Source organism: Clinocottus analis, unplaced genomic scaffold (genome assembly GCF_023055335.1).
Source record: "Clinocottus analis isolate CAN_PGR_092001 unplaced genomic scaffold, fCliAna1.0.p SCAF_7, whole genome shotgun sequence".
Taxonomy (NCBI): domain Eukaryota; kingdom Metazoa; phylum Chordata; class Actinopteri; order Perciformes; family Cottidae; genus Clinocottus; species Clinocottus analis.
The window spans coordinates 10,986,861-11,131,039 of NW_027176229.1; the positions used below are offsets into that span (position 1 = coordinate 10,986,861).

The 144,179-nt window shown below is 40.0% G+C and overlaps 1 protein-coding gene across 8 annotated transcripts; it reads right to left on the minus strand.

The window, feature by feature from the left end:
• Positions 1–53,471: 53,471 nt before the first annotated feature.
• pbx3b (pre-B-cell leukemia homeobox 3b) lies at positions 53,472–111,698 on the minus strand. Of its 8 annotated transcripts, none has more exons than XM_068566228.1 (11): positions 110,299–111,698; positions 109,617–109,690; positions 66,888–67,129; positions 65,181–65,371; positions 63,948–64,083; positions 63,137–63,166; positions 58,790–58,955; positions 58,127–58,204; positions 57,549–57,661; positions 56,631–56,720; positions 53,472–55,140 (listed from the first exon to the last, which is right to left on the minus strand). In XM_068566228.1, the coding sequence occupies exons 1-11, from the start codon at positions 110,544–110,546 to the stop codon at positions 55,048–55,050; spliced, it is 1,461 nt and encodes a 486-aa protein (XP_068422329.1). In that variant the 5' UTR covers positions 110,547–111,698; the 3' UTR covers positions 53,472–55,047. The 8 variants fall into 8 exon arrangements, with proteins under 8 accessions (XP_068422329.1, XP_068422328.1, XP_068422332.1 ...); XM_068566227.1 differs by having other exon boundaries at positions 109,617–109,696; XM_068566231.1 differs by lacking the exon at positions 63,137–63,166.
• Between the last annotated feature and the right edge of the window lie 32,481 nt (positions 111,699–144,179).

Below are 144,179 nucleotides of genomic sequence, written 5' to 3' on the forward strand. Positions count from 1 at the left end.
CTAAATAGAAGAACTTTATCACATCTTAGGGGAAGGAAATAATGCTGACAAGCTTTTCTTAGCCACTAGGGGCCACATACACAATTTGTGAACATGACACTAACATATCATGAGTTGATAATTTTATATTGTGAGCAAATAATTGTTTATACGAACTGTCAGCAGTTATATGACTTTTGGCGTCTTGTTTTAGGCCACGTACAATTTTTACATTCTCCCTCGCATCTTGTCAAATACCGACGGGTGACCAGTGGCCCAATACGTAAAATCATGGCGATCTAAGTACCCTTGTAGTGCCAGTTAAGAATGTTTAGGGACATCAGTTTGGGTCCAAATTTACAACCTTTTTCACATAAAACTTACAGTTTCTGCTGTTTCATGCGTACAGTCTCTTTTTTTTTATTTTAAACTTCCAGCAGAAAAGCTTGGTATGGTTTAGGTTGGTTGTGGAACATTTGTAAGTGTGTTACACAACTGGATGTAGTTTGTAAGTTAGATAACACAAATAAAGCAAAACGAGCCAAACCGCTTATCCTCTTTAGGGTCGCGGGGCGCTGGAGCCGATCCCAGCTGTCAAGGGGTGAAGTACACCCTGGACAAGTCGCCAGTTCATCACAGGGCATAGAGACAGACAACCATTCACGCTCACAATCACACCTACGGGCAATTTAGAGTCCAATTGACCTGACCTGCATGTCTTTGGACTGTGGGAGGAAGCCGGAGAACCCGAAGAGAACCCACACTGTCACGGAGAGAACACGCAAACTCCACACAATAGGAGCTGCCAGACCAGTATCCAAACCCTCTTGCTGTGAGGCAACACTGTTAGCCACTACACCACCGTGCAGCCCCCATCAGTGAAATACTATTAAAAATAAACTCAGAGGAGCAGCTTGTAACTCGAAAGAGAATTGCTGGTCCACCTTATAGGTCAGCCCGCCTTAAGTGACCCTGAGCCGGAGTTGTTGCTAACTTCAGGGCTAACCTTACGCGCATTCATCAGGAGGAAGGGAACTTGGCTCGGGTCTTGAGGAGTTTTAACATGTATTCACCGACAAACAAACTGCACACACGGTACTGCCACTTTCTCAGCTATAAAGTTACTGCCAACTTCATACTCATCGTCTCTCTCTCTCTCTCTCTCTCTCTCTCTCTCTCTCTCTCTCTCTCTCTCTCTCTCTCTTTCTCTCTCTTTCCCGCACCAGAAACTATACATGAAAAGCAAAAAAGTTTCTTTACTTGAGAAAATGTGTAAGCAGAGGTATAGTTTTAATAGAAAGAACTGAGGGGGCTCCTTTCACACTTTGGCTCTTCTCTGGCGTGGAATCCTGTGGAGCAGGAAAACAAAGCATGAGGTGTGTCTTATTCTCCATAGAGTGCCCTGGGGCCAAGGAGTGAGCTTGCTGCCATCCTGGAGGCTTTGAGTGCTTTATAACAGCGTACACAAAGGACCAGCTTCCCACAGCCCAGTCATTAACAAGTGGGCAGCAGTGAAGGCAAAGCCGGAGAGGGGGCTTCCACTGTCCTGCCACCTGCTTCCACATTCACAGAGCCACGCTGGCCCAGCATGAAGGATGACTTGTAGTGCACTGAACTCCAGGGAAAGCCAGCCGCCTCTCCTGTCTTGTTTGTTTGATAATTCAAGAGTTTCTGACAACAGTCTACAGCTCAGGACCACAAAGAGCTGTATTCTGCAGCTCTGTCATCGTCAGTCCCATCAATAAAGCAAACGTAGGACCTTTTCTAGAAGGTTTTTATACAATAATGTGATTACTATTCAGGTAAAGTTTAGTACTACAGCATTCTGACATACTGCCCATCCTACACTTCTTTTTATACACACACAGGTAGACGACTCCTTCAGTTATTTGTTTGTTGGGATTTACTTGTACATTTCTGTAACTTTAAGAATTCATATACAGTGGCCCTGCATTGTGTTTTTATGAATGACATCATAGCATATGATATATCAAGTCTTAAATTGAAACTCAACAATAGAATAAATAAGCGGTATATTCATCTTACAGACAAAATGAATTATTCTTCCGAATGACAGATGATAATATGAGAGGAGACATTTACTTTTGACCAGTTTGAATCAAATACCAAACCTGCTATTTACTCCGTGAATAAAGTCAGCGGACGCAGACACATCACAGACTGGACTGGACAAAATTTTGACGGATGTCAGTTGGGACTGCTCGACTTCAAGTGAAAGCAGATATGTGACATTTACTTACAGAGAATGCATTCAGCAAGTGACAGTGTTATGTAAATAGCACACCTGTCTGCTGGTTGACGTGCCTGGCTTATGGAAAATCTGTCTTTTAGGGTCGAAATATTGTATAAGCACGGCTTTTTGGACCATCTGTGAGGATATTCTGTAAAGGACTATATAAAAATGATCAGGGCAGGAAGGGGGCTTGTTTAAACCTAAATATGTGAACAGAATATTCATTTTATCTTCCAATACACACATTAGTGTAATAAAAGTGGAATTCATTATTTAATTATGAACAAACAAGACAATGTTCAATATTACTACCACTAAAATAGTATGTATTACTGTCACTGAAGGAATGGACATGCTGTGTAGTTGCTGATGGAGCCGAGGCCCACAACATTAGAAAACATGAACATCATCAAATCAGTAAATTTGATGATGTTCACTCACCTGAAGAAGTTGGACTCGCCTACCTGAGACAAAAAGAAATACATAAGCAAAAAGAAAATGCATAACGCTGCCTCAATTCTGCCCCCTCCATCATTTTCCTCCCGTCTCTGATATAAAGGTGTTTGCATAAATGTGTGTTTCAACAATAACGTAAAAAATAACTTATTTCTTGATTCATTATCGTGCAGTTGACAGTATTTGCTCTGTAACGTGCCACCAGTTAGTCAGCCCTCACAGAACCTATGATAGCACTTGTGATTGACATATAATGACCTATACGTCTAGTGGCACTGCTGGATTTTCATCCCGGCTCAGTATAGCTGTAATAATGTCTATTAGCATTCCAATATGGCATTAACAAAGACAAACGCTGTCATTCTCCATCACAGTCAAGTTTTGATACTGAAGTACAATCACTCTCACTTCCTCCTCCAGGGCCATCATCTGGTTGAGGAGCAGTGAAATATGAAAAAAGCTGACAAGATGGTGATAGATCACAAGACCATCAATTTCATGACGAGTCCCTTTAGAAGCAAGTTAGCCAGAGAAATTAACATTGTTAATATTGTGAAATAACCTGCAGCAAAGCCAGAATAAAACAAGAAACAATAATGGACTCTTTACTTTTCTAGCCAGTGAAGCTGAATTGACTTTATAAACAATGAACTCTCTCTGCTGTAATGGCTATAAGGTGCCCCACTTGTGTCTCTCTAATTACTTTGGTTTCATCAGGTCCTACAGAAATCTGGTGAAGAGGAAAATCCATACTCGATAACAATGAAAAATTCATATTGTTGTTTTTTTCCCCCATCCCTCTCTGTCTCTCTTTCCCTCTCCCCTCACTCACTCAGTCACACACACACCCTGCTCTCTCTTATTCTGTGATATATTTAAATGTTAATAACCATTCATTCCTGACACCCTATCTACCAAGCCCCAAGTTTAACAGGAAATCTATTTAATCTGAAGAATCTCATTACACGATCATGGCAGCAGCTAAGGCCCTGACTATTGTCGATAGATGAGAGGTGGGAGGGGGAGGAGAGAAAGAAAAGAATACTTGCAGAGAAAGAAGATGATGCGCAGAGAAAAAAAATGAATTCAGGAATGGATATTTAATTTAATCATTGTGCATGAAGCAATATAAAGGAGGCATAAAGAGTCTTGCTTCTTCCTTCATTTGAGAAGATAATGATTAAATGTTTTCTATTGTGCTGTACAGCTGAAAGGTTTAATCATTCCGAGCCATAGAGAAGAGGCAGAAAAAGAAAAACATCACACCCTTTAGTGCATTTGACAGAATTCTCTATATGAACTTCTTTTAAGGCCATTAAAAGATTATCACTGATTTAACAAAATGCCTGTTCAGAGCATTAGACACAGACGGTTCCCCAAACCCCTCAGAACACCATTCTGTGTCTCCTATTATCTCATCCACCCAGCACTATTTAATTTCATTCCCATGAATATGCAATGAATTTAATTTTGAACACTATTTTCATCTGCTCCTGTAATCACAAAAAAATGCCAGTGTAATTAGTTTCTAATGACTTGGTGTAATTGTTGTAGTAATCATTTTAATTACCCAAATGCAGAGACATTAGATGCTAAAAGGAGAATAATCTGCTTGTACCTCCTACTGTGTCTCTCATCTCCTGAGTTTGATATCTAGATTTTGACACGGGCCGCTTCACTGTCAAAGACAGAGGCGATGGAGGGCTGCTGCGCGTGGATGTTTTACAGCGCATGATAAGGGAGGCATGTACTGTATAGCAGGGAATGTGAGGGAGTACGGAGGAAGGGAGGGAGAGACACAGGCAGACAGACGGGCCCAGACTTACATTGTAGCATCTCTGCAATCTGCTCTGTGGAAATTTGCATGCCCCGAAAAGCCATTAAGTTAAAATATACAGTTATTGTACCTTTCTGGGACCGGCGCCATACAAATGCTTATTGCATGTGCTTATAGCTCAGTCTACCAGATGGTAAATCATGAAATTTTATGAAATTATTGCACCAGTGAGGTGTTTTGAAAAGGAGCAGCTGTGAGGGAGATGGGACATTATAAACACTCACAGGTGTTCTGTCTTTCCCCACCGCCAGCCACAACATAAAAAATTAAATTATAAACAAACCAGCAAATGTTGTAATCTCCTCCACAGATACACTACTTACAGGAGAAAGTGTTCAAACTAAGCAAAGAATTTAATTAGAATTTGCATAAAATATTTATTGTGGCTAAGAAATTTCATAGCATGGCTCGCCAAGTTTGGAAATTGACGAAATGTACATTCCACTCGCATCTCAGTGCCATGGATGAAGATCCATTAGGGAAGGCTCTAATGGGCACTTCACCCGAGCACATATGGGCAAGTACACCTAATAAGAGGGAGCTGGTCAGTGCCAAACACCACAACAAGCTTGTGTTTCTCATTAAGATTTTATTCCTTCCTTAGTATTTAATTAGCTAGTCTAGCACAGGGACCAAGGAGGATAGCTTCACATCCACTATGTTGCCACGTTCCGACTCTCCAAGATGTAAACTGGAGGTCTCCTGCTCCCTGGTTTACAAGTAGTGTACCATATGAGTACTTGTTGCTTGCCATATAGTCTGATTCTCTGCACAAACCCAGTGGGTTTGAGGCACAATGTGCAGACCCATCAAAATAAGCTCGTCTCTAACACGCAGCTCCACTTGTGTTCAAGTGGGATTTGAGGTTTTGGCTATTGGCTGTGCTAACATACTTATCACGGCACAGCTTCAATAAACTAGAAAACATCATACCACAGAATTTATAGTGATGACACAAATAGTAAATGTAGTATTTTCTCTGCATTTCTGACAGTTATTTTGTCTACAAAATGATCTTACGGAGCATTATCTCATAAAGACTTTAAAAAGATGACAATTGTCTTCAAGAAAATCAAGTCACATTTTCAAAAGTACACTCATTCACGTTGTTGCCAAGAGTAAGATGAGAAGATTGATAACAACAACAATATGTCTGTGAGGTCAATATAAAGCTACTAAAAGCAGCTAGTTAGCTTAGTTTAGCATAAAGACTGGAAATCAGTGTACCTGCACCTCTGAATTGTACTATTTGACCATATTAAATGTCTGTTTCAGTGTGAAGACACTATGTTGCATTTCATGGACCATGAATAAGACAACCTAACCTGCTGCTTGTGGTAACTTCAAATGTATCGTACAAATTTAAGTGTGGTATCCATCTTCTCTTAGCTAGAAAGTAATTTAACCTATTTTCCCATAAAAAATATTGTTAACATTTTCAGAGATGTTATATAATGTTAAATCATATTCAAAATTGTTTTAATCTTTTGAAATTTCAAATCATAGTCAAAGGCCACTTCTGTGCTCTAAGAACTCTGTGTCACTCCAAGTTGTTTTGGGGTAATTCATCATCATTTATCCATTAAAACATTGCATGAACATTGTGTTTATTGTGCATGACAGGGCCTGTTACATATTCAAATGTGATGTATGTGTATTCTTCTTTGAAAAGGCTGGTGCCTGGTCTCAGAGTTGTGCTGCAAGGGTAGCTGGGATAGTCATGCATATTCAAATCCACTGCTGGACATGGCTGCCCTAAATAGGCAAAGAGCGTGTAGCACTCAAGGGTGGTTTGTTTTCCATGTGTTTTTTCTTTTTTCTTCTTCTTCTTTTTCTTCTATCAAGCACCTCCAGCACATTCTGATCAAGGCCCTTTCAGGCATTAATTTCACACGCCTCTGGTGGTGTACTCATCAGCATCACAGTTGAATAGAGCAGTGCATGAAAATCAAAGACGCCATGTGATTAAACAATGTAGACATTGGATGGAGAGGCTGCTCTATTCTATCTTTCTTTAATTCCATCCATCTATATTTTGTCATTTTTCAGCAACATTTCCCTCAAGGAAATGTGTACCACTCCACTGATATCTGATTAAATCTGGGGATGGAAAACAAAACAAAACACAGATTAAAACTGTCGTCATGAGTAAAACCAGGAGTTTAACGAGGTCTAACATCCAATGATTTCTCCGTACACATCCAAACCAACTCTCGACTTGTTGTTAATTTAATTGAAACAGCATTATTTTACTCCTGAGAGGATAAACAAGGACACAATTATTCTCTAAATAAACAAGTTGAAATGATGTATAGAATAAAAGAGTATACGGCTGATCCCTTAGGAAGAGAAAAGCACATTGTGGCATTTTGTTTATGAGGTTTTAAAACGAAGCAGCTTCTCACACCACCAAACAAAGCCTCTCCAGGAGAATCTCATTATGACTCGTAATGACAAATTCACCCTTTGCAATTATTTGCTGCCATTTCAAAGCTCTATCTTGTGGGGAGAGGGTTCAGTTTGCGTTCGGTTGGCCATAAACCTGGTGAGGTAGTGCACCAGGCAGGACAGTGATATACTTTCTATTGGCAACATTGCTGACAAATTAACTGGTGTACATGGGACATCGGTCCTGTCCTTGTCTCGGCTGTAGAAATCACTCTCTAACTCAAACAGCAGACCTTTTGAAGTTGTACGCAGAGGTTTTTCAGTTCTTTTACATTTCAAATATTGAGGAAGATGATAAAAATTCCCTCACAAATAAAAATCCTGACAATACCCGTGAAACATGCTAATGGTGAACGCAGAATATGGTAATCAAATGTGCTTGCAAATTACCTGAAACTCATCAACAAGAGCTTTTAATGAAATAACATCCTTATATGAATACTGGGAGAGAGTGAAAAGTGAGCAATGGCTTTTCAGGGTAGTTTGAATTTTTAATTGCCTGTCGGGAGAATATTAGATAAAGCTTGATTAGGAATAAATTGAAAAACTCCGCTGAATGCATCTACTGATAGACACACTCAAGGAGACATGCAAGGCAGGACATCCATAAAAAAGCCTTTGAAGACATTAGAAGTTGATTGATTTACGATCTATTAGTGTTTTTTTTCTTAATACCCTAATAACCAACATTCACACATGCGCACCACAATTACAGTACAGTATGTTGTCCGTATAAAGTAATTGCTCTCTTATATCAGGTATCTTTTTCATGCGCACAGATCCTAAGCCAACTTATTTGCACACAGTAGTGCATTTTAGTCCAAGATGTCTAAACATCTAAAGTCTGATGCCTGATTTATACACCTGCAGCTGTGTGCATTTGCGTTCTGCGCTGGTGTTTGCGGGCATAAGTAGTACTTGCGTGTAGCAAGTAATTTTGCTCTGAATTGCACCCAGGCATGGTATTCAAATGCTTTCTTAGGTGGTTTTTGATAGGTTTGATTCAATAATTCCATGTACGTTTGGCCAAACAACTCCGGGGCTGTAACAAAAAAAGAAAGATGGAAGAGTTGGATGATGAGAAGGAGCTGCTGATCCTAGATTCAGTGAGGTTGCTGTTGTTATGGATGTTAGGAACTTGACCGGCTCCATGAATCATCTCTGCTGCTCTGCGCGGGCTTTTCCACATTAGTATAAATTCAGCATAATGCTGCTGTTACCTGACGATTTTGGTGGACATTGATGACAGCTTTACTGGTCTGCTGCTCTCTTTGTGGACATACTGTACATCTCTCATGCAGGTTTCTGGCCTTTGACTTCTCCTTCTCACGCATCCTGGATGTCTACAGTCATCAGTGCTTCCTGAGCATTGATAATACTCAATTAAACCCAAAGGTCTACTGGATGAATCAGACTGGGGGAAAATATTTGAACTACGGTTATGTAATTTCCACCTCTGGCTCTGATGAGTCTAATGGCCTCGATCAATAACTTACATATTCATTTAACCTCTGATAAAAGCAGTGTTAGACTACATTTCTCACTATTGAGAACTGGGATTTTTTTTCACACTGGGGAAAATAAGAACATAATAATCCTTATCAAATGACTATTAAGTTGAGCAATTTGATTTAGTTATATGTGTAAACGATACAATTAGTGACATTTCACTGGAATACAATTGGTAGTTTAGGTTAGTGGTATATATTACGTTTGGAATTTTATGAGGAAATAAATGTGACAGGGGATATTTAAATAGTTTTTGTTTCAGTAAGACCATTGCGATGTTTTTAAATCAAACCCAGAAATTACAATTATTATTGATGAAATGTGTTGCTGGTCTTTCAACTAATTTCATCAATTTAATTGGGTAGTTTTACTTTTGTGCATATTGTGTAGTAGCGCAGCAGAAAGTGCAGAGAGATTTAGAAACGTTCGTGTTCTTCTGAGAAGCTTCGACACTCCAGATGGTGAGGGTCAACGGCTAGTTTAATCAAACCCAAAGTCACACCACAAGTAAACATGTCAGTTATGAAAATGAATCATTTGCTAAATAATTGTGGAAAATAAGCTTTAATAGCTCATATATTATGCAATATCTAGACAATAAGTGTGTGAATGCATTTTTTTTCCACAGCTCTATACATTTTCAGAAATAAATATGATGCAGTTGCACTGTGATAGTTTAATGTCAGTCTTTTTATAGCTGATCAAAATTAAATGTAACTTCTGCAGAGGCGCTACAAGCAGCAGTCATATGGATGTGTCCATTGATAATGATTGAATATCATCATATTATTATATAATTATATATATGTATAATATTGACTTAGAAGTAAAAGTGAAGAAGTAGCTCTGACGTAGTCATGTTGCTTTAGTTTTGCCCGCTACATTTTTCTGGGGGCTAGCTTTAGAGACGCTTCATTTCATGTAAAGTAACTGGACGCTAAGCTCAATGCACTTACCGAATAACTTACCTGACAAAGGGTTTATAAGATATTCATCAGCACATGCACAGGAAATATTTATACATAGATACAGGTTAAATTGTCTAAACACAAGACCACAGAAATTAGGTCAATTGGCAAATAAAACACCTTGAAAAGACACATACATTGACATCCAGGTGGTGAGGTAATAAAAAACACCTACAATATAAATCAAGAGCACTACACTGAGAGTGGTGCTCTTGATTTATATTGTTACAAAAATGCATTTGTGAAATTGTGAACTGGGGGAAATTGTGAATAAGAATGTGTCTTCAGACCTGATCTTGAATCACCATCTGCAGTCATAGTTGACTGTTAATGGGTTTATAAGAGTGTACGGGCAATAAAAATCCTCTCTATTAAGTCAAATATTGCTTTTAAGTCCATTGCTCAAACTCCTCCTGGTGTGATCGCTCTAATTATTATTTTCAATAAAAGACCTGCAGTGAGGGAGACCATCTATATGAAATAACTACTTCCAGATAACTGAGGCCCTCACAGTGACAGGCGGGTCAGGAGGTCGGCAGACTGCAGAGCATGTGCAGTGGGCTGTGTGAAATAAAGGACACAGGGGACATGGGGCTCGGCTCATCTGACCAGCCTCACAATATAGGCTGTTCTTTACTCACACTACAGAAAACAATACAAACAAATCTGAGATGGAAATATCCACACGCTGTTCACTGGGTACAACACGGCACACTGTTCTTCGTTCAGGCTTTGAAGCCTTAAGAATGCACAATACTTTCCTTTTTTCCGAAATTAGCTGTCTCTGTACAACAGAAGGCAGCGTCAGTTAGGCAAGTGTACTGGAAGAAAGCAGGTGTTTTTATTTATTTGGATCACTCTTGGTACACTGTTTATTGCTTGTTTTCCATCTGTATTGAATTCTGCCAGAATCCAGACAGCCAGGAAAAAGCTACAATAAATGTGAACTCCTTATTTAATCCTGAAGATTGCAGCAGTTGCATGAACAGAAATTGTAGGGAGCGTTGGTATGTACGGGGAACAAAAAAATCTATTGTTGAAATGTGTCTGTGTTGTTTCATATATCATTGATTAGACAAAATAAAAAAGCCATAACATTGGGTCAGGAGAACACAGGGCATGGGTGCTGACATTCTATCACTGCAGACACATATTGACTGGCGCTGTGAAAGTAGTCACTCACTCATCAGTGTGAGGCAGGCTGATTGAGTTGCCAGCAGCCACTAAATGAGGCCTCCATCCACTATGGGTCGAAATGAACTGCAATCTTTTCAGACCTTGTTGCAGCCAAGAGACCAAGAGAGTGTGGGTTAGAGAGAGGGGGAACGAATGAGAGAGTGAAAGCGAACGGTTTAAAACCCAGGGGGATTTCAAGTAAGTTTCCTGAAAAAAAGAGAGAAAGAAAGCCAAGAAAGCAAGCAACAATGCAGTGCTCTCTTTGTGAACTTATAGATAATTCTTAACCTGCATCATTCTGTCATCAAACTGAACACTGAAGAGGACATGTGTCCTCTCCATCCTTACCCTCAGTCTCAACTTGAACTCTCTTGGTATTGCAAAGACAGAAAGCATGCAGTTAATTATGGCTAATGAAAGCTTGTTTGAGCAGAAGAGGAGGGGTGTACATTAGGGGGGAGAGAGTCAAGCGGCTTGAACCAGAGGGTTCCACGCACAATTTGTTTGAACCTGGGTCCTCCTCACTCTCTGCATGCTAATTTACCTTGGGGCTGCACCGCCTGTTTTTAAATATCGTTAATTGACTTAAGAGCTCATCAACGTGCTTCGTCTTCATTAGGTTAATGAAAAGGCCCAGTGTTTATTTTTCGTAACAGATTGTGGCAATGACATAATCTAATCGGTTACTTCCACTTCCTGAAGGATTGAGTCCTTCTGATGTGAGCTGTTGGAGCTGTTCAGATGTTCTATGTTTGTGGGTGTCTGTCTCTGACAGAGCAGAGACGGGGGAGGAATTAGAATAAACACATTTGGCCCTTGGCATGAATCTATGTTGCCCTTCTCTAATCGACAGTGTGAACTAACAAGAACGTAATGGTAGTTTTGATGTGTGGGTTGTCGGGGAAGGCTGGGTGAGAAAGAGGGGACAGCCTCTGAAAATGGAGGGATTGCGGATTTGTCTCTGTAATCCTAATGGGTTGAAATAAATCAGCGATGGTGGAATGTCCACGACCCATGTCATGAACCTAAGGGGCCTTGTAAGAGTCTGAGCGGAAACAAGAAAATATTTCCTGCACTTCTTGGGGCGAGTACGCACTCTAGGACTTTAGGCTGCAATAAAATGAGAAGGCAACTGGTGTAAATATTCATTTTGATATTGTAGACAACTCATCTTAGTACGTGCCTGTTTTTCTTGTGCATCTGCTATTTGAATCTCTTTTTATTGCCAGACCAGAACGTTAATATCGGGTGATTATGCAAATTTTAACTTCTAGAATAAATCGCCCAGATTTCATGAAAGCAAACCCAATTTTACTAATTATGGTCAATATTTTTTTCCACCAATATCCACTCAGTGTCTTTATTATCAGTAATTAGCAATCTATAGAGTCGATTTCATTGTTGGAGGTGAAGTCCGCCATGATATCAGCCTATTGACAGAGCGTTATCAGAAGTTATGAGTGTCATAGTTACGGGTCAGACAAATAAACAAGCAAGTGCTTTACCTTGTGTTCATGTTATTCAACATTGCTGTTTTTTGTTGTATTTCATCACCACAGTTAGACCTTGCTTGTTCATAAAAATAAAAAAAAAGATTAATGGACATCTTTGGTTGTATTTCTGTGGCACAGGCAATGTTGGCTGTAGTTATTAAACTGCCCGTCTCTTGGACTGAAATCTCGACGGACTTTAAAGTCTGGGTTATGGTAAATACACTATGGTAAAAGTGTAGGGTTAAGCAACTAAAACATTCAGAAGAAATGGCGCTATTTTAATTGTAAGCGCGGATGTATCAAACTCTGGTATACTGAAAGTCAAAGTACGATCGTACTTCGTGCATTAGCCTTGAACGTTAGCATTGGACATACCATAAGCCATGACTTGAGGAATCATCCAATATCGACATAACTTTAAAGGATACTGAGCTGCTTAAATGATAAATATCAATTTCTATCAGAATAAATGATAATAACGAATCAAATAATCAGTGACTTGATTAACTTCATAAAAACTAGATTTAAATGACATGCTGTAATTTAACCTTTGACTTCCTTCATGCATCAATGGGATACACATTGTGTCAGTTGCCGTAAATGCATGAACTCTGGCTGATGCCAGCATAGAAAGCCAGGAGGAGCACACATTAGGTGAGTAAGTCTGTCTGAGCTGCTGTAACACTTAGGCAAAGCGTGCTGATCTTCCTCTTGAGGACAGTAACATTTGAGGCCATCTCTAGTGGTGTGGCCCATAAAGAATGACATGGTGGTAAAGTAAATCACTCCCCCGACCCCAGACCCCCTTACTCCTCACGCATCACCCCCGCCTCCCTTGCTTCTTACTGCCTGGGCCATGTGGCCATCAGAGGGCTGCAAAAGCTCATCAGTGAGAACTTGAGAATCCTCCCAGGAGCTGTTCTGGGGTCAGCACGGCCTCTCCATGCCATAAACAGCCCTCATCTCAGTCAGGTTCATCACTAACTGTTTCCCCCTACACTTTTGCTCACTGTCCATCCTTGCACTCCCTTTCCGTAGCACCCAATAGCAGACGTTTCCAATAAATCATTTGACCCCTCCTCTCGCCTCTTGTCTAGGAGACCCTGTCTGTCCCCGACTTGGCCCGAGATGATGCGTTCTGCTGAAGTCACTTAAATAAAAAGATCGCAGTGGGAGACATAATGTGTTAAAGTAATAAGATGGTCTCGGGCAGGTCACGGCCCCTTTCCCTGCTCCAGTGCTTCTGCGGAGGCTCTTTGAGTTAATGGGCTGTGGTCAGTGCACTGGTGAGCCATAAAGGCTGCCCTCTGAAACTACAGCCCTATTCAGAACAGGGGATCCTCCAAAAGCCACTAACTGGCCCATCTAGATAACAGCACACCCAGCACTATTTCCACAGTGCATCTGACACTCCCAGGACCTGTAAATCTCTTGTATTTATCATCGCCTCTTGTACCTCTCCCCCCCTGACTGCCATCCTTACACAACTGTCCTTCAGTGTCAGCTGGATTTCACTGTTCCTCCGTTGAAATACAGAGACACGGGTTTCTTTCCCAGCACTTTTCCGACTTGTCTAAATTTACTTGTTCTGATTTGACCTGGATCCAAGCCATGCATAATACGCTATTCCATTTAAATCTCACCATAATGAAAACAGTAAACGTGTGTACTAATTAATTAAAATGGATGTATCAAGATTGGAAAGCTATAACAAATTATTCTATTGCATTTCTTCAGCAGGTTATTTTTGTGATGGCTAGTGTGACTTCACTTGAGTGTGCAGGCTTCCTGAACGGAGGGAGTGACCGTTAATGAATGTAGCTTAGGGGATTAATGAGAAGAAGCAGGGGACGTGTCATGGAGAAGTGTTCTTGCATCATGACGACGACACCGCAGCCCCCATCCTTGTCTCCACTTACAGTGATTACATGTGAGCCCCTGTCATGTGCTATAAGTGGTTATATGAAATTGTATTAAATGCCATTGTTTATGCCTCACTTTTCACTTCCTCATTTGTTTCCACTGTTGTTTTGTTGCCTGCCCTTAGCACGCTTCATTTGAGTCTCACTTCAGGTTTCGTCATCAAGGCGTTAGCATGTTAAGTCAAATTAAACAATTTTTCCTCATGCCAGATATGTGGAACCTTGCATTTTTTTTTTGCTCACTGAATCCTTTTTCCTGTGAATGATTAATTTGTATGGTTCACTATCAGCGACAACAGCAGAGAATAACTAGCTCCAGTAACCCATTTGCTGAAGCAGGTGGATTTACAACAGCGAAACCTGCACTAATAATATTTCTGTGCATTTAAGCCTGCAAAACAAGGTGACAAGCTTTAGAGCTGAGAGAAAATGAGGACTTAGACCAATATTTCTTAATGAGGGACCGAAGACAACCACAGTGGAGGGCTGAAAAAGTTAAGTCGAATGCATATCAGAACTAAATCAAACAAGCATTCATAGCTACACACTGTCACAGGTCTGACCCATTACTGTTTAATATAACATCAGAAAATGATTGATCAAAATACACTTTTGTGTTAAATATGTAAATCTAGGAAAAATCCCAAAAAGTAAAAAAAATGCTTTAAAAAAAGAGAGCCACCGTTTTATATTTATCTTTAAAATATAAACCTAATATAATGTAAATATAAAAGTAATATAATGAATGTGATCTGATCCAACAATTGAATGTGAAAGTGGGCGAAAAAAAAAAGTATGCATTTTAAAACAAAGACGTAATAGTGTAGATCTACCAATGGTTTCGGGTTAGGTGAATTAATGATGCTACTCATGCCGACATGTGCAGGAAGTAAGCTATTATTCAAGCGCTTTGCAAACAGGAACGTTATCCTACATGGAGCGCCCGGAACAACAAGGGCCTGGTGGGATAATTGTTTCATAAAGTTGTGGTTCCTTTTTCACAAATTCAACATATCGTCTTAAAAAGGATGTTGTGTTCACAGCTTTTCGCCACTGCTGCCAAAGTGGCAAAATAAACAGTTATTTCAGATCTAAAATAATAATGTTCAGGTACGATAGCTACACATTTGATAGATATTTACTGAAGTCAATCAGTTTAAACCAACACAAGGGTAGCAGTGTTTACATGTCTAAAGCATTTTTCACCCACAATCTTCCCCTCTGTGTAAAAGAGAGAGAGAGAGAGAGAGAGAGAGGGAGAGGGAGAGAGAGAGAGAGAAAGAGAGAGAGAGAGAGAGAGAGAGAGAGAGAGAGAGAGAGAGAGAGAGAGAGAGAGAAAGCAGCAGCATACTAGACAGACGGGCTGCCTCCCCCCAGCATGGCTATAATAACCTCCTGGTGTTGGAGCAGACTCTCTGAGAGATATCCTTGAGCCTCACCTCCATCTCTCTAACAGGTCACGCCGAGATCCAGGAGATAGTGAGCTATAGTTAAGGTCCAGATCTGCTATCTGGACTTGAATGATGGAGGAAACCATGTGGCGACATGTTTATTGTCACCCAGATGGTCCACAAAGCAGTGGCTTGGTGAGCCACATCCGTCCCTAATATAATTCATGGGGTGGCACCATTGTGGGGTGACTGATAAGGCCTTCACTTTGCCCTGCACTGGTCACTTGTCTCAAGGAGACTCCAAAGAAACTTCACTCTGTACAAATGGTGGCCAAAATATCTAATCCCACAACGGGTTGCACTTTAGTGCTAAAACTCGAAGCGGGGTTACGGGGCTGAGAAAGGCCATTTATAATAGGAGAATTCTCTCTTTACCATTTGGCTCCTTGGAAGAATTCTTATTTACAGAGGAAAATCTATTCCTTGTGAGAAAACAGTCCAGGAAATGTAGAGTAGATGAGAGGGACTAGAATAATTCAAGCCCACCCAGTGTGGGACTCTTATGCAGTCGTGGCTGTCCACACAAATTTAGGCCCCCAGTCTTTCTTGGCATGTCAAAACATGTTGACACCTTCAACTTAAAGAAATTTACTCCCGGTAAAGAAGCTGAGAAATGTTATTCTTAGAAATTATTAAATTGTGGTGCGTTAGGTGACATTTTGAAAGCGAAGGACACCACCAGACAGCATTTCACCTGGGATGGTTAAATGGAACCAAATGCACAGACGAGAGCAATGTGGTCAGTGATGAGGAAGATCAGAGGAGATCCACTTGGTGCCACGGTGACTCTTTAAATCTGTTTCCCATCAAACTATTGCGGTTCATATTGTCCAGAGACATTTTCTCTGACAAGTAAAATGTGTATAACTGCATAAAGATATTTAGAAAATCTGGTCACCATTATCATGACGTGTTATCATTCTGTAAAGAGACTCAAAAAGGTGTTATTTCCCATTGCTTACACTAACAGACCTTTGCATAAAACCACAATTATCAATACATTTCAAATAGCAGGACTACACATGTATTCTCAATAATGTAGTTTCAGTCTGTGTTTTGTTTTCAAGCTGTTTCATCACAATCACATGAAGATATCTTGCGATCACATATAGGTTGCTCTATAGGTATCTTCAAGTTCCAGAGTATGCATCTTCTGAAAATACTGTAGATTTAAGGACAGAATCGGTAAACAGACGTTATTTGTTTGCATCCATGAAGCCCTTCACAGCAATCTCACATATTTTGCCTAATAAATATTAATATTCTCCTTGTCTTTTGTTATCACCTTTTCTCCCCTTCAGCATCACCTTTTGATTGTCTCCAGCTACTGCTGCGTTAACAAAATACACCAACACAACAACAAAACACACTGAGCGACCTGAAAAATAGAAACACCTATCATGATGCAATGAATTGCAACACAGAAGACATGCAATGAATACTTACCTCCTTTAATTCTTTCTGTTGAATGAACTCTACGGTACTGAGTAAATATTGTGTTATGTAGTTTTACTTTATATCAAAAGTGTTTGTAATACTTCAAAAATAAAATAAAATACACATATGGAGGAAGAATAGGATCTAGTCCAGCAGGGAGGTCACAGGTCAGTAAAGGTCAACTGTGCAGATTTGCATCCAAAACGCCATCAATGTTGAGCTCAATCTGAAAACTGTTTACTTGCAAATACGAAGATGTGACCACTAGCAGGGGTTTGGTGTGAAACACAAACGTAGGTGTAAATAAGACCTTACACCTTGCTCTCTGTTTAGTACGAAGTGCAAAAAGTGTTTTAAAGCTTGTCTGAAATGAGTATGTAAACAAACTAATAGGTACAAACAACCCTATTAAACGTCACTGTTACCTGCAACACAACCAAACACAACTGAAACTGCTAAATTCAGCCTCCCACATGTTGTGAAAGTGTAAAAACAAAGAACCAGAGGACGATACAAATGCATTTACACAAACAAAAACTGTGCTCATGCACTAAAAAATTCCAAAGGCATTCATAAATGGACGTCCAATCTACATCATCAGCCGGGGATTATTTTTCAGCAAAAGCAGTAGTTGGAGTTCTGCCTATCGAAGCAGCATCTTTATTCGGATGGAAAATGAATCCTCAAGGAACATGGCCAGGCGCTTTATTGTGTATGCAGTGTGTGGCCAGGTTCAAATTGGCAATCAATTATCCAATTAGGACTGACAGAAATGCACATCAGGAATTCCAGCCCATCAGTCCAAGCTTCTGATTGGAACACGATTAGAGGGACTTAATTAAACCCTAGGTGCTGGGTGTTTAAACATCATTTGTGCGGCATCGCAGGGATTGGAAAATATAAATCTGGATTCTGGATTCTTCACACTTCATCTCAGATACAGCACAGAAAAGACATGAATAAATGTCCCTTTGACTTCCCTATGTGACCATGTCCTTCACTCAAAGAGGTGCAAGGAGCATGGAATTGTGAAATTAAAATACATGCCCTTGGGAATATTAGAAGAAAGAGGTAAATATTTTAGAAAATTGCACAGTACAATGCAATAACAATAGCGACCATGATATTGTGCCACATTAGTCTTAAAACCATTGGCACGGTTTAGCGGGCCCTGAATAATTCAAGGACATCCCATACCATGGAGAGCTGTATAAGTGTGATGTGTAGAATGAAATGCAGCTTGCTGCTGAGATTCGTAGGGGTATGTTCTCACTTGCCCAACCGCTCCTTCTCTCCTGTGTGGTTGTTTAGTGCCTGTATTGATTTCTGAGCCGTTTCTTCCTCCTATGTCAGACACTGTGGAATGGAAGGCACTGCATTTTAATATGGGGTTGTGAATTAATCATTTTTCCTGATAGCAAAGCTCAGGTCTGTCCCTGTAGGAGAACACCTTATCACAGCAAATAGGATTCAAAGGGAGAGGAGCAGTATAATCCACAGCTAATTGGATGAAATGGCTGTGCTTTCTCCCTCCTTCCAGGGGCTCGCATCCATGCAGCCCCCTCCACGGGGATCTTGAAGCCAACGAAGAGGTTATTACAGTTTGTCCTAAGGGAGCATTAATACCTTAGCCCTTGTTCAGACATGCAAATAATCTAATTCAAGGGCTAACTAATTAACAACTTAGCTACAGTAAAGATAAAGAGGCTCAATAATAAGCTCAAGCTTTTTGTAGGAGGGCAATGTACCACCTACCTCAGATACACCAATGTCACAAAAACAGGAGATGCACTTGAAAATTAGCAAACAACCTTGTATTGAAAACGAGGGCTTTAAGCAAAAGTGTAGAGTAATTACTATTCCAGGCTTATGCGAAACTGGTCACTTTAAGAGACGGGAGTCTACTTTGTTTGTTTTTGAGAGGCGGGGGGGTCTTCAGTCAATGAATGTTATCTCTCCAGAAAGCATGCCATATGCCACTATCTTTTAGCAGCGTGCACCTTAACTGTATTCTGCATCTGAACGGAAGGCAGAACTACAGTAAAGTACATTGAGTCAAAAAGTGTAAATGTGACGACCATCCCACTCTGCGGCTGGGTTACGGCTTAATGGCTTCCTAGTGGGAGGAGCTGGGACTGTCCGCCTCCGAGAGAGCATGAAAGGCGGCACCAATGGAATTTGGAGAATTTGGTTCGCAGGAAGCATCAATTTGTTGGAGAATTGGAAAATTTGATCATTACACTTTTGTGCATGGGGCTCTATCACTGTGGTGCAGAGTTCAGTAAATTGACAGCTTTTAATGGCAAAATAGATAACAGAGATATTTGTGTGTTAAACTTGCTGGGAAGATATTGCTTTGTAAAGGAATGAAACTTATTTTTTACCCCCTTACCTGAAACCTGCCTCTGTCTTACGGAATTAAAACATTGTCTTTCACAATAACTGCAACAATTTACCGTTATTTGAAGTGTATTCATGCACATAGAATTTCTGTTGTTCATTGAGTAAATGTTTAAGTTGTGTATGACACATGGCTGTTAAACCCTGGGATTTATGTGCTCACAATATGTTAAGTGTGATGTTTCCAGTGAGTGATCAGTTGGATATGTCAACATTTCTTTGACACTTAGCATGCTTAGGTCTAATAAGAGTTTCTCCTTGAGTGCTCATGCAGCATACTATGGGCACTTATTTGAATAGCCTCTGTAGGCTGTTGTCTCATAATAAGCAGCAGGAAATGGAACATGTTTTAAGGCATCTCTGGCTTTTCCAGGGTAAAATGTTAATCCAGCTTTAGCAAGGTTACATGGTCAAGGTTGCCAAATTACCAACAAGCACTAATCACCCCTGCCTTGAAGCGAGTCTGGCTCAGAAGCCAACACTGTGGAACATCGCTCCCAGCCCCAGCTGAAATGCCTCACCACACTCACAACCACACAGCCTTTCTTGTGTGTGAAATTGTGATTTACAACATCAATTTACATCTGCCAATACCAAACAACTTTTTCCTAAATACATGAAATTTCTGCTCCAAGGGGTCTGTGTTCCCCCTGTGGGGTTGTTTAAAACATATCTTAAGTGTATACTACATATCAGACTTAAACAAACATGAGGTTCACTGACCTTTAGACATTACAACATGACCAAGAAGTGAGGATCAGCAACTCATCATCAAGACAATTTCAGACATTTGCATATATCTGTTACTCTGAAAATATACTTTTTGAATTGAGCATGAAAACTATTTAAAAAATGTGGTCATCCAGATTAAAATGATTAACATTTGGTATTCAGACTAATATACAGATTTCTATACTACCAACCGTATAGTCAGACATGTTGCTATGTATGTGTTGATGTATGTGCATGTGTTTGTGTGTGCAATATTAAGTTGTTCTCTTCTCATTCGTGGGATAACCACAAGGAAGGCTATAATGACCACTTATGTTCAGCCTGTAGCAATGTTCCTAATGACTGATGAGGTTTGTAATCTGTTCAATATGCTGTTAAGTAACAACAAAAAGGCAAACCTTGACTCACCTAACCCGCTCATTGTTAAAATATTAAGGCAAGTATTGTAGATTTCTCATATTGTCAACAAACAAAACCAACAATTAATTGATCCTGCAAATAAGTGTTACCTGAGATACCAATGGACGATACAAACTAGTGTGCCCAATGTGACCACACCCATTGATTCATGCTGAAGATGTCAATCTTTGTCATTGGGTCACAAATATATAGTTTCATTATAAAAGATTATCTTAATGCCTAAAACTGCTTGGCAATGTATTTTTCAGCAAACATTACTCAAACGGGAGTAAATAGTGAGTTTTTTGGGGGACTATTTTCAACCACATATTAATACAATGAGTGCTTCAGACAGGGTACGGAAGATGAGATGAGATGGATTGACAATAATGTAGAAATGGTTTTGGTCTTCTCATGGAATTTGACTTCAACATAAAATAAAGGCACCTCTAAGAACTAGAGTTTTAACAACAAGTAGTCTCCAGGTCATGACCTACAGCTTTACTAAGGATTGAATTAGGGATAAAATGTTTATATAAAATAAAACTTGTCCTCTAAACACAAACAATGGCCGATTTCAATATTCTGACGCAATCATTAGTTGTTATCATGAGACAATTAACGGACAGTGCAGTATGCATGCTATAGTGTAGGGTTAATGAAAGTATAGCATAAAATATGGTATACCAAGTATTAGAGTCCAATCACTCTTTTTAATAGCTTTGTAGCGGCCAGAAAATCAAGTATTCATGAAGATTGAGGAAGATGATCCAGTGAACTTCAATTTAATTGGTGCAAATTAAAACAATCCATCTTTTGCAGCTGTCTATCTATCTGCTATCACCACTTCATTGCTCGTCTTGCACCTTGATTACAATTATCTTTTAATAGCAAAACTTGTCAGCAATTTCTCTCCGTTCTGATTTACGTTCCGGCCCAATACAGCCTTGTTCCACTCATATTATTCATGTTTTAGTGTGATGCGGAGTAAGCCTCCACTGGGCAGACGCAAGATGTATTGACACCATCACCTCATATCTGCTGGGTGCTATGACATATGGCAAACTGTCTTTGTGCAGTATAGGCGGCAATCCTTCCCCCATTCATACCAAAAGAGCATGTTTGCATGGTTTGGGTTTGGTCCCTTTAGACTACACTCAGAGGGAAGTACATCAATGGATTACAAAATAAATGCATATGCAGACACAATTTTTTCGCAGTATCCAATAATGGTTCCAGGCAATTAGACCGAAAGATGACACTCTGACTTTTAATTTGGGACAAAGTGATCTCTCTCTCTCTCTCTCTCTCTCTCTCTCTCTCTGTCGCTCTCTCTTTATCTCTCTCCTCCTTCATCCTCCCCTGCCTCTCACCTGATATGCTGAGCTAAGGCCTTTCAAAAGATACATAGCCGTAGTCTTATTTTATCATAAAATGGGATCTTGCCATTTCCTCGCAATGACTGGACGTTGAAATGCTCGTTTTAAGTGACTTCAGATTTCATAGATGACACCGGTGATGGTGCTTTGGGAATGGAAGGCATCAATAGCTGTTGAGCTAAGCAGAACATAACATATTTGCAAGATCTAAACAAAACAGCAACTGAAAACCCGATAAAATACTGTGAGGAGCTGAGAACAAAAGCTGGTTTGTATTCATTGTACACTGCTGACTCTTTGAAGCGAAACTGTGTTCGAACTTTTGTTAAGTATTCCTCTGTAATAGTTTGTAGAGTGAGGCCAGAGTGAGTGTCAGAACAGTCTTCATAAGAAAAAAAAAATATTTTGTCTAAATCTTCCTACAAACTAGCAGCAGCAGACTCATTGTTGCAGCAATAAAATATATCCAAGTCGAGAGTTTCAGCATTGGAAATTACTGGACATTACAGCAAATGAGCCATGCATGAGCAATAATCAACAGAGGGATGGAGGAAAAACAAAGCAAATATACATACTTCATGAAATTCATATCAAGATATGTGATCAATGGGAAAAACCCCTTTGCTCTCTAGTATTTTATTGCCAATGATTATTCACTTACCAAGCATTATATATCCATTAAACTCTTACTAGTTCTTATAAACTTGACAATTAAAAAAGGTACTTTACGAAGGAAAAGTGTACAAATGACAATGCTTTTTGTGTTCTCTTCGCTTAACAAAGACAAAATTGAAACAGAAAAGAAAATACTGTTGTTGCTTTTGGGAATTGTTCGGCCATTTCCAGTGTGCCCCAAATAAACTTGGATGTTCTCCATCCATCAGGTGACTACATGGAGAGCTGACCTGTCATAAATTCACTCTGTAGGGATGATGACAGGGCTGGAGCCAATCTTCATGAAAGAATAAAAAAAAAAATGGCACTAGGTTCCCATCCCCCCACTCCCTGAACCCCCTTCCAACCCCAACTCACCCTTTACCCTCAGTACTGTCTCTCTCTCTCTCTCTCTCTCTCTCCCTCTCTCTCTCTCTCTCTCTTTCTCTCTCTCTCTCTCTCTCTCTCTCTCTCTCTCTCTCTCTCTCCATGGGTAAGCAGGTAATCATGAGCTGTCACAGAAAGGTGACCCATTAATGTGATGGATACGGTGTGAAAAACAAATGGTGTGAAACGTGTGGATTGCTGTCCTTACTGCACCTTGGCCTTTTGTTCTGTCATATCAATATCCACACAGGGCCTCATTACACCGCTGCACTACACAATGAGTGGAGCGCCAGGGTCAAGACTGCGCCACGCTCCCTTTGACTGGCTCTGACTGGGCTTTTCAGCTCAACCTCACCCCAAAGGACTCCCAGGCAAACAGGAAGAGGGGCAGCCTCTGGAGCCAGAGACAACACACAGGCTAAATAAGCAACCCCTCAGCAGTCCTGTATCCATCAGTGGCCTTAAATATATAGATGTATTCTCTCTCTCTCTCTCTCTCTCTCTCTCTCTCTCTCTCTCTCTCTCTCTCTCTCTCTCTCTCTCTCTCTCTCTTCTCTCTCTTTATGCAATGCATGGTCTTGTTGTCCACTTTATTTGAATTTCATCTTTGGTCTTGGGAGCCTGGACATTGCTTGTATATCCAAAAAGTTACACAAGCCATTACGATATATTTACAAGGACAAAAAATGTCTATGTATTGAAGACATGCTGGTGTCGATGTTTCACATATTTCCTTTGTTATTTTTTCTGCAAACTTTCAGGTTCTCAAGCTATAGATCACTTTTCCCCCAGACAATGGCAGGTCACACAGTGATAATTGAAACTCTACGTTGCCAGACTGTGTGTGAACAGCAGAAAAGGAATCAATAAGCTGGACTTATATGAATGTGTATGGACTCCTAAATTGCTTCAGGCATACTGTAAGATGGGCACTTAGATTTCCAAAGAGCCATACTGCCAGTCAAGGTCAGGAGGCTAGGCAGAGAGGAGCTACTGTATCACAGTCCTGACCTAACCCTGCACTGTCCATTACACTTCCCCACTGGATGGTTGAGCACTTATTAAAGACCAAGGCTAATTCCACTGCCGGGACCTGTGATCCACAAAGGAACAGCTAATCACCAATTAAAAAATATTATGGATTACAATCGATGGATTTTTATGTGCAGGACTCATGGGCCTTGGAGAATTGTGCCTGAGGACAGACATATGCCGCATGCAGGTCAATTTCAATAATGTAAATCCTGTAATAATGTAAATTCTCATACTAAAGAAAAAGAAGAAAATGTTTTTCAATGTTTTCTGTTGTTGTTTGGTTCCCTGTCTTCCGTTGTACAGTAGAGTTGAAATACACCACAGCGATCTCGACATGTAAGCCAATACAAGAGATGTCGATACACCTTCTGTGTTCTCCCTGAGGTCTACAGTGGTGGTCTAGTGGACACCTCAGATGAAACACTGGAGACTCTATTAAGGACAGTGGTTACGGGCCACAGACTAATCTAGTATGACAAACTGGAGGTGTCCTGTTATTTCCAGACTCGGTGATGAATCGAGGGCTGTAGTCCCCCATGCTGTCATGTCAGAGTGGAGCAGAAACAGATTGAGAGGGAGCCGACAGCAGATTGATGTTGCAGGCTTCTTCCCTCTCCTCTAAAACACACAGAATCAGTCCATTAGCCCTCCTCCCATTTGCCTATCATTTTACACAGGCAGCTGACCCGACAATCAAATCTGAGACCTCGGGGCTGGAGCAAAGACATGCAGCCGACCAGTGAGGTCTTTAGTTTATACCTGGTTTGGTATAAAGAAAGAAGAAGAAGAAGAAGAAGAAGAAGAAGAAGAAGAAGAAGAAGAAGAAGAAGAAGAAGTTGTTGGAAATTGACTTGTTTATAAGGTATAACTTCAGCTACATTTTAAAAGCATTGGCAACACTAAAGGCAAACTAAACTTTTGGGTTCTGAAAAAAACAATAATTTTATGCTGCTGTTCCTCGTGCATAAACAGGCAATTCTGCGAAACAGCAACAGCTCATCTTTGCTGTATTTACATTGTATAGAATGTAACGTAACTACCATTATCCTGATTAATGATTATTATTATTTCATCCGACCCATCAGCTATTTATTAAAATGTTAATTTTTATAACCCGATCAGACCGATCATAGGATTAACCAAATGAATTGATTGATTGATAACATAAAGTTTGATGCAGCTTAAAACTTCGCTATAGCTGCAAGGATTTGATATTGACTTTTATCTGTCTGCTGAGAGCAGCCTCAATTTTATATTTGAATATTTTTAATTGCATAAGCAAACGGAATTCGCTAAAGCAAGTAATTTGATGTTCAAAAAGTTAGCTTAGATAAATTCTATATTATGTCCAGAGGACGCTTGTATGTGCCGACCTGCACTCACAGCTGCATTACGTTCTAGCTGTGAGGTTACCACTTATAACGTATTTCTGTAGGGATATTTGCATTTTGCATGTATCAGTCATTTTGGTTTACGCCTAGATCAAAACTAATTTGTCCCGTTATTATATTTCTCGGTAAACGGTAAGTAGTTTGAATACGTGAAACAGGATTTTTGGGGATTTAACTAGTTTCAGGCATTAAGCTAAGCCAAGCTAACCGCTTGATAGCATCATATTTGCCAGACAGACATAAGAATGGTATCAATCTTCTCATCTAACTCTTGGCAAGAAGGGACAAATGTGTAGGTCAATATTCCTTTAAGAGAAAAAAGACAAAACAATGTCAGCCATTAAACATGTCATTGCTACTTTGATGTTGTCAAGAAGACAACTGTCAAAGTCTTACCATTCCAGCGTCATAACATTTAAAATCTTTTAATTCAAACGGTGCGTGCATGCTACATTTTAGAAGCTGTTTCATCTAGTTCACTGTAACCACTGAGTACCCAACTTCAAAAATGTTAAGAGGCTGGAATTCTGAATTATGTAAACCGATACAGTAAAAGCCCGGGTTTAACTACGGTTCACGGTAATGGTCGAATAAAGACAATGACAGTTCTCCGTAGTGGGTCCTGGCGAGTCTATCTCTACCTCTCCTCCTTCACCCCCCTCCTCCCTGCGATGACCGCATCCCCACTGTAATGTACCTGTGTGTGTGAAGGACATCCCGACCGGCAGGGCTATCACAGACACAATCTCACAGCACTTTAATAACTTTGAGAGCGGTCAGCACCCTGCGCTTTAATAACACTCCCTGTCAGCTCACCCCACACTGCGCAAAATTGTCTCGTTGGAATTCTTTATGGTGGAGGCCAAAGAACTCTGGTGATGGGGATGGAATATAGCCACGATCAACCCGCTTCTACCTCTAAATGGCTTTCCAAGAGTATGTTTTTATCTTTGGCTCAAAACAAACCGGAGAGAAGACAGGCACTTGCTTTATGACGTAGCAATAAGCTTTTAAAATCAGCACTGTCACCTTTGAAAAAAAAAAATATGTATGCGCTTTTGTTGGGCTCATCCAAAGTTCACTCACTCGTAAGATAAAAATGTCAGACCTGGCATAGCTGCTGAATGCATACAGACATACATTGAAGAGTTTTCCTGTAGAGAGCTGAAATCAATAGCTCTTAATAAAATAACCTTCCTTAAGACGCTGTAACAGAGGTGTCTCATCCAAACTATAATCGTGATGTTGTACTTGATCTCTTTTGCTTCATCTGCAATGTTTGACGGTCAAAAAATAATGGTATGGTGCAGTTTGTACGCCTACCTACATAAAGCCGATACTATTGTTTGTAGTTGTTTGAGTTGCAGTCAACATGATTTACATGATTTCTATACAAGTTTAACATTTTCTGCTTCCTCTAGCTGCCATTTGGAGCTGCAGACATACAGAGTGGCCTGGTGTCGTGTTCTTATCGTTATGCAAATATTTGATTATCTGTAAAGGGAGATCACAGCGAGTTGCTTCACAAATGCTGCATGTTTATCTCCAGTATACATATTAAAGGGAAATTTAAGCTGAGCATGTGAAGTGTAAATCACCCTGTGCTGCAGACAGTGTGCGGCTGTGTTTCAGAGCTAATGATGGGCTTGGGCTGTGTTTTTGTGATGTGTCTGAGATTATAGCTCTCTCCTGCAGCAGTGGTGCTGCATTCCTGGTCATCACTGCCTTGCCTACTACTGATTAACATAATCAGCCAACATTAGTTATTCATGTGATGTGCAGAAGCGCTCGGGGGTCAAATCTTTGCCCTGTCTAATAACCTATGTTAAATATTAAAGAAGTACATGGGCTGCCTGATTTACATGCCTCTCATCCCGCCTTTAGATGCAGTAGTAGGAAGGGAAAAGATCACTCTCGGCCTGTGGTCCATTACTAGGATCAAGAATATATATATATATATATATATATATATATATATATATATATATATATATATATATATATATATATATATATATATATATATATATATGTATGTATATATATGTATATTGTGCTGAAAATGCATTGCTTTAAAGATATGTTGTAAAGTTACAATCCAAACTCTAATGTATCCCATACAAGAACATGTGTAAAAGATTATAATTCATGTGATCCTCTTGCATACAAACCAGCCAGTGGTAGCCATCATTTCCCTCCACAATCCCTCTGTAAGCTTGTGCGGCATAGGAGCCTTTTTCCACTCGGCTTCGTCTGACTGTCTGACAAAAAGGACCCCACTGGGCATGCATGAACTGACTTGCTACATCTTTATGCCTCACATTTCTTGATTAAGAACAATGAGCAGAGAGGCTAGCCAAGCGTTGAGCTGCTCATGTTGCGTGAGCCACGCGCTGGATGGAGGGAAAGACCCTATGGGCTGCAGAGACGGAGGCTGGCTTTGAACCCTGAGGAAGTCATTAGGAGACCAGTGACCTCACTGGTGTGGAGCTTAAAAAAACTGCCCAATGGCATGATGTCATACTTCACATGTCAACCTTCATCACAGCAACACAGTAAAGAGTCCAAAACTGTAAGAACTACATCATGCACCTGGCGGCTTTACCTCCATTTGATATACAGCAGGGGCCTCACTTACGAATCAAGCACCGGTATCGACAAACAATGAGCTGTGCTGCAATGTTCAGTAGATTAAAATCCTAAGGATGTATATGTACAGAGCATATGTCATTGTGTAGTACAACAATACACATGATTTATTATTAATGAGTCATTTGGATGATAGAAATAAATCTGCCACCCTTTTCTCAACAGCATTACAAAATCATCCAGGTCTATTTTTCTAGTTTTTCTAAACTTTGCAAAAGCTAAATCATTTGACCTTCAAAATACATTTAAAGGCCATTACACACTTGGTAGTCCTTTATTTTAGGAACTCAGTCGGTCTCTTTGGGAGTTATAAAAGTCCCCAGCTCTACAAAATAAATACAAACACAGCCACAGCAGCAGGTGGAGCTCAAAGGTGGCACTATGTTCCAATTCCAGACTGGGCCTTTAATGACAACTTGCACTGTGGAAGTGAATGGATGCACAATTTATCACCCATATTCCCTCACCCTGTAGGACCAGGAGGACCAAGTCTGTAGACTAATGAACTGCAAACTGTCCTCTAGGCTTCCCTTTGTAATGATGGAACTACTCAGGATTTTCTTTTTTCCTTTCCTTTCCCTCTTTCTTTTTTTAATTTGGTCCTTAAGAAAATAACAATCCTCCTTGGCCCTGCTCATTACTGCTTGGCGGTAGTGACCATTAGGAAATGAAAATAACTTTGCTCATTTTGTGCAGAGCAAAGGCCTGTGGGCTGAGGGTCTGAGTAAAGAATTGGATTTCTAAATATAACTTCAGTGCTTACTGGCTGCAGAAATGGTGTGATGGGCTAGTTTACAAGGCCACTAAATTGCAAATAGAATCATTGCTTGGTGTGGAGCAATGAACAAGAGATTTAAGTCAAAGCCTAATAAAAACCTACGTGTGACAATGCATGCAAGATATCCTGTGTTGGAAGTGTAGGGGATCCTACCCCAAAAGGACTTCAGTTGTGTTTAGCTCAAAGCATGTAAAAAAGTGTAACTACAGATGTAACATCATCACAGGTCTCACAGTGGAGATTTACTGAGCCGCTTTAACTTGTATTATTATAAGAATGAACAGCTCACATAATCCTTGTTGCAGAAGGATCTGTGTTTCATCACAGACCAGTGAAACGTATTGTCCTTGGACTGGAAGGATGCATTGATGTATTTTGGAATTCAAGGGATTGCATCGTTCAGTGCAAAGGGACACATTTTATGAACAATTAGCCATATGTTTTAGAAATGTATTTTTCTTTTTGTTTTATCTAAAGTATCCACTGATGATCCACATAATTGGGTCAGGTTAAGCTTTTTTATTCTAAAATATTACACTTGTATAAGGGTTAAATGTTATAGAAAGCTGCCGACTAACTAACTGAAACATAACACCACCTGCTTGCTCCACATTAAACCATGAATTGTGTGACTCTTTAAAAAGCCTAATCTATTTTCCTTTAATATTGCAAAACAATACACAACTAATATTAATAAACTGTACATTATCTATGTAAATATTATAGTGAACATATGTTTTTTAACTCTTCTGTGACACTTAATCAATTACCAAACCTGTGCACATTAAAACATGGAGTGTGCACGTGTTACGAGCGCACAGAACAATATCCGCAAGCATAAACATCCTCTCAAGAGGGGATTTCTGCTTCACGTGCACAAATGCAGTCCCAGGAGCGTGGACCTGTGACGAGTCCGAGCTTGACCCTCCCTATGTGCTTACAAGTGCTCAACACTCACTCACTCGTCGAGTTGACTTTGGAGACTTTGGAGGCGGGGATTGAATAGACAGTGGCTGATGTCTCCACCGATTAGATTGGTCACTTACAACACCCACAGACAATGTTTCTGTTGTGATCCTCAGATCACCGTCCACACGTCTTCTATCATGAAAATGAAGCGTTTTTTATTTTTGAGGTGCCTGTTTTTGAAAGAAGATTTATTTAGTTATTACAAATGTATGCAGGTCTCTGAACATATATTCATACATGTGTGAATCAGTTTATTTTTTGTCTAAGAGCTAAGATGTAGATATATGCCTATAAAGCCTACGTCATTTGGAGAGGACAACGTTTTCAATATGTCCATTTTATGATGAAAACTTCTGAACAGTGGTGTGAATATCACAACAGAAACATTGATCCGGCTATGGGTGAGGATGTTTTCTGCTCGTGGATACTCTTCTGTGCGCTCGTATCACTGGCACCCACCTGTTTTCAATTTAAGACTAATTAAACACGACTCTATTCAGGTGCAAGCATTAAAGCAAGTTTACAGAACAAAGCGATGGTAAAAACTAAACACATCTCTTTAAAGCTACCCAACGCTAGCTAGTAGTCGCCACTATAATCTACCACCGGTCAAACCAGACAAAGTAAGGCCGGAGCAACACAGCCCCTGACTGCATTAAGGTAAGTGTGTCTCATTGTTTATGAATTACACTTATATTTGCAAGGAAGAGGATTACTTCCTTCGGAATTGAATATTTGTACAACCAGGGCTTCTTAAGAGCTCTGTATACTTATACATACTAACCAGGTAGTTGGTAGGAAGAGAAAAGTAAAATATAAATTGTATTTAATGCTGTGACACTGCACTGAATCTGCTCTTGTCAATATATGTGTTCACTGTGTTTAGTGCAGTGTAAAGGGAACGTGACACACAAGCATGAAGTCTCACAGCGCTCGTACACCATCGATTCTCTCACTCCAAACACAAATGTGGTGGCAAGCTCGACATATTTGGCAGAGACCAATGTCCAGTGGTTACTGGATGAATGGGCCACAATATTGCACTGAGTGAGCGCACTCCCACATCGAGGCTGGACTGCTGTTTAAATCAAGCGGGCGGTCACACTCGATGTGTACATCACCACTGAGGCATGGTGAGCAATGAGACGCCTGTACAAGGCCCCTGCTGGCCTATTGCAGGGCTGGACTGCTGAGGCCCCTGGGCTGCCTAATCAAATCTGAAACCATCACATTCACTAGGCTCTCAGGCAAAGATGCATGCAAAAAAATAAAAAATAAAAGACTACATCACCAATCACTCCCCTCCCCCACTGCTCTTAAATACCACCTAAGAAGAAGGCACTAAGAAGGCATTACAAAGGAATATGTAAGTCAAGGAAGTATAGCATTTAATTTGGTTCTACTAGTTTAGCTTTATGGTTAAGCAGAGGTTAGAGAAATTGCAGTGAACAAATCTGCTGGTAGATCCATCCGTTAAAAAAAACACTTGTGATGCAGAGTACAGTATCTCTATCATCAGCCATAGGCAGCTGATAACTACAATCTCTAACTTTCCAGACCTATGAAATTGATGTGTTTATTTAGCGTGTCCAAGCCAAGGCAGAGCAGTAATAGCCTTGTCTAGGGGCTGAAGATGGAATCCCGTCGCTTTACCATCGATGTAGGATAATGGTTTCCTTTGATGGAGATTTGGGCCATCTCGACATAATTAGGCAAGCGTGAACAATGATCTCCATAAAGTGCAGAGTACTAATTAAAACTGTTCAGCTTTACAGCATTTCAAACATGACAATAAAAATAACAAGAGGACCCAAATGGATTGCACACTGTGCCAATAGTTCAAAGGAAAACACTGGATCAGATATTAAAATGGCAGTGAATTCGCACACAATAAAAATATGCTTGAGCTGAAAATATAGATAATTTGAGAAAAACAGATGTGTATTAAATTCATCGCTTTCTCTGTATTTTCCTCTGATTCGTTTCTCTGTAAAATAAAGGAAACATGTAACTCAATGACAATCATGAGCTCTGCGCAAGAATAAAAAAGGTATTACATTATTCACTTGAACAGCAAAAGTCATGGCTAAATGTATCAACTGATATGAGTCTGTTTTGTTTCACTATAATATACCAGTTATTACTTCCAGACTATGAATACAAACTATCTATATATTATGTCTGAATGCTGTGTTTTGTTCACCGCTTTGACCTTATTTTCTCTCCTAATTAACATGTTTCATAAGTGTTGAGTTAAGCACCATTACACGGTAGCCCTCTAAGTATCTGCAGTCCATTAATGCTTGCTGTCTGGAAGCATTTAAAGCTCAGAAGATCAGAATAATAACAAAAAGGTTTCCAATTGTGTGCGTGGGTGTGTGATTCACAGCCAGTCTCTTGAGAGGCGCATTGATTCCTAAATGAATGCAAGGCTACAGAAAAATGGATTTCTTCCTTAAGATGTGACTTTATATCTCTTCTTTAAATCCCTGCAGCACTGTGTGCATTTGATTACACACTGAGATGGGAAAAATCTTTGCATCTTTATAAAATATTCATTGGAGTGGATGGGTGAGGCAAGGCTCTGTAGATGGTTGCTTGGTGATGGAGGAAAATCTTTGGAAGTTCAAGTGGATATAAACAGAATTTGGTGTCTGCTGTGTAAATCACATAAGTAGGTCAGACAATTTAATGCCAAAAAGGCAACAACAAAAAAATGGGTTGGGAATTTCTACTCCTATAAAGATGTGATGCAAATAATTTAATAAAGTGCACTTTTTTAGTTCCTAAATAAATCCTGTGGATCTAGTAAATGAGCTGATCGAGTGATTTACTGTTGCGAGATTGCTTTTGTTACAGCATTTTTCATCCGTTTTACACTGAGAAAAGATTGATTTAAGATATGATCATGATTAAATTACAGCTGGATCTTTAATTGCCCACTTAGCAGTCTATGGTCTTTGTTGCCAATGTTAGTAGGAGCCTTCTTTAAATTCTCAAAGTCTATATAACCATGTGGCGACGTCTCTGCAATAATCACACATTTCCAGTTACACAGCTATCTCTGACATGACTATCCGTGAGCTTCTTTTCATTGCATTATGTGCAAAGAATAAACCCCACATGCGCTGAATGCAGATTATTGATCAGATCTATCCCTTAGTTAACCAGAAAGGTCCCATTGTGATACAATGTCTCTTCTTTCAGGGACTCCTGGTCAAGACTGGCCGATAATTGGCCGACAAAATGAATGACGAGGTCTTGAAAAACAAAAGACAATTAGCGAGTGTCTGTTTAGGAGTGCATATTGTTAATTTATTTTTCTTGCATGGTGCATGGCATTGCAAGTACAGTTTATCTCTTATAAATATAGAGATTTAAAGTTAGCATTATAGTTCTACGTATTGGAAGTGTTGCTGACACGACATGCCAACTTATCAATTCAAAACAATATAGATGAATATTCATAGAACTAAGACGTATGTTCTGCCACTGTACTCACCAGAAAAACACATATTAACTTCCCCTTCCTTTAGTTTAACTGCCTAATGATTAAATTTAGTCAAACTTGGTCTTTTCAGAATGCCAGAAGGTGTCACTGTTCATGCAACACTTCCACACTTTATCCTGGAAAGTTGATGGCACCTTCCTTATACAGTTTGTGAAGACCCAGAATAATTTATAAATGTAAATAAAAGTAATTAAATATACTAAAACTAGGATGGAGAGTAAGAATTACTATTTCTAATTCCCTTTTACATTTTTTAAATTTATTTTTGGGTTAAGCATTATGCCAAAGAACAGCTCTGAAAAGAAAAAAGGCAGGGAAAGAGTAGACAGAGCAAAAAAGACAGACACAGCACACACACACACACACACACACACACACACACACACACACACACACACACACACACACACACACAATAACACAGATTGAGTGGAAGGACTTGTCAAAGGACTAATACCCCTTGCATGGTATCTTCAAAACTGACTGGATGACAAACATGTCTGTCAGCGCTGTGCCAATATAGTTTAGGGCCTCTCGTGATGGGGCACACACCCAATGACAGAAGCAGGTCATTTCCGCTCTCTGGCATCATAAATCCACCGTCTGGCCCCTGTCCGGCTGCTGATGCTGCAGAACACCACACACGGTGGACCTGTCGGAGCACCGTGAGCTACTGCGCTGTCTCCATGGCACACACACATACACATGCTCACACACGCACACACACACACACACACACACACACACACACACACACACGCACACACACTTACTTTATGTAGGAGTAGTTGTGGCCAGCACACTGTCCCATCTGCTCTTGTATGGTATCTCAGGTGAGTCAAAATATAAATTATTTATCTATCTAAGTGTACATTTTGTTTTAACTTACAGAGCATCTTTCAGGATTGTTTCTCCCTTGTCAAGGAAAAAAGTAAAGATGCCATGCTGTGGTTCACTTGTCCTTTCTGCAGAACCTGACATTTATATTTCTGTCTGCAGTAAAAAAAACAAAACTGCACTTAACATAGAGTAGCATAGCAAAAATACAGTGTGAGCATGTCAGCTAGGGGATGAGGGATACTGCACGTAATATATTCATGTTTGCTTAAATCAGGCTCAAGGTCAAAACAACACCTATTTCTCTTGGCGTCACATCTCTTTGGCAGAACACAGAGTTTCGATGTGCCAAACATGACACCTTCACTCACTAATACAAGAGAAATAAGGGATGAATGATAAATAAATCTGCATTTTCACAACCTTCCGCTGTACACCTCATCCTCCTGTTCTTCCTTTTCTAAGAGACAGAAATGCAAATAGGTCATTGAGCTTCAACTCCCTCTTGCCCTAACATGCAATGACAGTCTTTAAATTCCAGTTTGAAGCCTCGCCCCTAAGAAAAAACATACAGGAAACTCTCCCATTTAGCATGAAAGGGTATTAATATTCCCCTACACAAGACTAGGGATCAAAATACGTGCTTTAGGGAAGCCATGACCGCTCTCAGGAAGCCATGGACGGGGTTGAGCGGAATGCTAAATGCCATAGATCCTCAAGGTTATCTCTGAAGACAGAGCCCTTTTGGAATCTGGCCCTGCTTTAGTTTCTTGAATGCATGCATCAAGCCAGCAGAATGGAAAAGATGAAGGTGACTCCTAGAACGAGTTAAATGCTCTCTCTCTGTGTGCACGCTGCCTGGCGGTTGTAGCGTGTACACCTTGCTGTGTCCACAATGAATGGTGGTAATTTGGCGGGTCCATACCAGCCAATGCACTCTCTCTGTGCAGCGTGTGGTTCCGTCTGTGGACTGGGATTAGGCAGAGGTACAGTAAGCCAGGGGCTAATACAAAGCACTTAAATGTGAAAAGTGTCATTTCCATCCCCAAGTCCCTGAATATTGAAATTAGGTCATCAGTGCAGCAGAGGCCAATTTTCAACCTCATATATCATGACTGCCCCTGCACCCAAGGTCTCATTACACCATACATGGTCAATAAGCCATTAACATGCAGCAGACAATGTGTAATGTTCACACAAAGACAATGTGTCTACTGTACAGTAATTGTAGTCAGTCAGTGTTTGTGCCATACAATAATCCAGTGTAAAAATAAAGGTGTACAAAATGGAGAAAGAGAAGTAAGAACCATCACTTGGAGTATTTAGGATTGTTTTGAAGCTAGCATCTGTTTGGAAAGGGGAGGAGATGCTTTTGTATTCAGTCTTTTTTACCAACATCAGTTTTTGCCAGCGTTACATTCATTTGTTGGAAGCTGTGCTGCATAAACAAACAATGCCCAAGGCTACCACTGGCTGGTTAAACAACCACAGGCTGTTTTCTCTTTTCTCCATCATAGAACATTGTAAATTCCTTGTTGGGCCACAACATGCTCTGCTATGTTTATTTAACAAATAGCCTACATGTACTGACAATCTCACATTATAATATTTACATCTTGCACCTTAGAAGAGTATAGTGTATGTTTTACGTTCTGGCTTTGATTGATTAATACAAAATAGGTTGAACATTATCTGTTTGACAGTGGCATTGCTTTAGTAATGATTGAATGGTTTACACTACACATCCTCTCGTAATGACATAAGCTTTTCTTTGTTTGTAGGCATCCTACTTTTCTTCTCGCCATTACCCTGCAATAAACTGAAGGCATCAACATTCTTCTAACAAACCAAAGGCAGATTGAGGGCCCTGCCACTGCTGTAACAAATGGGGCAAATCATTGTCACAACCCATGTTTCTTTCTGCTTTAACGTGGTTACACGACTGTGCTGGGACATTTATGGACTGCCTGATCCACTGCTGGCAGATTAAAACAAAATCAAGCCAAACCAGTTTAAACCTCTTCTGTGATGAGTCTCCCAGAAAATTGTACACCAAAAAACAAACATTTTATTAACAATAAAACATTGTTTTATTTTATTTTCTTGCTCTGATTCAATCTATTTTCCTCAATGTTTTTTCCCCGAGTACCTTCTTCCTGCTTGTGAAAATGGGGTTTGTATTGATGAGCTGGGCCCAATATTGATTTCCCATCATTCCTGGTGTGGACATTTTCTGGTCTATTATACTACAGTCGCAGCATATTCCCCTAGCAGCCGTAAAGTGGATATATGGACAACCTGACCTTGGCAATATGGAGATAATGAAATATCCTTAATGACCCTTCCTGAAAGATTTTACAGGCTGGACTATAGACTGCCAACCCATGTACAATAATAGTTAGCAGAGGAGGATTTTAGAGGCCCAACTAAATCTACAGCACACTACGTGTATTGGGAGGACTGTTAACTTGTCTATTTTACTAGGCTAATGTAACCATTAAGGGCACACAGTTATATGATGGTCGCTAATATCAGAGACTGGTTTATATTTTAAGGGCAGTGTCGGCCATTGCTCTCTGACTGGCACCATCACTAGAGAGAAGAGGAAAACGTGGTATTTCTTGTGAAAAACAAATTATAATTTGGTAGCAACGATGCAAACATTATGCCTATTTAAATTCATAAGCAGTATAAGCAATTGGTCTATAATACTCATTAATCATAATACATGATTTATAATCACACTACAACAAAGCTGTAAAAAGATAGCACATTTTTAAGGATTTTCTCATATCTTGAAATCATTTAGAATATTACGAATTCTGTATGTAAATATCTATATATTTAAAAATGTACACTGTTAAGAATTATTTTGAACAGTTTCTAAACAGCGGGTTATAAGCTGTATATAGAGGTGTTTAAAAATACTGATAATATACAGTTATGATACTTAAATAAACAAGTAAAATGTTGTTACAACATTTGTGTAAAGTCTGTCATAAAACTATTTATTCATTGTTAATATTTGGGGTGATCCCTGACTAAAGACATTTTTAGTCAACAAATATATTTTGTTGATTAATCGATTTGTTGATATATTCAACAAATCTCTTGGAAATGAGTTGTTTAGCATGAAAAAAACTAAAAATGACTTCGTCGACTATGACCAAAACGTTGATTAATCAACTAGGAGGGCTTATTAATGCAATGTTATAATAGATTGTTGCCCTAATTTCAATCATTTCCAACAATTGTCTAAAACTGCAGCCAAAGACAGAAGGAAGAAAGGCATGTCTGAACTCTGGTAGTTCTGGAGGTATTTAGGTGTCAGAGTGGGTTTGGCGTCAGCAGGTGAAAAAGGGAGATCATTATTCACATGTCATGCTGACAGTTGTTTCAGAGATTCACGCCGATAGCAGCTGATAATCATCCCCAGAGCGAAGCAACAATGAACTTGCCCTACCACTCTACTGTCTTCAGAACACTTCAAACATGCTCCACTTCAAACACAAAAGCAGCCATCTCCTTTGATGTCATTGTCAAAAAATGAGTTTTGTTCCATTGCGTTTAAACTCCACCCCCTCCGCTGAAACCTAGACGGAGACGTGCGAGAAACAGATTCCGAACATGAAAAGAGCAGATGTGTTGTCTGATACAGCCCTCTATCCTCAGGCTGCCATACTTCTCCTCTCGCCTCACCAGAGTACTGAAATACAGTCAGGGCTGTGCATTACAGTGCGTAACCTTTATAGAGTCTTATACATGGAGTCATTCATGTTAAATGTGAATAATGTTTACAGAATATGTGGCACAGAATTCATACTTATTAGTGAAACACTCACACGTTATGCCTAGAGTGCAAAAAAAACTATGGAAAACCAGGAAGTGTAGTTGAAATACTCAGTATTTCATCTCCTTTTTACTAAACTGGACCTAGTTGCAGAGGCAGCTGGCTGAGCTTGTCTGCTCCTGATGAAATCTCACTACAGACACGGCTGCTTCATAATGACTATAATCACAGCAGATAAGCAACTAGTGCATGGGAAGGAGGGTGGAGATCAGAGGGTGAAAGGAATAGAAGGAGAGAAAAAGTAATTGAATCTTTTGGAGGCACATTCAGATGAAAGCCATTGGCTATGTGGGAGATGCTTTTCAGTGAATGACATTTAGATTACAGAGGTGCCCTGTTCACCATCACGGTCAATACCTCCTTCATCACAATAGCACTCCTAAATCTCACCAACGCTGCTCTCAGAATGAAGAAGGTTTTTTTTTTTAGCAGTGATGTGGATTTTAGGGATACAGAGTTCACTGTGTGGATATTCTCAGGATTCAGGAGGGAAACACAGAGCTGCATTAAAACACACATGTTCGTTATCATTTCTACAGTAGGTTATCTGTTTTGATTGCAATGTATGATCATCATCAATAACACCTTCATCGTGACACACCACCAACCAGAACTGCCGTAACATCTACACATTTTCGGTTCATGCTGTGTAAGCTCATTTGAAATATGCTATTCATTGAAGACCTTATCAAAATGTAACCCACGGCAACTTTCTCTCCAGCACCCCCACCTGCTTTTATCCTTACTATCTCCTGTATTGACACAGACCAGCATATTCCTAATATTAGAGGGATCACATATTGCCCCGGTGACACACTTCAAATGTATCTCAGATTAATGATATATCACGGCAAGGGATCTACAAAAACCATTAGTAACCCTGACACTTTGACATCAGATTTTAAAAAATTTCCAAGTAATCTTTTTGATTTATGAAAGTGTGTCCAGGTTCATCGGGAGTGATTCCAGATTTATCACATCCTGGTTAGAATTATTAATGATTTTCAATTTGTAAATCTGATGCTGCCATGTTCGGTGGAGCTCCGTGGAATCACCAAAGGCTGATATCAGAGTCCGAGCTTTGCTCCTGAAGCATGATTACTTTATCAAAATATTGCTACCTATGACTTACATTTCACTTATTTTCCACTCCTGCAGAGCCTTTTCCGTCTCCTTCATTTCTCTCTCCTCACGTACGAGTGCCACACACATTTTTCAAAAACGGCTTCTAAACACCAGAGCAGCCACAGCTTATGCTGTAATGTAATGCTGTTGCTTGGCTAATCTTCTGAAGTTAGACATTGCGCTATTAGTTTCTAGTTCCTGACACATGCACTTTTAAGGACCCACTGTGTCAACATGTCAAATGGATGTGGCGCGCAGACAGCTGTACATTGCAATCTTTCTCAGTGTTGATGAGAAGCACAGCCAAGATCATCATCACTTTCCAAAGATAGCTAGCTATGTGTTGATGTTGAGGTTTGCTGTGATGTCATGTCAATGCATCAGTTCAACCGCTTTACTTCTACTTACACAGTGACGAGAATCCATTCTGTGTGAGGTGCCCTTTGTGTGGCATATGCCCACTCAGACGTGAATAAGACTGGCACTTTGCAAGTAAGCACTATGACCACATAACAATATTTATGGCTCTGACACCTTTTGCTGAAATGGACTTTTTGCATTAAAGACATTCAGAACAAACCAGTTGACGTGGACAAAAAAAATTAAAACGCAGCGCAGCCTGGCTTGTTTTGTGGGAACCTCAGTAATTACTTTAACTGCACTTCTACATAAATAATTACAACATGACATTTTTGCTAACATTTCTTGCTGGTCGTTGTTCTTGTTCTTACGTCTGTATAGTGCATCTCACTTCAAAGGGAATCAGTGGATGTGTGAAGCTGTTGATAACCCTCTTCAGTCCCTGTCCTGTTCTCAGATAAATACAGCCCTTCAGCACATCTATGATTCATTGCTGATAGTGCCAAACATGAATGTGTTAGTAATAGTGTCTCTTTACTTATTCAAAAGACTCCGCTGCATTGTTTCCTCCACTGAATACCACCGACACTGTGGTAATATCAATACTTATTAAATATGTAAAATAAAGTAATAGCTTAAAAAATGTATGTGGGAAAAGTGTTAACTCTCATTCTTGCTGAGTGGGAGAGTAGAATGGTACCACTCTCATATGTGTCCCCTAAGGACTTAAACAGCCAGTTTAGCAGCTAGCCAGCTAGCCAGCTGCTAGCTGCAATTACATATTTAGTGTACAAATGAGATGGGTATCAATCTTTCAGCAAGAAAGAGAACATACCGATTCCCAAAATACTCCTTTAAGGAAGTAGTAGCTGTGTAAAACGACAAAGTGACATCCTTAAAATGTTTTACATTAACCCAAACTGTTGTATTGCCATCACTAGTACAGTGTATTACATGAGATTATGGCCCTTATGACTCCATTAGGACCTGCTTTCCTCTGCCCACACACACACACAATCGTAATGCTTTTAAACAACCATTAAACTGGAATGACTGCAAACATGAGGAACTTAAGAGTGCTATCTAGTAAACAGACATCTTGGCATTTGTTTCTCTGCTACAGTGCTACAACAGAAAGCTCAGCCAGAGCATGGTGTGTTTCATGTTGAAGTTGGACCAAATTCACTTTCAGAGCCAAAGTAAACAATATTCTCTGTAACCCAACACTGCCTGCTGGGCTGCTAGTTGTGTTTCAGACTGATAGAAAACAATGAAGAAAAATCCTACTTGACAAGTGCAGAGTCGTTCAGAACATGCCGGTTGAGAACGGGCCGGGTGATTGGCCTTTGGTGTTGCCGGTCGCAGATTTCTTGAGAACCGCTCATTCAAACAACTTTGCACTGGACACGGCTTCCTTTGGTCCTCAGCTATGCTATACACCTGCTATAACAAAGAAGGTTGTGTCACACACCCAGTCACAGCTACCCAGAAACACCGGTGGAATACAGTGTGGCTTACGGGAAAAACACCTGGGGGGGGCAGATTTTATCAATGGACAACCGCCAGTGGCCCTCAGCTGAAATGGCCCCAGAGAGTTAAAGATTCATAATGCTGGTTAGATTATATATGTAACCTGAAATAAATGGTATCCCTCATACTGTGTCCCTGACAGACAAATGTTTGTGGTTATGTTGCAGATTTTTCAAAGAAAATATTACAATTAAAAGATTATATATTACCATTCATTTACCATCTAGCAGTATCTTGAAAGCTTCCCCTTGAATAGATGTTGAGTTGATGTATGTATGTATGTATGAAAATGCCTAAGTAAACATTTAAATGCTGTACAGTTACTGCGCATGATAAATAAATAAATAATTGTATTTAAAAATCCTACGATTAAATAAGTTATGAATACTATTCAGAGCAAATCTGTTATCAGTCGGCCTTCTCACAGGGCACACATGCTTTTAGGGAGCGTATGTCAACGGAACACCGGTGGCTAACACGGAGCGATGCAGAAAGCACGAACAATGCAAAAGACTATGGGGTGCTGACAGAGTTACTGAAAGAGTTAACCTGGGGGGAGCAGATCCACTTCCACAAGGACTCTGCGTCATCAGCAGCAACCGCGCAGTCAGAAAGAGCGCTATCTAGAGTTGCGGCCAATAGCTAGCTAGCAGGTGGGAGACACACAGAGACTCACGTGCACTCACATGCACTGGCGCCTGCCCAGTTTAGTGAAATTACTTTGACGGCGGTAATTTGAGAAGCAATGGCAGATTGGCACGTGTCCTACAGGTGATCCACTGGTCCTTGTTGACTCCAGTGAAGTGGTTATACAGCATGTAGCTTTAGAAGGTTAAATACCACGCATCCAGCAGCAACAATGAACCTCAGTCAATAAGCCGAGGTACAGTATGTCTCCTGTAGAAGATGACACACTCAACATAATTCTCTCAAACTATGTTTAACATTGTGCGTTGCATTGTGCGCCTGCTTCCCAAGACGGAGCATGAGCTTCGAGCACCCACAAATGCGTTCATTGAGTCTGCAGGGCCCTGAGTTCAAAGTGTATTACTATTGAAGACAGACAGACATAGTTCCTGTGTTCCATTGTTTGAAGTTAAGGTTAGATACGGCATTCTGCATTTCTGCAGGTTCTAGTTTGCAATCTAGATTTTTGTAAAAATTTGCAAATTATGACATTTTTCCAGATAACATTAAACAACAATTCAACAAATGAAGGCAGATACATGCATCACTGAATGTGTATTATTGCTTTGGATTTTTTTTAAAATCCAAAATGTAATGTATTTTGCACAATGCAAGTGTAAAAAAAAAAAATCTCATGTTTTCTCAATTGCCTCTATATTAAATTACCTAAATCTTAGACAAAACAGCAACCATGAAATGTGAAGAAAGTGAATCATTTAAAACTGGAATTTGAGGAAACTCTTTATGGAAAACATGATAATTGTCCCCTACAGAGTTTAAATTTGGTTACGCGCATAATAAACTAGTTTAAGATTGCTAATATGTTGCTGCCTTTCTACCGAGAATAAACTGCAGAGTTCTTACTAGTCAGTAGGCTTCTCTTGTTTGTGAACATACACGTCAGAATGTACAAAACACAGCTGATGCACACCTTTTAAATCAGTGTTCATGCCCGTAGTTAAATTAGAAGATTGAAGAAGCATGGAATAAAAATAAGTATATTATTATTATCATTATTGTCTTGAGGTCAAACACTAACGGAAAAGTTGAAGCGTTACCAATCAGGACAAATGGGTTTTCTGGTTAATTGGTTACCCTGTTTCTTTTGCAGTTGATGCCAATTGGTGAGTCAGTGTGAAACAAGGTTTATTGTTTTTTGGTAAAGAGCCCAAGGGAATCTGCGTATGGCTGTGGAAGTAATTAACAAAGATACAGGGGTGGCATCAAAATAATTTCAAGTGAAATGATGGTTGACTCCCTACCAACAGTCCTTTTTGTGTTTCCCCTGGAGTACAACATATTTTTTTAACCTATGTGCAAATCTATTTATTAGATGCCATCTGATTCTTCATAATGTTAAGTGTTGACTGTGAGGTGGGGATTTTACCAACCAACTGGGGACATATGGCTGTTAACTTTCAAGGGCTGCCCACAAAAAAAGGCCACAATGTGTTCCTCTGTTTCACTGTGTCGAAGCTTAAGATGATTGACACACTTAAGAGAATTTATAACTGCTCCTAATGACCCTGGCAAAAGGAAAACAGTCGAATGAACAGTCTGACTCACAAGTGACACCTAAATCTGCACGTTTTCTGCATCTAAACCTTTGCAAATAGCCACTCCTATTGTAGCATTAAGAATCTTCACCCCTTTTCCCATTTTACTTGATAAGCATCAAAGTTGCATTTAATTTTAGTTTGTGTTGTAAAAGCCAGATGCTCATTGAAGAAACAGAGACAGGTTTACTCCTCCTGGGGGGTTGAAAAATAGAGACAGGAAACATGTTCTCACCATCAATAAAATCCTGTTTTGAAAAAGGGTTTTAAAGCTAAAATGGCATTATCTTACATTTTGGACGGTGTAGAATTCTGATTGTTGTATCATATATGATATTCACGCTATTACATCATGCTTCTTGCAAAATGTACAGACAGTACAACAAAAATTCACAACGACTATATTTTACATTTTGGCTCAGGGGAAAACAGGAGTTTTCGAGGTGTTCTAGGTAGAATCAAAGTGTGAAAATAGTCTCTCTCTCTCTCTCTCTCTCTCTCTCTCTCTCTCTCTCTCTCTCTCTCTCTCTCTCTCTCTCTCTTTTTCTCTCTCTCTCTCTGCCAGTCTGCACAGTCCTGACAGGCTTTGACAAAGGGAGCTGCAAGCTAGCAGACTTGACAACAAGTGCCTGCGACAACCATACAAATTAAGGATGACTTATGGTAAAGTATTGTGGTCTGAGAGGCAAGACAAAAAGTACCGGGACTTAATTTGTGTCAGGCTACCAATGATAGTAATGAATTCCTGCGGTTGGGTTGGAGTCAGTGCCAAGGTCTTGAAATTCATGCAGTGAGGATGCATGTAAATTCCAAACACACAGCGCAAGCATTTATTGTATAAAATGTATTCCTCTTGTTCTTTTATGTGGATCATTTTTTCGATTTTATGTCCTTGTCAATTTTGTAAACATCATGCAATTGTTGGTCATAGTTCTGACCACAATTTGCAAGTTCATTTTATTCGAAAAGGTTCTCAGGCTTATAGAGGCTGATCATTTTATCCATACAGTAAATGACCTTTTATTGAGAATGTCAATAGAAGGATCTGGTTACCTATGCTGAGGGAGAGGGAGGAACTTAATTGCTCCCAGTGAGTGCAGTCTGAGGACTTGATTAGACCTTCAACCACTTCTCATGTTTTTCATTTGTGTGGTGACGACCTTCCTCCTGACTGAAATCAGCCCGGGCTCATTCCCTGTCCACTGCTCTCTGGAGATTCATGCCCCAGTGACTCCAACTGGCTGCTGACTTCATTCTGGTAAAAAAAAAAAAAAAAAAATCTGTTCACTCTTTAAAAAGCATATTATATCCAGACCATTCTATGGAATAAAAGTCTTTTATTATTTATCTCATGACCAGCAGTTGGTTCTGTGCAACACAGATACAATTTAAGTGCCACTCAAGGCCTTACATTACCAAAAATCCTACCCTAATTTCTTAATTCACTTTTTTTTTTTAAAGTGTATCTCAGTCTTTAATCACACAACCGGTTCAACCAAATGTGCGTGGCATTCTCTGAATCTTTACAGTTTGTCATTCTTTTCTTTTAACTAAAAACACAAGTGAATTTGCATATATTCCTAATGATATGGTAAAACATGTTGATGGCAGGTAGAGCTGTCTTCTTTTAAAGCAGGTTCTGCTATTATTATTAGATCAAAGAACTAGAGCCATAAAAAAGAGAGAAAGAGAAAACGGAAATCACAATTATAGCGCTCAGCTGACCCACCTGCCATTAGCAAGATGAATTAGTTGGGTCCATGCTCGTGACAACAGCTACAGAGGGAAAATGATCCTGGTGCCTCATAGACCTGGGTACCCAGACACCACCAGGAAGCAGACAGGGGCGGCTCGGACCCCAGAGACCCAGAGAGAGAGAGAGAGAGAGAGAGAGGGAGAGAGAGAGAGAGAGAGAGAGAGGGAGAGAGAGAAAGAGGGAGGGAGAGAGAAAGAGAGAAATAAACAAGATAAACACATTTACTAAGGCTGCGTTTGTGTGGAAGAGTGATAGAGGTTTACTTCTTGTGCAATAAAATAAATTATGCAGCACAGTGGTGCAGATAGTATCAACATAGTAGCCACACTGGTTACACTGCCTTCTGAGGTGATTCTTGAAGCGCATTGAAGCTTAATGCAGAGACATGTGAAAAGGCTCAAGGGGTTTTTGATGAATGCAAATACATTGTGTTGTTTTAATGCCTCTACCTGGCTTACCAGTAAGCATACAGTTATTTACTTTTTTATTTAATTTTTGTTTTAATCCTCATGGAAGTGCTACTGCTGTATGTTGTGCTGTACAGTTGTTGTCTGTTTCTGTAATATAAATCCAATCTTAACTTGCTTGATGACCCTTGTCTGGTGACGTACTCTAAGAGCTAATGCACCAAGAAATGCCTACTGAAAAGCAAACAAACGAATATAATGTACAATTGGTAAAAAAAAAAAAAACATAGATAATATTTATGACTCTACGATGTCTGAGAAAACTTATTTTATTCCAAAAGTGTAGTGTTGTGTAATGTTCCAGAAAAAAATGTTCTCGAAAACAGAATGCTGTGTTAGAGAATCAGAAACAGTGGATCGAAATGGTTAAATGCACCCATAAGGCAATGCAAGCACAAATAACCCTTTTAATAACCACTTGTCATGTGAAAAATGTATATGCTTGCCTTAAATGTGTTCATCTTAAATCTTCTGAAACCACAATGTGAACTGAGCAGAATACAACACCATGCTTAGTGCCTGTTGTAAGAACCACAAAACGTCCACATAAATGTTCAGCTCACTTAAACGTGTTTCCTCTTCATGATCTCAAATGGTCAATATCTATATGCTTGTCAGGTTTGATGACCAGGGATGCTAGAATGACTGATGGCATGTAAAATATGACATCATGCCTGTGGGCAGCTTCTTTAAGCGCTGCACCAGTGAGGTCATTGGTCTCCTAATGACTTCCTCAGGGTTCGGAGGAAGCTTCCTTCTCTCCTCACTGTGTCCATCTAGTGCATGGCCCTCCACACTTCTACTCATTGTTCTTAATCAATAAAAAAAAAGCAAGACGCATACATTTATTAAGGAATAAAATATAAATGTTTCGTATTTAACACCACATTATTAGGGAAATGACATATATGTTTTAACTATGTACTGATATACATCCCTGCAATGTATATAGGATTAAATGTCCCATTTAGGTCGTGTGAGAGGCGACTGTGTGATGGTGTTTGGTAGCCCAAACTCTGGTTACCGGACAAATATGTCCTCAGTAAAACCGCCTCACATCTGTATTTGTTCTGCTCTGAATCATAGGTGGCCCAAAGCTGTCTTGATAAATAGCTACTCCAGGCAAGTATGGTGTATGCTCTCTGACACTATAGGTCACATAACCTTGTTGTCGGGACTAAGACTAATGCAATGTGAAGTGTCAAGTTATTATACTGAAACTAGACTGTGGAGCGGAACCTGAGCCACTGTGGTGATAGCAAGAAGGTAAAACAAGGCAAGGTGAATGTAAAAAGGTCATAAAAAGAAAAGATACTGAGCAAATGAGAGGGTATGGAGGGGGAAATATTCAACACTAAGTGGGTCTTGTTGGTAGTGGAAAGGGGCACTGAGGTTCTTGGTAGTTGACGTAGATCATAATTGGCTGCTCCGAGCTGGAGCGAAGCAAAACACAACGCTGACTTGGTAGTCACACATGATGCTAGGAAGGGAATGTGTTTGTTTATTTCAGGAGATCTAAATAATGCAGTAATAATCCTCCTCACCATGTCTCCCGAGCAAATGCCTCAGCACCTGTCAAGAATTTGCAGTATGTTGTCTATTGAGAGAGTAGCAAGAAGAAAACATGTTATTATTACAAAGCCAAGTAAACTAAAGTAATTGTCTGCAGATGGCAAAAACAAGCCACAGCTGTTAATACAGTGTGAAACAAAAGATATGAAATATAAATGTAGCAGCGAGGGACTGAAAACAAACTGCATCAGACCAAAAGCTAATGACTTCCCATTACACAATGTAGCCTATAGCCACACTGCACTGGATAGTTCATGAAGGAGGCAAAATGTGTTTAAAAAATATGTTGTCGTTTCAAGTAATTACCAAAATCAAAGCAGCTGGGAGGTGGATATCAGGTTTGGATGGATTTCAATCAAATTAACAAATTGACTTTGCTTTCTTGCTGAGGGATGAATGAGAATATTGAAACCACTCTCATTTCCATCCTCTAAATATAAAACCAGCTAGCAGCAAGTTAGCTTGGCTCAGCATTAATAGTGGAAACAGCTAGCTTCACTAGGAAGAAGTACAAAAGTGATCAGTTGTCATTTTATTAGAAGTTAGTATGGGAGCAGCAACTTCCTTGAATATCGGCTTTCTGTCTGGCAATGTAAATGCAAGAACAGGAAGTTACTGCGCTATAAAAATAGTCAAGGATATAACGCACTGTAATACTACAACTCATATAGCATAGCTATCCAGGCAAGCTGTTTTCCCCGATTACATTTTGTATGCTAAGCTAAGTTAACAAGCTGCTGCTTGTAGCCTCATATTTTGCAGATAGGTATGAGAATACTATTGATCATCTAATCTAACAATCGCAAAAAAATAAATAAATAGTGTATTTTTTACAATGTTAAATAAAACCTTTGAGTATGTGTTCCATCAGAAAGTGAGCGTAATATTGAACTTAACGTTATTCACCTTGAGTTTGACTGCTAGGTGTTTGTGCAGCCCTTCTATGTTCGCCCCAAACTTCAAGCTGTAAGCGAGCTAACAAAAGATGCACCGATTGTATGTTTGGGTGGTTGTTTTTATGCGTTTGTGTTCAGCTCCCCCTTCTTATCTCATTTACCTCGTAACTCGCCAGAAACTTAAGTTATTTATGCTTATTTATAACTGAATTGATGAAAGTTAGAATATTATGTGATGCCTTCACAGTAGAACAATACAGCACAAAGAAACATAACACAACCAGTACATGGCTCACACAAACAAAAAGCCACACAAGAACACATACAGAAGCTACACCGTAAGCAATGATCTGTGCAGCTGGAAAGAAGCACTAAAACGGTTCGGTACAACTCCACAGTGTGCTCATTTTTTTTAGAATCTAGTTGCACTAAGAACAAATGACTGCTCTCTGCAGACTCTTGGATATAAACCTATTGCTGAAACAACTCCTGTGTTGCTCCAGCAAACAATGATGAGGGTGAACAATAAGGTTCATCCAGGTTATAAACCTTAAATATAACTCTGACTGTACCATTCCTTTAGCAGCTCAAAACTATTCTGAATGCTTGCAGACACTTTTGATAGTCTTTCTCAGCATGTTGCCATCATTCTTTGAATCGTCCCACTTTCAACACGAAAACATGTAGCAAAGGATATTTAACAAGTCATTTCATGTTTAAAAAAAAACAACACATCATCATTGGCATCTAGTCACAAACATGTTGTCACTTACGGCAGACTTGTCACTTTATACCTTTATTTAAAGCTTGTACATTTATTTAGTCTGTTGTCTGGTATATTTATTCAATGACCCACTTGCCAAATCTTGGATAACAAAATGATTCAACCGCTTCATCTTTTTTCCAGAAGTTGACGACAGGATCGTTTGCTTTTGGATGTCAGGACGCATATCCAAGCAAAGACGAGAGACAAAGACTCAGACACTGAGAGAGAGGAAGTAAACAGTGAACAGAAGCCTGAGTGGTGACACAGGACAATACATTTACATGTAATACCATTTGATCTTTAAACCACTTGGAGAGTGGACGCCTGATCACTGTATGCCAATAGTAGCCAACATATATAACAAGTCATTCATGGTTAATTTAAATATGTCTCCTGGCATATTCTGTGTGAGGTATAAAGGAGGGCCATTTTTTTTTCCAGTCTTAGCACCCTCAACCTGCAGAAATATCTTCGTCCACTTTTTACTTCGTCAACGGATCATTCTCTCAGCAACAGGATCATTTTTCATGCCACGGCTGCTGCCCAATCACAGGTTTAGGGTGTTCCCTTGACTCAGCACTCCCATGCCCTGCCAACCTAATCAAATTTTCCATCAGCCTTAACAGTAATACAGTTGTCCATGTGCATGCCCTGCCAACTCTCAGCTGACATACCATGCACCAATACCAAACATTCACAGTTAACAGCCACGGATTCGGAGAAATATTGTTCTTGAGTTTTCTTTAGAAGACACGAACGGAGCCCAGTGAGTGCATAGTGCATAGTTTACAGTTAGTTGTGATTTAAAATGAAAAACAACTGTTAAAATATAATTGTTTCACATATGCCAGCTAGAAAACACCACTAAACAAATAATGGACTTAAAAATTGGAATTAGACGCTTGCGTGCACTGATGTTCATCTCCAAATTTCTTTTGCAAACAATCAAAACATATATTTACATTGCATGTTTCTCACCAGAATGCATTGGGCACATGTTTGAGCTCTAACAAACACACTGAATGCATCTATTTTTCTCATGAAAAAGTTGAAATGTTCAAAAATGTTATAATTAATGTGGTCGAATTTAATGTAATATATTTAGTTATTGATTTTTGATAAATACAAACATCCCATGCACTGAAGTCAGCTGTGGTAGCTTCCCTGTTCCAGTGATAGCCCAATAAAACATTAGTAGTGTTGAGTGTAACGTTTATCGTGTAATCTTTTCAGGGTGCCATGTTTGCATTATATCAATGACCCTGCCTTTAAAGCACATTATTTCATCATTTATACAAATTACGCATATTAACATATTTATTTTTTTAAAGTAAGAGTATGGATTAAGTATGAATGAAGGAACAATCTTTAATCAAAAGCAGATGCTGCACCCCTATAGATCAAATGAATTTAAGAGCTGTCACCACAATCAGTTTTATATTATGGTACTTGAGTCTTTAGTGGCTTTATATGTAATGGTGCTCCATAGGTTTCATCTATCATCTGCATCGGTGATTTGCACCTGCTTTGTAAGTTCAGTGACTGATGATACATTCGGCACGGTAATGAAGTCTTTATAAAACCGAATTAGAAAGGTCCAAACATTAAATAAATGCAGCCACAGATTTAATAAAGTTACATGATGTATATATTGAATTAGTGTTGTGCAATATGCGTACGTGTGGAAAGACAGACATACACAGAGAAAGACAGATACGGGTCCTGTTTTCTTTGTTTTTTTTGTTGATGTTTTCTATTTTTCGTGACTTGGTGTCAGTTTATCTGAGCAGCACAAAGGCAGCCCTTGCTTGCTGACACGCGTCTGCTAAGAGGTAAGGCAAACATCTGTCTCCTGTCACACGCTTTCACATGCTTGCTTTTGCCCAGCAAGCTACGATAAGTCCCCATCAGTTCAGAGATGAGGCTTTGTGTGATCGTAAAGCAATCTTTGAGCACCAAAATGGACGAATGGGCTGAAAGGAAATTGCAAATGAACTTCTCAAGATGTAAGGAGAGGTAGGATCAAATGTTAATTAACTCCACTGTTTTAAGCTCAAAGGCCACTCAGGACTCATCTCGTAATAGAAGTCAGTGCTGCTGTAGAGATCAGTGCAGCAGTCTGCGCTCCATTATACTGCTGCTGAGTAAATCACACCACTGTACACTTCTCTCATGCTCATGGCTTTATGGGTGTCTCATGAAGCAAGCTCTTACAAAGCTAAAATAATTATACAGAGCGGCTATTCCACACACACACAAAAAAAAAATCTAATATAGCATGCTAACCAAATCTGGAAAGGGGAAGTATGGATTTTCAAATACATACATATATATATATATATATATATATATATATATATACTTTTAAAAGTACTTAAAAAAAAATTCATAATAAGAATAAAGCATATTTTCTTTGGATCAGCGTCGCAATTTGATAGAAGCATTCTCACCATGAATTCAATACAGTGTGGACAAAAATATAAATGTAAGGGAATGACAATATGAAGGCTTTCTCTGGTAGTTGGTATGAATCATAAAGCACTGATCACTTTAATGTTGTTGCGTCAAAGTTAAAAAAATTTGGTAACATTGAATACATTGGTTAATACTCACGATATAGTTTTAAGTGGATATCAGTGTTTATTAATATATTTGTCAAAGGGATAATTCCTCCTCTGCTCATGGAGGCTATAAACAAATAATGAAGGATAATAAAATAAAACAGTAATTACATACAGTAGAGCTCAGGTGAAGACATAATTGTTCATAAACTCTTTTAATGTTTTCTTTTATCTGCGTACTACTGTATTAGTGTGTCTATAACATACATAGTTTTTTGGAATAGTCATTGCTTTCTATAAACTGAGCTAAATCTGTGTATTCCTCATGCTGAATGGATCCCAGTTTTGATCAAGGATTGAAGCTACAACATGTTGAATATTATTTTTTAGAAAGTAATACATATTAAGTAAGTAAAAAAATAAATTAGTTGCAGACAATAATTATGTTTCAAGGGCTTTGTGTGTAAATAGAGTTGTCTTTAAGAATGATAAATATAAATGTACCAGCTTCAGCATTCCTGTTTGAACCTCCTACCAATTTAATTCAGCTATGTGATGCAATTACCGTTTTTCTTACATTGAAATATCAACAACCTCTCTATTGAAATACAGTATACCATGGGTATGTGAACAATGCACTATGAGCTATAAATCAAACCGTGAAAGAATTACATTTTATATTTAATCTAATATGAACTCTACCTTAATAAAATAAATTATATCTTTCTCTAATTTAATTGGCACTGGCTGTGTGTATATTGCTAATATATTTCTGGATTTCCATATTTAATGATGCATGCTTTTCATGGTGAATTTTACTTAGAACATGTCGTCTTTAATGAACCTTAGAAAAATCTCTAATAGGCATAATCTCAGAAAATGTAACTTCTTTATTTTAAAGGTTCTGGGGCCAATTTTGCTGAGTGCAGTACTTAAAATCCAATAGCTGAAGTCTTGGGGAAGCAAATGCATCTATTTGTAAAGAAAGCATGAGCAAAAAAATTGTAATTCAAATGGCAGGGTACAGCAGTACTGGACTTCAAAGTGCAAGTAGTTTTATAATTCTTGTGAGAGGGAATATGCATGCTCATGTACACTTAATTGTATTAGAAGAGAATGACCTTAAACAGCATTAAAATGGAGCAAACTAGCTTGGGCAGATGCACTAAATGTTAAATAAAACAATGGTGAAATGTTGCCAAAATTTCCCTCGAGCAGAACTCAATAATTATTTTTAATCATTAAAAAATTCTGTTATGCAAAGTAGTTTAAAGTTTCCTCTTTAATCAAATGCACTCGACTTTTTATTTAATTTGCAATGAAAAAAAGTATCTCCATGCATTTGGACATGTGTGGCATGGGTGTGTGGTATCAGGATGAAGATATGATTTCCAGAGAAAGGTGTTCGATGAGGTTCTGCACTGGTTGAGTGGACAAATATGCTCTCCCGGGAAACCGTCTGTGCTTTGCGCTTGAATTAAACTCATGCTATGCTGTTACATCTCTTTTCTCTCTTCCCTGTCTATGTACACTCCTGTTGGAATCGAAACAAACAGTAGACATGGACACACACACACACACACACACACACACACACACACACACACACACACACACACACACACACACACACAGAACACTTTAAACACACTTTAAATTAGCTGCACATTGTGTGTGGTGGAATAACACACTGTGATTCAGTGGTATTTAAACTCAGAAATCCATGACTGAGAGACACGAGCACTGGACTTGAGCCTGAGGAGGAAGACAGGAATGGAGAACTCGACTGAGAAAATGAGAATAAATGGATGTCAATCTCCATGTGGAATTGGTAACCAATGATCCATTAAGGCAGCCTTTCCACAACAGACAGACAAAAAAGCTTGAATTAGAAGTGCCTGACATTTCAGTTAATTGCGCTAACCATGTCAGCTCCACAGTAGCTGCAAACCAGGTTAAGTCTCAACCTTCTCTTCTCCATATAAAACAGAAGCAAAGGCCTTGTGCAGGGCATATAAATGCAGGGATCACTGCGTGCAAATGATGCATACATTACTTGAAATATTGGAGTGAATTTACATTTGATGAATGAAGAAATAAAGCAAATGGAAAAAAGCACATTCAAATTTCTTAAAGACATGAACATACGTGACATACTATCATTGAAAAAGAGGCCAAAACAAATATGAGACAGCAGATGGACAGGCTTAAATGAATTGGCAGTCTGTGGAGGAGAAAAGTGTTGAGCCTCTCCCACTGACTCAACAAAAGAAAGCACAACTTGCTGTCATGAAAGCAAAAGGTTTATTCATGTTTGAAATTACACAACTACCACAAGAAAGACTTTTCAGTCCAGGGTGTAGTCTGGTTAGAAAGTAACACTAAACATCTTTAATACATTAGAATCACTGCCACAAATCATTTTTCATGACTTTTTCAGTTTCAGAATCACATACAATAGAAAAGAGAGAAAACAAGTTTTGAACCCCGTTGAACAGAGCTGAAAATGTACAGTTCTGAATACTGAAACCTCTATGCATTACAGTTTTTATAGTGATTTTTTTTCTCTTTTTTTCTGCATGATTTAGTAACAAGATGAGCAACATTCAAAATGTTTTTTTCTTCAATATTTACAACAACAGTTTTACTGTTTGGTGTTAATTTATCAACAATGTTCATCGCACCGCCTCTTAAAAGCCACAGACCAACAACTTCTTCTTCACCCCCCTTTCCCCGTCTCATTCTCATGGTATTAATATTGTTATCATTTTCATTTTTTATTTTTGTCATTTTACGTTGCAGTACAGCAACAGCATTTTATTAAAAGATTAAAATATACATTAGATTACATAGAGGATGTAGAGTTTACAGTGTTACAGGATGTAATCAAAATAACTACAAAAACATTAAATAAGGGCAAAAGAAACTATGGTGGTGATATTGTTTAGAGGTAGTAAGTGAGCACTCTAAGCTACAGAAATGTTGGAAACTATTGTTTTATTGTGAATTTGAATGAGGTAATAAAGCTGTGTTTTGATTTGTGGGATGTATAATTACTCTTGAGCTATATTATGTACAACTTTTCTTGTGTAACGGGGCCTGCTCCTGTGTGCCATGGATGATATACTGTGGGGGATTTGTTGATAAGCAGTACAAAAAAAATGTTTACATATGTACATACTAAACATCAAATGATAAAATATGGAATGCTGTCATGTTATAGTCTCGCAATCAATTATACTTCTTTATATTCCAGAGTTTGAATAGCCATTTCCTTCTACTAATGTACAAGGCTGTAAGGCAAAAATAAATCTTGAAAGTAACTACAAAGCTGCCATTGAGCTGTCAACAGTAGCATTGTTGAGTTGCTGGACAAGATTGCAAGCACATTACAGTCAAAGAAACAGCTGGTTTAATATATGTATTGTAAGAACTGAATGAGAACCCAATTATCAAAATGGGAATAGTAATTAAAGTAGGAATCAAACAAATGGCTGCATTTAAAATGTCAAATTAAATGTGAAAGTGTCATCCAGTACTTTAAGTTCGAAGGAGCTAATTATCCTGAAAGTTTACTGAGTTACTAAGTGTCATCTCAGAGCCGTTTTCTGTTTGTACATGTGTGTGCTTACCCCTACGACAAACAAATAAGAGCATGGTGATTACATCTGATTTATGGAGACAGAAAGAAAACACTGAACGATCAGGAAACACTGTGTGTTAATTATGGAGGATGTCATTTGTGTGTGGCAAATTTTAAGGTATTGGACAAACCAATCTGTTAAAAGTATTTATTTTTTTCCGGATATCCTCTGCAGTCAGTGAAAAGAGTCCATGCCCAGCTTCAGGCGAAGATGCATTAATAACGGATCAATTTGAGGTATCGGAGTGCACACTTCCGGATCCTTCTGTCGGAGATATCACAGAAGACGGAGTCGTTGCATCTTGCCATCCCCCATTAGCCTGAGACACAAATGGAAAAGGTTGAGATTACAATCACATTCTCTGCAATATGAGCTTAGTACATTTTTTATCCCCAAAATGTAACACAATACAAACTAGATCCTGGTCGCACTAATGTGTCGGGTGATATCAACATGTTTTACATACAGTGACGCTGTGTGATAATTCTTTGCATTACACTAGCGTCAGCATCTTGGAAACAAATTTGTCTTGTGTCCTGACCAATAGGAGCAGTCCCCGGAATCAGTGTCTAAGCAGATTTCAGCAGCGGCCGACAGCTTGTCGCTACATATTCTTCTGTCAGTCAAGAAGAGGGAGGGCTCGGGCCGGGTGAGGTGGGGGGAGCTGAGTGAAAGTGACAGGGCAGGGTCTCTCCAAGAGAGCCAGTCTTAGCCAGCCTGACTTTGCGTTGCTCCAGGCACGACCTAGCCTTTACTGGATCCCTCTACGTCACCACCAACAAAGCTAAAGGTTAGTCTATGCTAATATATCTATGTGGAACTTCAAGGTTTGTTGCTACAAGATAGGAGCTTTGCCACAGTTTGACTTGTTAAAAGTATTGTATTTATTACGATATTTTGTTCCGATTCTCTCTTGTCTTGGTTGCTCAGTGCCATCAGTTGCTGTTTTAGCAGGGATCATGCTGAGCTCTGGTGAGCCAGTGGGCACAGGTCTCCACGGCACATGGAAGTGAGAAACCTTGTGAGAAAGTGAAAAACGCTTGATCCTGGTAGGAGCTGACATGTCTAAAGAGCTTATAGCAATACGGCTTCAGCAAAGCCAACATGACACCAAAAGCATTGAATGCTGGCAACAGCCCCCACCATTTGTTTACATAAAATGTGTTGATTCTTATTTTTTTTAATATATATCAAACATATTATTCAAGTAACACTGCTGTAAAGCTAATACCTTAGTTTTGATACTTGACTTTTAAATAGTATTAGACTGTAAGTATGCGTGCCTTTACCCGACAGGCATAACAGGGTAAGGAGAACATATACTGAGGTTCTGTTATAGTGCAGAGAGAGAGAGAGAGTTGTCTGATACTGTTCCTCTCTCTTTTCCTTTCTCGTCATCCTCGCTCATCAACAAAATTAATCTTTACTCTGATGGCCTCAGATTGTGAGCTGCTTTACAAAAAGGAGCCATATCAAACCTCATCAGGGAAAATGGAATTCATGTCTGGAAAAGGCTGCGGGGATCACATGTTCATATTTTATCATGAAGATAAGCCTATGGAATATACTGTGAAGCATTTCAAAACAGCTAAATGCAACAGATACCATGTGGAGGAAAAAATGTTTCATTTTTATTATCTTTTTTTTTTATTTGAGTCAGAAATTATTAATATATGTTTATTAAAGTAAAGCTGTAGATTGCTCTGTAATGTGTTTTATTAAAGGCAACAACATGACAAGATCCTACATGTGCTTTAAGAAAACCCATATCAGCAATGCATATATGGAACCGTTAAAATCTGTACTTACAGTTAACCCATGTGGACTATACATTGTGTTCCCCCCAAGCGCATCATTGTATCCTGCCGTCTGACTGATAACATGGCGCAGGGTATCCACCTGAGGGGACAGACAAGGTGGACAAGCTGGTCAACTCGGTGTCTCAAAGCAGGTCAACACTAACTGTAAACATGCTCGGTGAAGCAACAGATACTGACTGGTGTGAAATCACAAAGAGAATCCTGAGACAGCACATTTGTAACGCAGCTAATAGATTTTCTAATGAAACAGCAAAGTCATACTGACATTACAAGCATGCTCAAAACTATTACAGTTTATATACAGACTATGGAATAATAAACAAAGGTTTTCATGACAATCATATAATGATGCCCTGTGTATATTTTAACTTTCATTTTTACTTTTAGTCATGTATAAGCATAGATGTTGTTTTTTTTACGTGCGTGTCAGTTGTGCAGCTGCGTTAAATTTACAAAATGAAAGACATCCACAAGAGACAATAACAAGATGAGACAGGAAGATAGCAATATAAAATACAAGAAAAAAGGGGAGAACACTGTACCAAAAACCCAATACCAACCCAAGAGTTCAAGTCAAAGCCAAATGCATTCACAAAATGTTTTACTTAAGGTGTTTGGAATAGTAACTAGGAAATTGCTTTGCGGCATGATAGCAGTGGGGTGGGATTATATTTTGGCTGCCAAAATATTCCATCCAAAGCGAAATAGTCAGTAAACACTTTAGTCAATCTGAGGTTATGGAAAGCCTCGCTGTGGAAATTTGAACTGCCCCTTTGTATGAGCAGTGTGTTTTCTATTTTTGGTTGAATGTGCTTCAGACTGCACTGTGGATGGCTCAGTACACAGGCAAGACAAGGACAGCTCTCTGCACTGGTAGTCAGGAACTGTCCCCGATTGTTGATCCTACCTGTGACTGTACATTGGCTCCGACTTGTGCCCCTTGGTAAGAATCCCCATTCAGACTCTGCATGCTCAAGAACATGTCCCCAGAGTTTGGGAGGTTAAAAGAACCTGAAGAACCTGGAAAGGGAGGATGTAAGTAGCTGAATACATGAAAAGGCTATAAAAGGGAAAGCACAGGCACGCACACGCACAAACAATGCAGACGCACACACACCACGCACGTGTCTGCAGACACAGACCCAACCCAAGCAGACAAATACACTGAAGAAAGACTCCCATAAAGCAGGCAACTACGAGGTGAAGGAGAGAAAGAAAGAAAGGGAAGCAAAGGAACAAACAGAAGAGGAAGGTATGCAGAAGGACTGAAGAGGATCTTTTTTTCTTTTCTTTTTTACAAATGCAGTCGACACAAATGAAATGAAAATCACACGACACAAGGGGGGAAAGGGTGCCAGTTCTATATGTGGTTGGTCGCTTAAGCTCACAATTGTTTCACATCACCCATTTCCAATTGAACGTTGGCAGGGAGGTATCACATGGTAAATGACAAGGACAATAAGAAGCTTATGAAAAGACCAGTACCAGTAAACATGTTGGTTAAAAGAGTGTTTTTGCTCTCTGCAGAATCCAGCTGAAACTCTTCATCTTTCATCTGGAATCCTGGGTGCAAGAAAAAGGGACCACTTCATAAGCTTACCACATCCCGACGCAGGTCAACCTAGTCCAAACTCAGCATTACATTACTCATTAAACATGCCCTTCTTTTAGGCTTCCTCTTTTCATGTGACTCTTAGTCAATATGAACTGCATATAATGCCATTTTGATACAATACTATTACTGTAGGGTGAAATGCTCCCAGCAATTATTTGTCATTTTATTTAGCACAGAAAAAGCACTACCATTCAGTGGGACTACATACATTACAAATGACAGAAAGTTGACAGAAAGTCAAGGGAAAACCAATCCCACTGGCATTCTTCTGAATTCTTGTTTTTTATATATTTTTATTTTGCCAAAAATACATGTGTTCTCGGTTCACAAGTCAGGAACGCTCTCTTTATGCATGAGTTTGCTTGGCATCAACTGTCTTATAGACAGGAGACACTGTGATCCCCAAGCTGGGAGCAGAGCCTGTCACTCTTGCCTGTGTGAATCGTGCATGAGAGAGTGAGGCAGGTAGGCAGCAGGTTAAGGGCTGAGATAGAGGGCAGATCTTTTTCTTGTCTATATGCAGGAGTGCCTACCAGAGTTAGGTGTGGTAGGGGAGTTGGCCTGGCTGTTCTGCACTGCAGCGGCTGCAGCGTGTGCTGCATTTACAGCAGTCTTGGCGGCATACAGGTTGGCTTCTTCCTGAAACTTGCCGATATTTTTCTTGTAGCGGATCCTTTTGTTGCCAAACCAGTTGGATACCTGTGTGGTAGAGCAGAAGAGGAGGAGCAGAGGAGTCAGACGTCAAGCAGCCACGAGACCGTGCACTGAGCAGTGTGATTGTTTCAAGATGTCATGTTTGGGTCCATCAAGTACCCAATTCCCAGCCCCTGCAGTAATGTCCGCCGGGTACACAAGCTAATTAAGCCATAATCAGGAGCCACTTGTGTCTTCTCATGGATGGGAGCATGACATGCTCTCAGTTCTGTCTCCTGACAAAACTAAAACACAAGGGGCTCCTTTAGCACAGACACTTAAGTCAATGTATGATATATATATATATATATATATATATATATATATATATATATATATATATATATATATATATATATATTATTATTATTATGTTATTACATAATGAGAGCGATACGATACAATATTGTACACACTCTTATAATGACATAATACAAATCCTAACATTTCTCTCTGTAAAGTATACATTTACAGGTATACATTTTTACCCTCTAAAGAATGCTTACTGATTCCAGATCAGTGAGTCAAGATGATTGACACTTTACGCAAATATGGTGACAATTAGTCAACTTTTATAACTATTATAGGGAAAAGTAATATAATATAGCATGTAAAATTTCATATAAACAGAAAAAAAGGAAAATGTATATATGTGTTAAATATTTATGTACAAATAGGATTAAAGCATACATACCACTTTATAGTCTAATAAACAATCAGCTTTAATTAATGGTTGGCCTAGGAAGCTTCATGTCAAAACTCTCATTCTTTTTTAAAGTATCAAAATAAGTGCACACTCACATTTAGACCACTGATACTAATGATACCGTTTTAATTATTGGATATTTGTTTCATTATGTTTGTTTATTAGTTTGTCAAGGATGACTTGGATGTGTTGAAAACACCAAATAAAAAGTAAACTTCTCTGTTTGTATTTGTTCATGTTTGTGTATGCATGCATGCTCAGTGATCCTGAAAGCAACTTCTGTTTGGAGTGGTCAAAAACAAGAGATAGAAGGTGAAGACCTGCAGACATGTGAAGCAGTAAACACAGACTAATAGGTAATTCAGTGTTAATTGAAGTATTAAAGAAGAGATAAATATTTGATCGAAGTAAAATGTAACTGAAGGCAGGAGAACAAATTTAATTTAAATAAATGTCTGAAAGTCAGATTTGAACAGTCGGAAATGCTAATTTTGTCGAATCAGTCAGACGCTGAAAAGTTGTATGAGGAGTGAACCGTATGTGTGAATGCTGGCTCTGCAGTAACAGTGGAATAATAATGACATGATGCTTGTTTTTAATGGTTCTATAAATTAGAGTGTCTTGTCGCTGGGCTGCTGCCCCCCTTTCAGGCCCTGCAGCCCACGGCTGGACCAGCCAAAGAGCAGCTGCCCCTAATGACGCTTTATTTAATTTCCACCCATGTGCTTAAATTTTAATATCCCCAGCAGCCCGCCAATGCTGTGGTGTAAAAAACTGACTGGATTTGCAGGACATCAGATCATTTCCATCCTGCACGTCTCTGTGCTCTAAATCTTTAATATCTAGGCAATTAAAATTAATGACCATTCAGGCGAGGCCCACTGTTGGCAGGGTTTCCTTGACATCAATTGTTTGATGGGTTTACCTAGAGGTTAAACTAACAAGCAAGGTTTAATTGGAAGCAATGAAAGCCCTGGCCATCATCCTTTTTACTTAACCTGCTTATAGTCGATCGTAGGGCCAAAGACAAGGCAATATTCTCGCTCTTTTAGACAGCTCAGAAAGTGCCTACAAACCCTTTGGAATCATAAAAAAATGTTTTCAAAAGCTCATAATTCTGTTAAATTTAACAAAATGTTCATGCGAACAGTTTATTAAACAGAACTGTATGTATTCAAATGTCAGATGGGGTGTTTGCACATGAATACATATTTGTATCATTAAGTCTAAAAGTTGACAGTGGTAGATAGACACTTGTGTGTGTGTGTGTGTCATATATATATATATATATATATATATATATATATATATATATATATATATATATATATATATATATATATATATATTAAACCAATCATCGAAGTGATACATGCAAATACTACAGTTTTTTTTATTAAAATAGGATAATTGCACAAGTTAGGTACATTTGAAAAATAAACTGTCATATCTAAATATGAAGTGTGTTATGACTGTATTCTGCCACTATATGGTGTTACAAGTCTAGGTCTTCAAATCCTCTGGACGTTACACCACCCTTCTCAGCTCGAGCACATTTCTCACCTGCCCACTGAACTCTGGCTCCAGTGATTCTCGGGTTCAGCTAAATATTGAACAAATGCACGGCACTGTACGGTGTGGAGCACAACCCAATCTACAGAACTAATTCCCTTTTATCTTGTGGCAGGCCATGCATTCAATTGACTCCTATGTGTGGTGAGAGCCAGGTTGTGAGATTGAATTACCTGACATCAGCAGCCTCAAAGGCAGCAATTGTATAATGACCAAGCAGGCTCCTTGCAAGAACACGATACCGCTGCCTTCATTGCTGCCCACTAGAGAGGCCGTGGAGCTGTGGTTAATAATTCAAACTATTTCACCCTATTTCAGGTCAATGCTCCTCGTAAGTCAATGTAATGCAATGCACAATCTGTCTATGATCTCAATATATCTGAGATTACAATGCCTGAAGCTTTAAATACAAATACAAAGGTGGTCTCACTAGCTGTGATACCATCAATTATACAAGCCACATTAATAATGAATAAGAGCTCAAGTCTTAGCTTCTCTAAATTCACTATGATCTGAAATATTAAAAAGCGTCTCTCAGAAGAAAAATATAAACGAGTCTCTGCATAGGAATCTGGCTTAAATGTTGAATCATTCGCACACATTATCGCAAATATGACCTCGGTAAACCCTGACACAAACCACAGGCATCCAATCCCATGCCTTAATTCAGGAGCCCAGCTCAGCTCATGCAGAGTGACACAGGGAATAAGACGGCATCCTGTCTTTACAGAGCCACTTGGGTAATTGTAGCAATGCTCACTGTACTTTCAGGGTTCAATATTAAACAAATCAGACACACTGGCATTTATTTGTTTTGTTCAAGGTTATCATTGCAGCATTTAAATATAACTAAAACGCTGCATGGATCTCCTGAGGTAAAGAGGCTTTGCTCTCAGGGAAGACGACTGCATCACTTGCATTTTCAGTGATCCCTGCTGAAATGATGCCGGGTGTTTCATCACCGATGATGTATCAAGCAAAGCTGCGGACTGATATTGGCATACCATTCACGACGGATGGTTTTTACTTAATGAACTGCTTGTGCAATCAACAAAGGTTGCAAAAAGGATTTTGTGGGTGTTTGAGAAATGGCTTATCCAAGCCCTCAGAGTGGGCCCAGCGAGCAGTTTGCGACTCTGAAAGGCCAGGGCACGGTGAGGGATAACACACTTACAGCGCACTCGGCTTCATGTCGAGCCTCCGACTTTGTTACTCACTTAAAATGAGCCAAAGCACTAAAAATAAGTCAATAAGAATGTCTGCCGTGGCCTCCGCCGGTCGAGGAGTACGCCACTAATGGGGCCTGAGATGAGTTCAAGTGAATTTTTAAAAGCCCTCTAATTTCTGCATACACTGATTTGTTCTCATGGGAACTGGAACGGTGGCCTGTTTTTTCGAGGCACTCGAAAAACAGAGTGGAGCTCCATTTGAGAGGCTCGGTGGCCATTTCTTTAACCGCTATAAAGCACACAGCGATCACAGGGTGGGCAGGGGTTGGGGGGGTTGATTAATCTCAGAGCGCAGTTTGAAATATTCAAAAGACCACACAATTAGTTGACGCTCTACAACAAACATAAAAAAGAAATCATGTGGTAAACAATAGCCATAAAGTAAAGTTGTATGTGACACATGTGTACACACATAATATGGTGAGGACATGGGTGTAGCTTAAAAACTCAAAGTCAATCAAAAATACTTCTTGTGTGACTTGAAGGTGGGATGTAAATGCTACTTATCCACTCTTTAAAAAAAAAAAATTGAAATACTGCTATTCATGGTAACATTAGCATTGATCCAGTAGTGTGAGGGAGGGAGGTTCTGTGCAGTGGAACACTGTGAGGCTATTACATACATAAACAAAAGAGTTACAAAAAATGAAAACAGTGGATCAGGAGAAGTTATGACATACCTGTGATACTGTGATGGTGCTTCCCACCCCCTGAAGGCAAAAAAGAATGGGCTTTTACAGTATCTGACTCTTCATGACTATACTCAATATACCCCTCAACACCCCCTCCCCACACAGAAAAAAACACCGCAGATTATTGTATAGATTCATGTTTCTGTGATATAGTGTCTCATGAGGACAACCATAGAACAATAGAGTATCAAAAAAATCGAGATAGTAGTCACAATCATAGCAGAAAAACGAGAGCACAGGGTAATAATACTGTGGATGTGGGGGTTAGGTGTGAGAGATATTGCCTTCAGGTTTACCCAACAAGGAGGCTCTACTATATATCAAGTGGGAAAGTCTAAAATATAACTGTGAATTAGCAGAGTCCTGCAAGGTCACAGCAAACATACAAATACATAGCCAGTCTCATCTAGAAGCACCAGACTTTAACTTCTTAACGTAATGGATGATGCCATTTTTCTTCCCAGCCTATGACCTGAGTGACGGACCAGGCAACAGAGAGAGCACACATGGTGGATGGGAATGAGACGGGGAAATGGCAAGGGACCCAGCGTTGGGGCGGCTAAGGAAGGACAGCATAGTGCTTTGATTGAGGCCAAGATGATATAGGCCTTCCCTCCCTGTGGCCATGCTCTGACTGACTGGGACCAGCCTTGACTGAAGCATCATTAGGCAGCCACAATGTCAAGGTTAGCTAAGGACATTGTGTCTTGGTGGTGTGACCCACGGTAACTATCCCTCTAGGCTTTAGCCTTTCCCACCCTGATTACCAACCAGCTACTGTTAGGTGAGCACTACCCACCTGGGAAACTGTGATGCTGCACTTCTTTGCCAGCTCCTCTTTAGCCTCCTCACTTGGATACGGGTTGCTGAGGTGCGAGTAGAAGTATTCGTTCAAAATTTCCGTCGCCTGCTTGCTGAAGTTTCTCCTTTTCCGCCTGAGTGGGGAGCAAAACGAGAGAAAGGCAGAGCACGCCCATTAGCAAGACCAGCATTAACTCATCCATTTGGATTGCGCAAATTGCACAATCAATCTCACACATAAACGGGGAAAATAATAAGGAATGGGCTCTAAGGGCCCTCAGGAGCAGAATATCGTGTCCTGCTCCAAGAGTCTCGTCAACACACAGAAGTACAGACTCCGACCAATAAACTGACAAGCCCATACACACACACGCAGACAAACAAACACACGCATAGTCACAAAACACATACAATGTTTAATTTGGTCTGTTGGTCTCCAATCTCCAGTCCAAGCGTGTAATGTGTAGAGTTTAGTGCAGCGGATGGGTGGGCTTTGTGATGGAGCGCAAAGCCCAGTCGGAGTGCATCTCGGTACATTATAGAAATCATGTCATGCACAGTTGAGCATTGTTCCTGAAGTGCCACAGCCCCAGGGCTCTCCAGTAGAAACAAGCAAACTCTAACTAGATCTGGGTCCCCTTCCCTCCCAAGGGCACTACTTATCATGTTGTTGAGCATTTGCTTATTTTGCCTTGTTTACTGCGCTTTACCAAGGCAGTGGGCAAGCAAATGTGCTTCCACTTGGCTTGTTTGGCCCAAACTTGTGCCGCTCTCTGCTGAGCGCCCACAATGCACCACACTGTTAGTGATTAGAGTAAATCCACAACACCTGCTGATGACCTCCCCTCCATCCATTACACATGACTCGGCCCCCATTTCATTTAGTCTTAACTGTTCTCAGGTGTGGGGCCATGATTGTCTTGAAAATGGATAATGCATCGAAGATGAACATAATTAAAATCATGCATTTCTGCAGTGCTCATACTGTGTGCTGCGCCAGAAAAGTGAGCGGAAAAACAAACTTCCGACCTGCACACAGTCGAAAACTAAACTTGCGCACTAAATGTGCTTATATGGGTCATATGGATGTTTCTAGATACCAAATACACACTCTCTCTCTCACACACACACACACACACACACACACACACACACACACACACACACACACACACACACACACACACACACATCTAAATATATATAAAACATTACTACACAATCCACTGACCTGGCATCAAGGAATCTGGAGCGCAGGATCATGACAGCCTCACAGGTGCTCTGTTTCAGTTGCATCTGGATGGAGCTGAATTTACGGTGGATGATTCCCACCATGCGCTCAATCTCTTTGGGAGAGATGGGCCGCGTGCGAGACTGTTCCCTCAGCAGGTTCATCACATGGGTAGTGAATTCGTTGCATGCCTGCCAAGTGACAGAGAGACACAACGTGCAGCCAAGAGTTCTGTAAATGTCCCAAGTCACAGGAGTGAACTTACAAAAGCTCTTTGACAGATATGCTAAAGTTGTGTACATGTTTCATATTGGATTTTTTTTTCTTTTTTTTTTTTTTTACATACAATCTCTTTTTGTTAAATGCTTAAACAGAGTCCGGTGTTTGTATATTATTTGTATCTTTGATGACACAATAGGTGAAATCATCTTTGAATATAAATGCAGATTTGTAATTTGGCTTGGCCCTAATGCAGAGCGAATTCAAACAGCTTTTCGTTAAACCAGTAGTTCATACATGATTAATTAGAATAACTCATTTACGTAGTGCACACTTTAGCTCATTACTCTGAGCAAAATTCGTTAAGTATTTACATTTAGATAATTAAAACCTGGAAACACCCTTAAGAAAGATGCATTTACTCCAGGCGAAGTGTTGTGTGCCCCTGCATATCCACCTCCTCTCTCAGAAAGCATGGAGTAAATTAGTGTAATTTACCTCACTGGCTTGCTGAGGCATCACTATTACACCTTCTATTTTCGCCCATAATGCCTGTGTGTAATGGCAGGCTCAAAGTGCTAGCTGAAGGAGCTGATCATACTTTCATTTAACACAGATGACTAATGCTGTGTTCACACCAAAAGAGTAAAGTCAATGCACAGACGCGAATGGTTGCGGAAAAGCAAATTTTCCGCTGGGCGGCACGAATGATCCGAAAAAGCGTGTGAATATTCACTTTTTCGCCCGAGTTTAAATATTTCAACTCAGCAGAGAAAAATTTGCCCGATGCCGAGTTGTGAAAGCCAGTTGGCATTGACAAGCTCCGCCCGTCATCACCGCCGTCCTGGGATGTTTGATGTTTAGACGTTTGTGAGTCTTCCTCAACAAGTATAAGGCAGAAATAGTGGTTAATTTTCCATGGTCCATAGCGGAACTTTAATCCATTACAGGAATGTGACCGGGTCAGTTTAGGTTAGCTAGTGAGGCTATGTGCTGGTAACTTGGTTGTGAAAAAGTGAATTAACCAAAGTCAAGCAAGTAAAGTCAGGCGAACAAGTGTTCCAAAAATTTGCAACTGTTTTGGTGTGAACGCACCATAAGGCTCCCCTTATGGATCGATATAATGAGCTACGACACAGTGAATAAAAGTGATATTTTTTTCCTGGAAGTGAAAACCTAGTCTTCCCATCAAGCATATTACCTGCTTTTTTTGTTGAAAAACAAAACAGAATATGCTGTGCTGGATGTTCTGAATGGATGTGCAGTGTGAACACAAGAGGTTCATTTGAATGTCGACTAAAATGTTAAATAGCTGGTGGGAGTCACATAGGTATGTAAACCTTTTTTAATGGTAAAACAAAAAAGGAAGATTGACGAAATTCTTATTTTCTCGGAGGTGGTAGTGTGTTATTTCAAGCCAAACAAAAAAGAAGAATCCCGGAGCTGTTCTTGGGAAGTTTTAACCTCAGGATTACAAAGTCTCCTCACCTGTTCATATTTCTCCAGCTCCGTGTGGTAGATCTGTCTGATCTGGGTGAGTTTGGCTCTATAGTCGGAATGTTCAATGGAGTTGTCGGCCGCCCCTCCAGAGGCCGCGGCTGCAGCTGCGGCAGCGGCAGATCCGCCACCTTTCTCTGGTCCTGCCACGCCCTCTGCCAGCAGCATGTTGTCCAAACGCATGAGCTGGGGGTCTGGAGGGTCCTCCTCCTGGGCACCACGGATGCTGAGACCTGCAGCAACACACAAACAGGAACACATGGTCAACTAATGCCATTCAGGGACAGCAACACAAGAACAATGAGAAATAGAACCGATTAAAAAGGCCCAAACTGAATTAAAAGCATTATGTCTGCGTAGTCTGCTTTAGTATAGTCTGATGTTTCCCCTGCAGGTATGAACTGGGTGCCTGGTGTGTATGTGTTGCGCTCCTGTCGCCCATGTCTACGCCTGTTCTCTTTTATTTACACACTGCGCTGCACACTGTGTGTACGGGAAGGCTGACATGACAGCAACATCCATAAACTGACAAATGCTCAATGGTGAAGTGGCACTTCTACACTGCGAAAGGATGCTAAACAGAAAACCATACCTCTAGTGAGAGTCTCTGTCTTTGACAGAGTGAATGCTGGAAACTCCAAAAAGTAACCTCATTTCTATTTGCTTATAAGGTTTGAATCTTGTATAATTTTACTATCCTGATTTTGCAATATTCTAAGAAGTAATAAAAATGTGCTGGTGAAGTAAAAATCTACATATGGCAAAATGAGTGTGGAGCCAATTTTATGTAATGTGCTCATTCATGAATTCTGTCTTCGCTCTCAGACCCTGCTGTTTATTTCCTCTGGTTTTCTGTCTCGCCAGTCTGTCAGCAAGTCCTAATCACCCAGCAGATAGCATACATGCTCACCTTGATGCATTGGCAATGTACCCACAATGCTAGGCTTTACAGAGAATAAACAAACAAAAGAACACAAGAACACTGCGGGTCAAAAAAAGCTTGAGCAATCCACTCTAATAAGTGGATACAAATGTGGCTCAATGGGCAGTAAATACTGAGTGGCTACTCGAACGTTATGATTACCAGAGTTGTTTCAATTCAATAATCCCTCCCGCAATTCAAGGATTTTCAACAGCTCATTACAGCTTCATTAAGATACGGCCAGCCACTGGATTCTAAATAAGAAGATTAGTGGCTCTATTGTGTCAGCCAGTAGGCATGCAATCAGAGGAGCCCCTTTACCACTCGCTGACCAACTGACCCTGCACGCCTGCCACAGAAAAAAATACTAGAAAGAAAAATATTTTTTTCTGTCTATCTTTCTCATAAACACATTCTTGAATAAAAACAAATTAGGAAACATGTTATATTTTAGCAACTCCTCCTGGTGTTTTCATCCCTGCTGGCGGTTTGTTCGACTGCAGTGCCACTGAAAAACAAATTTGCCTCTATTTATGGATCGGCTGGCTTTGAGTCTTTGAGGTTTAATGGTGTGAGAGGAGTGGATGAATGTGGCTATTTGTGTTGGAGACATTGAGATGCTGGACAAGGCTCCATCAGGCTTGCAGAGCCAAGGCATCCATGTGGACAATATGCCGCTGCTCCACTAACCCTCATCCACATCACACTGCATCTGCGCAACTCCACCCAAAGCTTTCGTTCTGGACAGGCTCAACTGTTTCTATTCCAGATTGTGCAGCATGAAAACAAAATGGCACATGATTCAAATGTTGACTGACCAGGTGCCGGGCTACATATCTCAACATGCTCTAATAGCTGGTGGTTTGTCTGCCACGACAGTTCATATTTTCCTAATTCTATATTTCCTCCCACTCTCTGATTCAACTGAAGCTCAGCAGGCTGTACTTTCCTTTGTGCTGCGGGTGGTGGTAAGTAGGTAGGCAAGTTTTTCATGTCAGGTATATTAAATATAACTCTGGGACACAGCGTACATTTCCACAGCAAACCCAGTTGTCACTTTTACTCCACTCACTCTATATCCAGGGGAAATGCAGCTGAGGGAATTTACAGGGCTTTTCAGCTAAATGGGCATAAATCACTTGTTTCATTCAAACTAAATAATCACAGGCTATAAAGAGCTACTCGTATCTTACCATATACACCCTCAAAGTTCCTTTGTGCAATAATGTGCCCATTCACGGCAATGAAAAAGAGAGCGAGACATTAGAAAGTGACATGTAATCCTATTAGTCCACTGACATGTGGAGTGGCCGTGACATTTTTATCATACGTGTCCATTGCTATTTGGGAAATCAGCAGGATAAAAATGATTACTGTGCCGCCGTGAGAAGCAGACGGTACGCAAGTGTCCACCAGGGTGTATTTGTGGAACAGCAGCTCCAGCCGGCCATTCATGACTCACATGTTGGGATGGATGATGCGTCTGTCTTAAATACAAACAATTTCAAAAAATAAGGAAACAGCCTCCAGAAAAAAAAAAATTAAAAACAGGTGCAATGATTCTTTGCCTCTCTGTGCACCGTTGTTGAATGGGCTAAAGATTGTGGATTCACTGTCTAAGCTCGACACCATCACACAACTTCCACAAAATAGGCTCAAGCAAGATAATATCTTTAATTTGCTGTGTGGTTGACAAATCTGTATAGTAACTTGCAAAGCCACAGTCACATTCCAGCACTGCAATGCTGCTTGCCTGCTCAAATCTTTATCCTGTTTTTGTCTGATGATATGGGTATTAAAACAAGTTTGGGCACCAGAGTTTAGCTCTAATCCACCTCCACAGTGAAAGTGGGATTAATCTCAGTGCAAAGAGAAAGTGCGGGAGTCGTGTCACCTTGGTAAAGCCTGCGAGCAATTTGAACTTAAGAATGAAAAATCTATATACGGTCTGGTTATTTTAAACAACTCTGATGATGCCGGCTCACTTAATTACCAGAACGAATTTAATGATGTAAAAGAAAGAAAAAAAAATCTGAAATTGTTATAATAATGTAACATGTCCTTAATCTGCCTCATTTGTCATTCAACAATACAGGTGTAGTAGCTGGGGAAAAGGCACTTGCCTATGTGATTGTTCCTCATTCCTCCTCTGTGACTGAGACAAAAGCAGACACTGTGATTAATCCATCCCTATCAGGCAGGGGTGGTTCTTCTTTTCATTTTTTACAGGTTTCACTGTCCGTATCAGATCAGAGGAAGTAACAAATTTGACAGATAAAGACAATGCAGCCCTTTTCTCTCATATACTCGGCCCTGTTCTCTGTTTATAATCATTTCCGGTTCTGGGCTGTTGTCTCGTACATCATTCCCTGCTTGAAGCCCTGACAGTGATCGGAGCACTGCCTCGGGCCGCTCTCCTTTCCTCCCACCTCTTTCCCCCCTGTGCCCTCTTTTATTCTGTGGGCTTAGCTGACCTTTGGCCCGCTGCTTGTTTACTCTCATCACTGAAGTGTGAGCAGGAGAGCCATAAAGGCAGAGCCCTGCTGGGTTAATGTGGCCTGCTGAAGAGAGAAGGGGTGGCTCTGGGCTCCTCCACCTCATTCTACTGCACTGAATGCACTGTCAGATGCTACACAATACACTTCAAGAGCAGCCCTTCTTGCAGATAAAGCCAGAGATTTGTCTTTTTGGGGATTTTTTGTTGTTGTTGCAATTTCTCACTTCTTTTTTTGAGATGCTGAAATGTAGCTGGTTGCAGAATGCGTTGCAGTAAAGTGCCAGTGTGTTTAACTGTGTCTGCCGATACATACGGACTCTCTGTTCCTTGCACCACTGTTTCTCAAACATCCTGTTCATCACAAGTAACCCTGACCTCCTCCAGTTCCTCTCCTACCCAGTGGCTCCAGTGAACAGCTCCGGCCACGTATCGACACTCTGTCCATCTAATTGCATTGATCCGCAAAGGTCTCCCAAAGCTAACTAATCGAAACAGAATTTATTTTCTGTCAATATTTGCAAAGGTCATCTCTCTTAAAGCCGCGGAGTAGAGCGCTGTGAGCAAAGAGGCGGCTCGGAGGAGGACCGTGGCATCTAGCCTGTTACTGAGGCTCGTCCAAGGTGAGCTTTAACTCCGGCTTGGCACTCAGGATCCAAGGCTTCTAATCCACCGTGTTATTAAAACCCGCTGCCAAAGCAGCACACTGGAGACTACAGAGGGCTTAGAGTATCCGTTTCACAAAGAGGCCAGTGTCACTACAGCCGCGTTCCACATCTCCTTTGACTTCATATCATCTCCTTTGTCGTGGCGCCTGGATCAGTGACTTTCAGCTCCAGAAGCGGGGAGCTGGATCAAATTACCATTGAAAATCTTTTGTTCTGACAAATGAAACATAAGGATCCTCTTTCATTGATGTGCTTAAAGGCTCTTTTAAGCTTGGCCTACATCCACATGGCACAAAGAATCTGAGAGAATGCCTGCGGGCTCTCTCTAGCATGTACAGTAATTAACATGCCATTAACACATTAATACACATTAACTATTCCCAATGTTAATGGCAGAGTAATTACCATACCTGATACTGCACTGCGGGGAAGCCAAAGCGCATTTGCCACTTTCTGTTTCACTTTCTTTTTTGAGTGAGCTGAAATGAATTATTTGGGAGGATGGCTCATTCTGCTCTCCTCTGAAAGTATCGGTGGTCCGCATTGAAGAGTAGCCCGTTGAGCGCTCGATGAAGTGCTTTTACACACATTAATGTAGCTGTTCTGATTTCAGTATGAACCCACCTGAAAGGAAGATCTCATAGAAAATAATTAAGGATAGGCTGTAGAGGTGAGGCTGAAATACCAGAGGGTACAGAGCGTCTGGTGATTAAATGTAGAGTAAATGGCGGCAAGGAAAAGGCCCTAAACTGGGGAATCCCTGTCTAGAATGATGATGTATTTCCTCCCAGTGTGGTGAGTGATAAGCTAATCAGCCACGCTGACAGTGAAGTGTTACAGCCCCTCAGTGCTAGGTCAAGACTTCTCCCATCATACCCCACCAGCACAAACTAGACAGACAGCGCATGGAGGTGGTGGTGGGGAGTGGCTTTGGTCAGAAAAGATCTCTTTCAGTTCAGGTAGCCTTTGTCCCTTGATGATGATGAGCCCCCACCCCCTACTTTCCTGTGACAGCGGGGGCGAGGGGCGTGAGGAGAAGGGGGACGGGGGCTTGCCACTCTCAACCCACGACTAAAAGACATGCAGGGAGAGGCGTTGGGCGAAGGGGGTGGGAAAAAACATCCCAAACAAACATCTTGAAGACATTTTGCCAAGCACACCAAAATTAATCACTGTCCCATGGTGGCACTGACATTTGTGGGAAGTGACACACAACATGACAGACTAGAGGGAGAGGATGAAAGGAGAGGGAGGGAGGGTGAGGAGGGCTGGGTAAACAAGAGCCACTGTCACTCGCTGTGATCATGCCTGCATGTGTGTGCGATGTGTGTTTTTTATGTGGACGTGTGAGCGCCCGCTTTGTTTCCTGCCCTCTAAGACTCGATGTGGGCAAACGGCCAAGTGGTGTAGTGATGGCTGACCAGGCCTGGCGGTGGCGGCCGCACGCAGCGGTAGGGGAGACTGGCCAAATGAGTGGACAGGACCTCCGCTACAGATCAGCACACTGACTGACCCTACAGGACACATACAGCATGGGGCTCCAACATAGGTCTCACATGGTTCACATGGTCTGCTGGTCACAGAATGAGCCGCAATCACCAAGACACTCGTGTGTTAGTCAGGAAGACATCTCAGATGAACATAAAGGAAGATATACTGAATAGGGGATTTAACGAATATTGTAATATCTGTGCTGTTGTCAGACTTGCACCGTCTGAGACAGTTATTGTTCCTTGTGTTTCAATATTTCATTCTATCCCCCTATATTGTGTTAGCATATTTTGCTTATTTCTTTTCTTCAGTTTCATTTTATATTTCATGTACTGATGGTCTTTAGCTGCTAGCCTCAATTTGCTGCAAAGGTAGGCTGATTTGTTATTCAGACCCCAAGCAAATAATGCAAATGTGGCACTGAAAGCCACTTATGAAATACCCAAAGGCAACTAATCACTCCTCTTCTCGTTCCAGCCTTTCTGCAGCCTCCTAATTAGAAGATGGAGATTGCATGAAACCAGGTCACACAGCAGGTCTTGTACACACCGATAACCAGGCAAATACGCAAGCAAAACTTCATCCAGACACCAAGCCAAGCATGCATTATTTTAAAGGCTAGAGGTGAAAAAATAATGCTATTCACATTATTAATCCCATATATTTCACTGTATGCTCCCAACTAAAGCATTTAAGCTTGAAGAATTGTGTCTATGCGTTCTGTATTTGTGTGTCTTTGTGTATGTGTGTGTGTTTATATGTGTTCATGTGCATACACTCATGTCTGCATGTGTGCGTGTGAAGGCTACATGCTCACATAAACAAAGAAATGGCATTGGTAGCATACAGCCAACCATGATCTACTGCCAGAGAGATTATTCTTTGCAGTGGCATTTCTGCAAGAGAGTTGACAGTCCATCATTTAGATTTTGCAGTGTATCCACGAAAAGGCTGCATTGCCTGAAGCAGAAGGAGCTGCTCTTTACTTCGGTGTCTTTTATAGACGAGAATTCAGCTCTAAATTGTAAAGCCAGAATCCTTTGCTAGCTGTGCTAGCGTGTATGGATTCTGCTAGGAGGCAACTGAGGTTATACTGGAATAAGACTGCTCTTGACATGACGATTCTCCGAGCGTCTCTTGGTGAGGGCCGCTAAAGCTTACAAAAACACATCCACCTCCAGTGTCTTCGTGCTGTTTCTGCAAGCATCCCCAGCCTGATGTTGCAGGTTACTGCTATAGGGCTGCGGAGTGCAGTGCAAGGAGTGGCTGTGCAGATCAGGTCCGGGCCAAACAACAGCTTGTGACAGAAGCAGGCCAAAGAAGATGTTGAGACACGCAGAGACTTAACAGGCAGCCGGCCTGCCATCCACTCTTTTTCAGCTCGCCTTATACTCAACACATCACTTCGGATCCATCGCAAGTGTCTCTCAAAAAAAACATGGAAAAATAGAATCTCTTATTACCATAAGAAACTGGAGGTTTCAAAGCAAATGACTGATTTCTGGGAGGGAGTCATCTCCCTGGTTCCATTTGACCAGCTGAATCATTTTATTGTACACCTACGGATGATACTCCACCTTTTTTTTTTGTTAGGTGCGATACCCTGTGAACAATGTAGCAACAAAAAAGGTTATTTGGTGCTAATTATTCCCAGCATGTACTTTACACACCATTTAATGAGTTAGACTGGAGGCGTGGCCATCGGCTGTGACTTGCTCGCCCAGTTATCCAAGATGAACCGTGCAATCTCCCTCACGTCACCCCTGTCATGTCTACCAAGTCCCCCTCCGCATCCAATTCCCTGCTAGGGCTTCACTGGAGCAGAGACGCCACTGAAGCAACACAACAGCTCCCGTAGCGTCTCTGCACACCGGCAAGGGAGGAGAGGGAAGGGGGAGGGGGGCTCGGAGCTCACTCTCATAATTACAATAATTAACAGTTGCAGATTTAATTGGAAGGGAAGGCATTAACAGGAGGAACATTGTGGCGGCGCGTGCAGAGGGAACCTTTGCTGCAAGAAGCTTTTGTCTTCTCTACCTAATGGTGCCTTGGCTGCGGTTGGCGAGTGCTGACACAACACAACCGAGCTGAGGGTTCAGACGGTGGGGCTTGTCAGGACTCAGACTGGAGGCAGATAATTAGGTGCCAGGTTAATGAGAGCACAGGCTCTTGATGGCATTTGGTTACTGTATGTGGGCAATTAATGACTTTGTTTTTGTGTTTTTATTGCCCACTTGAGTGGAAAACATAACACATTATTCACCTCAGGCCTGCGTGCGCGATGTTTGATGGAGTGGCAGTGACTTTGGCGAAAGAATCAGTTCCATTCATTGTGGTTCAGCGCTTATTCAAAACAATGCAGTGTACTGTATGGAGTTGGCAAAATGAAATCTCATTTCAGCCATGGCTACGGCGCTGTGTGACCTTTTCAGAGTGTATTGCCTCATGTCAAGCAAACATTGAAGTTGCAGGTCAGGCCCAGGATAATGTAGCCACGAAAACTCACCAGAACCAAGAAACCGAACCCTGTGGCCATAAATGTTCAGTTAATTCAGCGTATCACATTTCATAATGCATTTGCGAAATTCCATACCCCCCCCAGAAAAGCCCTGCTTTCATTCTAGAGGATTTATTGGCAATGAATCCACTGAGAGGTCTTTAGACATCCTCTTCTTTAGTTCAACCACTCGACGCCTCCTATTTTGGAGTTAGTTGTGCTCTTGCCTGTGGTGGCCAATTAGAGTGCTATAAGATAAATGTGCACCAACAACTTTGATGTCCATCTTTTTAATAAGCTTTGGTTAAGATGACATCTGTGTGAAAGAGTTCAATATCTTCACAGTGGGAGAGAAAAGAGGTTTATTCTAAAATGAAATATCATCTAAATACTGCTGGAGGTTTAGGCTGGGTGGGAGGATCATGGTGTTGGCTGTGACTCTGGTGCTGGCATTCATTATCTTCCTCTGCAGTCGTGAAGATTAGTCAGCGAAAGAAGATTTTTAGAGCCTCCTAAAAATCTATGCTTTTCCACAACTGGATCAGCTTCAGTTTTTTTTTTTTGCAGGATTCAAACACGCTTGCATGTTTTTTTTTTTCATACACTTCTAAAATATAGAAAGCCATTTAATAAGCATGAATCCAAACACTTGCACTACCAAAGATGATTCAATGTTGAGAATATGAAGCAGTAATGGAAGAAAAGTACTGTGTTACAATATCTAAAATGGTGGGGTAATAAAATGGTGCATGAGTGTGTATGAATGCAGGAGAGAAAGAGAGTTGGAGAGGGAGCATATATCTAACCAGGCCTGCGGACGTGCTCCTTTATCCGTGTGTGTAACTCAGTCAGGAATAATGTAAATGTCTGGAGAGTCTTAAGACTGAGCAGGCCTGTATAAAAGCACCCTGTTTCAGGCTAGTAAAACAAGTCAATAAATACAGCGGAGAAGCCTGTGCTGTCTGCTGCACTCTCCTGAATGAAAACAGAGGTGAACTGCTTATTTTCAGTCTGGCACCAGAGGTTGACAGCAGCATAATGGGCACTCATACATTCTGACTATCACTCGTCACAAGCTATATCTGTCAACATTACACTCAAGAGCATTTTTGATGTAAAACAAGCGTTCCCTGGGAGTAGTATTTATGACTCGATGTGGTCAGCTGCTAAATGAACTCGATGCCTGTCGTAGCTGCGACTGACCACATCTTGAAGTTTTTATAAGACTTATCTTACTCACACGATTCATGGGTTTGTCATTTGTTGTTGTTTCTCACAGACAGACAGAACAAACATCAAGCCTCGGTAAGTAAGGTACTGTATGAGAGGACAGGTCCTTTCCTGCCGGTGCTCCAAATGGGAAGCCAATGATACAGACACACACAAAATGGAAACGCCATTAGGTAAGCAAACATTTTGCTGCGATTACTGCTACCTGATTGCAGCGGGAAAGTGCAGCTGTGGTTCTCCTTTTTTTCCCATACTGTGTCAACACTTTGGGAAAGCAAATATTTCAGTGACGACCCTGCCTGCGCTTTAATCCATATGGTGCATTCTGTTTGTCACCACAAATGTTACACTCCCGGGATGGGTTTTTCACAGTAGGAAGAACTACTCTTCTACAAGCAATGGCTCACCTGCTCCATGCTGCACAATGAATACACAGAGGTCACACACCGTATCACACCGGGGCCAGCGTCAATCCTTTATTAAATTACCTAGCTATCTCATTTTCCGTCACCACGCTGATATGGGGGTTATCTTTTTCATTTATGTAGCGGATTTTCAAGGGATTATGCATTAAAGATTAAGGGTGTGTATACCTAACACCTCAGCACAATAAAATGCAATATCTCAGACAGCGCATGGCTGATGTGTGTAAGGCGAAAGGAGGTGCTATAAAACAAATCTTCAGCAGCCAGAACCAGACAAGGTTTATTCTCCTCAGACATTACAAGCTGTGACTATACAGAGTGTTTCAACCCTAAAATACTGTGGTAAGCAATACAAATCCCTTGGACAAAATGAAATGTATTAAACATGTGGATTTCATAAATCTCCCTTTCGTCGGTCTGGGTCAGAGGTATATTCACTGTAGAGCTCAGCAGGCACTTTTCCCCCAGCATTGTTACTCAAGTCGCAAGTGCTCCGAGTGGTTTCAAAATGAATGTCAGCAAAAGCTGCATGTGTATGGCAAACAGCAGATCCTCACAGTAAAACGGTTCAATTCACTTACCCCTGCTACTCTAAAAGAGTATTACAGAGGTGTAAGGATTTAAAGGTCTGCTATCGAAATATTACAGCTGGAATAGTGAACTAGGATCTACATTGTAGATGTAAGAATGCTCCAAAGATGAACAGTTGTGTGTAGTTGTCGAGAGTGTCAACAAAAGACAGAAAAAAAAGCATTTGATACTGAGCACAACACTGTTAAACCCTCAACTGGGATGTCTTTAACCTTGAGTAGCATACCAAAGGTAGAGGCAGCCTGGGGCTATGGGAGGACTGGCTACCACAACTCCCAGTGCCATGCTGTTCCACAGTGGGGGCCCGACATGGCCAGATTGCCAGAGAGGCCGGCAGAGGTGGTGCTACAGAGGTAGCAGGAGCCGATCATTTATCTGCTGCAACGTTCATTTAAGTTGCTCCATTATCTGTTTGTTTGGTTTTCTACAATGATTCTTTTCTGGTCACCTCACGGAGAAGAAAGGTCGCCTTCTGGGTGTTGGGAGCATCTGTCGGCAGCTTGTTCACGAGACATTCCTGCTAATTATTTAGCTAGCGTGATGGATAAGCTGTGATCATTAAAGATCAGAGGAGCTAAGAAAAGATTGGGAGTAATTATCATTGCTCTGTGGTTCCCACTAATAAGTGAAGGGCTTTGGAAAAGCAGCAAGTAGTACAGATACACAAGTAAAGGCTGTCTTTAACAGGCTGTGGTATTTTGAGCCACTTCAAAATAAAAGCTAGTAAACAAAGTATGAATGATGAATGAATGTTATACATAGCTCTGCCTCATGCGGGGGGCGTGGGAGAAAAGATGAATAAAGATGGAAGACAAATTAGTGTGTGAAAAGATATTCTTTCCCGCAAGCTCATGTTAGAGCTCAAGCAAAACAAATAATGAAGCCTACAACCTAGGAGTCACTTCAATCCCTTTAAATAATTCAATCATTTGTGTGACAGCTGACTATTACTTCATCATTGCATAAAGTCCGATTAAAAAGTTGTCAAATTAAATATTAAAGAGGGACTGCGGGCAACGGTGAATTTAAAAAGGAATAACACAGATTGGAGATGAAATGAGGCACCTATATGCATATTTTATGCCATGGGGAACGAATGCATATATTTTCCTCTAGGCCACCTACTTTGTAATAAAGAATAGCGAGTGTATAGATGTGGTAATGCAGCACGGCGGAAATGATATGAAAGAGAAATTGGTTTTACATAATGATGTCAAAAGGAATATGGCTCTGCATGGTCATGCAGAATAAAGATAAGATTCTCTTTCTCCGTGAGTGAATATTTCGTTAATGGTTTCTTCATTTCCTTAAAGAATAAAGAAGTCAGGCTTTGAATGATCCTTGAATGAGGTTTCTACTGAATGAAGTTAACATTTATCTTTCAATAGCAGAGGAGATCTGTTGAAAATACCCATGTGTGGAGCAGAATACGGAATGTAAAAGCTTTGTCATCTGTTGAAATAAAGAGAAAGTGACAAGTGACAGTAATGCTATCACATTTTCAGCTGAAGGAAGGTTTGAAGACTAGAACAAAGCAGTGAAATGCGACGTGGAGAGGGTTAACTTGCTATGAAGAACAGAGAGGAAGGTGCATTTCACAAAGTCGGCATCGATTGGAGTAAACAATGACTGATCAATACACACATAAAAGGATCCTTCTAACAAAGACTCACATGTTGATTTCATATATCATATCTTCCAAACAGATACTGCACTGAGAATGTTTACTCAGGCCTGTTGAATTAGCAGCAGTGACCCTTTTTATTAACACACTTTTTTTTTCTTCTTCTTCCCAGCACAGATACACCCCTGTGTCCATACACACTTACTCATGCAATAAGCATCATTGTCACAGAGGCTTCCTTTCCAAATGGTTCAGCCTCCACCATCTGCAGGCGTTCCCAGACACACCGCTTTGAGTCTGCCATAATGATGCATGACTAAGTACAGTTAAAGTGTTGCAGTCTGTTGGCAAAAAGCAGTCAAGCACTTTGCTATAGTGTCACTACGGATAAACCATACAGCTGAAGGTTGACGATGGATAAAAGGCAGTGACAGGCCTGGTGATGTGTCTGTGTGTGTGTCTGTGTGCGTGTGCGTGTGTGTGTGTGTGTGTGTGTGTGTGTGTGTGCTAGTGTGGATTCACATGTGTGTGAGCGGTTAGAAACCATGGCACAGCAGATTTGTAAGTGTACTTAACTAGGGTGTGAAATAAGGTTGGACACAGTGAAATAAAATGTATGCTGGAGTCGGTTGGAAACTGGGACACTGTTTCAAAGTTATATCCTCTGCCAATAAGCAGGCATCTCTCTCTACTACTGTGGTTTTAAGGGAAACGCAACCTCATAGATTTGCTAATGTTGTTTGTCACTCACGTTTTATAAAACATTGTCGTTAGTCAGCTTAGTATAAAATCGTCAAATGTAACACATTGTTTCAACAAAAACATTGGATTCTTAATTTCAAGCAGCTCATTTGAGGAAGCGTGTTCCCTCTGTTAGTCCAGCTCTTGCAGCCCACTGTATATTTGGCCTTGCACATTCAACTACTTTGGTTGAATTTGGCAATATGGGACTGAGGCCTACCTCTCAGCTCTTTCCAAGTCTCTCTCCTCATTTTACTCTCTCCTCCACTACTCTTCAGGGTAGATATTATGCATACAGTGAATACAGAGGAGACAAAGAACTCTCCATTTTACTGTACTCTGTTTGCCAAAGTCTTTAGTGTCAAAACGCTCCACAGACTTTGTTGCTGCTTTGCAGAGTTCACCGCTGCTGCTGCTTTCATGTAAATGATCTTGAAAATGCATTTTCTAAAGAATGCATTTTAAAGAGAAATTCTCATTTCTGCCTCTGCATCTTGTCACAAACCCTTTTCTCTCCTATCTCCTTCTCTCTCTCCCCGCTCTCTCCTGCCGCAGCTGTAGACTGCATAATTGATGCAAATACTGTCACATGTGTCAGGAGTGGAGGCTCTTCTAGTTTACTTCTGTGCTACACTTTATCGGAGAACATTAAGTGGAGAAAGCAGCCTCATACCAGGGGTGGAAAATCAGCTTGTCAGTGGTCTCATTCACACCGCCATTGCTTCAGGATTGTTTCATCAAAGTGATTGAGAACAAAAAGTGCAGTGGCAAATTCCAGCTTATGTTCAAGAGGCCTGCCACATACATTATTTATATTTGTTGCCCACCCTGGTCTCTCCAGCCATCTGAATACATCATTGCCTAATTCTCAAATATTTCTTCAGATTTCCCCCTATTTGTGCTCCATCCTTTCCACATCAACCACGCCGTACCATTAGGCTTGTAGAGCACAATTTTTTTTGTGTGTGACATAGACCTGAAATTATAGATAGCTGCTTTCAAGAAGTGCTAGGGTCTGATGGGAAAGCTGTAATGGCTGTAGAGTGACTGGAGTGCAGTGAGAGACAGAAACAGGATTTCATTTACAACAACGATACAGGAGGAATTATGTAGAATGGTAACATTCCATGCCATTTAATGAGCCATATTCACTAATGTCTAAGTCTATGGTCTCGCAGTAATAAAACGCACCGCCTGCCAGAGCTTGCCTGCTACACTGTTCCTGTCTATTTCGGGCTCTGTATGAAACAATGGTGCATAACAGAACAGGCAGACATTTGCAGTTCTTTACCCTGTGCGCTGAATGCTCTGCCCTCAGACAGAGTGAGGCGCTTGTCTGCTAACCCCCCCCTCCCTTTCCCCCCACACCCCATGCTCCCTCTTCCATGCGCTCCCTGTTCTCTTCTTCCTCTGTCTGTGCTACACATTAAGTGACTTGATCCTGCAAACATCTGAAGAATTCCGCCCCACAAAGGGGTCAGACAAAGGCCAGGGGATAGCCTTACAGGTCCTCCTCCATTAGCAGATCCACAGAGGTGTCATCAGAAAGGCTCTGCAGGCAACAAAGATGCCTCAAGAAGAGCAGATTGCCAATTGATATTTATCTCTAAACTCATTTTAAAACACTTACAGCCTCGTCTGCTTGGACATTACATCTCCTAAATTAATGGGGAAAAATTGATTAGCCTCGTATTGTACACAAAGTACACGTGATGAGATCTGTTAAAAAAAATAAATATGCATATATATTCTTGGACTGGTATATGGATTCCTGCATCTTTGCTCCACGTCGATTCTTCACAGTTTTTTCGCAAAACAATTTTCTTTGCACAAACAAGTTCTCGCTTGTGAACTGGAATACTCACACCAAGTGAAGCTGCAAATGCTGACTGTCTCTTTGTTCACATGTCTCTTGATATAGACAAACAAAAAAAATACTCCATATTTTTCAGCATTCACAAAGAATATCTGGGGCTCCTAGAAAAACATTTCAACTGTAATAAGCTTTCTCCATGAGAGTCTGAAACATTTCAGAGGGCTCCTTTGAAGCTCTCACTATGTTGACTGTTCATATATAGACAGTGCTTGGAAAGCCTGAGCGCCATATCACTGTAACCTCTCAGTGCGTCTGCATTAATAATTAATTGCCAATGTGAGTAAACACCACTGTAGATACACGAATGCCCCTAACAACACAAACTGTGTTGCTCCCACTTAAAGCTGTACGCTCAATAAATTTGGATGAGTTTTCAGATGCATGCTAATGTTGCACATAAACCACATTCTGTCATATTTATCATGGGAGAAAAAATATAGCTGCTAATGTGCATATATTCAGCTTGCAATTTAACAAACAATGTAATTGGAATGATTTGCTGAATTCTTTAAAAACATTGCACGAGACATGCGATTCAAGCAGGTGGCTGCGTCTTTCATTCTGCAGACTCCCGTGAAGTCAGACCAGCTCAGGAGGACATTTGGAGGCGTTGCTGTTGCGCAGTTACCCTTTAGCTTACAGGCAACATGCTGTGAGTTTACGGCTAACACAACCTCATTTATATTACTTATAGTGAGGAATGTATGTGCAGGCCCTGTAGAACATGCTGACCTTGTCACCGTTAGTCGCATCTCCCCCCCCCCCGTGCTAGAGAGGATCTTTGCTGGTGTTCAGGTACTGTTACCCAACCACTCAGGGGCTTCCTGCTCATGTTATACATAAAGGAGAAGCTAAGGGCCTCTGAGTGTGACAGCAAAGCAGTTGCTTATTGAATGGTTCAGGAACATAACCTATTGAGCTCTGATTAAAAGATTATATTACATATACAGTGTGAGTCCATATCCTGGCAAAAGGCAATATCTAGTTGTTTATGAATGCAAGCGAACTGAGCGGCAATGCAATACATAATACAATGCAAACACTGATCATTTTAGTATGATTGTGTATGCATCCAATGAGCTTCATTTAGCTTTTGGTGGTTGAATATGACCGGCTATTCAGAATTCAGGAGCAAGGAGAGCGTCTTTGATCTTACTATAAATCCTCATTATTTCTAATAGCACTTCTGAAGGCTAAAGAGTAAAGCAGAGCATGTTCTCTTTATTCTGCAGTCACTGACAGACATGGCCAAGCACTATGGGTTAATGTAATATCACAGTTGGATGCCTCCTCAACTCACTTACATTCCCTGTTAGCTTAAAAGTCCTTCCGTGAAAAAAAAGAAAGAAAAAGTATGCAATGCATGAAAGGAGGTGACGATTGTGGAAGACTATAACAGTGGAGGGCCCACAAAAAGTCTATGTGAATTACGCCAAATATTTTAAACAATTTTACCATATTAAAATGTTTTTAATCAAGTAATACATGATTATATTGTTGTAAAATAAAGGTAGAAACAACAAAAGGCTATAAAACTCACATCTGTGGTATGCACAGTCCCATTTTGTCATGGGGCAACGTTGGTCTAAGAATAGAAAAATGGACTGTAAAAAGTCCATGGTTCATCTACTGAGACTGGCATATCAATTAGGATTGTGAATAAGAGTGTAATTGAAAGCAACAGGAGCAGAAAGAAGAGGAAATTCATCAAGGCAAGCATGGAAAAGCACAAATGAGTTCCGAGCGAGATGCGGAGAGCCTCGTCCCCATTCTTCTGCTCCATCTTTGCCCAGAACAGATCCACCTAATCTCTCCCGCCATTACCAAACAATGAAATCAGCAACCAAACAACTCTGCCGGCTGTAGTTTCCTTTAATAATTCTAAGCAGGCTAATTGTTTTATTAGAGGTACAAATAGATATTTCTTGGAGTGTCTCTCCTTCCAGCCACGGCAGATTCATAAACTTGGTGTTAACAACATATTGGGTGCTAAAGTCTGCAGCCTCGAGGGCCCCAATAAGTGGTAAATCTAGTTTGATAAAAGGGAATTTTAGTGTCACATTAACCAATTACTGTTAGCTTATCAGTCACAAGCTGTTGAAGTGGTTCACTATACCTCTTTTTTTGAGCAAACTGGGACATTTAAGCAGTGTTCAGGTCAGAGGTCACCATGCTGGGACATTTATAGTTGGGTTTTATTGGTTGTGTTGGTGCTCTGTGCCTGTGATTGCTTTCAAGGCCTAGCTCACCACTGAAAGGTTCACTGGCCAGCAGCATCTGTGTCTTCCTATACTCTTATCTCTGCTGGCAAGCGAGCCCACTGGTGCAGGCTGCCACACAATCACCACGGATCCACTGTCACTAAATGGCACGTTCTCTCAGCCCCAGTCCTCCTTTTCCTAGGCACGGGCTTCTCCAGCTGCAGCCTAATTTCCTGTGACTTGCCTAATTACTGTAATTAAGGATTAATTGCCATTAATTATTCACACATAAGCTCATCGCAAATCATGGGGTAAATGTCTTATGAAAGCTGCCATACAAGCCATGTATAAACACACTAGGATGCTCCAGGCTGCTGAATCGATCACTCAGCCCTCCAGCAAATCTCCACGACACACTTAGAAAAACAGCAATAACTCTCCCCAAAATCAACAGCCTATCCAGGTGATGGAGGAATCAATTCACATGCTTTATTTGTCTCGGCGACATTTGGTTGCTTCCAATCGAGGAATCGCTTCCAATCTCCAAGACATGAAGCAGATTGAGCAAAATGTTTATGGGAAATGCTGTTAAGTTTTGATGTCCTGAAACACAAGATAATGAAGTGGATAAGGATAAGTAAAGGCTAGTTCTGCTTTAGTTCACCCTTGTCATCTTATCCTTGCTGTTAGCGCCATACGAATCCATTCGATCTGCTCTCACAGCAAAGAGGTAAGAAACATGAAACTCTGGTAGAATTTCTCAAGATTAGGTCGTTCCCTGTTCACGTAGCACTTTATTTTTCATTGTTTCTCTAAATTCTGGGAAGACCACTTAAGCCTGAGAGATTGATTTTGGGTCAAGGACAAACATGTCCTTAACCCCAGCTGGGAAAAGCTTTTATCTCTTTGAAAAAGTGACCGGTGTTGTCTAAGTATGGGACCTTTTGGCTTTTGGTGGGACAAAAACTCAGACATAGCGTAGGCAAATATTTACACTTGTAAACACTCTGACGGTTCCCAAGCATTTTTAGGGAAATAGTTTTTAAGGCCTCAGCGTCATAAAATCATAATAATGGCCATAATGTAAATCTGCTGAGTATGAAATGTCTTCCAGGGGCCCGCATGCAAACAGTATTTAAAAATGAGACATTTTTACAAGCCTTTAAATCAGCAGTGGAGCCATGTGTTGATAGAGGAGAAAAAAGAAGAAGTAAACTGTCTGGTGCTTCACCCCAGGTCTGCAAGACCTCATAGTAACGCCACAGACTCCATCATAATATACAAGACTGACAATTATTTTCTGAATCCTGGTGGGGTCTCTGAAAGCTGCTGCCTCAGCAGCAACATTGCGCCCCACATAGCTGCTATTCCCTGTCTTTGTTCTATAACCAGTGGTCAGAGAGTGGATGGGATGAGAGGGGACCAATTGTCGGACTCAAGGCAGATGTGGCACATTAATGCAGGAAACATCTTAATTTTGGGAGCATAACTTTGTCTGTCTGATTTAAACATTTATGTTAATAGCCCTTCTGGCAGCTCTTTAATGTTCTACACTCTCTTGTAAACAGCCTCTTTGCAAATCCATCATTGGACCATCCTGCTAAAAAAAAATCCAAGCTGCACAAGGATAGGGGAACAGATAACACCATCCTACATCAAGACAAGGGGATAACAAGACTTCAGACATACAGAGGCGGCTTGAGCCAATGCTGGGAGAATTTCCCCTCATCAGCATTATTGCAGCCAGAGTTTAATTTATAGAGCTGAGCCAGTCCTGTTTTATGGGTTTGTTAGATTAATGTGCAGAGCCGTACTTTTTTACTGCTATAGTATTTGATCAAGTTCAATTTATTTGGATTAACCTGAGTTTTGAGTGTGGTCTGATCCCTTCCAAGTCATTATACGAAGCCTCAATTTTCTCCTGCTGTGATTAAGTTTTTTTCTATCCTTATAATTAAACACAAGTTTGAAACTGTCAAATTTGCCCTCTGATTATGATGACTCTCTAATCACCCTTTGCTGCAACATATTCATTTGTTCTTATTTTGAACCAACTTATATACCTTTTGACTTTAATATATGTGTTAATTGTTAGCTTAAAAGCAGCGCGGTGCTGTGATAAATACTACTTTTCACTGAGACACAAGAGAAGTGCCTGATTGTGGTGTTAATGTGGAAACGTGTTGTACAGTTGACGTGTCAACGCCCTGTGTGAGTTACAAGACCCCACAGCCTCTGCAACTTTCTGTGGACCGTGCTGCCCCCACACATTTCACACTCCCATCTCCCTCTGTGTGACACCTCCCAGTACGCATATGCATCATTGCGTCATTGATGCCTAATTGATACTTCAGTATTTATCGTCACCTTCCCTCTCTGTCAGCTGACTTGGTTCTCCGTGTCGCTTTGCATTTATGGACTCCCGGCTGCCTTGATCTCGGTAATTAGAGTTTATGTGCTAATTGGTGTAAATACAAAGATGGGAGTTGCAGGCGAACGCTTCACACCGCAGCTATAAATTGTGGCTCTGATAAGTGTGGGTTGTAGTGCTGAGGGGATAGAAGTGTCTCTCGGAAAGTGATATTTCTGTCACCAGCCCTCGTCCTTCTTTACACATTCCAAGCGCAGCACAGCTTGAGAAAAAACATTGGACAGCTTAAGACATCTTTGCATACTCTGGCTTTGAAAGTGTCATTTAATTTTGAATGTCAAATGTCATAGTTAGGCTATTTCAAGACCAAGTTGTCTACAGACACCAAGAGGCAAATACACAAAAGGATTGCATGACATTTACGACAGCTAAACCTGAGCAAAAAGAAACCATGTAATTTTCAAAACCCCTAACTGTGCTGCCAAGCAAATAGGGTCTCGGTGGTCCAGCACTATTTGCATGTAAATAAATGAGAAAATATGCTCACATTAGGCACATCATTAACCCCTTTCTATGCAAATTAGTCTAAATGCAACAACTATTCACAAAACAATACGAAAGATCAATTCTAATAGCCACACACAGTAACACGGAAATTATAAGCGTCTTCAAAGAGTTGGCGCTGACTGAAGGACTGCCTGCATGACTGATATCAATTCCCAGATACAGGTTTTCTCTGTCACGTTTAAATTCCTTGCTTGAAGTTTTAAAGAATGCAACTGCATCTTGTGGGTCAGAACCTGTAGTTTGTGGTTTTTTCCCATTTCGTTTTCTCTTTGACATTGTTTTTCCTACTGTGCTCATGGCAAAAAGGCATTTATACTTTGCCACGTGGATCATTGCAATCAAACAGAAACAAAATTGCAGGCAGCTGCAAAATTTGACTTTATACCTAACGTTGGTCTACAGAACTCCCTTTTGGATGCAGTGCCATGTACATTTATTGCTGAGAGGAAAAAAGAACAGCAACCTGGGTGATGCTTTTTTCTGATATAATATCTTTAAATTATGGCATGTTGATGAGTAACAACAGGGAAATAAAACCGTAAAAACTGTCAAATTTGACCATCATAACTTTTTTAATTTTTATGGTATAAAAATGCAAGCTACATGCAATTAGTATTACTGGAAAACTAAGAATGAGTAACTTGTTGTCATCATAGTGTGGTTTAATGCAACAAACCTGATGTTTGTGAAAATTGTTCTAATGAAGATATAAAAAAATGTTCAAAGAAATACCATATTTAATGCTACCTTCTTGTTTAAATTGTTAAGTTGTTACAAAATGGAAATCTGTATGTAGTAAAGAACAGAAGATTAAGTCAACAGCCTGAAGTTATCTTAAAAGTTTAGTAACAGCCTTAACAACCCTAAAACTGAAAGAACTTTAGAGGGAATACAGTAGCTGTTTAGAAATAACAATACCAGTGAAATGTAATGTTTTGTTTACATCCTTTGACAGATGTTGCATGAGCTCCAAATCAAAATACCAAAAAACAGTCTCTGTGAGTCTTCCCATTACTATATAATATATTTCTTAAGCCATCTGCTTCAAAATGCTCTATTTCACTGAAATATAAAACACAATTATGCAGATATCAAACAGCAAACTTTTGTGCTGATTAAAATCATGGCCTAACCATGTGCTTTTCACATGCAACACGCAGATGTATGTTTCTTTCTCTCTCTTTTCATTTCAACTTGGCTCCTTTTAAACTCTGTGTTGTCAGCAGATGTCCTTCTGACGGAGACAAAGAAAATGAGAGGGGGCTGGATATCATCAGCATAGAAATGAGCCTCCTTACGATGCCGCTTCTGAGGCACAGCCACAGCATTGCTACAGCCACTGCACTACCTTTTCAACTTGCAAATGACAGTGTCACCAAATGCTATCCTTCCATCAATCAAGTCGAGGGGGTCATGAATATACAAAAGGCAAAGCGGAGACTGGCTGCCTCCCGCAGCTCTACTTGGCCCAATTATACAGGCTCAGCTTTCTCCTGTGAGCTTCCACTTTTTGTTTCAGTCTAAAGGGTACAGTCCTAGGCAGCCCCCGGCTTAATCAAGGTAGGTCACGCATACTGGACCTCTCAAGTGGACTGCAAATGCAAGTTAAATGTGGACACCAAATGTCATCTTTCTTTTACATCATTACTGCTGGGGGGCAGAGACAGCAGGGGTCAGTTCTGCACCCCTTTTTCTGTGCACACTGCCACATCCCATGTACTAAAGTCTTCCTCTTTACTAAAACACAGGACCAGACCACTAGGCCTCTGCAGCCCCCTCCTCTCCTCACTGCAGCAGCCTGCTTGCCCCTTTCTTTACCCCAGCTGTCAAATCATAGTAGTGAATTAGTATTCTAACGGATACGCCTCAACCCAGGCATGAATTAGCACACAGGAGTAACTAATGACCTCCCTGCTGCAAGTGGACCTTATAGTCCATGGCACAGCTGATCGATACACACACTTCAGCTCAGCTTCCCCTTTCTTTTTTCCTTTTATTCTTCACTGAAATCCTTTCACAGTCTTAGAAAAGACATTAACACATTTAAAAATTAACAAAATTATGTGAGGAGACAAATGCATTAATGCTTATCAAAATAAAAACAATCTTGAAACTCATCAATAGACCTTCACGGTGACTGTTGAACACAAAGAATATCACTCAATATGGTTTTATTGTTGCGTATTCATTGTGATGGAGAATGTAAACAAGGCAAATCCATGTGTTAATGTAAGTAATGTTACCTGATAGCATCAATCACTGAGTACAGTGAGTGTGTTATTGCTCTGTGTTGACAAAGTGTCTGCGAGAGCTGACTAATCAATCACCTCATTAAAACTGATGATTCTAATTGTTTTTGATGAGTGTGGCACTGATGCAAAGGTTAGGACCATTTGAGAGCCGGCTCGTTGAATGACTGCGTTATAAATTTATCACATAAAAGTGTGACACTGATGAAGCAGGACTGGATTTTTTCACTTAAGAATTACTTATTTATGAATAAACTAACTATATAATGGACATTTTCTGCCGAGACCGAGGAGCCAATGATAAAATGTTCTGTAAAAACATGAAAAGAACTCGCTGTCACTTTTGTTTATCTGAATTTAAGACCTTCTGAAAACAAATTCACAGATAAAATATGTTCAAGCTCAAAATAGATGCAACATGCAGTTTTGAACTAGCTTTGATCAGCTTTTTTGATGTGCTAATGTGTCAGCTGAGGCGCAGCAATCAAGCCACAATAAGTCTCAGAGGAGTGTGAGAAAGCAGAGGGTTAATGTGGGCCTACGGCTGAGAAAATAAATTACTCTAAATATGTAAGTGGACGTTGGAATGGGTCCTGCAAGAGCAGAGTGGGTTTGGGTAAACCAACACTCTGCAGTAATTTATAGACAGCTATGATAAATACTATTTGTCCATGACAGTCACATGAAATAATAAACCATGGATGGCGATAAACATTACTAAATCCTGACACTATTGATTTATAATGTCTAACAGTGACATCAAACCAAACAACTGACAGAAACAATGCCAGGGCTTTAGGAGCAGTTTGTCAACTATTAATTCTGTCAAAGGGGGTTTTGCTCTAAGCCGAGAGAGCTTGTCTTGCAGTTGTCAATCCCTTTTCTGGAAACGACTGCAGCACGTCCGCGGGTAAGGGCCCTAGGCACTGCTCCGTTAGCCCTAATTACCCCCATTCCTGCTTTGGCAACGACAAGACCAGCCTCTATTAAAATGCATGTTAATTATGCAAATTATTAATTGGGCTGGTGCTTGAGGATTTGTGTTTATGCCCGGATTAGAGTTAATAACTGTATCAAGCTACGTTTTAAGCCTGACCTATGACAAGTAATGCTGAGGTGCTGAAAAGGATATTTTCCAATACATTACCCTTTCTTCTCTTCCAAGCTCATTCCCCATTACAGCAGGCTGAATAAATGATGCACAGATTCTCCTCCCTCACAACAAGAACCAGGCAGTTTGGATCCACCCAATGCGCTGCATAACATCATACAACACTGTTGCGCCACATTGCTTTATTAAACGCTCTCGTGGAGGTACAGCAGTTTATATTTGCTGGTAACTCGGGTATGAAAGGCAGACCTCTTGCACAGTCGGTCACATAAACAGTCGAGGGTCTTATTTTACGGCAATCCAGAACTAGCTGTCAGGCTAATTGCACACACCTGTGATGGGGACCACACATGCGCTGTCACCACCTGCCATGGAGAAGAGTCAACAACGGTCTGCACTCTGGTCATCCAGTTGAAGTAGATATCAGAGCAGAGTCACATGGCTTGGACTCTGTTCCACTAATTAAACGTGCACATTGGTCATACTGGCTTGTAGAGATGTAGGCGCACAACAACAACAACAACAACAACAACAACGTTTGGCATTAGGAAAAGCTGCAAGATGTAGGCCACATATCTCCAATCTCACTTTTGATATGCATATGTAGGGTACTGTATGTGTCCCATGTAATTGTGCTTGTGTATGTTCATTACACATTTGCGTCAGCTCCACACAGTCCTCCACATCCTGTCTGAGCTTGCCAAACCTTTGGGAGCTCTGGGAGCGCACGCTCGATAGGGTTAAGCTTGAGTTTGTGTGCCGACAGTCATGCACGAACGAGGAGCTGCTCCACAATACCCAAGAGGTACAAAAAGAGTATCAACTGCCAAAACCTTGCCATTAGAAGACCAGATAAACACTTCATCTATCATTGTGTTCCTCCTTTTGTTTAGGTTGTTCAAAACACAGTGTATCGCCATTTTTACACAGATTTGATGGTCGTTACTGTTGACAGGTTTGACATAAGCAATGGACCATGACATGGTAAAAGACGACAGGTGAAGTTTTGTATTGTTGTCAAATACCGTTTGCAAAAATGTTATTACTATAAGATGTTTGTTGTAGGATAGCTGAGAGGTACTTCTGTGCAAATGTTGTTTACGTCGACTAAAACAGCTATTTTAATAAAACAGCTTGGTTACTAAAACAGCTAGTTTAATAAAACAGCTTGGTTACTAAAACTAGTTTAATAAAATCCATCCACTCTTTTAAACTCAACAACTGGTATTCTGGAGCAATTTTTTTTAGAAATTTCAACACCATTTATTAAACAGACCGCAGAGGGTGTCGGTCCCAGTGTCAGCCAGTCAGCAGTCTTTTCACTTCCTGCCACGACTGAAATGGTTAAGGGCACATTAAGCTGTTTTGCTCAATGGCCCTTGACCAATATAAAGAAGTACTGAGATAGCATGTTCTGATTTATGCCCTGTGAAGACATTATGAATGCATGCAAGCACATGCATGAACACCAACACACACAGTCTAAAAATAAGTATATGTAAAAAGATAGAAAGATTAAAAAAAAGATGAATCAAATATAACATAATCTGTAAAGCTAACTGGGACTATATAGTAATAAAACGTATAGAAGACTAAATCTGTAAAATTGCAAATAGACTTTCCATTTATTTTCAACACAACCTTTTGTTTGTTGGATCTAAATTATAGCTTGATTAAAGTCTAACAGAGGGCCACAGTAAATCCTGTGTGAATGTTTGCTGCAGTTCCTCTCAAATGGGAAATATTGATCAGTATGATTTCCCTGGGTACTAGGGAGCTGTAGAGGAAGAGTGAGAGACATTATTTAAGGGACATGGAGCCTAAGTTGAAAAAAAAGGAAAAAGAAGAAGAAAAAACGTGGCATTATGGTCTAGGCCTTGAAACATGACTTCGTCTGAGTGGCCTTTGATGGTAAGGCGAAGGTAGTTCATCATTGTCTGCATGGGAACCAGGGGGGTGGTTGTCTTGTGTTGATTTTACATTATTAATTTGAGGCACACAAGGTCATTGGGGCCGCTATAGTCATGAGAACCAGTTGTTATCTTAACACAGCTGTCGGGCTGAATCTGCATTGACTGATTATGCCATTGATTGGTAACACTGTGAGAGCCTTTAGGATACTATTCTGAATTTAGAGCCTTTTCAATGCCATGATTGCATTTTGGGATAGAAAAGAATCCCTTTTAACAGGCCTTATTATTTGTATTTTACAGTGTCTGGCTACTGTGTTAACTACCATTGTAGCTCCAAGAGTATTGTGTAACCATGTCTCAACATCTTCAATCTGCTGTAAGCAAATCAAATGTAAATGTCAAATTGTTGCAAACATATGCTAATGAAGGACAAACCTCATGTGTGAGGAAAGGGGGGTAGAAACTAAATAGAAAATAAACATTACAAAAACTGTGAAATCTTAAACAAAGGGGGTTGAATCCTGAGCAGCTGGCATGGAATGAACTCTTCTGGAGAGGGAATGCCAGTTTCAGAGCGCCCCGAGCATCGATTTGGAGCCAAGGCAGTAAACAGCTTTTATCAGCAATAATGATGGCATAATCCCAGCTAAAGAGGAAAGTAGCATATGGTGCAAAGCTTACAACTGCAATCCCAACAAAGTAGGGGGGATTTTCATCACTGTGTCCACTTGAAAGACACTGACAATTCATTTTTTTTCTCCTTTCAAGGATCATAATATACATCGTAAAATTAACATAACTTGTGTAAAATACAGACATTTTTCTCATCCGTTGACTCTAGGCCAGTATGATTTATGGATCTCCACAATGTAAAATTGTACTGCAAACACTATAATGATATGTACACATGATAGTAAGTACATATAGGCTTTACAAGGTGACAAGCATTGTCCTACGAGCTACCAGGGAGTCACTGTGATTCTGCATTACAGCTATGCATACAGATGAAGTATGCTTATAGAAAGTCTTCTCACAGTCGCAAATTAAAAATGAATTTCGAACAGCGCATATAGCCGCCACCTACATTGAACTCAAACAATCTTGGCTGCAACGTCTTTATTTCAGTTGTTATTTCTATCCTCCTTCATTAAAGCTACCAAGTCTTTCTTTTGATCAGACAACCAAGGCCAGGAGACAGCTCTTTTCCAGCTCGAGTGCAACACTGCCAAGTAGCACTCTAGACTGGCTTCAACCTCTGTCATTGATTTTCCTCCAAGCTGTGACCATTCATTGTTTGTGACATTCTCCTGTCGGCTCTTTAACACCCTTCAACCAAATCAATTTCATATTTTTGTCAATGCCTTGCAACTGGATGAGCCAGATGGGAAGGGACGTCACATGATTTAGGATGTCGATTTTCTGGCAACAGTTTTATCTGCAGTTTTTACAAGACTTAGAAAGCTAGCACGATGGGTATATTTAAAGACATATAAGACAAATAAGCTGCCATACCATTATTCCCTAATCAATAAGTTGATTGACATAATTATGAAAGCCAAATATTGTAAGTCAATTCATAATTTCAGGAAGTTATGCATGAATGCCTGCCCCCAACCTTCCTATAACTTATACGACTATTATAGTTTGCTGCATTTATTTTTCTTATATTGTAATAAACTGAATATCTTTGGAGTTTAGACAGTAACACTATTTTCCAAAATTAATGGATAATTAACTACATTATTAGTTTGCAATCATCAAAGCTCGGAGGAATATATCTTGATCATCAAAGTTGTATTGTCAGCTATTGGTTAACAGTTACCCTGGGTATGATCAGTTAATAATGTATCGTATTATATCTGAATCCGTTCATTGTTATTTTCCCACTTAAGTTTACACACAATTCTGCAAGCAACAACAATTTGAGAGTGAAACCTGATAATTGCATCAACTAGTCACCATAAGGAACAGGCTTATGACAAAGGATTATTTGTCTTGGTGTTTTTGTACAACACTCTTTGGTGGTTGTACATGTATTTATATGCAATAGCAATGTCAAATGAAACCAAACTGCAAACTGCTTCTTTTCTCAACTTTAACAAATGACTATTCTGTGCGTCTTCATAAGGCTTGCAGACCATATGGCTTTGCCCTCTATTATTCTCCCAATATCACACACTAACAATGACAACAATAATAGCACTAGTGACCTTGACTTCCCGTCTGGACTCCAAGAATAATATTTGATGGCAATATTAAGTGCAACAATAATGAGATGAATATTCCCCATTTAGTGTAGACAGCTTTAGGACAAATTCTGAAGGGAGAGCTGCCTGCTGCAGCAACATGCTGGTCACTCTTAGTTGTCAGGGCTGATTTATTGCCTCCTAGCTGTTCAATTTCACATTTTGTCCTCGTCATATCCCCGACTCATGATCATTCGGCACTGACCCTTGTAGGGCAGGCAGGGAATATTGATAAAACAATTATCTGCTTGCCGTTCATTTGATTTTCCATTTCAATTACGGATTGGAGGAGGCAAAAAGAAAAGATTGCAGCATTGATTTTTTCCCTACCTTACAACAGGAAGGAGGCAGGCTTTGATAGGATGCTTTGGTGACATGGAATAGAAGCAGGGGAAGTGCGCAGTGGCTTTAGGCGCTATGCTTCTCTTTTGCCGTTGCTTTGCTTTATGGACCGTTTGTAAATTAAGTGGGATTTAGCGTGGCCAACTAATAGTATTTCAAAATGTACAAAGACGTACAGACGTTGCATCTCATTTCTATTGTTATTCCAGACACATGCATCCAATTTGACGGAAGGTTATCTGACTGATTATGGATTTTTCCGATTCAAATGTGATGAGTGAAATAGGCCGTGCTTTTCTCCATGGGGGACCAGCATGTTCACACTGCTGCTGACCTGAGGTAAACACTGCATGTGCCGTGCACTCTGGAGGCCAAAGCACCCAAAGGTCACAACAGTTTGTCAGCGACACCATTCCACTCTCTCCCCCTTTCTGATGGTCTGCCACTGTCTATTTGTCACTCTTAAATGACAACAGAGTTGCATCATACTTGTATTTCCTGCAGCACTGACACAATGCACCACCACCTCTATATTGTACAATATTGTACTGTGATGGAGGACATAGTGTGGGAACGATTTAAAGGCATATCCCAGAAAATCGCCGCTGTCACAGAAAAACGTAGAAAATACAGAAAGGGATTGAATTGGGAGGAAAGTGCAAGTTAAATGCTGAGTTTCTTTAGAGCAAGCCATGTCAAATGAATCCATTACAACATAAAGTAAATAGATTCTTCTGTAAATGATTTGGAACATTGGTAATGGGTAAAGACCTAATGGGAATCCTGGTAAAATAGCCTTTGGGGAGCCTGGGAAAATCTGCCTCAGTACTGGCCGGCTCTTGGCCAAAACCCTGTGTAGAGGGGAAGGGGAGGGAATGGAGAGACTTCACAGAGATGACAGAAAGCAAGAGAGGGACACAGACAGAGAAGGGTGAGAGTGAGAGAGCAAACTCTCAAGGAATCTCCACCCATGGATGATGTTAAGTTCCACTGTTGAGCATAATCGCAAAAAAATGCCCAAGACTTAAAAGGGCTGACAATAATGCTATTGCTGTCCAGTGATCCAACACGGTCACAGGCAGCAGCAGCAAGGCAGAGAGCTGTACTACTTCCTATACTGCAGTCCGCTTCGGCGAACAAGGAGGCTCCCAGGGGATTTCACATGGCTGACCTTAAATAAGTTTGGCTTTGATCAAAGTTTAGTACGACCGGCCTCTTTGCTACAGATCAGGGGATCAGGGAGATGAGACCTGGGCTAGGAGGTCCTGGCAAAGACTCTTTCCCAAACCTCCAGTGCACCCTTCCAACACCGGATTATGTCGGGCAATTAAGGTAATGAACTGGCTAACGTAACAGCGCATAATGATCCTTTTTATCCTCGTTCTCTAAGGTGCCTCTTGTGGTCTCTCTGACACATCTTTCTCTGTGTCACTTAGAAACAGCTTTGCATTCTTATTTGTGTCCTGCTGGTTGGTGATCCCAATACAGGAAATGATATTGCAGGTAATTCCAGACGAAAGAAGCTACTGTATGTCTGTGAGTAAAGCCGAACAGTGATCAGGAGGACATAGAGGAGCTCTTGTTCTTGGTTCAGCAAGGACAGGCCAGCAGAGTGAGCACAGGCTTGGCTTCGGAAGCAGAAAGCACTTGTGTGTACAGTGTGGTCTGGTGTCACTTACACACAGGTGAGCGTCCAGGCTTTACGTCTATCGCGTCTGCCCTGTGTGAAAGCCGGCAGTCCAGTTCCCCAATCAACCTCCCACCCTATCAGTGCACAACTTGTCTGCCTGCTCCCTTTTCATTTGAACACATTTTCTAGCCAAAAATTTCACTTCAATCTCACCTCATCTCTCCATACTACATTAACCCCTGGCAATTGCCTTCCAAATGACCCCATTAAGCTGTAATTGCCTCAGCAGGCCTGCTCCCTCGCTTGTAATTCTGTGCAGCGAACCCACCAGACGTTCCCCCGGCATTGTTTCATGTTCTGGCTCCCATCAGCCAGTTCAGACGCTGACCCTCCCCTGCACCCCCATTCTACTCCCCCACCTCCTCTCTGTCGTGGCCGGAGCTGTTGGTGTTCACCACTAGCAGTGCCACTGGCAGACTCTCCTCGTCTTTACAGTGAGCTCACACAGAAGGCACGGTGCCCTCACTTCCTCCTTACCTGCTACACTCGCTGTCAATTACACAAGCACACACACTCACTGCAAGAGGCTCTAAACAAAATAAACCTGGCTTTTTATTATGTAATTTGTCTGTCTTCATTTCATAAATACAGCACTTATCTTTGACTCAGGATAAATTCTAGAAACAAGAAAAAAGATTTGCTTTTGCCGTTACGAATTTCTCTTCGTGTCAATTACAGAATTAATTGTGTCATAATGTGTGTATGTTCAGTTGTTATTGGGATGCTGTTGGGTGCAAAGAGTAGAGCCAGCGATGACATCCCCCAGCACCTTTTCTGTTCCCACTAGGGAGCTGATGTCAAGACTGCTCAACTTTTTGACAAAGGCCTCCGTGGATAACTAACGCACAAATGCGGATAGGTGGAGGAAGTGATTCTGACAGTGATGTATTGCAACTAGTTGCAGGTGTCAAAAAAAAGATGCTCTGCCAGCCGCTGTTGTGCATGCACTGTATATATGCATGCATGCAGTCTGTATCCCTGCATGTTTCTTTTTTCCAACCCACATCCCTCTGCATGTTGTGTATGTGTACATGCGTGTGCGCATGATGCCTTTAAACCTTTACATGTGACCTGGGGGGACTTGGACTAATAATCCATTCAACACTCCCTCTATCTCAAGCAGCTCATCCTCCCTGCCGCCCATAACAGATTGGTTAGCTCATAAAGGATCTCCACTGCCACAGACTCACACATTGCCTGTGTCACCCTAATCACACAATCCTCTAACATATATTTCCATGAATCTAAAAAAAGCTCTATAGAAATGTGTAACAACATATCGAAGAAATACAGTTATATTAATATTCCCTTTTCTACGCTGCAGCATTTTACTGTGATTTTAAAAGTGGATTATAAATTAATTCTAAGCCTGAGATACACAAGCTTTCTCTGAACGTACAAACCTTCAGAAACGCTTTAGATCATTCGCTCTCTTGTTGCCCGTTTATTTAAATTCATTTTTTTTTCTAAGCAAATGTTCCCAGGAATATCAAGGTGTTTTTGTTGCAAAGCTCTAACTGATCCAGGGGGATTTGCTTCCAACAGCCTGTCTCTCCCTCGCCTTTCAACACAAAACTCTGCGCTCCAATCAAAATGAACCACCAGGGACTCCCCTTCCCTCCCCCCTGAGCTACGCCTGCTCCGAGAGCTGTGATAGCGGCCTCTCTGCCATTGATCGCGGAGTTTAGCACAGAGCATGCATGCAACCGTTAGCGGAAAAACAAAGACCTCTCTCCCTTTAGTAGTGGCACACGCTGTTAATGCAGCTAATGCAGCTAAAGCAGATAGCAATTAAAAAGGTTAACGAGAGTGCATGTCGAGTCACAACTCATCTTTTTCACACAAATCTTTTTACCTCATAAACAGATTGATATCTTTGGGGTGCACATTCACTTGCCACAAGTGATAAAAACAGGCATTCATGTCTTACTTATAATTGTATTCCACGTTGCAAATCTAATTGTAGACACTGAATTCAAAAAGGAAACACAGCTTTATTGATCCACCTAACACAGACCAGGAGGATCTCATGAATTAGGAATGAGATAAATCACCATTAACCCCAAAGAACCCAGCTTGTGGTCGACCATTGACATAGTCCACTGATCTTTTTTTTTTTTTTTTAAATAATCGGGATAATTCTTTCTGGCAAGGTATAAATATAACTTCAATAAATACAGCATGTGTCTGTTTATTTAATCAAGGGTTGATTTACTTGTGACAGAGAATAAATTCTTCTATTTTCTGTGAGCCTCTATAAAATTGCCATCATTTTTAATTAATTCTTAATTAAAATATATTACACCACAGCTTCTACCCATCTCTCTTGATATTCTAACATAATCAATTCAGAACCATTTACATATCATTAATTAAAAGCTTTCCTCTCTCATCCTTAAAATCATAATGAGGGCCGATTCCTCATTAGTAACCTATAAGGGAGAAAATAACAATACAGTAGAGAATGGATGGCGCATTCCACAGTGAGTCCTTTGTTTCAGTGTTTCAGAAAAGCATTATTTTTACGCTTCTCAATTGGATTAAAAAATTACTGAGTCAATTTTGTAGAAACAATGAAAATATGTGAAGCAACACAGACTCGCTTAGTATTTAGTTGTGCCTCCATGCTGCTTTAAACAAAGTCGATCAGAGTAGTAACACATTTTGACTGAATTGTAGTCACACTGCAGAGAGCTACAAAGTCCTGTTTTTAGCGGTGCAATATAAAGAGAAAAAAAAATTGTATTAAAAAAAAAGGTATGAATCCGAGACAATTATCGTACGCGTGCCTATTTATTGTGTTTAAATAATACACCTGCGAACAATGATTCTGGACCAGAATAAATACATGCCCTAACCATGGACTTTGTTTACAATGAGCCTGCATAATTAAATAAAAACGCATGGCAGATTGAGTAACAAACATGAACATGAATATAAAAACCGGTTCAGTACTTGTTGATATGTCATGACTGCATAATTCCATTTCAGGGTACATTTTAAATGCACCTATGCAAACAATGGCCTTAGATCATTTATTATCAAGACTTTAGGGCACCCCCCCACGTGCGCACTATCTTTTCATCTTGAGCTCTCTCTTAAAGAAGAGTAATAATATCAAGTAATGATAGGTATTGTTATGCCGAGGATCAGGCATATCCTGATTTTTATCGCCTGTCTCTCACAGGTGCTCCGGCGTTACTTGTCAGGACTGCATGTCTGGGTCTTCCACATGTCAGATAAAAATCGCTGCACTTGGTGTTTCGGCAGCCTGACAGCAATTTATTTGAATGTTTTGTCACACTGGTGTTGGTGCATTTTGTGTGGGCTGCTCACCGGAATGGCAACAGCTCGTAGCTTCCTGACACTTGTGTACAAACACACACACACACACACACACACACACACACACACACCTGCACACACACAGAAACATACACTTGGACTAGCACAAAATCACAGATGCACACTGCATGTGCTGCGTGTCTACTTTGGATAATTAAAACCTGTGTATGTAAAAAAAAAAAAAGAGTGTTGGTTCATTATTATTTAACGCCCAATATAAGCAGTGACACTACATCATTAGCACACTTTTAGAAATACACTTTTTTCATTTACACCTTCGTGACCACACACACTATGAACCCAAAATAAAAATGTCACACCATGCAGTAAACATTCTATATACTAAGGTAAATTATGAAAACATGTATAGTCTACATTTATATGTAAACCTACTTATTATTTTTCTTTTCTACCTAGTTTAACCTACATGAAAATACATAAAACACTTGATCTAAAGCATGTTAAACACAAACCTCGCTCCAATCTTGTGTTTCTCTGAACTGACATGGAATATTGAGTAAGTTAATGAATTCCTCTCAAAGACAGGAACTCTATTTTTACACCATGATAATTAAAGTACGACACAGTTATAATTTACAGCCCTCGCTTAATTGCATAGGAAAAGTAAAATGGGAGAGGTCTATGAGAGAAGATTAAATGTGTGTGTGTGTGTGTGCGCGCGTGTGTGTATGTGTGCAAAAATGAGCTTGTGTCCCTCTTCACTCAAGAAGAGTGAATGTAAAAGAGCTTCTTGTGCATCTAAACAACAGGGGCTGTATCTTTTAGCATCATGGAACGTATCAAAGATTAGGTAATGAAATATGCACTGTCCTATTTTTCTGCTACCAAGCCCTTTGACAAATCGCGTACAATCCAAAATCTCCATAAATCACTATTAAAGACAAGTATATCATCACCAGCGCATATATCTTCCACAGCCTGACCCATAGACTAATGAGAAAAGGCCCAGACTATCTTGTCTGATTAATTAATTCAAAATGTCGGCTGTTATTCAAATGTGAGGCTAGTGTTATTTGAATAACACTTGACAGCAACGCCTGAAGAAATAATTTCTGGTTTGTGAGGCTGCTGCGGCATTACTGATGATGGCTCATGGAAATGTTAGAAGCTACGGAGTATTTTTTCCCTCTTCGCTAGTCCTTTTGCTTTCCCTTCCTCACCTTCTCAGTCATGATAGCTCCAAGAAGTATTTCATTACTTCACCCCCCCCCCCCACCTCTACATTTCCCCCTCCCCTTTACAATTATGGCTCTTACCGTTTTTTCCACGGCCTTTCCTTTCTCTGTGTTTGCATTCCCTCCCACAGCCAGCCCAGAACTACAGGGCAGCGCTTTGGCTCTGCAGGAGACATGCTGGCAAAGAGGAAGGTCATGGTTTTTACAACTGCAGCTCCCCAATGCTGACAGGCCGTGCTGCCAAAGTGACACACTCTGTTTGGCTTTCCCACGTTCATAGAGCTCCACAGCACTTCGTCTTTATCACGGGGCACGCCACACACACAAACACACACATTTAATCAGCCTCAGAGCTGCATTCTCTGTCAATGTGCGACACAATAATCACCCTTACCGGCCTAATCGCAAAATATTGCAACAGACAGAAGTGTAAATTATCTTACTTGGTAGTGCATTTTTCCTTTTGTTTTGTGCAAAACCCAGTGGCAAGGGGGCAGGGAAAAAAGACACTGGAGAAAGAAAACCACAAACGTACGTGATAGGGCCTAGGGGCAGTGCACACCCCTCTATCGCTTCCCTCATCAAGCATGGATTCTAATCAGGGCTGGGGAGATATAAGACGCTCAGTCATTAAATAAATTAACTCTGCCACTCCATGCTCTCCTTCAGCACCCGCGAGACGCCTGCCGTGCTCTGCATACTTACAGAGGCTCCGAGCATCACGCACCTCACCTTCACGCCACAACCTAGCAGGCTTGCCGTCACACACGCACGCACGCACACACACACACACACACACACACACACACACACACACACACACGCACACACAGGTTAAGCACTAATCTTAAATATAAAAAAGAGAGAAACCACGCCTCCTGTCTCTCAACAACTGATGTTTACATTCACATGGAAAGCTTTCACATAATTGCATTAAAAGACAACCTTCGGACATTTCCTGCTAAGATTGCAGGTGTGTCTCACGTATTTGCATGAGGAAAACTAAGCGCACACAAGTGATAAATAATCTCTGTCCACCAATACTGATTCACAGGGTTGAGAAGACCGCGTAGACATGTTTTTTTGGAGTCTCTGTGCAGTGTGCTGCCATTCATCAAAAGGAAGTGCAGTGACGAACAGTAAGAGAGCTCAATGTCGGCTCGGATCACTGACACAAACAATCAAAGCTGACACAGTCTTCGTATAGCACCTGCCACTCCAGCAACACAAATAGATCAATATGAGGGGGACTCATCCACTGTTTGAAACTCATATCCTTGCACCCACATCATCTTCCAGATGTAAAAAAGTGCATGCTTAATACATATCAATCACTGTGACAGAGAAAATGCTTATTTGAGGAGCCAACGTGAGGCAAATACGCCATGTCAGCAGTATGTCCGCTGTCAAAACTTGCCATTTGAATTTTCAACCGCATTGTAGGGAGACAAATGTCCTTAGAAATCCCTCACATTGCAATTTATATCATTTTAATGCACGCTTTAATTCTCCATTACTAAGAGAGGAAGTACCTGGGAGGGTGGGAACACATTAGAGAAAGTAAGAAATGAGCAGAAGGGTCTGGGGATCTCTCTAGCAGACACAATTAAATATTCATGTGTCTCCTCCTAGGACACAACAGATACAGATCATTATCATGACAACAGCACACCACCATTTTGTTCACACGTTTTGGCTCCAAATCAATGTGTGTGTTTAAATTCCATAAGCAAAAAAAGACTCAGATCAGTTATCAACTCTAATATTAAAATTAGAACTGCTTCATTTCTCTTCAAATGATCCGGCATAATCTATATAAAATAAACATATAACTATCACTTATTAATTATTGTGGTTTAAATTATGAGCAGTGTGGTAAAGATATACAGGTAGTGTCTCTGGGAGCCACGTGCCATGGGACAATACACACCGGCTACCAATGTTAGTGAATCATTCCAAAATTCATCACAAGCGCTCCGTCCTTTCCTGCCTCCTGCTTTGGGAAAAAGCAAAAGAAGAATAGCAGTAATGTACTCTGGATGACCTCCACTTTCTAAAGAGAGGAGAAACCTTTTTCTTTCTTTTTTTTTTTGCTTTTCAATCCCCATCAAAGAGGAGCAAAAAGGAGGGACAGCATTCCCCTGCTCGCCGTCATTAATCATAGCTTTCTGGGAGCAAGCGCATATTAATTTCTGTCATCCCAAACATCATTTGGTATTGTTATGCCACGGCTTAGTCCTCATTCACCAGCAGACGCTGGCCGTTCCTCCTGGTTTGAGGGAAGACAGGGCCTGTGTGGCTGTGTTTCAGAGCAGGAGGCCTTTATCCCTGGGGCTCTGACACCAATTAAGCCATTTCACCGAGAGACGAAAACAGGGCCCGCCGTTTCTCTGTAACATGAACCAGCACCTAGCTGCTGGCCCCTCGCCATCTTTCCATTACTTCAGATGCGAGAGTATACTTCAAGGACTTAAGAAAATAAAATGATGTTTGTGAATAGTCCTACTTTTACTGACCGCTGACAAAGTTAAACAAGGAGGCATTTTCAGGTGTTAGGCACAGATCACCAGCAGTAGCGGTCCAGCTTCTTGATCATTACCTCCAGCATCAACGTTATTTTAAATTATTCTAAATAAATATTTAAGCTCACAAACAATTTGAAAACAATGTGATAGTATTTTGCCACGACCGACAAGAAAAATGCTCAGTGTGCAGTTCCCTTTATATCCCCATGCTCCCTTTATTTTTTCCCATAGTTGCCTTTTGGCAGGCAGTAGAGTGGAGCTTGTCTTAGGGCAAAAGCAAAATAATGCAAGGTTTGTTATGAATTAAATATTAGAAATCTTAACACAGCAGCCAATAAGAATTATTTGCCTTATTAAAGCAGCAGAAGACGCTGATTAAAATTTCATTGCATTGCAGTCTTTTTCCCATTCCTGCCTTCAATTTATCATTGTAATGTATGAAACATGTGGAACAATGGCATATGGAACAATGGGAAGACGGGCTTCATTTTCAAGCTTGCAAATGAGGAAAGGTTTCCTTTTTTCTGCTTTTGGAAAGCAATCGTATGTAAAGAAAAGAAAGGTGACGACAACGTATCCTTCTGTTTTTCTGAAGGAACAAACTGCAGACTGCTGCCGTGTCAAAATATTACAAATGAAATAATAAATATATATTCACTGACTTCCTGCCTTTAATTCCTTCCTCACATGCTTTACAGAAATCCATCACCTGTAGGAGTAACAGCTCCACACATGACAAACCCGTCATGATGAAATACAAGTATTTAACTATCTCAAAAACATGTAACAGCAGATGCGTCAAAAGAAAAGAATACAGGAAAGGTTACTCGAGCAGAAGCAAAAAATAGCGTCAAAAGCCGGATTGTTTACAGTGTTCGTGCACTCACAAATGATAGGTCATTTAGTTGTCCACATGTAATGTGTACAGAGTAAATGAACATCATGGTGTCTGCTGTCCCATGAGGAAAACTCTTCCCTGAAACACTAGAGCTAATGAAATAGGGGCCTATAAATAGCAGAGTCATTACTGAGAGAGGACTTGCTTTGCACCAGTCTTTCACTCTAACCCTTTTTACACTAATAACCGGCTCCGTGGCATTACATGGACTCGACCATCGGGTGACACGGTAATGGACATCATGACACGAGGGACTGGGAAAAGTTCATGTTAAAAACTTTTTCTTTTCTTTCCTTTTTTGCTGTAAATAAAAACAGGTAATTGAAAGTATGCATCCTAACCATAACGCTAACATTTAAAATGGCATGTTAACAGATTTGTTACTCATAATCATAAGAGCATCAAAAGTGTATTTTATGTTTTGCACCTGTGTGTTTTATTAACACAGGTTGATGTTTGTTTCTTTTTGGGGTTTTTTCCGGTACCAAAAAAAACAATGGAACACTTTTTGTTTTTATAATTCTGCCTCATGAAATTAAAAGTGAGGAATAGTAAAAGTGTGTGTTATTTGCATTAACTTTGATGCAGTGAGCATTTTGATATTGCAACTTCTGTAAAAGAAACATTTGCTTTAACTTTGTCTGGCTGGTCAAAAGTCTTTCACTGTTTTGACAAGAGTGCAGCCTCAGTGATGCATGAAAAAAATCCTCGGTAACTCATGCCGACACGACAACAAGTTGTATCGTTCACGTTTAATCTCTTTCTACAGGGGGTCAGAGTTTGATCCAGCTTCTCCCTGCCTGCTCCGGGTTTACATTTCTACATTCAGCGACAGGCAAATGCCATAAAAAGCAAAAGGGGCATGCGAAGAGTCTCAAACAGACACGCTGCTGTCCTGCTGTAAACTCATTTCAATCAATCCTTCCTCTTTGCATCCCAAGCAGCCTCTGCTGGCTGCCACCGCCTGAAGATAACTATTTCACCACCTCTGTCATGCCTAATTAACAACTCAGATGTACAATTCAGAAATTTAGCAATTAACCTACTAAAATATTGTTGGAGGATGCTAATTGTTGTGCCAGTTGCCATAAAGACTCATTTGCATAACGTATGTGCAAAAAACAATTATGAGCTGTTGATCGCGCAGGAGCCGGCAGAAAACGCTCGGAGCGATGGAGGGGGAGCGAAGGAGACGTTCGCAAGATGGGTGCTCGTGTGTGTGCAGATGGAGGGACACCACTGAATCATCATACAAAAAAAAAAAGATTTGAGGAGCCGTGTGTGCAGACACACAGCACCAGGGCAGAGGCATCTATCTCCTCAGCGTGAAAGCTTTTAGCCTTCCAAATGAAACTGATATATAAACTCTCTTTCCCCCCCTTTTCCTCTTTGTCTGGCTCGTCTTCTTTTCATCTTTGCTTGATGGGGAAATGGACTGTATTTGGGCGCTAGTTAGATAATAGCCACGTCTTCCCCGGTCCCCCTCATGCTTTAGAGGAGGAAGCACCAGTGGCCCTGCCATTGAGCCAGTCAGGAACCCAGCTGTGTGCGAGCCATTCGGCACAACACTATCTAGTCACTGCAGCCGCATCACTGGGGCTCTCTGAGACAAAAAGCAGCCAAAGTCAATTGTTTCTCCTGCTGAATAGCTTTCTGTTCTCTGTCATGCATTTACTGGAGCGTTTTCAGGACCGAGAAAACCCTGAAGGTAGAAAAATCAAGTCAAACTGAATATTTGTTCTATGTTCCCTGAATTGTAAGTGGGATCATTTTGCTTTAGATGCAGCTGCTAGAATAACAATAATTAGAATATAAATTATAATTATTACTAATTATAATATGTGTTGTTATTATTAAACATTGATATTAATAATACCCCAATTAGAATAAGAGAAGTCATTAATGTTGTCAGGGAACATTGAAATGAATGTTTCCTGTAGATTTCAGAAATGCTTACCTCCTCAGTCCTAACTCTATTTACTCCAGGTAATGCTTTTAGTCGGCCTTGCATGTGGTTAATTACAGGCTCATCCTGAACTGTATTTAATTAACACAGTCTCTCCTTGCTGAACATTACATATAATGCAGACGAACTAATAAACATACATGAAAGCACGTTTAGCGTTTTTCAGAAGCCAAATCTAACATGTGCAACAAAACGCCGACATTGGCAGGGGAGTGTGCGTGTAGTCCCTCCCTAATCCACTGCGTTAAACACTGGATCGGACCATTTATCAGCTTGAATCTGCCACACTCTCTCCCTCCTCTTCCTCTCGAGACCCCCTGTTTCTGAACCTGATGAGTCAAAGGTCAGGAAAACAACAAGTCAATACGCAGCCAAAAGAAGCGCCATGCAGCTGAGAGAGCTGTGGAGAGGGCTAAGCCTCTCTGTGGCACTCCGTGATTTAGCCTGTAATAGTTTTCTGTAATCTCTTTCTATTGATTAAACCTCACATCAAAAAGGAGTCTTGCTACAGAACCTCTCTTTTCCTGGTCAGAAATACCATATGGAGGTAATCTTTCACCTTTGTTATTCTTGCCGCTCCCACTGCTGCTGCTGTGAGCCTCTCCTCTAAGCACGAGAGCAAGACAAGGGAGTAGCCAGCAGGATAAAACAAACCCCAACACAGAGGAATAACTGCACAGCTCATCTGAATCGCAGGCAATTTTCAATCAATGCATTCATTGTCTTCTCAGGCAGCCTACAGAGAAAAAAAGGTACATGAATGTATCCTTTGTCCTGCAACTGTTAAAAACATTAGAATACAACGTTTAAATTCCTATTTTCATATAGGTTTTGAAAGAAAATCTTTGCAAATTGAAGGACAAAGAACTCCACTTGCCAACCGAACATCACATTTAGCCTTTCTAAATGCAAAGCCAAGAACATTTTGGGGAAAAAACCCCTCCTGCTAAAAACACTCAATTTAGTGACAGGCAAATGACTTCATGCTGCCACTTAATCTCATTTCTTGCATAATGCTCTCTAATTAGCATATCAAAGTGAATTAATACTTCTAGGGCATTAGCAATGCAGAAATATGTTGTAGCTCTACAATAACAAGTTAGAAGAATGCCAGAAACTTCCCAACTCCCTGAAATAGCAAGAAAATTGTCTCCTTTATCTCTACAAGAAAATCCAGAGTAAGATTATTCTCATCACTGATCACAAAATAACACAAAAAGCTTTGAAGCTGAACCCTAAACTCACTATTTTTCTGGACACTAGACAATAAGTCTCCATAACATGATACATGTGTGCATTAATTACACCGATGATTCTTGGACCGCTTTCAAATGTATTATTAAAAGTCAAGACCAGCCAGCGGTGGATCTCATGGCTAAAAGACAACGGCCCCTGGGCAATGTGAAGGGACACGAAAGGGCCAAAGAAGCCCTGTGAACGATGCTACAGGAGCCAGGGAAAGACTCACTGTGTGCTGGAAAAACAGGCCGGTCAACAAGGCCACCAGACCAGCTGAGCTCTGTCAATGGCTAAGAGGGGAGGCTGTGACTCTAAACCACAGGTTAACCACGCACACACACGCACGTGCGCACGCACACGCACACACAAACACACACACACACACACACACACACATACACATACACATACACATACATATACACACATACACACGCACACACACACACATACACTTGTTCTCCCTCTTCTCCACTGTCTCATCTCTCTTTGTCAAACTCACTTATTCCCGGACACATAAAAACGTACCTGTAATATATATATATATATATATATATATATATATATATATATATATATATATATATATATATATATATATATATTTCACAACCATATTTTCATTTTCATTTACTTTGAAATTTTCATTTAGTGGCGCATTTAAACTTGAGAGCTTAGTTCACAGCAGAAGCGTTTAAACTTGAGCCGTCATACGAGTTTTAACTAATCTGGTAGATCACCTAATTAAAGTAACGAGTAGAGAGAGTAATTTGAACAGGATTTCAGTGTATATACATAAAATCCCTTCTTTAGGATTAAGATCCCTTCTTTTCTCCAATGACTACATTCTAGAGATGCAGCGAAGTCTCTGTACTGGAAAACACTTTCACATCAAATCAATGGTCACATATAAAATAAAAGCTGGCATCTTGTGTGATGTGTGATCTGCAGCCTCTGTTTTTTCTCGCTCTGTCTCTTTCATTATGTAAACTCAACAGGCACACACACACACACACACGCACGCACACACACACACACACACACACACACACACACACACACACACACACACACACACACACACACACACACACACCGCAGATAACCTCGGCTAGACTGTGGACACTCTGCCTGTCCCTATGGACGCCACCTGTGTTGGGGAAGTTCATAAACTTTTATGATCTCTCCCAAGCCGATTTCCTCATAAACTGCACAAAGGTCACAAATATGACAAGGCATCAGGTTTGCTAAATTACACCAAACCCAAAGCACTGTATTCTTCATATATTTCCTCTGACTGAGAAAACAGTCAAACATTATATTTATAAAGTAAATAGTGATGACAGTAGTGTGAACATTTGAAGCATCGGTTCAATAATACTGTTTCTATTTTCATGAACAGGACAATCACATAAATATAAGACATAATACACATAGTCTGTGAAACATATTGTATCAATATAAATCAATGATGCTTAATTTAATAGTTTAGGGAACCAGTTTAGATTATCGCATAAATATTATCAGGAAAATACACAGAAATCTTTTTTTATAAAAAATATAAAGTGTGGCCTTTAAAAAAAAAAGTCCTGAAAACATTGGATATAATTTTCAGGAGTCTCTCATATATGTGTTTATGCGTGCATATGCAAGGAAGGTTTTCAACACTGGTTGTAGAAATTTGCAGACTTATTAATTTGCTTATTAAAAGTAAAAGACTAATATGCAACTTTTTTTTAAAATAATGTTCAATCATTTTCTTCAAGTTAATTCTATTATTTTAATTTACAATTATTACATTTGTAGGGCATAAGTCTGCATGCAAATTCCATGCAATTATTGATTGAAAGGGGGTTTTGCCTTCATATGTTGAAACGCTGGTAATTTGTGTCAGGTTATAAAGCTTGAATTCATTGGGATCTCAGCTATGTAGAGCATATGCTACGGGATTCCCCGTCCTGCTCGGTGCCAGGGCAGTGAGGGTGAAAGCTGGGGCTCATTCTCTGGATAAATCCAAGCAACCAGTGCTGGAAAAAGATGCTCCTGCCGAAACCGTGGGGGAACAAATAAATAAAAAATCAACCTCTCCTTTGACAACAAGAGTGTTTCTGTATGGCACAATGACATATTTGGAAGGAAAAAAGTGATTGATTAATTTGGCCAGAGGTCTCCTGTAACCTGGATGCAGGCTGCCATCGGATCACTGGGAGGTGAGACTGTCTGTGTGTGCTATTGTAGTGAGGGTCCAACATTATTTTTCATTGAGTTCATATTCAAATATGATTTTACAAAAAGATCTTACCTGTCTTTTCTTTGATTTCACAGAGAACGCTGAAGAGTGCTGGTTTCATTCTGTGACAGTTCAGTCCATGTTTCCTGTTTCAGTATAAGACAAGATAAAATACTGAAATAAATTCACTGATAAATCACACGTTAGACATAAAAAAGTTAATTGATTAGATCTTAGGTGTAGTTGTCACTATGTCATGCCTTGCAATAATTCAACCCAAATGTCTCTTATAAGTTATAATTTGCTACTATACAGTAATAAAAAAAAAGAAGTATTGGTTAGTTCGTCGGGATAGACTACTATATGATGTCCAATGACATGTCATTTAAATAATGAGCCTACAGACAGGAGCTTCAATTTTCCAGCACAAGTTATAGTTTGAAGATATATGAACATTAGAGGACATGTGTTCACACAAACTTTTAGAACAATACAAGCTCACTCAGGTTCTGTTAGCACACAAGCAGTTTAAATGCAATGCTGTTGCACCCTCTGTGACAACTTTCTCATGTGTTTATTATTTGCAAGGCAGTAAATACACCTCAGAGTATGATTATCGTTAAAGCCACTTTAGCCTATTGTTATGCATGAGGGAGTTAAGTTAAGCGGGCTACATCTCAATAATGATGCGTTCAGCGTTTGTGCTTTTTAGGGGGAGGGGGGCGAAGTTAATAAAACATATAAATCAACCAACTTTGCTTGCGCCTCGTCCAGACTTTGATCAGTTATGGTCATTATTTGATGGAGAATGTCACCAATGTCTTGTTTTCTTCCGTCTCCGTCTGTCCCATCGTGTCCATGTGGAGGCGGCAATGCCATGCCTCCTTGTACCGAGTGGCCGGCCAGACTGACCCCGCCGATCGACTGCATGATCCGGGCTTGATCGTCCATAGTAGCCGCTAAAGAGTCTGTGCACTGAGCCACACAAATTGAAAAACTCATATACGAAATCGGTTATAACACGTGCCGTAGACAAGAAGGGTTCACGGCTGTGATTCTTCAGCGACACAGGCTGCACACGTTTGTCTTTTAAAAAAAAAAGAAGCCTATAGGTGATGTTTAAGCGTAAATCTTGTGTCCAAGTTGCTGTCCTCTCGCTTTTTTACGCGCGGTCCAAAGTGCCAACACGCGTAACTGTGTTTGTAGAAAAATGCATAAATCTTGTTTCTTCTTCTTAACACTTCTTTGTCAAAATTGATGGTCCATCGTATCCGCACGAATCCTCATGCCAATCTGTCTTTTCTCTGGGATTTGACGGGTAGTAGAAGCAGAAACGCTTCTTGGTGATCTCTCATTTATTAGCGCTCTTCGTGGGATTCCCGGCGCATTCCTTCTCCAAAATGTCCAAATCCTCCTAGTGAAGCAGCGGCAACAAAAATATCCAATGTGGAAATGTGTAAACAAATAAAAAATCTTGCAGGTGTTGCCAACTATAAATGTGCAGAAATGATTCCCGCGACAACTGACAGCATTAAAAAAAAATACACAATATGCGGCATAAGATGTCCAAATATGTCTATAAAAATAGGAAATGTAAAAAAAAGTTGGGAGATTACGGTTTTAAAAAAAAAGCCACAATGAGAAGAAATTAATTAGGACACAACGCTGTATACAGGCGATGCGCAAAAAATATCTTGCCCTGCTGAAATTTATGAGCTCCAGCTTCTGCCTGTGTGTGTTTTATGTTGTTTGATGGCAGCGGTAGTGAGCGATTGACAGTGTGCCAATGCCACTCACTCAGTGCAGACGTGTCAGAGCAGGGAACAGGGGTAGGAGAAAAAAAAATACAAAATACGAAATGAAAATGCACGCTCCGCCCTGCAGAGGAGGGGTCTATATTCTTGTCACTTCTCGCCTGAACACCGAAAAACAAAATGTTAAGAGCTAGTACTTAGGATGGTGATTATATTGATGAAAGCACGGCAGAATCCCCTCTCTCTTTCTTGCAGCAGCGACAGCAGGGTATCCTCGTTTCCTCACGCGTGCACGTGCAGCTATGTGCATATTATCTAGCAATAATAAAGATTTAGCCCTGCAACAAAACAGGCAAATGCATAATGAGAGTTTTATACAGTTTGATGTAGAACTGCACAGTCCCTTGTAAGCCTTGGTTCAAGCCAAGCAAGCAGCAGACATGTTTATATTATTGGAAAGTAAAGCTCCTCGACCAATCGCAGGCGAGAATGACGAAGACTGACGATCAGAGTGTCCTATTGCTGGCAGATACATGACGCTGAAAGCCCACCCACTCCATCCCTCCATCTTCACACCGCTCGCACAAAAGGATGGGAACTTCTGATTGGTCGTTGCCGCAAGTGACATCTATTGCACAAGCAGGCGGCGCTGCTCTGTGCTCCTCCGCAGTTGCTATGGCAGCAGACAAGTTGTTGAGCTGGATGCAAGGCAGCAAATCTACTGTGCACCTCGCCAATAAACATCTCGAATGTGAGTTTTTAAGGAAACAGATAATGCAAGGGGTTGCCTTCCTTTCGGAGGCCTTTCATTTTCACCACAGAGGAATAAAGAGACGCTGGAGTTTTACAGACCTGGAGGCTGAACTTCTGACAAGAGGAATTTGTTGGATTTGGGTTTTATGATGACCACAAAGTGAAATAAACAGTACACAAATGTGGTCAATACTGAATGCACAGGAGCAGGTTTTCCTTCAGGGCGTTCTGACAGAAAGAGTTTAACACAAACATGATCTTTTCCAAAACCTCATTAAGTTGGTTTGTTGCCTAATCCCATGAGAAAAGTGAGGCCAATGTGGAAGTGCCGTAAACTTTACCTCTACTGACCTACAGGGGGCGACCCTTCTGGTTACGAAAAAGAATAGAGATTATATAGAAGTCTATGAGAAAATGAGCCTACTTATCACTTGATTTACTAACTCGGTAATATTGTTAACATGAGTTTATGACCTCAATTGCTAGTTCCAGGTGTTCTTTATTACAGCATCATGTTCATTTTGTAAACCATGCTCTAATTTGGAGTAAAATAGAGGTTAAAGCAGGGGACTACTACGGTGGAAAACCGCAGGATCCGTAGCGCAGTGGCACAGTTATAAGCATATTACAACTAAACGGGCTGTGATTACAACACACAGCTAAAGCGTGTGACGTGACTCTCTCCTCAGGTGTCATTCACTCCTCTATATCTTAATATAATATTCTACTTGTTTGTTGCCACCTTATTGCTTTGAATAGTTTCCTTTTAAGGACAATTCTAGAGTGTTATGTTGCCGACTGTTTGCTCACATAAGACATTTTATCCCCCAGCAGCCAAAGTAGCCTTTGTGGATGACATTTCTCCCAAAACTAGGCATCAAGGAATCAACAAATGTGTTGAACCGCCTAAAATTCCCCTTGAAGAAATGTGCAATGATCAGCATTATCCCTGGAAAGTCTAGCTGGTAGCTGTCTGCAACACTTTTCCATCTTTGGTTTTTAATTTCAGCCTCTCTGTTTGATGTTGCACACTGACAAGCTAAACAGAAGTCCTGTCAAACGGCATCCTCATGGACGGCCGTTTATTCTGAGGAACCTGATCTGCTGGGGAAGAAATAACTTTATTGTTTTTGCAGTCACGATGACAGTGAGCACTTTCTGTGGAAAAAAAACCCAACAAAATCTTAAAGTTTAAGAGTTTTGTTGTTTAAACTTTCATTCAGCCTGTTGATTATGATTTGATTTTTCAATGTTTTCAACATGAGAACCGACAAAGCATTATTGGGAATGACAGGCAGTCTGTAACTGTCTCTGTGCTGTATTTTACAATATTTATTTATATTACAATGACAGCATTTGGGTCAGATTTTCCTATAGGAATCTGCTTGACTGCTTTACAGCATTTAAACGGTACAAAATAGAGAAAAACCTAAACAGAGGAAATATTCATAGGATTGTTAAATGAGTCATAGAAATTATGAAAGAAATACAATGTGTTTATCTTCTTCAATGAAATTAAGTAAAAAGAAAACACACATTCAGGGTGACACTGAGATTAAGTGCAAGCAGAGCATCATCTTTTTTGACAGAAAGCTACTGGTTTTATGAATAATAAAAAGCTCTTGTTTCTTTATGATTCCAAGGTATTCAGTGTTTTTGAAGTGATGTTACAAACAGTACAACCCATAGTAGAGTTTAATTTCCATGTCCCTGTAAAAATGGGCATGATCTCCAATTGTGATTGAAAATCAAATACAATTTCTATCAAATCATATTTCATTTTCTTATTATTACAAAAATATTACTCCATTAGATTACTAAGGTGCCCTCTTTAAGATATTATCCTGGTATTGTGATTGTCTAAAATTCTGTATGTTCTTCTTGGTCAGCATATGGCTCATGGATCACCAGGTCTCAGGAAATGTCTCATCTATTTTTAATAAAAAGCGTGTGAATCGATTAATCTTCAGTAAAGGAAGTGACTTTTGCAAAAACGTAGATACAGTGAGTTATTTCTTAAAATAACTCTTCAACTCCCTCACTAGAGAACAAGGAGAACATCACCCTGCTGCTATTTGTCTTTTTTCTTAGTTTCCAGGAACTAAATGGCATTTAATTTGATCAAAATTAATTAACACAAATAGTTTTATAGATGAAATGCTCAGCGTCATGTATTTGTCAAAGCAGCTTGATGCACACAGACACAATTCATATGACTATGGTAAACTCTGACGTTGGTAATCATAATACTATAACAAGATTTCAACATTAGACAATTAATACGAATTGTCTTCAGCAATCTGTGTGGTTCTGCTCTATCATTTGACCTTGAAGTATCAGAGCAACACACTCTTGAGTTTAGTCAATGGGAGTCCCAGGACTACTGCATTTATCATTGAAATACTGAGCTGTCAAGTCACACTACATACCTGTCAAGACGGGCTCAAAGGTACAGCTTCGGCTCCTCTCCTCTGTTGCAGTGCATGATTCTTCATTGCATTGCATAGCAGGCCTATTCACCGTTGTTTTCAGCCATATGTCAACATAATTCATTTCCGTATGTGACAGCTCCCGACAGTAAGACACTGTGGCGCTACTGGTTCTCAAAACCTTGTTTACATAACCAAGAGGTTGTGTTATCCGCGGTACTCTATACACTCCATTTTTAAAACCATACTGCTGTAAATACAGAAAGTCCTGAAAATGCTGCAGGTCAATTCTTTGAAGATGTAATTTGACAAGTTGCCACCACACACATACTGTATGGGTGAAATATATTGACAATATTTATACAAATGAGCTAAGCGAGGCATAAGAATTAGCACCTATGAGTGTAGAGACAACACTTTGTCATCATGGCTCTCATTGTGACATTTGAAAAGACCCACAGGTGCTGTAGAAAGTGACTGTGTTGTCATATTTCATTTAGGCATCCTTCTGCAAAGCTGTAATTGCCTAATTAGCTTGTTAATTAGGAGATTAGCATTTACTGATAGAGTGGCTTGCTCTGTTGTGATGAGAGTAATACAGATTAAGTGAGAAGTTATGGGTGCATGATTTCACAATTTCGTTGTCCACAAAGAGGTCACAAATCATTCAAAGATTTGTGGAATTGCTGCGTGTTTTACATCTGCAGATGATGTTCGTCTTTTCTCTGAGCTTCCTCGTATCAGAATTGAAGCCGGAGACGGAGAAAGACTGCTGGAGCCTGGTGACGGCAGCCTGTCACACCGCAGCTAGATACCTCCTGGTTTGAGTGTCGCCTGTATAATCCCCTGTTGCTCGGGGAGATTGGAGGAAATGGCCGAGCAGACGGTGCCAGAGACATTACTAACCCAATTATAAACAGTCTTTCATTGGGTTTGGATATTTTATTCTTCTCTATTTTCTTGTATTTGTCGCTGGTGTGCATGCACGTTGTCTTCATTACAGTTGCACATGTGAAGGCAACTGTAATCTGCTCCTTGGTTTTGTATAGTATCAGGCATTGTGTCTTCTAGACACTGAAGGAAGAAACATTACAATCCTAAATTAAGAAAAAGTAGCAAGCGCAAAATAAATAATGTACTCAGAATGGATAGTTATGACTGTTGTAGGGGATTTCTTAATAGATTTTAAACTGCATAAGTCAGTTCTTCAACAATGTGTCATATTTTATGAGCTGATCATATTTTTTTGGAGATGTAAAATGTTAATTTATATGCAAAGCATGTTGCTGTAGCTATCATTTAATGAACACTACATTTTCCACTGACTTGTAGTAGAGTAAAAGAATAAAGAAAAGTACAGTACCTGAGTAAGTGTACATTGTTACCTCCCACCACAAACTAGACATACAGTAGTGCGCTTGAAAGGTAGATAACTATGTAGGAAATATTGCATCTTCTAATGAGTGTAGTTAACTCCCCCTGTGGTTATTAAATCATTTCAAGTGTTAGTGTGGGAGGTAAACTAATAAACGGTTAAGAATGTTAAATGCACAATTAGAGAGTTGATACATCTCCAATGTGTTTGTGGGACGGAAGTGAATTTAGCCGGTGACTTTGTAGTGTGTTGATGTGGGCGAGCTGGGAAAATATGAGGTGATCAACATCCAACATGAAAAGCTTCTTCCTTCACTAACATGTAAATGATCCTAATCATTACATTTCACTCACTGTGACTTCAGTGTAAATTCCATCGAAGTATATTTCCGCACATATGTAAAGCAGGATGTTCCTTCAAGAATCAACCTTTAGACAAAGTTTTATTCCAAGAGTGAAAAGTATCATATCTTAGGAGTCGTTTTCTCGAGGAAGTCAAGACAGATGTGAGAGATCAGGAGCAGGCAGTAATCAGGGGGGTGGGGGGTGAGAGGTACACAGCCACACTGCTCACCACGATCAATCATACTCTACTTGTCCTCCCTCGACTCGCTCGCTGTTACTGTCTCCACTGAATGCACTTCTCTCTTTGCTTAAAATTATTACACAGGCCATAAACCCAGAGAGGTGAGTGTCCTGCTAATGTGGGTACATGTAGTGGTTGCAGTAACCTTTAAGATTGGCCAGTGAGTGGTGGTGGCTTGGACACGGGACATATATTGTGGTCAATACCAGAGACCTAGATTGGCTTGGGGAGGCATTTTAAGGCCTTACATTTTAATTGTCGACCAGGCTGCAGCTCAAATTGATTCTCAAGCGTGGGATAAAATCCAACCTTGATTCCGATGCTTTTGTTGCGAAATTCACATTCGTTTGGCAGATTTTGTAGACTTTTTTATGCGACAAAAAGCTGTGGTTGGGAAAGTTGCTGTGGAAAGGGAAACAGAAGAATATATATATATATATATATATATATATATATATATATATATATATATATATATATATATATATATATATATATATATATATATAAAGAAATTCTGACAAAATTAAAGGTCTTCATTTAAACAAAAAAATATCTTAAAATACACTGTTTGAATATGAAGTCTTCATCGAACTGCGACAGACCTACACAACGTTGACTTTGGGCTTTATCTCACTTACTTTATCTCCTTCGTATATATATATAATTGTAAAGATTTAAACATTACATTTTACAACTTTTCTTCCCCCTTTCAACATCAATTTGTCTGGTAATGAAGAGAAGATCTCCGAAGAGGTCAGAGTGTAGCGTGTCTAAATCACTGTGGCCAGACTGCCCTCAACTCAGCATGAGTATTGACATTATGCCAGCTATGACACCATAACTCAGCCCTCTGCGATGGTCATTTGATAAATGGTATCATAAATTGTTGACAAAACAATTTGTGATGTATTATGTTACCGATGGGTTGTACTGCTTATCAAATCAAGTAATCTGGCAGGGCTCTCCATTCATCAGCAAAATGCAAGCGCTCACTGTAGATAGTGATGACTTTGTTGCTTTGTTGACATACAGTTCAAATGTAGTGTTGCTAGAAGCAGGGAGAGCAGCGAGCATCAGAGTTTCATTATTTTTAAGAGGCTCTTATGGAGGTGCAGTAATACTATCTTTCTCTCTCCATTGAGGGAACGATTGTAGTGCGAGCAGTATATTGTGCATTGTTCAGAAATAGCTTTTCTTATCTAACTGCCTTTGTATTGAAAGTCTTTGGTGAATAAAAATAGTGGGGTGTGAACAAACATTACATTCTGGATATAAATGTCATGAAACAATGGCAAGAGGACGCATAAGGTATATTTGGCATGAATGTTTTCAACAATGTTAAAGTTTATTTTTCTAACACCTTTCAAAAACAAGGCAATTCAACATGATTTATATAAGATACAAAAGAGATTAAGAAAACAAAAAATATTATTGTTATTAACACGTGATAATTTTAAAACGCAAAGACACTTAACATTTACTAGTGTAAAGTTCTGAAAAGGATGCAATCCACTGTCTTGGGCACAATAGGTCTCATTCTTAATATATTTTTATGGTGAAGGTTGGCTGATTTTGTAATTGTTTTCATGAGGATATCAAAATGTAGTCCTTGGTCATCTAAATAGATAGTTTTTTTTCTAGTGGGACCATGTATTTTGATTACCTTCATGTAGATCTTATGTCAAAACACATATCAAATGCCGGTATTGAACAACAAGGTAGGATTTTAATTGCACAATAGGATCAAATTACATCATGCTAATTTATGTATTGTTTTACGTGCTGATAACTGATATGGCACTGAGAGCTTGTTTAATTTTTGAATTCCTTCAGTGAAGAAGGACGCCTTCTTGCCTGAGATGAGAAGATTGATACCACCTCATGTTTATAAGTACAGTAAACATGAAGCTACGCCAGCAGTTGCTATCTTACAGTAGCTAGCCACAAACACCGAAAACAGGGTTTTACCCTCTGGTTTTTGTAAGGATTAAACAAACAAGATATGTCAGTGATGTTAAAGGTGCTGCTCGGGACATTGTGTTACCTCTGGAGAATGAATGGACAAGCTTTTCTCAGTGTTACCAGCCTCTGTGCTAACTAAGCTAAGCTACTTGGCTGCAGCTGCATTTTGACTATCGGGATTGAGTGTTTTATTCTCTCAGCCAACAGGTGGATGAGTGATGAACTATTTCTTCGAATTTAACAGATTTGTCACGCAGCATAACAATATTATTTTAATGATTGTAAGCCTTCCATGAACAAAAAGGCCTTTTTACAACTCGTTCCAGATTATTACATTTCTTTAATAAACTTTAAATTTCCTTTTTCAGTAATAATACTATTTACTTCTTAAAGTTTCATTTTGACATGCTGACACACATGTCAGACAGAAGGCAAGACAGTTTTTTTTTACCCTCTTTCCAAACATTTGTTATCCTTTATTTCTCATGAAGACATGGCAGATAGAAAATAATCCTATTGTACCTAACAACTCAACAGTGAGTTCATTAATGTTGGAGCGTTGACAAGCAGTGGAGCGAATGTGACCGTACTCACCAATAGCTGTCTTTTTTTCTCTTATGTGTCCTGGATGGAGAGCTCAAAGACATGAAAAATGAAAACAAAAAGAAAGCGAAAGAAAGATCAGGTACATCTCAGCAGTCATCCTGGTTTGTGTAATCAGGAGCATTTTAATAAATGCTAAAAGCAATATATTGTATTTTTAGCATCTATGAAGTCTCAAGATTACACTTTTTATTGTCAGATTTCTTCAAACATTTCCAGGTGAATGTCTGTCTGTGTCCCATTCGTCTTGTTAGCAAGGCATTCATCTGAAACATACGGTACAATATTTATGAAGCACTCCACCATACAGCCTGTGCTACAGCCAATTTTCAGTTGAAATATTTGATCTTAAAAGCCAATGCTCAATAGAAGCCTCATGCTCTTGATCAAGAAACAATGTTGTGTCTTTTCATCATGCCGTTCTTTGCTGGAAGTCGCTTGTCCATCCTTTCTCTGACAGTGCCATTTCTGTTTGGCTGGCAGTGGGCGACCCCTGGGCTTCAAAGATACATTGAAGTTCTGCAAATAATCTGTCAAGCATGGAGACCAGCGACTACAACAACATCTGTCCACCACATTTAAACAAACCTATTCATGAATGCGCCGTTTGTTGTTGACATGATGGAAAATGCTTGTTGGCATCAGAGTATTTTAGCACGGTAAAGCCCTCCAACACAACCACTGCTTATTCCTTATCATTGTTTTAATGCAGTTTGTTAAGGAAAAGAGATTTGATGACCTACTGGTTTGTGACATTTAGTATCCACTATCTCAGCGAAGAGGGGAAGGGATTTATGAAATGGGTCATACACATGCACACGAGTCTTGCTAAGCCTCCAGTTAAAGCCACATGACCTTAAGAGAGAGGAAAACGTATCACTGGAAAATGTTAATGTGGTGCATTTCGTGCACATTAATTCTGTGCATGAACACGAGTCATATTTCACTTCAGAAAAATAAAAATGGAGCTCAAGAGTGATGCGTTCCTTTCTCTATCTTAAACATTAAGGGGATCTGCTCTTTAGCCATTAGGGCTACATGTAATTTGTTAAATGGTGATATCATCATGGCTATGATTATTCTTCCTGTGAGAATATGCGAATTAGGGAAAATTGCTGATTTGAGAGGTTTTATGTCGGCGAGAGCATCTTAAAATTCATTAATTATGTCAGTCTTCTGGAAGAAAGGTGGAAAGTTTGAGTTCATGCTAATTAGAAGACAGGTGTTTCAGGGTTTGTTTTAGCAGCATTGTTAGCTGTGTTGTGGCTTTACAGCAGCAGCACCTAACCTAATGTGTTTGGTAAAATTTGTTCCACATTTTATCTTAATTTTCTCTCCGAGTAGCAGCTCTGATTTCTCTGCAAAGTGTACCTCACTAAGATCTCAAGGTTAATGCTTCTCAGGAGCCTTTACCTCTGGCCTTGTGTGCGGATCACCGCAATTAGGCGTTTCACTTGTGAATTAAATCTGTTTGAAATGAAGAGGTCAGCTTTCATCATTTGACCGTGTGCCCTCACAGAGAAAGATAACACAGAGTTCAAAGGTTTCATATTACAGAGATAGGATTATAGTGAATTCTGGGTGGCGAATGATTTGATGTAGACCCTCTGGGTTTTGAATGTTTTTCTTGCAAATATGTGCACATATTTGGTGAGCTTCACGGGCCTTTCATTCTACACTAATGTGTTGGCTTGAATGCAACCTTGACCTCTAGAAATTACGTATATATTGTACTAAATTTGTTCCCTGTAAAGTTTTGAGTGAAGCTTAATCGCTGTCAGGATTATTTTTAGTGGGGATGTTTGTTTTTTCTCAGTTCAGAAATGACCAGGGTCCTGCAGGGTCTTTATCTGAGTCCTGCATGTGACAACAAAAGCACGTTGGTTCACATCAGGAAAACAAGGTTGTTTAAACCAATCTGCTTTGAGCTTCAACTCACTGCTGATGCTTAAAATGTCCGCACACAACAGACAAAAGAATAAAATCAAGGTGGATGGAAGAGAGGTCACTGTTTGTGAACCTTGTGAAACCAAATGCCAACATTGACTCATTTTAGCTTCAGAACAAACGCCCAATGTGGTTTTGTAGGAGTATTCATGTGATTCATCGTTATTATCTAAATATTGTATTAACAAAGTGCTGTTTGTGGTAAGTCAGCCTCATGCTATAGAGCGGCTACGAGTGGATACTTTAAGTAAACAAACAAAACATATATTAACGTTTTGCAATTTGGCAGATATATTAAAATGGTTTACTTATTGTACAATTAAATGCTATTTTGAAGTTTGTTCCCCCCAAGCAGCAAATTTCTAATATACTAAATGTCACATTATTATTATTATTATTGGAGACTGGATTGTCAGTTCAGACCAAAAAAGCCTTTTGTAAAGTTTTAAAAACAGAAAGTAACTCACAATCTGCGTTAGGGTTAGGGTTAAGTTACACTTTCCACATCTGCTTTCTTTTCAAATAAAAAGTGATAACATCTTTGCCTGAAGAATAAAAGGAAAGAACATCATGTTCTAAAAAGTGATTGATGAAGAACAGATAAATAAAGATTGACTTCAATTGCAATTAACCTTGTTAAACATGTGTCTATTGATATTCTGAGAAAATAATAACCATTACGATTCAATATTGTGAGGCTGCATTGGAGGTGAAGATGGAGTTAGGTTGCCTGTGAAAGGCAAGATAGCACAAACAGTTGTGTTGATCAGGAACATTTTTTTTTACCTCTTCATTGTACTGTGACATAGCTTTCATTAAGGTTTAAGCATTAGATTAAACTAGATCCAGTATCCAATAGTAATTAACTTGAGTATATCGGGAGGCCATTATTCACATTAAAGTAACCTTTTAATAGCTGAGCCTTTAACTCCACTGCAGGTAATGACTTTAAAGAGTGCTTATTAAAAGAGAAATGGTAATGAGCTTTAATAAAGCAGAACAACTTTGAAATGAAGAGCGCTTTTCAATGGAAAAGGATAGAGGGATTGGACCTGTGATTCCATTAACGAGACTAATGATTCTTTATCAGCCCTCTTATGTGTACATGGAGTTAACATTAACAGTGATTGAGGACGGGTTTCAATGAAAAGATGGGCCTTTTCATTGCCCTTTAAAAGATCAGATAAGAGAAAAAGAACTTTAGTAATTTAAATCATTGAGAATGGATAACACAAGTCCGACGACCTCAAAGTCAGCGAGCGGAGCCGGAATCTCCTTCAGCACCCATGGACTGTAACAATACAGTACATCTGTAATTATAAAATGAATCTGTCTCATTATGTGTGAAAATGACCGGAATAAAAAGAAGTAGATTAAGTGACACAGGAGTGCAAATTTGACGAAAGTGTGTAAAATGTGCTGATTGGAAATGTCAGGAACAGAGTGAGGGAGCATAACATTTGATTAGATTGTGTTTCTGATTATATATATATATATATATATATATATATATATATATATATATATATATATATATATATATATATATATATATATATATATATATATATTGCTTTGTTTTTATGAAAATCAACCTTTAGGTTTTTATTTCATCGTGGAGTCAAGACGGAGAGAGAAGCCAAAAGGCAACAAGGTATAAGACAAAGAATTAAAGAAATACAGAGACAGAGGGAATGGAAATAATTAAATCAATCTTTGGCGAGCAGCTGGAGCAGGACTCCAGCTGACAACAGCACCTGGGTGTGCAGCGCAGGCTGCCGGGGGCAGGCCCGCCCCCCCACCAGCACTGCAATGCCCCCCCTACAAAGCCCCTAACAGCCCCCGGCCCCTGCTGGAGCTCTGGCTGAAACCTCCAGCCCCGTCTCCGTGTTTTCAGACACAGGCAGCGTCGTCCCTCTGACGACTAATTAAAGGGATGATTTGTGAAATGCCTCCTTTTCATTCAATTAATCACTAACACAAAGCCATAAAACTTATTATCTAAAATATTCTTGTTGGTTTGCGGTGTACCTAATAGATTATGGTACAATAAAGAAGTGACGGAATGATCTATTTTAAAACATGGAGCCCGAGAAGGTTGGCAAACCTCCCAATATTTTTAAGGCCTGTCAATCCGTTGGTGCGTCAGCATCAGCGCAACAATACAAACAACTCCTTCTCGCTATTAATGACAACAACTTGCTCTGTGTTCGTACATCACTTTGCTTTCTTTAAACAGAAGCCAAACACACGCGTCTAAATGAGTGACTATGCAGTTCTCAAACAAATGCTTCCCTTCTTCCATGTTCCTCCTCATCTCAACATGTTTTAATTAGTGGTGAAAAATGAGTTCATTTGGAAGATAAATAACGTGAGCTGTGCATGTCTGTTTTTGGTTGGCAGGGCTAAAGATGGGTGTTTTTCACCCCGGAGGAGAGACACAATTTGCATAGCTTACAAAGCTTCTTAAAAGAGGAACGCCGATGGTTTCATGATCGTTTAGAATAATATCAAATCATCAAGTACCCTGGAAATATAATAGTTGTGTTTTTAGGAGAGATTTGCATTTCAAAATATAGCCATATGTGCACTGTAATCACACCAAATGCCACTTGATTAATGTTAGTAAATGTCAGTTAATGGCTCTATGCAGTGACAAACAGTAATCCTTTCGCTAACTGGTTTCTGTCATTGAGTTAATCTATGAGATGTCAGCACATTTTGAAAGTAGCACACTTTGCTAAGTATTTTAGTATTTTCATACCACAAATCAGCATCAAGGTAAAAGTTTGAGATAAATGGCTTAAAAGACTGACTTCAAAGGTCAGTTTATATTGAAATGACTCATAACTCCAACATCCAGTCTGTTCCAGGCACACTGCAGTGTTTACGCTTTAAAATGTTTCAGTTTCAATTTGCCTTTCCTTGTCTTTCAAGTTTCCCACCTTGAGGAAATGCCCTCGGCTCTTTTCTACATTTTCCCTCGGAGCATCTTCTTTATCTGACTTCAACCAGCTGAAATATTCTGCATTTTGGTTTTGAAAGTTTCTGATGTCATCTTTATTTTCTAAAACTACTTTACCACATGCAGAAGAAATTACACGTATCATCAATAAATATTTATTCAGCGGTTGTGGTGAGCAATGGGTGTGAACTCAGGTGTAATTTGGTTTCAGTCTATCAAGATTAATTTTGTCAGGAACATGATGAATGCAATGCGGGGCGACGCTCCGATGCATCAGTGTCATTCCAGATGAGATTTTTCACGGGAGTTGAGAGTTTCTAAGATTAAGTGCAGTATTAGTCAATGTTTTTGGGATAAGACTTCACACTAATTTAGTGAAGAGCAACAACCTGCAGAGGAGGCTCCATTAGCAATGACAATGAACTACAGCTCTGGTGGGAAAATCTGATTAACGCTGCTTGCTGAAATTGTGAAGTCGTTTTGCTGGTCGGGCGATAATTCCACATTTGCAGGAATACCAGCTCATAAAGTGCCTTTGTCCATGCTAAAGTCTCTTTTTACTGGAGTATTCTCATATTTCATGAGTCTCCACTGTGGTTAGTTTTGACACTTAATTTATAGATTATGTCAAGGGACTTGTGTACAGCAACGTATTGGAAAACCCATACCAGAGGAGAGATATTTGTTAGTGAATTCAGAAATATGCTAGATTTTTGAAGCAGTGGAATACACCAAAATCCAAACAAAAGCAAGAACTAATATGGAATATAAAGTGAGGAAAAAGCATACTGCAAGATCAGTGTGTTTTCTTGAAATATTAAACCTCAACAGAATACAGAATACTTACAGCATAAACAAATTTGTTTTGCGCAGTGTTTTGACTTTATTCACAATCTAGGATTGACCTTTCACTACAAAATATCTCTTCATTATTCCCTGTTTCTCAAGGAAGTTCTTCTATTGAGATCAGATGTTCTGAATATATAACACTGACAAGCTGCTGTCAGCATTGATTTCCATTCCTCCAAGAAATATTGTGTTGAAATCCTCTCCAGGCAGATAAGTATCTTTACACATGACTGCCAGATTTGATTGCGTTCTGCAAAGGGGTATTGGAGTCACTCTCAATGCATGCTACAGTACCTTGTATTCTCCGTCTGTTATGCCATACTCTGCCCCTTGCACAGCCCTCATCTAAATAAGAATATTTCTTCCATGCTTGGCAGTTCTCGGAGGGATTGGTGTGCAAGCAGGGCTGCGTTGTTGGTGGGGGGAGATCCACTCTCTGCTCACTGTAACGGAACATGTGACCTCACCAAACTGGAGATGTCGGCTTGTATTGCTAGAAGAAGTGTTTGTTTTTTGTTTTTTTATGTACTGTGCACTTAGGATGTCTATTGTATCCCAAGATATGAGAAGACACCTTATATAAGAAGCAAACCATGAATACAACGTTTGTAAGAATTGACTGAATTTATACTTTGATGAAAGTTTTTTTTAGTTTTATATTTTGATGTCTATTTCTGTCTTTCAAGGTGAATTCAGGTAAAACCATGTGATGTCCTGAAGTAAATATTTACCAATAAAAAACACACACACATGTATAACATTATACAGTCTTACCTGATGTCAAATGTGTGTATGATATAAATAATCAGTGATTGATTAGTACTATAAATAAGTACAAATGTGAGGTACTTGAGTATTTCCATTTTATGCTAGCAAATATTACTACTCCACATCTGTTGTAAATATTGCTCTAATTTGCCCCACTGCATTTATTTGAGAGCTCACTAGTTACTTTGCAGATAAGGATGTGAAACATGTATGAATTACAATCATTGTTATAGATTAAACTACCCAGCAGTATATTAAGTAGTAAACATTTGTTACATCTTGAACATCTCAAAAATGTTTCTTATCATACTGCGACACTAAAAATAACCCCATAATATAATATAACATAATATAACAATCAAAGAGACCATTATTCAGCATTATGAGTACATACTTTTTAATATACTTTTCTAATAATACTTACTTTTACTCAAAAATATGAATACAGGATTTGTGCGTATTTTTACAACAATAAAGAGTCTGAATACTTACTCACAGCTTTATGAATGAAGACCTTAACTGAAATGGTTGAAACAAAATAGACAATAGTTTGGAGGCAGACACTCCCAATAATATACTGCTATTAGGCCCTAGAAAGTAATTAGATCTCATGATTATTCATCTTGAATACAAATTATATTATGATTCAAGAATGTAATCTTTCTCAAGAAAAACAACATGTGCTGATAACAATGCAAACTCCCAATAGCAATCATTTAGACGCCTTATAGATATATGACCATGCAGTTTGCTATTAGACAGAGAATACCTCTCCTATTTTACACGTTCGGTCACTACTGACTGATAAAGATGAACACATTGTGTCATTTTGCAGGTATATTATTCAGACAGACTTTAAGAAAACATTTCTGATATTTTTTAGATTTTTTCCACTGTAAATATAGCTTTTTTCCACTATTACATAAGAAAATTGTGTGATCAGAAAATGTGACATTTAGACATGTGTTCAATGCTGAGAGCTATATATGTATTTCACAGTGAAAGCAATGATGATGTGGTATGTTGTGATGAGGGCTTCACACAGTGCAATAATAAATTTGGGGCTATGGGGGTCTGACATTGTCTGCGCTCAGTATAATTAAGCGGTGCATTAAAAAGAGGGCTGGAATAAAACATGAGTATGTAAATGCAGCCTGGAGCTGATGTTCTAGTGATTATTACAATGCAGATAAAGCATTTCTCACAACTGCCTGTGTCTACTGAAGCCTCCAAAAACATCTGGACCTTTTAATTGAAAAATGGCATGGTGTTTCGCTGTGCTGCTTTGTGCTAAGTGAAGTCAACAATTAAGACGAAAATGTAATTGATAAGAATTGCGTTCCTTCATTATTTGGTGTTCTAGTCAAGAAAATTGATTTATCAATTATTTACAGGTCACAGAGCAGAGGCCATGCATTTCTGTTCTCATTGCATCATCACCTCAAAACATACAGCATCGCTGGAGTTCCTCTCCATGAAATCAATCAAAACATGAATATTATGTTAAGAAATAATGACTTTGTTGTACTGATGTTAGTGTACATGTTGAAGTGCGATGCATGTTTCCTTTTTGCTCGTGTAACTGGTATGAATGTAAAATTATGAGCGAAAGAAGCAACCAAAAGTAAATACATGTACTATACTGAGTGTACAGTATGCAATGTGGACAGGATGGATATGTAATACATTTAAAAACAACCGTGGTAAAACTAGAAATTAACTTTTTAATGAATGACATTAAACATTGAACAATCAAGAGTGTACGCTGGTGAGATGGGTGTGAGTCAAAAGCCGGACATATGACTGAGTGACCTCATAAAAGCATCACCAACATGGAAGCAGTCACGTCTAATTCAACATATACCTGGATGTCATTTCTACAAATATCTTATAAATCAGTCAGAAAAAAAATGTTGAAGGAAAAAAAAATATTAAAAATGAAGACACTAATTTCGTGCCCTTCATTTTAAGTGAAACGCTTACACGTATCATTGCTCCCCTCTGTGTACACTGGTGCTCAGAGGTCCACATTTGATCTGAATGAGTCCAGTCTTTTTGATGCTCGGTGAACATTCCTTCATCCTCCCTGTCTGAAGTCTCGAGATTAGTGGGCCTGGGGCAGAGGCTGTTCATCTGCCAATATGGCACCGGGCTGAGTGATGGGCATGTGGCGATGTCACTAATGATCAGACCATAATGATTCGCTGACAGGGGAGGAGAGCAATAGATTGTCACTGGGGGTTGAGTTAAAGAGGGGCCCTAATGATCTGCCTGCAAACACTGCCGGAGCGCCTCCTATATCACTCCATCTCTTTACTATATACCACTCATCAGGTTCCTCTCCAATGGAGGGAGCCACTGTGTTGTGTCTCAATGCCATCTTGTAACGCACTGTAAACATCTGTCACCTCCGTATCTATATTTCATGCTATTACCTTTTAGGCCTTGGGCTGCGAGCTGTAAGCCTCGGGGTACTTGATTTCCGCCAGCATGAGCTTTCAGTGGAGGAAGGATCAAGTCGTAATCATGGTGCTGCATGACGGTGTTTTAGCAGCGGGTGTCCTATATACCAACATCCCAAGTGGCTGCAATTCTGTGGCACTCAGCGAAATGAAGAATACTTTATGACCTCTATTTTTATCAGATGTTCTGTTACCACTCTCTCCCTTTTCTGTATCTACTGTAGTTCTTAACCTGCCAAGAGAACAAATCTGACAGGTTGGAACGCAGGCAGTACATATTCAGAACATTTCAGACACAATTCAAGCCTTGTTTACAGATGTTATGTTAATTTGGGGCAGATGACTTCATTTGCTGACTCAAAACACACCTCCGTTTTTTATGAGAAGCAACGCATACAAGTTTGTACTTTTTACAATTTTTCTTGGAACACATGGATGTCTGCACATATCCATCACACTCCCTGAGACAGCCGAGTGGGTTGAAACGTGATCTTAACTCACAGCAACATTTTCAAACACAAGCAGCACTAGAGAACACTTTAACCCCATCAGTGTATTTAATTATGGTTGGACTTGATTCAACGCTCATCCTCTCAGTATTATTTTATCTCATTTGAGGGAAAATATGAAAGGTGGAGAGAGGAAATAGCGGCAAGTACTTTCGTAATTTAAGAGAGTGTTAATGAGTTGGTGCTAACCTTTCTCAGTTATCCATCATCTGGTAATGGAGGCAAGGATCCCTTTTCCAATCTGCTTCATTAAAAACTTTCTATTAAATCTAAATATGACGCCTCGTACTGCTGAAATTAATAGAGTTTCTGAATGTCTAATTCATCCTTATGGTGCTAAAATCCTCCTTGAACATTTTAACCGCATTGATTTTATATGAATATTATTTAGGAAGACAGAGGTCCTTAAAAGCATGTCTGAAGGATAAAAGGCTCAGACAGAATAACTTGAGACTGAAGTTGCATCATTAGCATTACATTCATCACATATATTAGGGTGGGATTGTTTGGGACTTTGTCAGTTGATGCCTGAGCTTTATGGTTGAGGGGAAAAACAAACCAAAGTGCATTTTTAACTCCTGTTTGAATGGACTAATGGCCTGAAGTCATAGGGACACTATTCCTCTTTAATGCCACAAATCTGTTTAAGTGCACCATGTATGGTGCCGTCCAGGAGCTCTTTGGCATCAGGTTGTAGTATTTACTATGTCTTTAAGACCTTGAACAGAGCACTTGAGCCAATGTACACATCGTTATCATCTATGCCTCATACCCTTGTCCCTCTTTAAAGTATCGTCAAATTAATGCAATAATCTGATTTAGATTGAAAAAATAGATAATAATGATTCAGCAGAGGAAGTTTGTTGCTTGTTATGTTTTGTCTTTTCAAAATAGTTACCTTTTGGAACGTATTAACATGAAAAATAGCCATACCACAATGTAAACATACTTCAATATGAGTAATGCATTAAACCTTTACTTGAAGTTTAAAAAAGTAACAATGTAGCAGTATGGCCCCAGTCAGTGTTATATTAAAATATTATTAATGCGTTAACATGTGAGCAACTTTTAAAAGTTTGCTTGTGAAACTTACTTAAAATGTGTTAAAATTGTATTAAGTAAACCTGGTTTTTGTTTGTGAAAATGTAATTTGCAAAGTAAGTACAGGTCACGTTTATTAAATAAATGTAGAAGACTAAAAAGTGTGTTTTGTATAAAACGTAGTAGAATACAATTTGACAACAGAAATACTCAAAGTACTTAAAATAGGACCAGTTAAGGAACAACTGCAATTTACGAAGGCTGCCTTTCAGCTAAAATGTGCATAACCTCTATTTAGAAGTCTCTATCACATTTGTGTGAATGAGACGGTTTTAGTGGAGGAAAATGACATGAAGAAGGACAAATAACAATGTTATATTAGTATTTTTGTCATACCACTGCTTTTCTTTAAATAAAAATAAAAATACTGTTGGCTCAGATTTGCTCCAGCTCCCATAAATGCATCACATTATGCTGTGATTTCCATCTAAGAAATAAACCAGTCAGTCAGATGGTTGGAGCAATATTTCAATTGACACACCCTTCAGAAAACCTGCACTCAGCAGAGCTAGTAGAACCGCCAGTCGGTCAATATTTCTGCATGTGAGCACACACGCTTAAAAGATGTATCCTTTTCGTTACCCACATTCATTGAAAACTGAACTGAGATCCAATAATGTGGGATCTTTAAAAAAGCAATAATACTATTTTTTTGGGGATACTTCTTTCGCCACATCATATTTTCATTTCCCCCATTTCCACCTATTTCCTTCAAATGCTTGTTAGCTTGAAAAGGGCCTGGTTAGATCTACAAACCAGATGTGTGCAGTTTCTGTGTCAATCCACTACCCCAAACTCCTCTTGGACGATACGGAAAAGTGCAGGAGGGCAAATGGTGAAGTTAGAGAATCCCTCCCTCCATTTCTTGTCATAAATCATGCTTGGCAGCACAGAATAAGCTACTTGTAGAGACATCGCTACTGGCACTACACCCATTGCCATTCATCACCTCCAAGGAACTACAAAAAGGCAAAAAAAGAAATCACCACACGCTACCCATGTAACCTCTGGACCAACATCACCAATATTAGCAAAAGTGCATTCCTCTCTTGAAGGCCATGCAATGTTTGCCACCTGCATAATCCCTCCTTTTTATTGCCAGTGTGGCCTTTTGGAGAATTTAACGGAGCTAATTACTCTTCATTTACTTGCAGGGATGGATATAATCTAATGAGGCATTTGAGATGAAAAATATGACTTTCTAACATGGAAAGACTTTTTAAAGAGTAAATCTCTAAAGTGTCAAGTGCTAAATTGAGGAGCCTTTTTTATGGTAGAACATGTTTTTTTGTGGTCATTTTAACATCATGAACTAATCCTGACAGCCTATAAAATCAAATCCCAAAGCGTCTGTTAGTTTTCTGAACTTTTTCCCTGTAACCTTTTCCAAAAGACAGATACAAAATTCAGAAGCATTTGATGAACTTTCATTGGACTTTTGCTCTTGCATGCTCAGTGCAATACAGAATATAGCAGTATGGGAGAGATGCATGCAAGAAATGATGAGCCAGGCTCCCTCTACTTGTACTAACCTTTTAGCCTGCACCGTAAAAATGACTGCTTTTTCATTTCCTTTGGAGGGATCTGACGGGCATGGCAGTAATGGCGCTGATGAATGCCAGAATAAACAGACGGTGGGAGACAAGACAAAGACGAAGATGAATGTGTCTGAAAGGTAGGATTTTTTGGCAGTTCTGAATTCAGCGGAAACCTGGATTTCATTTTGGGATTTTATCCGCTTGCATGGAAAAGACTTCCAGTATTAGTCCAGACAAACGTGCACTTTTACATGCTTGACATTTTGGCCGTGGACCACAACAAATAAGCCAAACTGGTCATGAACAGAGCAAGTCTCTCTCTCTCTCTCTCTCTCTCTCTCTCTCTCTCTCTCTCTCTCTCTCTCTCTCTCTCTCTCTCTCTCTTTCTCTCTCTCTCCATGTGTTTTTGTTGATCTTTGTGGCTGCCTGCCAGCTTCAGTATGACATAGCTTTAATCACTATTGAGATGGAGGGTGAAGAGGTTTTTTTTTTTTCAAAGCATCCAGTTGTCCAAGTATATTAATGATTTTATAGTTGAAACAACTGTCTTGGGTAAAACAGTGTGCCTCTCTGGCCCTATTAATGACGTATTTCACAACATATGATATTTACAAATCACTTTTTTAAAAAATCCTGAACTTTTCTGATTGCTTTAAGCTTTAGCCTCAATAGCTGCGTCGCGTTGTATTTATTTGACAGTGTTTTTCTGTAGCTCAATACTGTAAATTAGCCTTACTATCATCCTAGTGCTGAGCTTAGCAAGTTAGATTGGACCACCACTTTATTTATTACCTAAGGTATTTATCTAAAATGTTTACATCAGTGCACATTAGCAACAAGTATGATTTGTCGTGTATTGAAAAACCCACTGCAAGAAGGGAAGCCCATCACCCAAGGAGTGACAGCTACTCTCCATCATATCACAGTTTAAGTTTAAAAACATTTCATTTACTTCAGAGCATGCTTCTGCATGCATTCAATAGCTCTCAGTAGGAGATGAACAGAATTGTAACTCCTTTATTTCAAAATCAAATTACAATTTACATTTAAACATTATAATAAATAGATACAATTCATTAGTACAAAGTGATAACAAGTATATATCTGCTTACAACTACATTATATTTGTTCTAACCAACAATTTACACTATTTATTTAAGACGTCAATGTTCTTGTAATAAAAATAATATATATGATGTAGTCCCTGGAATCAGAGGTCGTTGGGTCATTTATGAGCTTGGAACATGTCTAAGCGCCTAAAGGGGCAGTCATATTGGTCGCCATAATGCTATATTTCCCAACATCCCTTCATGTCATCCAGCCCCTAAGGGAGAAACAACAAAAGTGATAATTCACAGACAGGAAGTGGAGTGTAGCCGTAGTGCCTTAATGATTGTTTCTGTGTAGCTTTTATTTCATCGAGAGGTTCAGAACACACTTCTCTGTATTGTATCTTAATACAGTTCTTATAAATCACAGCAGAGGAGACAGCCAGCAAAAATGTACATCCATGATCAAAAACTTTTAAACAAATATTGTGAAAAAGGAGATGTTTAATGTATTTCATCAGTATTTTTGTTAAAAGGGACGGTGAGAGATTTTGGGGAACACGTTTATCATGTGCTACAGAAGCGATCCTTCAGGTCTTTTAGAGAATAGAGATGGTGCTTTTTCATTAACGTCTCCTTAAGTGTCCTCCACATGCCACACAAGATAATTCACCTGTAGCTCATTAGACCAAAATATCGGACTCCTCCCAGATACTTGACCTCACTGAGGACTTCCACTTTAATTTCCATAGAAATGTGAAATATAGATGGACTTGGAATGACAAACGTTCTTGGACTGGTTTCTGCAGAGCAATATGAAAATTTACAGTTGGCATTAATATTAATGCATCATTATCAGCTGTCTGATTTTATAAATAACTACAGCAGTGTCAAGTCTGGTGTAGATCACTTGGATAGGGCACACTTTGCAAAACCACACTTTATGAATTTAATTGGGAAAATTGCAAATCAGGTAGTCAGTCGTATAACTCATTGTCACATTTAATCAATAAACTTTGTAAATCAACTAATTTCATTTCTAAATGATCTTATATAGATCAGGCAACCAATTAAACAATTAGCATACATTTAGCAATTAATTAATTTAACCATTAATCACGCCATTACTGTTCAGATTTTAAGCCAACAAATTTGGGAGCAGACGTGCAGGCTGGCATTGGAGCTGTACGTCATGCCTGGGGAGTGCAGATTGTGACACAGCTAGATTTACTGTGCTAAAAATCAATGCAATTAGGAGAGAGGCTGGAAGCTGGCCTGGGGTCCAGCGTGGCCTTTAAGACATTTTTTGACAGACACACACTTCAAAACTTTTCAATTTTTTTATTTCGTATTTGGGACATACAAGGTCATTGTTTTCAGCAGTAATACTGAATGTCCACTAAGTACTCAGCAAAATATCTGAAGCGCTGCTTAATTAAAGGTGCAGTGTGTTGCATTCCTAAACATCAATGTGTCATTGTCAAATTAATTGTGGCACCATGGTGTAATTACTACAAATAAATGAGACAACGGTCCAGATGATTGGTTGCCCCTGTCTCACACCACCTTTATTGATGTTAGCGCTTCTCAAAATCAAGACCACATTTCCCATAAATCCCTTTGCTTTCAATACTTTTGCTCTGGTCCAAGCTTACATGTTGCTATCAGCTTTTCACTCTGTCAGTTATCTGTTCTCAGGAGGAAGCTCTACCTCTATTAGTGGAGGAACACAGGACTTTATCGTGTTTAGTGCTGCAAAGCGCACTGGGCGAGGAACTCAAGATCTTAAGACATTTCATATATTTCATATTGTGCAGTGCAGAGACTGATGCCATTTATTTAGTTCCCACAGACTTGTGATGCTAAAGTAGCAAATGGAGAAATATAAGCAGAACAAAAGAAAAACATATTCACATTTTGCATTACTAAACATACAATGTTTAAACAGATGTTCTGGCTGCTTGGGAACAGCAACATATTAAGTATATACAATATTAACTTTTGAAGTTTATATGTGGCTAACATGCTATTTAGACATCCAGCAGACAGTATCGTTAGCATTCATTTGGTGTTGTTTCTGGCCAGTATTGACTTATATTGATATTCACTCAGTTCAATCATTACTCTGTTTGGCTCTGTTCTGGTATCATCAAATGGAAAACAAAAGTCTGGCTCTTAACTGCTAACTTTGCCCACAGTCATCTGGAGTTAAGAGTCAACCGAATAAGTAAAGATTGAACACAAAACATTTTCTGTGGGTTCGTCATTACAACAGAACCCCATTGAATTAAATTTGAAAAAAATGATACAACTTTGATAATTAGCATTAGTCCCATCCAGATGTCATGTCTCTTCACCAGACTCGGAGAACATTCCGAGCAGCAGTCTCACCTCCGCATTACAGGAGAAGGAAAGGTTAGTGCGGATTTGAGGTGTTGTGGATAGCTGCCCTCAAACACAGGATGCGGACAGCGTTGAAGAACTGTCCGGGCCTCAGGTTGCTGATTGTCTCATCTGTCTTGGCTAAGTCAGCAGGATGTGACAGCCGCCCTCTCTCTGTTACCCGCTGACCACTGGGCTTGGCATCCTCTCCGCTCACCTGCCCTATCACCGCCTCCGCCATATCTCTATCCCTCGCCTCACTCTCACCTCAAACTCTTTGCAGCTAGAATGAGGATCAACGCCGTGGTGTCAAAGAGGAGGGACGTAGACTAACAGTTTCTGACTGCGGACTTACAAGTATCGGTTCCTCGTGCTGACGTGCTGCTACTTTTTAGATTTTTTTAGTAATATACTCCCAATCTGACAAAGTGGCAAACCTTCACTTTAAACGTAAGTGACTTATTAGGTATAAATCCTTTATTTTACAGTGAATGCAAGTTTTTTTTCCAGAAGTAATAGTTTTGGAGAAAAACTTTTTTTGTATGTTTTCGTGATTGCATGCATAGCCATATTGTATAATATATATATATATATATAATAAATGGGAACGAGGCAGATAACTTTCATTCATTGAGAATGTAGAAGATGGAGCTTCCTCTTCATCCTCACTGAGCTGCAAGTCCTCATTGTCACAGTGATTGTCTTTCAGGTTCACGTGTCATCTTGTCCCTGTGCCTGTCACTCTGAGAGGAACTGTACATCATATTCACACATGCCTGCCTGTGTTATAGTTGTTTTTTTTCAATGCAGTATGTCAAATTAATATTATGGTGTGTCATGTATGATTACTGTGCAACATGAAATATAATTTATTTTAGAAAGGTTTACCTTGTCAGACACTATTATCTTAAATAACATTATGTGTTTGATTTGATCTCCATGTGTTCTATCACATTTGACAAAAGTGTAAATACGCTGGTAGCTGCTGTGCATTTCCAGCAACCCAGATTTTATTCTCATGAGCTGAAACATATTTTACTTATGAAAAACATAAAAGTTGCAAATTATCTTTGCCTTGAAACATGAGCTCTTAAGATGTGAACTCTCAAATATTTATTTTAAAGAAATATTTGAGAGTTCACATCTTAAGAGCTCATCTTCTAATAGGATTTTTTTTTCGGGGGGGGTATTTCATTACAGCTCCTTTTTACTCACTGCTCACCACCGTCCCAATCCCAGACTTGAAGCCGGCTCGTCAGGGATAACAGATGAGCGTAGATGAACAGTGTCAGGTAAAGTGCTGTGAAAGACATTTAATGTGTTTTATATCAGTGTGTCTGAATTGTCCAGGAACACTTGAATCACTCAGTGTCAACCAAATACGGCGTAATGAGACTCGCCTCCTCTCATCTGAAGACACATGTCTCTCTGCTGTCACTCAGGCTAACGCAGGAAAAAGGGCTTTTTCGAGGCTTTTGAAGCACACGAGCTATATGATAGCACTCCGCTTTGCATCAGGAACTGCTCATGCAAGATCATTTCATCACAAAGTCTCCCAGAGAGTACGGAGGTCACACTCTGGAGCTCATTCAAACATCTGGAGTTCAGGAACATAAATTATTAAATGAGGCAGCAATCTGGACTGAGACACCTAACTCTTTTTCATGAACCACTTGGCGGTTTCTTTTTCCAAAAGCTAAAAAACATCAGATTAATTTACCGAAAAGAAAATAAAGAATATGTGTACCAAGTGTGAGCAGTTTTGCGCAGAAGATTAGTCTTGGTTGTGAGTTCCTCTGCTTGTGGTTTTGCTGTGCTTCTGACACAGCCGGGCCTGACAGGAGAAGGTCTGTTAAGGAGCTTTGTTTTCCCAATGAGATGTGTCTTGATGTCTATTTGGAAAACTCTGAACTCTTTCCTCCAATGTTGCCAACACAAACCAATGTTGGAATTGGTCCAGTGGTGTCACTAACTATATAAGAGATGCTGTATGGGGGAGGTGTTGATGTTCTTACCAAGGCTGTGATGAGGTTAAGGAGGTTCATGAGGGGGGAGGGGCCTAGAATCGTAGCTTCCTTTGAGTCATCACAACTGGAAAATAATCGACTTTGGGGCAGAGAGATCTCTAATTATCCCCACCTGTGCCCGGCTACAATGGGAGGGTCGAGATGAAGCCATTAGCTGTCTCTCCACTGGCACTACCAAGAGTTTGTATACATCTGTGTCTTATTTTCTTTTCTGGCACAATCAGTCCAGAAAGCTAAGCAGGCATGACCGGATTTGGCAAGTTCCAAGGACTTTGGCTAAGTTAGACAAGGAGGAAGCGATGTGATGTAGAGAGGGGGATGAGCTGGCATGGACTCTGTGTTTGCTTTCTCCCCTGCCTGCTACTTGGGCTGGGTGTGTTGCTTGGAGAGGCTGCTGTTTTGGTCAAAACAATCCACCGAACGCTGAAGGGGACAGAGACGGAGCAAGTTGCAGAGAGAGGGGTGAAAATGTGATTAAATGAGGTTCCCATTACATGTTAGACCTCCTATAATTTTGGTAACAATCAGCAGAGTCCTTTCACTTTCTATGTTATCTCTGTTGTGAGGGTGCTGTTCAAGATTATTGGGATACTTAAGCTCATCTCCCATTTGACTTATAGTGCTTGATAGAAAAAGGCTCATTGTGATTTCAGAATTGTCAGTTTTGATTAGCTGAATCAAGCCTTTGTCGGTCCCTGCAAGTGTGCATGTTGTCAAAGCTGTTTACAAGCAATGACCAGATATGAAGCCCAGACTATGACGGTCATGTAAACAGCCACATCTGTTTGAACCCACCTGCTCCCCAGTGTTTACTGGCCCTGTAAATAATGAAATAAGTCTTTCATATTACTGCATAACACATTTTACAGCAGCATGGACTTTGCATTAAGTGACATGATAATTAATCAGCAATATCAAACAACAAGTAAAAGTATCCAAAAAAAAAAATCTATGCATCTATATCGCCAAACCTATTTTCTTTCCCAGGTGCAGCATGCATTCATTTAGCGCCTCATTCATTCATTTCCATCTTTATTTATTTATATATCTCCCTGAGTGTTTGTTTTCATTTTAGTCCCTTGAACCTTGCCACCCGTGTGTGACACCCGGGCAGTGAGCGAAGACGAAGAGGCGGTCTGGTTCAGAATGATCACTATCATTAACATTCACGAGGGGTTCACTTATCATCCCTGACTGGAGGGACATGGCAGCCATTATGAGACGTCCGCAGGTGGAGCGCCATGATACATATTGCATCTTGCCACAATGGATTTATGTATTCAGTAACAAAAGAAAAGTCTAATGAAAAAATACAGAAGGCAATCCTTTATTCCTCGCTCGACTTCAAGTGAGGCCACCATGTCCCACGATGAGGAAGAGCGCGGGGGAATTCCAGGGCTGCACGCTGACCTGTCACTCAGTGCACGCAGGCTGCGTGCAAAGGGCCACACGATTCCTCCCATTGGCACCATGTTGTATTGGCAACACATTGTGTTCATATCCTTTACACTAACCCTTCAGAACAAGGGCATGGATAGACTGGTTACATTTGCTAAAAACTACAGTGTCTGGCTGAAATTACTTAACCTTTTTTATTTTTTATAAATGAACGCATATATTTGTGACCTTTTTTATCTTCAATATGAAACAAAACGCTGTGACTTAGAGCTACAGACACAAACTATTAAGAGAAAAACTGGCGCATTGTTGATTTGTTGACAATAAGAAAAACAAGGGAATAGAGAAAAACCTTTGAGGAAAGAATTGAATCATAGATATCGCAGCAAATATGCCGTAGCAATGTCCCCAAAATAATCTTTCTTTCTTTATTTTGTAAAATATCCTCCAACAAGTGACACGCCTGCCATGTAGTTTGTGATTAATTATTCAAGCAGACAATTAATACATTGAAGAAATAATAATGAGTAGAATATTTACTCAAATTTAATTCTAGAGTGGATGGAAATGGTAAATTATCATAAGAAAGAGCTTTGACTCCATATAAAAGAAACAACATTAAAAATCAACTATCCCATGACAGATTTCCTCATGGTTGATTAAAGACACTATTTCTATGCTGAAATTTCCTTTCGAAGAGAGGCTCCCAGACCAGTAATAACCTAATTGGAGAGAATCCTCGAACCAGTGTTGCTCCTCTGTGTCCCTGTATATAAATAGAGTCTATAATGGACCGAGGTGTGATGCCATCATTCATCTCTGCTCAGAAACACTCCAGGTTTAGGTCCTTGCTCATTTTCCTAATGATGCTCTTGTTTTAGGTATGTTTTCACTTTAAGGTTTGTAAGATTCCAGCTTAATGGATACTATTCATCACAGGCTTCTGTACCCAGGTCCAGTTTACCCAACAAACTTATTTGACATAACAAATTGCCAAAAAGAAAGACTTTTCTGTTAGGGAATTGGTATATTTTTTAAACCCAAAAGGTAAAAGTGTGAACAAAAAGCATGTCCCAGTCCTGCATGTCTTTAAGATCACAATCCACTTCCTGTTCAGTGTGAGCATTTTCTCCTCAGTTATATGATGGTGGCAACATCATTGACAAATGAATCTATTGTTTGCTAATTCACTTAACGTGGCTATGTAAAGTGCTTTTGAATTTAAAATCTTAATTGATTAAAAGAGGCTTTCAGTGCCAAATTTCATTGACACCAAATAATAGGTCTCTTTAAAAAAAAAAAAAAAACGTCTTTTGGGAAACATATCCCTTATGATAGCCCCCGGTTGTGCCAGGTCTTTATGTGGTAGATTACTCCCTGGCTGTAGCCCAAAAAAGCCTGCTTTTTAACCACTGCTTCTCCCATTTGCCTCAGGATGCTCGTGGGCTGGCAGGTTGCACAACACATTACCATCCTGCAGCAGCGCTTAAAACACATTTTAGCCCTGCAACACAGCTGGCATCTTGGCCAGCACTGCTGTGTTGGGCACGGAAGGACCAAAAGTAGATGTTAGAGCAAAATTAAAATGGAACCCAGTTGGAATGATGAGAGTACATCCACGCTGCGGTGCTTGTGTGCATTTTCGTTCCCAACACATCCCCTGTGCTAACCTAAGCAGATTTGATTATTGCAAACAAATTAGGCATTATACATTTGTGAAAAGGGGAGTTCACTTTAATGCAGTGCATGACGGAGTGCTCACATGCATGGCTGCCCCTGTGTGTACTCGCTCATGCCAAATTCAGGGTCTATGTGTAGAGTTATGTGTTGCTAAACATCACTAAGATCCAACTGCCCAGTGTGATGCCTTTGGTTTCCAATCTCATGCTTCACGCCTGCTGCCCCTCTATCATGGATTCTTATTTACAGGCAGGACCCTCGCTGAATCCCCCCAGGAGCAGATGATGTGCCGTCTAGGTTGAGGCCATATCCCATGAATACTGTCCCTATCACTATGAATACGATTCAAGAGTTCCAGTAACTGATCCAACTAGCTTATATGTGGCAGGGCAATATGCTGTCAACTTGAAAACCTTTTTTTTCAGAATTAGGTTATTTCACATGTGAGTAGAGGTCCATTGTCAGTTTGAGGAGCCAAAGTCAGCTAAAACCCTGCAGATTATTAATCTCTGTGATATAAATGAACAAACAGCATTGAGTGATTCTTTTTCCATAACCTGGAGCTGCTGTGGTTTTATTTAACAGAGCGTACAACTCTGCTCCACATTCCCTCTTTTTAAATGCATCATAAATTATGTCCTATCTTTATACATGCCCAAAATGAAATGTGCAGGAGGAGGAGACAGTAAATATGAGCTGTCCAGTGCTCCTCTTGTCCATGTCATCAAGATGAGTGCATTCAAAGGCACTGTGGAAGGCTAATTGTGGATTTCTGGCCCTGAAAGACAAGCCACTATAAATATGTTTTGTTTATTTATTGTTTTTAATGATTGTACAGTTCATGTTCTCAAGTCAAAGATAGATTAATGCTTAGCAGTTCATGCACAGGCGCTCAAACACAAAATAATGATTCCGACATCGCTAAATAAGTCACTTGCCACCCTTCAACATGACAAAAAAAATTGCTGTTGATTTTTCTCTGACACTATGGTAGAAACCATGAAGGTATATGTGTTATCCTAAAAAAACACATCGTGATATTCATATATTTTGATGGTTCAGATGCATTATGTGACTTCAATACCAGTACAATGAAAAACAACAATGAGTATATGTTCATAAAGCATACACTGTGTCTGACTACTGTATACATGACCCAGAAATTCTCATATTTTACAGCAAAATGCAATTTTATGAGTAGAACAATTTTTCAAATCAGAACTAAATCAGTAAAATCATAGTGTGGGACTTAGTTGTTGAAAGGACCTAGAATAATCCTGAATAAGATTACACAATAAAATAGGCTGCAGTGAGTGGACTGCACTAATGAAGAAGAGATGCATAGTGAAGAACTTTTTCCATGGCACACACTGTTTTCAGCATTCAGATGGATGTCGGAAGTTTGTTGAAGTAACCTGATGTGGTGGGCTGAAGGTGGATATCCCACAATGCTGCAGCCCGCCACCTCCCATTGTCTTGATAGGGGAGCAAGAGATGTACAGCGGGCTCAAATGGAGGTGGCATCTGGTGCCCAATTTGTCATGCCTGAATTACCCAGGAGCTGATAAAGGCTGAAGTTTTAATAAAAGTTGGGAGCAGCAGATAGCAGGGTGAAGGACACTGATGAAGTGTCTTGGGGCCTATTTCCAGCTAGAGATAAGAACCTACAGAGAGAGGTGGGTCGAGGGTCTAGAGCAGTGTGTTAATACGCTGATGCTGAGTAAAAAAAAAAAAGTGCTGTTGAAATGCAACACAGCACACATAATGGAAAAAATAATAAATAAGCAAATAAATAATGATGATGATCTAAACGAGGAGAAGCCAGGGTGGAGGCTGTGGAGTCCTGAAGCGTCTCTGCCTGTAATTTGGCCACCCGCCAGCAGCCATTGCTCACCCTCAGCTGCGACGGCAAGCTCCAGATGTGCCAACGGCACGTTTTGGATTTTGCCAGCTGACTGCACCGTTTGATAGCCCGCTCTCTGGATGCCCATCACCGGCCGCAGAGATAGAATTAAATGATGATGATCTTCCCACAAGTTGGGTGAGGAAACAACGCATATAAATCTTGATTTCATCTCAGCGTGAGAAGTCTTTATCCATCATCACTCTTAATGAACAAGTCATTAGCCGCGATGAATGGCGCTCTGGGCTCCTGCTCGCCACTGCTGCTTTTGTTTGCAGCTTTCAGGGGCAACTTCCTGTGCCCTTTGAGAGGGTCAAACTCATTTCTCCAGATGTGGGGTAACCTCGCTGCTCCTGGGGTGGCTGCACACCCATGTACTAAAGAGGTCCTGGAAAAATGAGGATATACTGAGGGTTTGTCTGTTTTTGCCACATTGTCTGTCCCTCAGTAAGTCTCTGCATGCACTATCATCCAGAGAAGCACATTAGCAAACTCGGTGGCCAACCCATTATGGTAATTATATGTGCACAATCTTCCACTTGATGCAAGCTTGCTATGTAAACAGAAAAGGGATTTTTGTTGTACAGTAATAGAAAACTAGTGAGGAGATGTAAAAGCCATGCTGTGCTCTCCAGCTACTTTGTAATACAAATGTATACCATTAACAATGGGACTACACAGAATATTTTTGTGTATCTGCAAACTCCATCAGTCTTTTATCTGAACTGATGATTCTGTGTTTGAAATGGATGAGCTGTTTGACGAACAAGATTTCTTGAAGACAAACATTTCCTAGGAGCCTTCCTTTTTATTCATAATCATTGAGCCGCTAAGAGCATTGTTAAAGAATTTAACAGTGTGCACCATATACCCCGAGGCTACCCGAATCTAAAACACCTACATAAAAGTTGGATGAAACTTCTGTGATCTCCTCCTCCTTCTTCTCCTCTGAAGTACAACAGGGCTTTAAATATGAAAAAGGCAAGGCATCAATCCAGCTCCACTGCAGTAAATGTGAAGAGATAAAGGTTGACACAAGATAATTGAAAATATCTGGCACTAATGCACCAGAGTCAGTGTTTGTATTTGAACATAAAGGAGAAGAGTGACATGTGACTTTTCTTGTTAGTGACAGCTGCCATGTTTCCCAGTCTGCAGGGACGTACAGTACTGGAGGATTCATCTGACTTGTACAGTATGTCTGAAGTTTCTCAAATCCCCTGAGACACATCTTTACATGTTTGATGATTTTTCTGAAGAGAGGTTCCAGTTAAATCTTTTCAGAAGTTTTGCGCCTTGAATTCCCTGAACATTTAAGTCCTAGAAATAACAGAGGGACAAAACACAGAGTGATAGTGAGTTTGTAGATGCAACTGTTTTACCCATGGGAGTATTCCTGCTCTTTTAAGACAACGTTATAATTTTAGTTTCTAATAGCCGTGCGCCCAATGAGCAATGCTACCGTTACCATTACTGTAGTTTCCTAGTGATCAGTCTAATGCTTCACTTGATGAAATAGGAATTTACTGATGTTGTGGATACGCACCATATTTATCTGTGTTTCCAGTTTCAACACACGCTCAGTATAGGTGCAGAAGTGAAATACCCATTACTGCATGTGTCAGTGTCATAAACAATAGCGTCGACTCCTCGGAAGGAGGCAGGGTGGTAATGGAGGCAGTGCATCAATGTTCAGCACAAGGTCTGCAATTCACACCAGGAGAACACTCACCTGAGCATCAGGAATGCTGTTAGGAGACGGCATTACCAGGAACAGATGTGTGGTGGAGGACCAGCTTGAAAAACAAGCCTTGTATGTACAAGCATGCAACTTAAAGGGTCAGTTTACTCATATCATACACAAATGAGTTATCGTTTGTGGTATCCAGTGATGTAGATAGTGTCAATTCAATTACATGAGCTGAGGTTTTGAGATAACCTCGATGAAGACGTTCAACACATTCATACAGTGGAAAGGAATTAAATGTATTTTTTGGGGCTCACAGCAGAAATGCAGCCCCATTATCCAGAAACCTCACTGTGAACTGTAAAATGTAAATGAGTTGTTGATTCAAAAGTGGATGTGTTGAGAACATCGGATGTCTCAGTGTGGGATATATCTCAGAGACTAAAACTATTCGCATGATTGGAAGGGTAAACTGACCCTTTAAATTAAAGAAAATAATGGACTTTTCTTCTTAGACAAGTAACGTTTTTAGTCAGTGCTTTATGCCAACCAACATTGAGGCATAATAAAAGCATTGAAGGCATTTCTGATAGAAAAATGTACTCGACACCTGGTGGTAAAATCACCAGGACATTTACTCGTTGCCAGGAAGGAGCAGAGACAGAGATACAACGTGTTACTTTACTAATTGCATATCCATCTCTGCTCTAAGAATGAGCAAAACGTGCCCATCTTAAATACATATGTTCATCAATACACAAAGGTCCACATGACGTTTTTTATGTTGTTATCATGAGTCCCCCCGCCCCCTGTCATCAGATATCTGGCCAGCTAAATATTAATATGGGAGAGAGAGTTCACTGAAAAGTTACCTGCCTTCTCATACTACATATAATGAATGAAACT

What these genes read in the sequence shown, in the direction of transcription:
- pbx3b (XM_068566227.1), bottom strand. Translation starts at nt 110,546, where the DNA reads ATGAGTTTTTCAATTTGTGTGGCTCAGTGCACAGACTCTTTAGCGGCT. An exon ending in CTGGACGAGGCGCAAGCAAA is followed by an intron (nt 109,697 to 110,298) that starts GTTGGTTGATTT and finishes TGTCTTATACTG; the next exon opens with AAACAGGAAACATGGACTGA. An exon ending in TGAAATCAAAGAAAAGACAG is followed by an intron (nt 67,130 to 109,616) that starts GTAAGATCTTTT and finishes GTGTTGCTGCAG; the next exon opens with GTCTCAGCATCCGTGGTGCC.